The 136260-nt window shown below is 41.6% G+C and overlaps 5 protein-coding genes and 1 long non-coding RNA gene across 7 annotated transcripts; 4 read left to right on the forward strand and 2 right to left on the reverse strand.

Annotated features, from left to right (window-relative positions):
• The first annotated feature begins 29834 nt into the window (after positions 1 to 29834).
• On the forward strand, positions 29835 to 34446 carry LOC308391549 (Golgi phosphoprotein 3-like). The gene is made up of 5 exons (XM_080874184.1): positions 29835 to 30229; positions 30717 to 30848; positions 31102 to 31216; positions 31825 to 31985; positions 32756 to 34446. Exons 1-5 carry the CDS (start codon positions 30020 to 30022, stop codon positions 33017 to 33019), a joined length of 882 nt encoding a protein of 293 aa, XP_080730310.1. The 5' UTR covers positions 29835 to 30019; the 3' UTR covers positions 33020 to 34446.
• Positions 34447 to 42200: 7754 nt separating this feature from the next.
• pstpip2 (proline-serine-threonine phosphatase interacting protein 2) lies at positions 42201 to 59918 on the forward strand. Its single transcript, XM_080874717.1, has 14 exons — positions 42201 to 42314; positions 43101 to 43201; positions 50145 to 50219; positions 51960 to 51994; positions 52103 to 52209; positions 52294 to 52356; positions 52964 to 53062; positions 53761 to 53806; positions 54098 to 54177; positions 54260 to 54358; positions 55284 to 55380; positions 55483 to 55567; positions 57080 to 57117; positions 58046 to 59918. The coding sequence occupies exons 1-14, from the start codon at positions 42279 to 42281 to the stop codon at positions 58099 to 58101; spliced, it is 1017 nt and encodes a 338-aa protein (XP_080730843.1). The 5' UTR covers positions 42201 to 42278; the 3' UTR covers positions 58102 to 59918.
• A 144-nt stretch (positions 59919 to 60062) lies between these two features.
• Positions 60063 to 72663, reverse strand: dhx29 (DEAH (Asp-Glu-Ala-His) box polypeptide 29). The gene is made up of 28 exons (XM_080874715.1): positions 72528 to 72663; positions 70399 to 70472; positions 70183 to 70296; positions 69961 to 70090; positions 69712 to 69854; positions 69500 to 69631; positions 69162 to 69288; positions 68006 to 68164; positions 67195 to 67363; positions 66994 to 67114; positions 66483 to 66872; positions 66143 to 66409; positions 65914 to 66057; positions 65653 to 65829; positions 64676 to 64816; positions 64397 to 64541; positions 64154 to 64274; positions 63982 to 64066; positions 63762 to 63850; positions 63119 to 63247; positions 62840 to 62915; positions 62532 to 62756; positions 62126 to 62262; positions 61773 to 61863; positions 61367 to 61669; positions 61137 to 61268; positions 60613 to 60709; positions 60063 to 60342 (listed from the first exon to the last, which is right to left on the reverse strand). The coding sequence occupies exons 1-28, from the start codon at positions 72652 to 72654 to the stop codon at positions 60287 to 60289; spliced, it is 4101 nt and encodes a 1366-aa protein (XP_080730841.1). The 5' UTR covers positions 72655 to 72663; the 3' UTR covers positions 60063 to 60286.
• A 172-nt stretch (positions 72664 to 72835) lies between these two features.
• On the forward strand, positions 72836 to 90094 carry mtrex (Mtr4 exosome RNA helicase). Its single transcript, XM_080874716.1, has 27 exons — positions 72836 to 72967; positions 73258 to 73398; positions 75290 to 75356; positions 75472 to 75534; positions 75625 to 75737; positions 76142 to 76316; positions 76445 to 76535; positions 77247 to 77371; positions 77507 to 77605; positions 77827 to 77947; positions 78031 to 78162; positions 79885 to 79964; positions 80305 to 80415; positions 81204 to 81305; positions 83124 to 83249; positions 83422 to 83572; positions 83787 to 83959; positions 84039 to 84107; positions 84177 to 84302; positions 84387 to 84497; positions 84584 to 84772; positions 86196 to 86359; positions 86920 to 87025; positions 88578 to 88634; positions 88722 to 88884; positions 89110 to 89214; positions 89552 to 90094. Exons 1-27 carry the CDS (start codon positions 72867 to 72869, stop codon positions 89602 to 89604), a joined length of 3114 nt encoding a protein of 1037 aa, XP_080730842.1. The 5' UTR covers positions 72836 to 72866; the 3' UTR covers positions 89605 to 90094.
• Positions 90095 to 101172: 11078 nt separating this feature from the next.
• On the forward strand, positions 101173 to 112279 carry LOC308392788. Its single transcript, XR_013970868.1, has 6 exons — positions 101173 to 101560; positions 102048 to 102154; positions 104724 to 104866; positions 106283 to 106384; positions 109616 to 109782; positions 111529 to 112279. It is a non-coding gene; the product is annotated as an uncharacterized lncRNA (long non-coding RNA).
• plpp1a (phospholipid phosphatase 1a) lies at positions 106823 to 121780 on the reverse strand. Of its 2 annotated transcripts, none has more exons than XM_080876018.1 (6): positions 121220 to 121780; positions 113891 to 114042; positions 112286 to 112566; positions 109688 to 109745; positions 108031 to 108207; positions 106823 to 107863 (listed from the first exon to the last, which is right to left on the reverse strand). In XM_080876018.1, the coding sequence occupies exons 1-6, from the start codon at positions 121275 to 121277 to the stop codon at positions 107744 to 107746; spliced, it is 846 nt and encodes a 281-aa protein (XP_080732144.1). In that variant the 5' UTR covers positions 121278 to 121780; the 3' UTR covers positions 106823 to 107743. The 2 variants fall into 2 exon arrangements, with proteins under 2 accessions (XP_080732144.1, XP_080732143.1); XM_080876017.1 differs by lacking the exon at positions 113891 to 114042 and adding an exon at positions 116387 to 116541 and having other exon boundaries at positions 121220 to 121746.
• Positions 121781 to 136260: the final 14480 nt, after the last annotated feature.

The raw sequence follows: 136260 nt of genomic DNA on the forward strand, positions 1-136260 counted from the left end.
TGTAATACTATAATGACTGTTATTATGGTTGGACTGAAACAGCAATTTAGTCTGAGACTTGATCCATCGCAGGGCGCTGTACGCAAACACACACACACACACACACACACACACACACACACACACACACACACACACACACACACACGTGTCAACAGACTGCTAATTATTCAGCCTAACCCCATGTGCTGATTACACCTGTCACAGTATAAAATTTTCTCTAAGTAATATTTGTCACAGAAGGAATTCACTTTAAATGGTAAATGGCCTGTATTTGTATAGCGCTTTACTAGTCCCTAAGGACCCCAAAGCGCTTTACACATCCAGTCATCCACCCATTCACACACACATTCACACACTGGTCATGGCAAGCTACATTGTAGCCACAGCCACCCTGGGGCGCACTGACAGAGGCGAGGCTGCCGGACACTGGTGCCACCGGGCCCTCTGACCACCACCAGTAGGCAACGGGTGAAGTGTCTTGCCCAAGGACACAACGACCGAGACTGTCAGAGCCGGGGCTCAAACCGGCAACCTTCCAATTACAAGGCGGAAAAAACAACAGAGAAACGAGGCAAAAGGGGAGTCTCTGTTCATCACTCTACACACTCACTGTACAAGAACAGCCTCTCTACAACATATTATGTGTGTTATTAACATGACATAAATATGATATCCATTGTTGGTAAATAGCGATACCACTATGCTCATTTGGTATAGAAGATTACAAATGAAAACATTTGGCTCAAACATTGTTGCGGACATACGAACATTGTTGCGAGAGCATACATTATATATGAAAGCGAGTGAGTTTTGGCTTATGTGTAGTTTCTGAAAGACCCATCACCTCGCTTCTGTTTACTGAAATATCTCTGCTCAGACTTCTCACAGCAGGCCAGAACGACCTTCAAGCCACCAGCCGGTCTACTGCTGCACCTCATGCTCCTCACTGTGACTGCATTGCTCTCAATGAAAACCAGAGGCTCTCCAGCTAGAGTCAGAGATTTCAATGCTCTGTCAGCAAAATATTCGTAACACACCCTCATTAGGAACATGACATCATAAGTACAAGTAAAACACAGAAAAACAGTAAACAGATGTTCTGTTGCTCTCTGAGCAAGAGCTCAGCCGTTAGTGACAAGAGTCGTCGTCTTAGCCGTTTAACTTTACCGGTAGTTGAACTTTTTGTTTGTGAATTCTCGTGTCATAACAACGAAAAAGTTTAACTTTGACAGATTCAGCTCTGGTCATGTTGACAGGCTTCCTGTGGTGGACATTGATTTAGAGGCTGAGAAGAGTGCAAATGCTTCAGTTCATGGCCTCAGGGAGCCACATCATCTCAGGTTTAATCTGTGCGCCCAGAGGGAATCGAGTGTGTGTGTGTGTGTGTGTGTGTGTGTGTGTGTGTGTGTGTGTGTGTGTGTGTGTGTGTGTGTGTGTGTGTGTGTGTGTGTGTGGGCATACTCATGTGTTTGACCCTGCTACACTCAGCCTCCCGCTGTGCAACCAGATGATGATTAAGATCATAAGGTCTCCACGCCGCCTCATCGTGTTCACTTTTGCTTGGCTTTTTCGTCCACAAATCTCATGTTTTGGGGGTTGGCCTCTGACCACAACTAGAAAACTGCATGAGGAGTCATCTGGTCAGGATTATCAGCTGGTACTGGCTGAAACGTCAGTCAACCAGCATATTTGAAACTCTTTAGACACATTTAGGTTGTACTCAAAGTAAAGCGGTATTTCATTTCATTTTCGTTTTCCACATTCTGTGATGTCTTCCACGAAAAACATCACAAGTTATGTTTTGTCCTTCTTCATAACCATTTTTAGAGGAATGATTTTTTATTTATTAATCAACTGAAATGGGCCTATGAATCATTCAAGCGCGCAAAAAGAACACATGGGATGAACCAGTGTAGTGTCTAAACATAACAGGCAGCTTAGCAAACGACCAGTCTTACATATCTTTAGGCGCTCTGTCACTAGCAGCCTTTCAAAGCAACACATAATTGTCTTGATGCGTGCTCAATCATCCAGGTAAGTAAATCCCAAAAGGTTGATTCTGTTCATCTGGACGTAGCGTTCTCAGTGGGAGAAACATGGAAAATGGTACTCTGATCAGTGGTTGTTGATCAATGGTGACGACAATTTGCATATTAATGGTCAAGGAACTGGCCTCACAGCCCATTGTTCATTCAGTGGGCTAGTTTCAGTTATTGTGCAAAGGTACTGTTTATAAGGTTGGGGAAACCTGCAGTCAGCTCAGACTGAACAAGTCACTTGGATGGGTGATGAAACGTTTCTCCCAATGAAAACGCTACGTCCAGATTTGTTGTTTTTTTTACTTTGATCTGTCACAGATCTGTCAAAGCGCACATTTGAAATTATTGGTTCAGTATATATATGGAGGATTGGTACAGTGAGTTTCTACAGGCATCTGTAAAACAGGGTGGAGACTGTGTCATAGTTTGGGGCTGCATTTCAGCTTGTGGTGTTGAGGATCTCATCAAAATTGGTGGAACACATTAAAATACAGTCGGATTTGCTGGTCTTGTCAACACTGATGTAATTATGAACACAGAAAAGTACCCTCACATTTTGGTCTACCCAATAAACCATCAGGAAAGCATCTAGTTGGCAATAGCTTAATTCTTCAGCGTGACAATGATTGCAAACCAGGTATGCTTTCACTGTGTGAAAAACACACAGAGGAACACTGTCAGTCATTGACTGGCCTGACCAGAGCCTGGACCTCAGCATTAGTGAAGCACTGTGGAATCTTTTTGACAGAGATCGGAAAAAAAATCAGCCAATATTTAAAAAAGAGCTTTGAATGTCCTTCAAGAAACTTGGAGAACTATTCCTGAAGACTACTTAGAGAAATTACACAAAAGCTTGCCAAAGAGAGCTCAGGCTGTGCTGAAGAATAAAGGTGGTCATGCTAAAATATGGACTTTTAAGCTTGTTAGTATAGAACAAACTTTAATTTTGCCTTATACACTATACTTCCATGTATATCTGCAAATGTTTCAGTAAATTGCATCACCTATTTTTCATTTTCTAGGAAAATATGAAAAACTGCTCATATGGAAAAGATATATATAAATCTTATAAAGTTTTTATCTGTCTTGTATGAAACTTGTATGAAAAGCATACAAGAGTGAAAACACATATAAGATCCCTTGAAAAATTATATAATGAAACTTGTATGTTTTGTATACTTACTAAAAAAAATATGAAAGTAATGAGAAAGTGGCCACTTTCATGACTAAATCATATATGTTTTTACTATTTCTTTTCCATATGAGTGAAGCCTGCCTCAAGACTACACAGCACTGTATGTAAAACATGTAAAATCTTAACCTTAAAAGCAATTTAGATCTGTGAAAATAAACTGACTATAAACTGATTATAGTCCCTCTAAAATGTAGTCAAGTACAGGACGATCTAAGTGATACAAATGGAGGATAATTCCTTTAATTCCTTTAAAACTGAAACTGCCATTTATATTTACTTTCTGCCACTGGGTGAGGCAACCTTGACCCACTACTGGCTCAATCGATCGTGGCGCAAGAATTGGGAAGTTTGCCTTGCAATTTGAGCCCCAGTTTGGACAGTCTCAGTTGTCGTGTCCTTGGGCAAGACACTTCACCCGTTGCCTACTGGTCAGAGGGCCCGGTGGCGCCAGTATCCGGCAGCCTCGCCTCTGTCAGTGCGCCCCAGGGTGGCTGTGGCTACAATGTAGCTTGCCATCACCAGTGTGTGTGTGTGAATGGGTGGATGACTGGATGTGTAAAGCGCTTTGGGGTCCTTAGGGACTAGTAAAGCACTATACAAATACAGGCCATTTACCATTTTACTTAACCCCACATCTGCGGAGTAAATAAACTGAGGTCAGCTGTGTTGCTGATTCATCAGCTGTTCCTGCTAATTAGGTGGCAGAGTGAGTCATGTGAGTATCCTGTCAAAGTCTGCTGTTTCGTCACACAAACAGCAGGAGCTCCTATTTAATGTTCAACTAAATGAGTGGTTGTGAGTTACTCTGTGTGTGTTAATGTGTGTATACGTGCAAACATAAAGATAGTCACATGTGCCTCGTCACTGTGTGTATTTGTGTGGAGTTTCTTACAGCTGGGCTTCAGAATCTCTGGAGGGGTCCTATTGTTAAAGACTTCCTGCAGAAATCCAGCAGGGCGAGCAGAGGAAAGGGAGGATCACAAAAATATGGAGGTTAAATAGAAAAAGAACACTTTCAGCTGTAATCCACAAGGACTTTTTTTTTACAGCTAGAAAATGTAAATTAGCAAGCAGTAAGATGCACCAAGATTTTTCTTCTTGATCTGGCGTAGTAGTTCTACAAGTATCTCTTAACTCTAGCTTTTGTCTAATTCAGCTAATGAAAAATGCGCCTTCACATGTGTCTGTCTGCAGCTCAGTGCAGAAACAGGATCTAAATACAGAAACTACCTGAGAGATGAGAAAGTGAACTAAAACAGTAAATTTGTGGACTTTGAGGGTAAACAATGATCTTACTGTCCATAAAGCTTCAGATCTGAGTAATCCTCCTCTGCAGGTTTCTCACTTTCGCCTTAAACACTTGATTTTGCGTGACTTTAAAAATAGATGCTATCATTTCTGTAGTTTCTTCCTTCCACTGCTACGTTTTCTGTATCTGGCCGATCCTGCAACAAATGACTTGATTCAACTGAGTGGATGTGATAACACAGACTTTCAGTACATGCATTCAAGCCTCTGTACCGGAGTGAAGTTGCTCTTTGGTCAACTGCATAATAAGTTGTAGATGGATTACCTCATTGTTATGTTTATTATTCGTGTCACTGTGAATGGGGCAAAAGCGTAGCGCTTCCTGTAATTGTGCGGATATGGAGCAGATGTTGAAACTGACATCGTTTTAGCTGCTTTCTTTCGCTCGCCTCATTATTCTTTCATCTCATTATTTCTTTTTTGTTTTCTTTAGCCTTATTTCACTCACCTTAGCCTCCGAGCTAGGGATGTGCTGCCATTGCAATTGCAATGATTTGCAGCGAGCTTCTGTTTCACCCGCTGTTCAAGTTCACAGCAGACTCCCCCCCAAAAAGGGAAGAATTAGCAAGAAATTTGGTATTTGACCTTTTACCCTCCATTTATTTCCATACAGTGTGGCCTTCTTGTCTGATCTGGTTTCCTTTTTATGGAAACAAACTGTGAGAAAAATGATAGAAGCTTCATTTTCAAGCCATTCGCATCAGATCCCAAAATTGTGACTCTGTTTTATCTCAAGCCACTCTCAGGCATATCACAAGCCATTAAATGTAATTATATTTTCTCTGGCACTGCTCTCCAGTGAGATGTATTTATTACATCAGGCAACTGAGATATTATATGAATTGCTTACTACACTGCAACAGGCTGTGGGGGTGCTGTCGTTAAAGAGCACACGCATTTGTATATGTGAGAGCGCTCATGCGCATTTATATTGGGGAATGAGGGTCACTAAGGGTCACCCATGTGCCCACTCCAGAGACAGGAAATGGCTCCAATATGGGCTTCCTTGAACGCTTTTGGGAGTGATTTAGGCTCCTTGTCAGGGCCAGAACTCTAAGATCAGGGAGCACAAATGTACAAAGTGAAAAATACAGATGTTTCATTTGGGCCATTTGAAACCAATCGATCTCTGGTGGGCTTCACCGAGAGTCAGGGGTTTATTAACAGTGTCAGTGGGGCAGCGAGCAATGAGCTGATATGTCAAGAAAAATTTATGTCAAGTTTAATGTTAACATATGTAAAAAATGCTGCTTTTTCTCCCTGACAGATACACCTCAAACCTCTGCTAGCTTCTTGTCTTTATCGTCATGTAAGACCAGATTATTTTCCATTAGAGCCGTCTTTTCTATCAGATTACGTTCTGTTAGAGTCTTTTAACATGTGTTTGTGCTACTGGTGGATTTATGTGTAGCTTTCAATAGCAACACCTGTTCACAGACTCGAACATGAAGATATATTCTACTTCAGACTTTTTCCAGACCTAATGCTAGATGTTTATCATGTCATCTTGGACTGTGTGCAAATATGCTACTAAGATGGTCAGAGTATCTGACAACTATCTCGGCCGTGATGGTTGTTTACACAGAGCATATTTCCAACCATCTGCTAAATCTAATTTAGGGCCATACTTAAGACTTCAGCGTCACGAAAGGGGGCATGTTATGATTCTCTTAGCAGACACAATAAAATGTGAACAAAGCAGCGATGTTTTATTCAGGTTGGATGATGCAAACACAGAGCTTACGCACTCCACTGAAGTTTTTTGGGTGATTGTGCCTGTATATTTTCATTTTGTTATATTTCTATATTTTTACCAGGGTAAACTTCCGCCTACTATCCCACTCCTGCTTTACAGGTGATAATAGAGCAAAAGGACCACTAGTCTTTGACTTTATTTATTTTCTGCTGTGTTTTACTTGCATCTATTGGAAAGAGTGAGTGTAAACAACAAAAAAAATATTTTATTTCATGTGCTGGAATGTGCAGAAAATAGGTTTAAATGTTAAACAAATTTCTTCCAGTCAGAGAATGGTGCATATAATTAAATTTTTGCTTGATGCATAAAGTTAAAAGACTAAAACTAATAAAACAAGTTTTAAAAGGAGACTTTTTCATTTGATTACATTTTGTATTGTAACGTGAGGGTTCACTAGATGGTTTGGAATCTCTCTGAATAATTAGGAACAGCAAGATGGAGACGGATAACTTTTTAGCAACAACAACCCACACTTCCTGTGTGCCGCCCTCATGAATACTTCACTGACCTCTCAGAAGCCAGGAAATCTTAAACTCAGATCAAAACAGGGAAAACAACCAGGTAGATATAACACACACTTATTACTGGTTTTAACATGCGTGTCTAAACATTCAAACATGTAAACATGTAAATATCAAAACACGTAACCACCAAATAGCTACATAACTAGCTTTATAACCTTTGTAAACACCTCTTTGTATATCAAATTAGATTTAAGTTTACTTCTACACTTTACATTTTCCTCCCCCCCTCACATAAGAAACGTCCCCGTTTCCTTACAGAAAAGGAAAAAAACACAAAAACAACATGCTGCGAGCAAAGGGGACAACAATAAAACAACAGCAAAACCAAAAACAAGTTCAGTTCAAAACATAGTCCTTGAGGTATCTGGGAGGCACAACTTGACGTCTCCCACATCGCCGTGAAACACCAGATACTCGATGAGGAGTTGAAGGGACAATGTCTGATTGGTGTATCACCACATGGCCAGAGGGGGAAGTCGTTACAGTCTCAGACCGAGGAGAAGGGGACAAAGGAGAGTGGGAATGGGGTCGTGACTGGTTTAGAGGTGGTGGCTGACAAACCTGAGGGTCTGATGAGGTTGCAGGGCTGCGGCCCTGAACATTCCAGCTCCCTTCAGCTGCAGATTTTGAAGCTGTGAAGGGCAAAGCACCTGATAATGCAGTCAACTGTGGAATCTGGGGCTGTACAGGTATGCCACCTGCAGGTGAGTTGGTTCCACCTTTAGGGACAGGTGCTTTGTAAGGCCTGAGACGATTGTAGTGAACAATTTGAGTCTTGTCTGATTGGTCCAGGAGGTAGCGAATCCTGTACGTGACACCAGGGTTTTCTCCATCTGTTCCAAGGCACTCCAATATCTCAAAGGGGCCCTTCCAATGTGGAGCAAGTTTCTGCTTTGCTGTAGTGGTGTCATTTAACCACACCAAGTCACCCGGAACATAAGGAGTGTGTTTGATGCCCCTATCGTACAGTTGTTTCTGCTGGTTGTGGGCACAATCTCTGTTCCATGCAGCAGTGCTGAAGGCAGACTGAAGTCTCTGAGTCAACTGGGTGACGTAGTCAGCAGGAGAAGCAGAAGTAGATGATGCTGGCATGTTGGTAGGCAACAGCATATTAGCAGGCATCTGTGCCTCATGTCCATGTGTGAGAAAAAATGGTGTAAACCCCGTGGTAGAGTGAGGACTGGTGTTGTAAGCCAAAGCAACTTGATTGAGGCAGTCATCCCATTCGCCAGGCTGCTGAAGGAGTAACTTAGCTAACTGGTCAATAAGTGTTCGGTTGAACCTCTCGACCATCCCATCGCATTGAGGGTGATATGGGCTGGTCCGTGTCTTCTGGATGCCTAGCAGCTGACACAGATGTTTCACCAGGTCAGATAGAAACTGACGTCCTTGGTCTGTGTGTAGCATTTCAGGGATGCCGTGCTGACAGATGAAGTTGTCAAACAGGCATTTTGCAACTGTTGTGGCACGTTGGTCTGCGATAGCATAGAGATTGACATATTTCGAGAAATAGTCTTGAACAACGAGCACGTACCTGTTGCCACGACTCATAATGGGGAGTTCAAGTATGTCAGCTGCCACCTTTTGAAATGGCTCCGCAGCAACAATTGTTTTCATTGGAGCTCTGTGATGAGGTGTGGGATTCCGTCTGGCATAACATGGAGTGCATTGTGTGCACCATATTCTGATGTCACGTGACATGAATGGCCAGTAATATAGCTGCTGAGCACGTTTCAGGACCTTATCTGCTGATAGGTGACCGGACACTGGGTTGCCATGCAGCAGCTGTAGGACAGTGTCTTTTAAAGATTCAGGAACAACCAACTGATGCAACACTGACTTTTGGGACGGGTTGAAAGCTTTACGACAGAGTAAGCCATTGTGAAAGGTAAGTCTAGAGTACTCATGCCATAGCACTTTTTCCTGAGGTGGGCATTTTTTCATACGCCAGTAGGGTGGTTTCTGACCCTTAGCTTTCCAGCCAATGACTTCTGACAGTACAGGATCTTTTTGTTGTTCACTTTTGAGATCATCTTCAGGCAGCTCAAGCACAAATGTGGATGAAACAGATAGCGCTGCACACTGCAGTCGTGGATCAGGAAAGTCATTGCATGGAATGTGTTTTTGGTCAGTACTGCAGGGACTATGGTTGGGCGAGCCTGCAGGACCTACGCACCTCTCTTCAGGTTTCAAGGTAGCAGAAGCAGTGCAGACTGGGTCCTGCTCTATGGTTTCACCAGTGACAGGGCGACGTGACAGTGCGTCCGCATTGAGGTGGCGGTGGCCATCTTTATGAATCACAGTCCACTCAAAAGGATCGAGTTCAAGAGCCCAGCGAGCATGGCGACCAGTTCTATCACTGTCAATGGGTATTTTCCGAAGACCCAGGAGGGGCTTGTGATCAGTGACAATAACAAATGGCTGCTTGTAGAGATAGTGACGAAAATGCCTAACTGCCCAAACAATGGCCCAGAGTTCTCGATCATAAGTCGACCACTTTCTTTCTGCCTTTGTAAGCGCATGGCTAGCATAGGCAATGACTTTCTCTTGCTGTCCCTGTTTTTGAGCTAGTACACTGCCAATAGCTGTGCTTGAAGCATCAGTATACAGAGAAAATGGCAATGTGAAGTCAGGGAATGAAACCACTGGAGGGTTTGAGAGGGCATGTTTCAGATACATGAATGCATCCTGGCACTGAGAAGTCCATTGAAAAGTTGCATGCTTTTCAGTGAGAGCATGTAGGGGGACACTGTGGTGCGCAAAGTTTTGAATGAACTTGCGATAATATGAACAAAGTCCAAGGAATGACCTTACTTCTGTCGCTGTTTGTGGAATAGGCCAGGCTTGCACTGTCACGGTTTGCGGGGCAAGCCGTGTGGATTTGTAGTAAGGACCCAAAAGGCGGCAGCTCTGGTGCAGGTGAGTGTTTATTTACAGGGGTGTAAGTACAAACAGCGGTGGCGACAAAACATGAAACCGGAAACCTAAACTGGATAAACTAATAAGACAAACCAGAATGAGGATGCAGGGAGGTCCGGAGAAATACATACGGGGAGACGCAGGGAGACCGAGGGGAAACAACACAGACGAACCAGCGATTACTAAGACAGAAAATACAACTTAAATACACTCAGAACACAGGGAGATTACACACAGGTGGGAGACACAGCTGGGAGTGATTAACATGACAAGACCAGGGAGGCAAACTGAAAACACCCACATAAGACGCAGACCTTCACAATAAAACAGGAACACACGGGGGGAACAGGGTAAACACCAATTAGAGAACAGAACCAAAATCGTGAAGAGAAAACACAAAACGCTGGGTCAAAAGGACCCAGGATCATGACAGTACCCCCCCCCCCCCCCCCCCCTCAAAGGCTGGCTCCAGACAGCCCAACAAGAAACAAAACAGCCAGAAAAAACAGAAAACAACCCGACCAGGGCGGGCGGCGGGGGCCCAGGAAGGAGGGCCCGAAGCAAAACAAAACCGGAGCACCAGAAGGCCAAAAGACAAAAACAAAAAACGAGCCCAAAACCAAAAGAAACGAAGCACACCAGAACACAGGAAAAAACAGAGCCCAAAACAGAAGAGTTCAGGGGGCCGACAGCACAGGAGTCCAAAACAGTTCAGGGGGCCGGCCAGGGGGCCGACAGCACAGGAGTCCAAACAGTTCAGGGGGCCGACCGTGTGGACGGCAACAGCGGCGACGTGGACACAGTTCGGGGGGCCGACCGTGCGGACGGCAACGGCGGCGACGTGGACACAGTTCGGGGGGCCGGCCGTGTGGAAGGCAACGGCGGCCACTCAGGCGATGGCGGTCCGGGGGCTGGCCGTGCGGAAGGCAACGGCGGCCACTCAGGCGATGGCGGTCCGGGGGCCGGCCGTGCGGAAGGCAACGGCGGCCACTCAGGCGATGGTGATCCGGACCAGGCGAGGATGAAGACTCGGATGAAGCTGGACCAGGCGAGGCTGAAGACTCGGATGAAGCTGAACCAGGCGAGGATGAAGACTCGGATGAGGCTGGACCAGGCGAGGATGAAGACTCGGATGAGGCTGGACCAGACGAGGCTGAAGGCTCTGAGGCTGGACCAGACGAGGCTGAAGGCTCTGAGGCTGGACCAGACGAGGCTGAAGGCTCTGAGGCTGCAGCCGGCGAGGCTGATGATGATGCTGCAGCCGGCGAGGATGATGATGATGCTGCAGCCGGCGAGGATGATGATGAAGCTGCAGCAGGTGGCTGGACGGGCTCCTCGGGCCCTCCAGCTGAGACAGGTGGCTGAACGGGCTCCTCGGGCCCCCCAGCGGAGACTGGAGACAACGGCCGGAGCGGTCCCTCGGACCCTCCAGCGGAAACAGGAAACAAAGGCCGGAGCGGTCCCTCGGACCCTCCAGCAGAGACACGGGACGAAGGCCGGAGCGGTCCCTCGGACCCTCCAGCGGAGACACGAGACGAAGGCTGGACGGGCCCCTTGGACCCTCCAGCAGAAGCCATCACAAAGCCAGCAGGCATGGAGTCCTCTGGCAGACATGAAGGCAATGGGTGCTGTGCTGAGCACTGGCCCTGCTCAGACAGCACTGACACGGAGTTGTTCTCTGAGGGCTGCTTAATCTTCAGGGGTCCAGAATCAGCTGGGGACTGAGACCTAGCCTCTGGGGAAGCCCTGGAGTGCAGAACGGTGCCTGAAGCAGCTAAAGCGCGAGAAACTCCCTGACTGGACCTTAAATTTTCTCCCTGCATGGAGTGAATGAGTGGAACCGGTACTGCTGGAGCCAGAGCTACGGGTAGCGGGGGCACTGGAGCTACTGGGGCCTGCGCTACAGGCGGCACTGGAGCTACTGGGGCCTGCGCTACAGGCGGCACTGGAGACTGAACTGAGGGGGGCACTGGAGACTGAACTGAGGGGGACACTGGAGACTGAACTGAAGGGGACACTGGAGACTGAACTGAAGGGGACACTGGAGACTGAGCTGAAGGAGGCACAGGAGACTGAGCTGAAGGAGGCACAGGAGACTGAGCTGAGAGGAGCACTGGCTGCGGGGGAGCTAACTGAGCTGAGAATGGCTGCGGGGGAGCTAACCGAGCTGAGAGTGGCTGCGGGGGAGCTAACCGAGCTGAGAGTGGCTGCGGGGGAGCTAACCGAGCTGAGAGTGGCTGCGGGGGAGCTAACTGAGCTGCCGGCAGCTGCACAGGCGATAAGCAGCTCGCGTTGACATCCGCCACACAAAACGCAGCCCCTGAATGAACAGTCATGCAGTCTGAAAATGAAAAAGAGTCCTCACTCACCACAGCCGGCGATTTAGAAGCCCGAACGTCCGGCTGTGGGGTGGCGCGCTTGCGGCACGATCGGCGTTTCCTCCCCGCAGACGGCTCCGACGGGCCGGGCAAGATCACATCCGGCGAGTCGGGCAGCGAGGCAGGAGTGGCTGAGAGAAGGTGAGGTGTGTGCCGGAGAAAAGCCTGTATGGTCGGAGGAAGTGAATTCAGTAGCCATGGCAGGCCGGAAAAGAGACGTTGTAGCCGACCTTCCACGGCGCGGCGAAGCTCGTACGGAGGATTCTCCAGCCACAGCCCGAGGAGGATCTCCACATTGTAGCCGATGTCATCCTGGAGCTCCTCGGACGGATTGACTGCCGCTGGGTCCATGGTGGCTGGTTCGTTCTGTCACGGTTTGCGGGGCAAGCCGTGTGGATTTGTAGTAAGGACCCAAAAGGCGGCAGCTCTGGTGCAGGTGAGTGTTTATTTACAGGGGTGTAAGTACAAACAGCGGTGGCGACAAAACATGAAACCGGAAACCTAAACTGGATAAACTAATAAGACAAACCAGAATGAGGATGCAGGGAGGTCCGGAGAAATACATACGGGGAGACGCAGGGAGACCGAGGGGAAACAACACAGACGAACCAGCGATTACTAAGACAGAAAATACAACTTAAATACACTCAGAACACAGGGAGATTACACACAGGTGGGAGACACAGCTGGGAGTGATTAACATGACGAGACCAGGGAGGCAAACTGAAAACACCCACATAAGACGCAGACCTTCACAATAAAACAGGAACACACGGGGGGAACAGGGTAAACACCAATTAGAGAACAGAACCAAAATCGCGAAGAGAAAACACAAAACGCTGGGTCAAAAGGACCCAGGATCATGACATGCACACTGTTCACATTTCTGGGGTCAGGCTGGATGCCATGTTTTGATACAATGTGGCCCAGAAATTGTACCTGATCTTTGGCAAAACAGCATTTTGAGGGGTTTAGCTTCAAGCCACTTGCCTGGAATCTGCCGAATATTTCTTCCAGATGCTGGAGATGTTCTGCGAAAGAGCGGCTGTAAATGAGGACATCATCCAAATACACTAAGCAGGTTTTCCAGGGAAGGCCACGAAGTACCATCTCCATTAACCGCTGACATGTGGCTGGAGCGTTTGTGAGTCCCATGGGCATAACAGTGAAGTGGTAAAGTCCACTGCCGGTTGTGAAAGCAGTTTTCTCATGATCCTTCTCTTCCAGTTCAACCTGCCAATAGCCATGTTGAAGGTCCATTGTGGAGAACCAGGCAGAACCTGACAGAGCATCCAGTGCATCATCAACCCTTGGAAGAGGATGAGAGTCTTTGATTGTCACTGCATTGAGTTTCCTATAGTCGAGACAGAAACGCCATGTACCATTTTTCTTTCGCACCAGAACAACTGGGGCGGCCCATGGGCTGTAGCTTTCTTCGATGACACCTGCCTTTAAAAGGTTGTCAACTTGAGTCTGTATTTCAGCTCTCTGTTCAGGTGTCACTCTATAGGCTCTTTGTTTAATCGGTGTAGCATCACCTGTGTGAATATGATGCTTAATTATGCCTGTGTGACCCCTGTCTTCTGAGTGCTTACTGAAGATTCCTGAATACTTCTGGAGAAGTGATTTCAGGGACTGAACCTGGGAGTGTGACAAGTTTGTTTCATCGATTTCTACCGGCAGAGTCGAATCATACACAGGTGAAGTAGCACAACATGTCTGCTCCAGTGGGATGATATCAACAGATGAGCCTGAATGAAACTCACCAAGATGCTGTCCAGGGTACAGTTCAATTTCATCACTGGAGGGATTAAGCATTCGAACCACTGTAGTACCATTCTGAACTTCACTGAGAGTGTGAGCCACAACAATGTCACATGTAGGATCAGGGATCAAGACACCGTAGTAGTCTGTTGGAACAGGAGAAGCCGGTGTGGCTGCTGACACACAGGCTGTGATCAGAGTTTCGCTCATAGCTGGAATTTTGGTTGGCGCTAACACAGAAACATTACAGCAGGCAGCCACCTCATGTCCTTTGGGCAACAGGGGAATTTTCATGTCCCACAGTTGCAGCACTTTGTTTTTGAGGTTGAGAAGAGCATGGTGCCTCTGCAGAAAATCCCAACCTAGAATGACTGGCTGGTAAGCACCTCTGAGGACTTCAAAGTCCTGCTGCCATACCTGAGTCCCAAGCCTAATACCAACGGTTAACTTGCCTAAGATTTCCAGACGTTCTCCATTGACTGAACGAGCTGGCACAGAGGATGCTACCATAGGCCGTTTTTTCAAAGCTGGATGAGAGTTTCGAAAATCTTCACTCACAAGGGAGACAAAGGAACCAGAGTCAATTAGAGCACACACTTCAATGCCCTCGACAATAGCCAAGATGTTAGAGGAGACTGATCCATCAGATTCTGAGGGGAACTGGGGGATGTGGTTTTGGGGCTCTGATACTGTAGCCGATGTTTGCCCCTCAACAGCAGCTAATGAAAGTTTCCCTGTGGGCCGGAGGTGAAATGTGCAGGCCTTTCCAGGGACTGGAAACGAACACTGGTCCTACTGTAGGACCCAGCATCTCTAACTCTACGTGGAGCAGGACTGGGACTGCGTCGGTATCTGTTATTGTCAGGGTAATTGTACCTGGAATACTGGGAGGGCTGTTGGGAATGGTATGTGCGTTGATCGTGTTTCTCACATTCGTCCCACTCATTGAACCTCTGGGGAACAGGGGAAGAAGGACGTTCACGGTGAGACTCTGGATCACGATGATAACGCCTCTCAGGCGAGCAATAGTCTCTGGACTGTTGTCTGGCATGATAAGGCGACGGGGACGCACTGCGGGTGCTGTACTGAACATTGGAAGAGGAGGATCTATCCCGACTGGAGTCCAAACGTTGGGCAAGGTAACTCTGTTTCTCCCGTAACTGCTGTACTTCATGTTTCAGGCTGGTTACAGTAAGCGTGAGCTCCTCAACCGCTTGAAGAAGTTTAGCATCAGTAGGCTGAGGACGTATCATAGCAACCTGTTCCGAAGACGGAATATGAGAGGATCCTGCAGCTGTAAGTTGCAATGCTGCCCATGCTCTCTCACAACGGCTGGCAATGCGCAGGGCTCCGTCGAGATCCTCTGCACCCATCTCATGAATCTTAGATTGCAAGGTGGGGTCCAACCCAGCAACAAAACGGCGAAATTTTTCACCTTCCAAGGCATTGTAGTCATAGTTAGGGAAAGCTTCAAGCACAAGACGGGTAATATCTGCGCTGTACACATCTAAACTTTCACCTGGTTTCCGGGGGCGAGCATTCACATGTGTCTGGAAGAATGGCAGAGAATATTTTGGACCGAAAACCTCTTTCAGCTTATCCTTCACTAGATCATAGTCTTTCTGGGCTGATGAAGGCAAACTGTCCCAGTACAAAAATGCAGCATCTGCTAGACGAGTAGGCAGAACAGAGGACATCACAGTTGGCAAATCTACCTCAGGTGGAGTTGTAAAAGGTTAACATCTGTGTTTAAGTTGAAATGTGTGGCTGGTAAATCTGGATTACACTAATAGTTAAAAAGTTAAGAGATAAAAAGACTTATGGGGATGTTAGTTCAGTTTATGTCTTCATACAAGGAAAAAAGGGAACACCCCAGTTATAATTTGGTCTTTGTTATATCGTTCAGTGTTAAATCAGTATTTTTTCTAATTACACTTTACACCTTCCATGGCATCACTTGAAAAATACCACTAGGTGGCGCATAGCGGCCAGGAGGAGCGTAAACCCCCCTCTGGGAGGCAAATCTGCAGAATAAATCCTGCAGTTGAAACGTAAACAAGTTCATGATCTGTGCCTCTTTATTTCAATACACAGCTATAGGATCTAGGATCGCACCCCTCCCGGGCACCTGTCACAGCCAGGGGGGCAACAATCGTGGGGGCTCGTCCGGGATTAGTGCCTCCTCTTGACGGCAGCTAATCATAAAGTAATAAACCAAGACCAACGTGCTACATCTGCTCCATCTGTGGAACCAGAATGGCGGCTGTGCAGGAGCTGCGACGAGGAATACAGAGAAAGCTTCATGAGCTTATTAACACTGCTAAGACAGAGGTGTGGTACAAGCTTGTAGACACCATCAAGGATGAGGTGGAAGATGACCTACCAGGAGATGATGCAACAGAGGTGGAACTCTATGACTTCATTGTGGACTTTTTGAAAAGTGACCGGCTGGCAAGTCAGGAGGACCAAGGCATGTCTCGCCTGCTAGTATTCAACGACTTCATCACTGATCTGCAACGACCTCCGGTGGCTGCAGATGAGGACTGTGAGCTGGGTGCAGAAACAGACTCTGTGGTAACACCCTCAGTAGTTAGTGTGAAGGCAGATAGAACCTGCATGGTAACCAGTCAAGTAACTGATGTTATAAAACTGGCAGATGTTGCAGCGCTCCTGCCTCGTAGAGAATTCAAGCTCCACAGTGGACAGATTTCTGACTCAGATTCCGATGTTAGTTATAGCTCTCTGTGTAGACAGATTGATGAAGGGCTAGCTGAGAATTTTACAGAAGCAGAGATAATCCGAACTGTCCTAAAGATAATTAAACCAGGTACATTTAAGGATATGCTAATGACCAAACCTGGATTAACGGTGGCTGAGCTCAAACGGTTCCTCAGAGCACACCTGAGAGACAAGAGCAGTGCAGAGCTATTTCAGGAGCTTAGCAATGCTAAACAACAGGACAGAGAAAGTCCACATCAGTACATGTACCGGCTAATGGGGCTAAAACAGCGTGTGATGTTTGCTTCTCAGCAGAGTAGCTCAGAGTTCCAATATACCAGTCAACTGATTCAAGGAGTATTTCTTCACTCATTGTATCAGGGAATGAGTGAGAAATACGCTCATGTCCGAAGAGACCTAAGGCCTCTCATTTCTAACATGAGTTGTGCTGATGACTTTATCCTAGAGATAATGACCAAGTCAGTTAGTGAAGAAGTTGAGAGACAGACTCGCCTAGGTCAGACACAGAAAGCAAAAGCAGTCACAGTTAGTGCCATGCAGCAGGGTGAAAGACAACCCGCAGCTCAGCCTCCAGCCGAGGTCCAAGCCACCGTCCTGCAAACCCAAGCTGAAGTCCAGGCACAACGAGCAGCCCTGCATGAACTAACAGCACAGGTGTCTGTTTTGGCCAAGGCTATTGAGAAGGCTCTCACTTCAGAGGGAAGTCCCTCTGGGTCCACACAGGTCAGCTCACTTAGTACTGCCCAACCATCCAAGTCCTCTGTGAAAGGAAAATGCAGGCCCTGTATAACCCAAGGGATTGCCAGTTGTAACCACTGTTTCCAGTGTGGCCAGGAGGGACACCGGGCGGTGGGCTGTCTGTCCAAGAACAAATCGGGAAACATCAGAGGGTCACTGGGGAGGGACCACCAGTGATCAGACAAGAGCCAGGGTCCCAAACCATTGTAACAAACCATGAGAGCAGGACTCCAACTGATAATCAGCCACTCCTAAGGAAGAGAGCGGGGAAAGGAAACCGTGTAGCTCGACTGATAGGCAAAAGGTGTATGCTTACCTGTCACCTTAATGGGGTACCAACTGAGGTGCTACTGGACAGTGGTGCTCAGGTCACGATAATGGCAAAGTCGTGGCTAGAGAAGCACCTACCAGACACAAAAGTCAGGTCGCTTGAAGAGTTTTTGCCAAATGATCCACTCAGAATAACAGCAGCTAATGGGACGGATGTCCCCTTTGAGGGTTGGGCTGAGGTACTTGTGGAAATCAGAAGTGAAAAACATGGCCATATAGCCATACATGTACCCATGCTAGTGAGTCAGAGCTGTGTGAATGGTCTGTTATTAGGTTTCAATGTGATAGAGGAGCTCATCCTTGAAAGTCTGGAAAGATCAGGGAGTGTCATGTTAAGTGATTTGCTAGCAGAGGCATTAAAACTCCATCGAGATACTGCTGAAACAATTGTTTCTGTTGTCAGCGAAACCCCAACGGGCCAACAAACTAGGAATGAGATGATCAGATTAGGAAAGAGAGGTCTCACAGTTCCTAGTGGCCAAATATGTCAAGTGAAATGCCATATCAGGGGTTGGCCTGAGGAGGGGACAATGTTATTTGAACCAGCATTAAAAGGAGATGTCCCAGATGGACTGGATTTATTTCCTGCTTTAGTTAATGTGCCTCCTGGTGCATCTAAGACTGTAAAAATCCCAGTCTGCAATTCAACCAAACATGATATCTTCTTGCCACCAAGGATGGCCTTGGGCTGCATAGAAGGAATCATAGACAGCAGGCCAATAGATTTTGGTCCCCCTTATCAGCAGTCAGGGCAGTCAAGTACTGATACATATATACGTACCACGCAGGGTAGCCAAGCCAGTCACAACAGTATCCCAGAGACTTATACATCAAAAAAATGGCATCCTCCTGTTAACTTAGAGCATCTTGATCAGCAGCAGCAGGAAGTTGTGCGTCAGATGCTCTTTGAGGAATCTGATGTGTTTGCTAGAGGGGAGGGAGACATAGGTTGCATACCCAACTTGCAGCTGAAGATTAATGTAACCGACAACAATCCAGTACAAAAGTGCTATAACTCTATCCCTAAGCCTTTGTACCAGGAGGTTAAAGACTATGTAAAGAATCTCCTAGACAGAGGTTGGATCCGCAAATCTGTGTCCTCTTACTCTTCTCCAGTTGTCTGTGCCCGTAAGAAGGACCAGAGTTTGCGGCTATGTGTGGACTTTAGGGGACTGAACAAAAAAACAGTCGCAGATCGTCATCCCTTGCCGCGCATACAGGACTTACTTGACAACCTGGGTGGTAACACATGGTTCTCGATATTAGATCAAGGAAGCGCATATCACCAAGGGTTTGTAAGTGAGGAATCCAGACACCTTACAGCTTTCAGCACACCGTGGGGGCTTTATGAATGGATTCGAATCCCATTTGGTTTGACAAATGCACCTGCAGCATTCCAAAGGTGTATGGAGGGAGTGCTGGACGGAATTAGAGATGAGTGCTGTGCTCCATATCTTGATGATGTGTTGTGTTATTCTACATCCTTTGAGGCACATGTCAACCATCTCAGACAAGTTCTGGGCCGCATGAGAGAACACGGAATCAAACTGAGACCCGCGAAGTGTGAGTTGTTCAAAAGAGAGGTTCGTTATCTTGGACGTTTAGTATCAGGAGATGGAGTTAAGATTGATCCAAAGGACTTGGAGGCCGTCATGGCTCTGAAAGATAAAGTGCCTCACACTGTTGGAGATGTTAAGTCCTTGCTGGGATTCCTGGGGTACTATCGCTCCTTCATTCAAGACTTTTCCCGGTTGGCCAAGCCACTGTTTGAACTTCTCCAGAAACCTAGCAATCCTGACAAAGGTAAAAACAACAATCAACATGAGACAAATGGAAACAAAAGCAGAGCTAAGAAGGAAGAAAAAGGACAGCTGCCATCAAAAACACCCATCAGATGGGCAGCAGAGCACCAGGCTGTTTTGGCTAAACTTGTGGATGTGCTGACGACTCCACCCACCCTAGCATACCCAAACTTCAACCTCCCATTCATTCTACACACAGACGCATCAGGTGACGGATTAGGTGCAGTGCTGTACCAGAGTCAGGAAAACAAGTTACGTGTCATAGGATATGGCTCAAGAACACTGACATCGGCTGAGAGAAACTATCACCTTCACTCTGGTAAGCTCGAGTTCTTAGCACTCAAGTGGGCCATCTGTGATAAGTTTCGAGACTGAATGTGTGAATGTCTGAAATGTGTGGCTGGTAAATCTGGATTACACTAATAGTTAAAAAGTTAAGAGATAAAAAGACTTATGGGGATGTTAGTTCAGTTTATGTCTTCATACAAGGAAAAAAGGGAACACCCCAGTTATAATTTGGTCTTTGTTATATCGTTCAGTGTTAAATCAGTATTTTTTCTAATTACACTTTACACCTTCCATGGCATCACTTGAAAAATACCACTAGGTGGCGCATAGCGGCCAGGAGGAGCGTAAACCCCCCTCTGGGAGGCAAATCTGCAGAATAAATCCTGCAGTTGAAACGTAAACAAGTTCATGATCTGTGCCTCTTTATTTCAATACACAGCTATAGGATCTAGGATCGCACCCCTCCCAGGCACCTGTCACAGCCAGGGGGGCAACAGAGTCATAGCTTGCACTGACACTTCAAAGCGACGAGACCAACTAGTAAAAGATTCAGTCCCATCTGTCAGGGCACTGGAAACGGTATGGTGGGCGGGAGCAGCAATAGTCCGTATTGCATCCACTGACCTCGAATGTGGCACAGGAGAAGAGCGCAGCTCATGCACAGATTCACTCTCGTCAGCTGACATGTTCCCAACAAATATCCAGCTCAAAAAAAAAATCACAAAAATCACAAAAACAGAGAGAAAAGCTGCAACAATCCTTACTATCTCCAAAAATTATTACTGTTATTATTTTCAGTTCATCAGCTGTTCACAGAGAGGGATAAATCCCAGCGGGAAAAAAAAACGATCTTATCCGCAGCTTGGGAGTAAAACTCACCAAATACACAGATCCATCAAGAAAATAAATCCCACCGCTGCCACCAGATGTAACGTGAGGGTTCACTAGATGGTTTGGAATCTCTCTGAATAATTAGGAACAGCAAGATGGAGACGGATAACTTTTTAGCAGCCACTTTACTCTCAGCACACCGCAACAACAACCCACACTTCCTGTGTGCCGCCCTCATGAATAAATGTAAAATGGCGCCGGTGAGGTCGGCTGCCGTGCTGGATGCTCTGCCCTAACTTCTCCACTTTTTGCAGTTTTTCGTCACTTTTTGCTATATCTGCGATAATCTTGCATTGGCATCATGCAAAACACACAAATCCGCTACAGTAGAGACACTTTGGTTTCTATTGGTCTGCAATACGCGAACATTTCACCATGTTTAACTCCGGACCCAACCTGGCCAAAGGAGATCCTGAGAGAGAACAAAGGACGCGACCCTAAGCGACGGCCTCGAGGTAAAAGAGCCGGCATCAGGAACAGGCTACGGGCTCGCGCACACCGCGCACCCATGCCCAGTATCCTGCTAGCCAATGTTCAATCCATCGAGAACAAGCTTGATGACCTCAGAGCCAGAATCAAGTTCCAGAGAGACATTCGGGACTGCAACCTCCTCTGCTTCACCGAGACTTGGCTGAACCCAGCGATACCAGACCACGCCGTGCAGCCGACGGGGTTCTTTTCGGTTTAACGCATGGACAGGACAATGGAGTCGGGGAAGAAAAGAGGTGGTGGAGTGTGTTTGATGGTGAACAACAGATGGTGCGACAGCACAAACATCTCCCCACTCACACGCTCTTGCTCGCCCAATCTGGAGCTTTTGATCGTTAAGTGTCGCCCTTTCTATCTCCCTCGGGAATTCACTGCGGTCATTGCCTGCACTGTTTACATTCCGCCTCACACGGACTCGGACACTGCCTTATGTGAGCTACATGAGGCTCTCACACATCAACAAACACTTCACCAAGATGCCGCACTCATTGTTATGGGAGATTTTAACAGAGTGAATCTCAAACGGACATTTCACAACCTTCACCAGCACATCAACTGCCCCACCCGGGGCACGAGGACATTAGACCACTGCTACACCCTGTTCAAGAACTGTTACAAGGCTCAGCCCCTGCCGGCATTTGGAAAATCGGACCATTCCGCCATCTTCCTCATGCCTGCTCACAAACAAAGGCTAAAGCAGCAACCACCAATCAGGAGGGAGGTCGCTCGCTGGACGGACCAATCGGTGGCCGCGCTGCAGGACGCACTGGATGACGCAGACTGGGACATGTTTCGGCGCAGCTCTGATGACATCAACATGTTTACGGAAGCGGTTGTGGGATTTATCGGGAAACTAGCGGACGACACAGCAGAAAGAACTATCATCCGAACGTTTCCCAACCAGAAGCCGTGGGTGGATAAAAACATCCGCGACGCTCTGAGATCACGCACCGCTGCCTACAATGAAGGGCTTGTCTCCGGTAATATGGACCTATACAAGGCTGCGTCCTACAACGTGCGCAGCGCGGTCCGAAAGGCAAAGCGGAGCTACAGGGAAAAACTAGAGTCACAACTACGACAGTGCGACTCTAGGAGCCTGTGGAAAGGACTGCGGACTATAACGGACTATAAACGACCAGCTTCTTCAATGATGAATGCAGATGCTTCACTGGCTGATGAGCTGAACACGTTTTATGCTCGCTTCGACGCCGCAGCAATTAAAACAACAAACGGCTGCGCGCGCTCGGAGTGCACCAGTGAAGAAAATGCATTCGTCATCACAGAGCATGCCGTGAGGAACACCTTCAGGAGGGTGAACACCAGGAAGGCAGCAGGACCAGATGCAATCCCTGGCCGGGTCCTTAGAGCCTGCGCTGATCAACTAGCACCGGTGTTCACGGAGATCTTCAACCTCTCCCTGGCCCAAGCTGTGGTTCCCACGTGCTTCAAACAGTCCATTATTGTCCCTGTTCCAAAGAAACAACAGCCCGCTTGCCACAATGACTACCGTCCAGTAGCACTGACTTCAATTGTGATGAAGTGTTTTGAAAGACTGATGAGAGATCACATCACTTCTTCACTTCCTGCCACCATCGACTCACTTCAGTTTGCTTACCGGACTAATCGTTCCACAGACGATGCCATATCTCACCTGCTCCACACATCCCTGAGTCACCTGGACACTGGCAGAGGGAATTATGTTAGGATGCTGTTCGTGGACTACAGTTCAGCATTCAACACAATAATTCCCTCTAAGCTTTTCACCAAGTTGACGGATCTAGGACTCAGCTCATCACTGTGTCAGTGGATCCTCAACTTCCTCACAGACAGACCCCAATCAGTGAGGGTGGGAAAACAAGTCTCCCCCTCCATCTCACTCAGCACTGGAGTGCCTCAGGGCTGTGTTTTAAGCCCCCTGCTGTACTCACTGTACACTTATGACTGTGTAGCCACATCCGACACCACCTCCATTGTCAAGTTTGCTGACGACACTGCTGTTGTGGGCCTGATCTCCGACAACATCGAGACGGCCTACCTGGAGGAGATTAGGAACCTGGAGACCTGGTGCCAGGAGAATAACCTCCTCCTAAACATCAGCAAGACTAAGGAGCTGATCGTGGACTTCACTACAAAGCAGGCGAGGAATTACAAACCCCTCATCATTAGTGGCACGCCAGTGGAGAGAGTGGACAGTTTCCGATACCTGGGTGTCCACATCACTCAGGACCTGTCATGGTCCTGTCACATCAACACCCTGGTTAAGAAAGCCCGTCAGCGTCTCTTCTTCCTCAGAAGACTTAGAGACTTCCATCTGCCACTGAAGGTGCTCAAGAACTTCTACTCCTGCACCATCGAGAGCGTCCTGACGGCAAACATCTGCACCTGGTTTGGGAACAGCACCAAGCAGGACAGACGAGACCTGCAAAGGGTGGTGCGCTCGGCAGAACGCATCATTCAATCAGAGCTCCCTGACCTGCTGTCCATCTACACCAAGTGGTGCAAGTCCAAAGCCAGGAAGATTATGATGGACCTCTCCCATCCCAACAATGGACTCTTCTCACTGTTGAGGTCTGGGAAGCGCTTCCGCTCCCTTAAGGCCAAAACAGAGAGAATGAGGAGGAGCTTCTTCCCCCAGGCTATTCGGGGCCTGAACCAGGTGTAGGACTGGACTCTCCCAAACACGTCACTATAAGACTGGACTCTCACACACGTCACCACACGCACTACCACACATTTCCTATAATCCTATAATTCCTATAATTTATAATCCTTAACTTTATAATCTCTTCTGCTATTTGCACATTCTTTACTGTAAATTCCTAAGTTAATTTGTAAATTTTTGTAGTAAACTGTAAATTGTAAATATTGTAAAACTTTTCTTCTGTCATTTAATGGTTGGGCATTGTACAGCTACAAGCATTTCACCCCCATGTCATACTGTGTATGGTTGTGTGTGTGTGACAAATAAAATTTGAAATAAAAATTTGAATTTGAATACTTCACTGACCTCTCAGAAGCCAGGAAATCTTAAACTCAGATCAAAACAGGGAAAACAACCAGGTAGATATAACACACACTTATTACTGGTTTGAACATGCATGTCTAAACATTCAAACATGTAAACATGTAAATATCAAAACACGTAACCACCAAATAGCTACATAACTAGCTTTATAACCCTTGTAAACACCTCTTTGTATATCAAATTAGATTTAAGTTTACTTCTACACTTTACAGTATGATGGATTATGCAGAAAAAGTAGAATTGGGCTGAAAGATCTATCTCTTTATCACCTATTCAGGTTGTAAATCGTGTTTTTAAAAAGTAACTAAGTAACTAAGTAATTAACTACTTTTGAAAATAAGTAATCAGTAAAGTAACGGGATTACTTTTTGGGGGAAGTAATCAGTAATTAGTTACTGATTACTTTTTTCAAGTAACTTGACCAACACTGCTTATAACTAACGGTTATTTGAGTTGTTGTTGCTTTCCTATCAGCTTGAAGCAATCTGGCCATTCTCCTCTAATCTCTGCCATCAACAAGACATTTTTGACCAGAGAAGTTCTTGTTTGTAAAATCTAGACTTGGTTTTGTGGGGAAATCCCAGAAGATCAACAGCTTCTGAAATACTCAGACCAGCCAATCTGGTACTAACAACCATGCCACATTCAGAGTAACTTAAAATGTCTAAATTCCTAAATGCTCCTGCAATGTGATCGGCTGTTTCAATATTTGCCTTATTTGCCTTGATGAATAGCTGAACAGGTGTGAGTGCGTATACACCTGAACCTGACTTTCATTTTACTCTCAAACACTTCTTTTTTAGTGAAGCAGCTTTTTCATGTCACTTTCGTAATGGTCAGAATTGATTCATTTTTGCTTTTCTTAGATGTAAAAGTAGCTTATGTTAGATGCCCAGCTCTTCCTATCCACAAGCCAAGCAGTTCTTTTATTATTTCCATTACTCAGTAGTGTATTAATCATTTTTATATTTGAGTGTTTCCATTTGCAAACTACTCTTTAAAAATGTACGCCACGTGTTATTTCTACCACAGGCTTCTTCTTTTTTTTTTTTGAGGGATTTTTTTATATTGCTTCTATTACTTATTTTAATTAATACGTGTTTGTTCTATATGTTTGGTTCAACTTCCCTGAATCAGTGTTGTTTCCTCAGTGGACTAATTTCCTCACAGTAATCCACAGCTGATAATTGTAAATGGTAAATGGCCTGTATTTATATAGCGCTTTACTAGTCCGTAAGGACCCCAAAGCGCTTTACATATCCAGTCATCCACTGTATTCCATTGTATTCTTTGTCTCCTGTTGTTGTTGCTGAATGTGATTCACAAGTACTATATTTACAAACCACTTCTTGATAACCCTGGGTGTCACTTATTGTAGATGAGCAATCCAGAATTTGACGCAACTTGGGCTGAATAAATCGTCTAACCTAATGAGACATGCAGCCCAGAGAGTGAATTGCTTGCTTTCCTCATTACCTTTCGGGAACTCTTTCTGATAATAATCACGGCGCTTAATGAAATAAGAGCTAAGGGAGCCTTTTCAAGAATGTTTTTTAAATGACCTCATCTTAACCCAATCAGGCCCAATCAATGTTATAAAAATATTCACACCTTTCCTGTTTTCAGGAGCTTGAATCATGTTTTCAGTCATGTTTTGTCCATCTTCTAAAGCTACTTTTTTAAAATACAAAATTACCCTTTTTGAACAACAAAGTAAATGAAGGCATTTTTTTAACTTAATATGCACTTGTATAAACAGTTTATAAAGCTTTTTAACTGAAAAAGGGGATTTTTAAGAAAGTAATTAAAACCTTTTCCCAACATATAAAGCAGGTTTTCATTGGACTGTAACAAGTCCAGTGAAAAACTAAGTATACACTTAGTCCTTCCATAGGAATAAAGAGGTTGGGAATCCAGTCCAGTGAACCTGATTAATTGATCACTGATGATTAATTGATCATCATTAGATAAGTATCATGTAAGTACCATTCATGAATTAATGTATGCTGTGGCATTCAGGTATGTGTTAACACAGTGCATCAATTATTACAGTAGTTGATTTCCCTGCAAAATTCCCCCCAAGATCAGACCATATAATGCTAAGAAATGCTGTAAAAAACAAACAAACAAAACAAACCCAAGAGCTACATCTCAGTTTCTGCGGGCCTCAGTTAGCATGTTAAATGCTACCGGTTGTGACAATGTAAAAAGAAAAAGACAAGCATGGATTATATGCAAGGGTTGCCAGGAAAAAGCCTCTCTAAAAAGAACCTGACAGCACAGCTTAGGTGTAAAGGCTTCTTCTGAACAACATCCTTTCGACAGATTGGACCAAAATGGAGATGTTTGCTCATAACGTACAGCATCAGGTTTGGTCGAAACAAAACACAGCCTATCAGCATGAACAACTCATCAAGCACTGTGGTTTGGTGGTGATGATTTGGGGTTGTTTTGCATCTAGAGGACCTGAGCTCTTGCAGTCACTGAGTCAACCATGAACTCCACTGTATACCAATGCATTCTAGAGTCAAATATGAGGGCTTCTAAAGCTTGGCTGAAACTGGGTCATGCAACAGGACAATGATCCCAAGGATCGAATGTACAACCAAAAAGGTTGGAAAAAAACATATCAAGATGTTGCAATGGTTCAGTCAATGCTCAGACCTCAGCCTGACTGAACTGTTGTGGTGGGAGCTTAAAGAACTGTGCATAAACAAATGATCACAAACATCAATGAACTGAAGCAAGGCTGTAAAGAAAAGTGAGCCAAAATTCCTCCACAGTGATGTGACAGACTGATAAAATCCTACAGAAAGGAGTAAGTTCAGGTTATTGCTACTGAAGGTGAATTTAGTGGCATTAACCTTACAGCATAAAACTTCACTATAGATTTTTTTGACTTTTTTAATGCTTTTTGTGTTTCCATATAAAAAGTCCTCCAACTCATTTTTTTTCTACAATTACTTGATTCTGGAGGTAGAAAAATATACAAGAGTATGTCACACAGTGGAAAATTGTGTTTTTATATTTTGTTTTGGATTGGACTGTGTTGGTACATAGTGTCGATTTTATTTGCATGATTTTATTGTAATAGTGATATTGCATGTTTGTTTATTGATATTCCTATTGCATGATTTTATCCCCATATTTATAGTGTGTGTTTAGTGTTGATTGAACAATATGTTTTTTTTATTCCACTGTGGATTAAGCGGACAATTGTAGGCACCTGTGAGGTGGGGGCGTTCCCCGAGGTGGCCTATCAGCCGCCAAACTGACTTAAGGGAGATGGTGAGCGCAAAGACTGAAAGAGAGACACACGAAAAGTGAAGAGCTGGAAACAAAACGCGTGCAAGCCAGCATATGAACAGAAGGACCTCCGGCCTGACTGTGGGGCGCCACGAGACATTCAGCGATCGGCCAGCATAACCCGGCGATCCACAGTAGGGCAGAATAGCGACCGTGGGAGGCGACGCGTGAAATCCACAGTAGGGCAGGGGTACGCCTCTGCCTGCATCTGTGAGTATCGCTTTCCCACTGTTGGGCGCTAGGAGTAGCTTTGCCGGGGAAGGGTGACAGCGGCTGCGCCGACAACGTTGCTGGCCCGTGTCTGTTGTTTCAGGGCGGAGCTACGAGGGAGGCCGTGCGCGGGTGTGGAGAGTGGCTGGACTGCACGATCGCGCACCGTCAGGTGGAGATAGGAGCCTCCTCCCTGGTCTTCTGCTGGCGAGATTCCCCATCCCGGAAGAGGAGTTCCTCTCCTGTCTCTTTCAGCTCAGGAGAATTTGCCCGCGTGTTGCTGGACTGTGAGAATTAGGACCCTGGGGGGAGTTTTTAGCATAGGGAAAAACATTCATTCAGCTTTGTGTTTTTAGTGTTTAAATCATTCCGGCCGGCCGGGTTTTTAGCGGGTTGCAAACACTATTTTTATTGTATACGGGGATTTTAGCTTGTATTTGTGACTCTGGCTGTGGTTTTTTTTGTTTTTGTTTTTGTTTTTTGTTTTTTAAATGGAAAATAAATGATGTGTTTGACGCCAGCTAAGTTTCTGTGCTCTGAGCGCTGACCCACTCACTCCCCTTTCTGCTTGTATGTATACAGACGTGGTGGTGAAGATTTAGGTCCACCAGTTTAGCGGCTACAAGTATATAAAGGGTGTTCTTTTATTTAATGGAGTTAGACTAGTAGATATGTCTGTTTGTTGTCATTTGTATAATGTCTTCTTGACCTCATAGCTGGGAAGTCACACGTGTAACTAGCATGAATAAAGTCTGCATTCTATTTACGTTTTGGGCATGTGGGCTCATTTATATTATTAGTTCCATATGTGGCTTTTCCACTATATGGCACAACACATGCCATAAAAAAGATGATAGTCCAGCCGCTCTTACATCACCGAGGGCAGTTATGTGCAGTAAATGGGAGTGGAGCAAGGTTATAATCCAAGATGCATCTCTCCCAGTGATGAGTAACAACAATAATAACCAACATACAGCTGCTAAAGGCAACAGTCATCACCCTCATGCTTAAAGATGCCAACATAGGTAAGAAAATAGGAAATAACTTGTAAACAGAATAATAATAACAACCTAGTTTATAGTATTTTTTTATCATGCACATAGTCTAAATTTAGTATCAGTGCGTTTTCATGTGAAAGGAAAAACAATCAGTGTTCATCATCATACATAGAGAAGCTGAGGTCAGCAGGGAGAGGACATAATCAGTCTGGTCATGTTTCCTACGCATAGCCTGCCACCTTGTGTTGAGAATCTATATTAAATCATATAGCGTTCGAGCTACCGTAAGTAAACTCTCCAATGTATAGTTTGCATTTTTTTCCCCCTAAATATAATACTAATGTGTAGTGCAAATTGCAATACATGTTGCATATTACAGTTTAAAAATTAGCTTGGGTCTTGCTACAATTAAAAGCTGCAGTTACCAGCACTGCTTGATCAAATATTTAAATAATTTAACTCATCAAAGCACCTCAGCTGTGGTAATAAGTAAAGAAATAGATGAATTAATTAAGTATATACAATAGAACTTTAATTTAAGCATATATAATTGTTCCCAGGTCAGAATTCTTTTTAAGTGATCTATTGAAGGTGCAATAATTAAGTGTATATAACAAGAGAATAGATCGTAAATGCCAATTTTTATATCATTATTTATTTATTTATTTTTAAACCCCACCAACAACACTAATATAGAAGTAGGCTAATTCTTCATACAGTAAAAGTTTATAGATGACCAGCTCTGGCTATTTTTTACACTTTTTCCTAGACTGAGCCCGCCTTTATCATGTGTTATTTGGTTTCCTTTACTCGTCATTACAGAGATTAAATAATGTAATGATTAAGACAGGCATTTTAAAATTTTTATCTAATTGTTTGCATCTTTAAAGTATTTTGAGTTTCTTCCTAAAACGCTTTACTCAGCATCCATTGTTTTTGTTTAAATTAGGGCTCTACAAAACAAGATTTCCTCTGAATAATTCATAGCCTTTGTCGTTAAATGTAATCAGTTTATGGGGCAGCTCAGAGGTTATGTAGCACATATTTCCCGCTGTGCTCTGTTGTATGCACGAGGCCGGAGGCGTCCGCGGATCACTCCAGGCCACGTTTTTACGTCACCTGCCACCATGTTGGATCCGGAAGTGGGCAGAGTCTGCAGGAATCTCGAGCCCAGCTGAACGTTAGCCGTCGGCTTCGCTCGATCGGTCCACCGCTTTCCGATTTTCACCTCTAACCTTCAGGTTACATGCTGCGTGGCTCTCTTGCTGGTCGAAGTCGGCGCCTTTCTTCGGATTTTATCGTTTTTCGGCATCAGCTATGAGTACTCTCACGCAGAGAACATCGGGCCTCGTCCAGCGGCGGACCGAGGCCATTCGCAGCGCCGCCGCCGAAAAGGAGAAGGAGTCCGGCGGTGAGGAGGACGAAGTGCGCCGCGGGGAGGAGGAAGACGACGACAAAGGGGACTCAAAGGAGACCAGACTGACGCTAATGGAGGAAGTGTTGCTCTTGGGCCTCAAGGACCGAGAGGTGAGCGCTGTTTTGCAGTCCAGCTTAGCAGACTGGCTAGTAACTTAGTCGCTACACTTGACATTAACTAATGTTAGAGTTTACTGTGCGTCACCAGTCGTGGTTGTCAACAAAGCCAACTCTGGTTTATTAAAGCGCTAGTTAAAAGTTTCCCGGAATGCTGTGTTCATGTAGCACATCTGGAAGTGTATTGATTCACAGTGTGTCGTTGCTAAGCTTGCTAGCAGATGTCATGTAGCTTGTATTTAAGCGCATCGAAATGTTTTGCGCTGCGTTTTGTTGTTGGCTCTCAAGGTTACAGAAAAAAATGGGGGGTGGTGGAGAGTGAAAACAATTATCAGGTTTGTTGAGCTTCTTAGCTCGGGTTTCTCCAAGCGTTCACTTGACAACTCGCCAGCGAGTCACCGCTTTCCTTTTCATCTCGCTTTGCTTCAGCTCCTTCCAACACGTCAGCTAAGTTAGCGAGTGTGTTTTTTTCTCCACCCAGGGCTACACGTCTTTCTGGAACGACTGTATTTCTTCCGGCCTTCGAGGTTGTATGCTTGTAGAGCTGGCTCTCAGAGGGAGGTTACAGCTGGAGGCGTCCGGTGTGCGAAGGAAAAGCCTGCTGGCAAGAAAGGTGAGAACTATTATATTGCGATGTTTGTGCGTGTGTGTAGGGGGGGAAAGGACCAGTTTGTCCGGTTAAATGCTTTGACGTAGTGGACACTTGACACTGTTTGCTTTTCTTCTGACGAAGAAGGAAGCATTTTTTTTGTCGGGAGATTTACACCTAGTTATCTATGTAATTCCTCCTCACACAGGATGTGTCTACATCACAATTCCACAGACAGCAGCCATCATTATTAAAATGTTTACCTTTCTCTGGCAAGGTGATCTGCAAGTCAGATGCTCCAACAGGAGACGTGCTGCTGGATGAGGCCTTGAAACACATTAAAGAAACTCAGCCTCCAGAGAATGTCCAGAGCTGGATAGAGCTACTGAGTGGTGAGCTAAGGACTGCTGTATTTGTTAGCCAAACCTAGTGGTGATCTGCTTATTGTTTCACCTTTTCGGTCACATAGGTGTCTAAAATGTTGGGGCGGAGGAGTACTGGTTGCTTATGTGCAATGTAATGTCACATTTGTCAGTAGCAGGATTAATTGATTTTTAAAATTGTTTTAAAAATACCTTGTAGTGCCCCAAGTGGCAATTGTTGGAAATGCAGTAGATAATTAGGGATGCACCAATCTGTCAGTAGATGTCAGTCTTGGTGTTCGTTGTGTGAGATGACATTCACCAATGGCAGTAGTTAGCGTTTATCTGTAGTCCCAAAACTTTTCCAAGATGGATAAATATCAAAAGACTGTGTAATGATGAAGATTTATTACACTTTAAACATTTATTTTTAATTAAAATACATTTACATTTTGTGCACTGTCACAGTCTGCAAAATGTAACAAAATATAACAATGGGTGCATCCTTTATAAAAGCAACACAGGAAGCATTTTTGGCTCCTGTTCTCAGCTAAGAACCTTAAAGGGGAAAAATGACCTCGGCATGCACGTCATTTATTTTGTTGCGTCTGAAAGCCCATCTCAATGTTGTCACGTAGGCGAGACCTGGAATCCGCTCAAGCTGCACTATCAGCTGCGAAATGTCAGAGAACGTCTGGCCAAAAACCTGGTGGAGAAAGGTGTCCTCACCACAGAGAAGCAGAACTTCTTGCTTTTTGATATGACCACGCATCCGCTTACCAACAGTACCATTAAACAGGTATGCAAATGTTCACTTTGTTCTGCAATCATGATCAAAATTTTGATTCAAGCATCATTGCATATCATTAGTGGGGGAGGTTTGTGTTTTTTAGTTTGCGTGCGGGAACTGTCAGCTATTTAGGAGCATGTTAGTCACACCCTCAACTTCATTTGATAGAGGTTTGACCTATATTTGCACTTTTTTTTTCTTCACTGGATTCAGTTAAAGTAGAGTTGACAAACTGCACAAGTATTAGTGCAAAAGGGGTAATATTCCCCTCTTATATATTCTCTCATATTTTAACTGGATGGCAAATCATTTTCACTTCATGGTTGTATAGTTAACAACCTTGATTTTGGTCTAGCATTAAAACAAGCAGCTATAGGAGGACAAGAAGTCTGGCAGCGATATATGCTTATTAGTTAGCTGTAACATAACCTTCTATGCAAAAAACCAACTGTTTAGTTTCCGGCCTCGAGAGGCTAAAGCAAACTTCCTGTCTGACTGCTGAAGTGGTTAAAGTCTTGCTAAACATGAAGCTACAAATGTGACTTTAAAAAAAAAAAAGTTTTTATTTTAGTTATTTAATTATTTATTTTGTTGTTTATGATATTTGTATACGTGCAGAACTGTGTGAACTTTGGTTTTATGTTAAAGTGCTTTATAATAAAGGTATGGTGTGGTACAGATTCTGAGTTAGAGCCTGAATAGTGTAATGATCTAATTGAATCTAATTCACATTAATTCTAACTATAAAACTCTATAATATTTACTGTTACTACCTGCAGCGCCTTGTCAAGAAGGTCCAGGACTCTGTTTTGGAGAAGTGGGTCAACGATCCCCACCGCATGGACAAGCGGGTTCTGGCCCTGATTCTGCTGGCTCACTCGTCCGATGTTCTTGAGAATGCCTTTGCCCCGCTCCAAGACGAACAGTACGACCTCGCCATGAAGAGGGTTCACACTCTGCTAGAGCTGGAGCCAGAGAAAGAGAGCGCTAAGCCCAATGTCAATGAACTAATGTGGGCCGTGGTGGCCGCCTTTACTAAATGAAAGCACCTGATTGGTTGGACTGAAAGGTGGTCTGTATTATTTAATTGGCTGAAGGACTTAATGAGACAGACTTCACCCTAATGAGACAATCTGTTTTGGTTGGGGAGCTTGTTTAGACATCTCTTCTGGATGATATTTTGGTGGTAGTCCATATTAACACACAGTCTTGATCGGTGGTGGGCTTCACCAAGCTAACAGTGGGACGGGCTAGATGACTCTCTAAAATGGAAACAACTGGCTGCTTTCACACAAGTGAGGTACATCATCTGCCACTGCAAAGGATATACTTATACAAACATCAACACTACATACAGGTGGGTTTCTATTCGTTAGATGACATCGGAGAGCACAGTAGCTGGCAACAGTAGTCATGGTGAATATGAAGATATTGACTGGGGCCGAGTTTCCCTTCAGCACAGAGGAAACGTCATCTCTTCATCACTTCAAGATCTCCATACCCTGCCACATGCTAACGCGAGGACAAAGGATGAGCAACGCTCTTTCTGCTCTCGCAGGTCTCCCGCTTCCACCTGTTCGTTTCCACTTGAGTTAAGAACGCATCTCTGGGTTCCCATTATTACAGACTACCTGACTGTGTCAGATTCATTTTGTCCTTGCTTTAATTTTTCTTTCCTCCTTTCCCCTCAATGCCTCTTGAGGGGGAAAGAGGGGCTAAACACAAGTTCAGTTCCTTCACCAGTAAGTGTGAGATCATTCGGCCCTTATAGAGATTTAAAATGTGCAATCTAACAAAGCTCTCATTAGTTTACTGGTTTTTCAAGGGTCCATTCTGTGTGTAGAGAGCGCAGCTAGTCTTCCGTTTCTGTTTCTGTTGCTGATCGATGCTTGGAGTAGCCTGCCATTAATTAACTTTTTGCACAGCTGCTAGCCCTGCAGGTAGGTTAGTATTTATAGGTGTCTTCTCGGGTTGTGTAACCCACTTGTGACAAAGGGATTTGATGATTATAAACTTTAGAAACTATGGTAAAGGAGAAAAAAACGACAACAAAAAATCTCAATCCAGCTCTATAAATATAAAAAATTAAAAAAACAACAAAATAAATAATTCCCTTGGTGATTTAAAAAAAAAATGCTCCTGCTACTTATATTTCTAAATGTGAATCGAGATGTAAAGATGCAGGGGGAAAAGAGTAGTGGTCGAATTTGGATATTTAAAAAAACCCTCTGTGACACTTACTGTGATCATTAGTGTTTACTTATACATATTAAGGATTTGTTAGCCAAGCAGGTTAGCTATTTTAGTTACTACAAAAACATATTTTCTCACTTAAAACTAGTGGTATGTAGACATAGAAGTGCTATTTAGGTTTAACAATATTTTCATTTCCCTGAAAATTGACAAAAATATTAGTTGAATTTCCTTTTGTCATCGTAGTTAGTATAAAAAAAACAACCCAAAAACAAAACAGAAAGTTAGAGGCAAGTCTTGTGTAGGAGTTTCCACACATGACTAATCGACAAGCATAACCTGTTTGCATTTCCTCTGAAGAAATCGTCCTGACATGATCATGTGATTTATTCCAGTTGTTACTTTTAGAGGTAAGTGAGAAAATGTGTTGTGTAGTTATGGAAAGTCAAGACTTTCCATGTATCTCAGCTTAATTGTCATTTCATGATTACATGCTCTTTTTGTTCTGTTTAATCGGCCCCTGTGGGCATGTTGTATGGTTTGATACATGGAAATGATGGCGGAGGTTACATGGGGTCTTGGTAAATCCCTGTTTGTGACTGAAACATCTTAACGTCTAATGGAGAGGAAATGAACTCCAAACACGCTTTGGTCTGGGAAAAACTTGTTTCATTGTAAAATTATGATTATAAAAACACCGTCTGATCAATGTGGTCTGTGTATGAAGTTACATCGCCTGTTTTATTTTTGCCTTTCTTCTACCTGCACAGTACCAGTGGGTATGAAGAACTGTTGAGACACGTTTACAGCAACAAGACCATGCTTGTTCTCGGTGGAGGGCTGGGATGTTTGTGGATGTAGCTACAGAGAAAACGGCTTGTATGTAATTATTAATCATTTTATGTGTACGGTCTAATTGAATTCAGTGAAAGGGATCTCTCCTATCCTCTATAATTCTGTATGCTTTTTGTATTACCACAAAAAAATAAACTAAGGATCCTTTAAGTGCCTGAATTTATAATGTTTTGCTGCAGTTTTTCTTTCAGAATTTATGGTTAAAAACGGGCTTGCTCTTATCAAGATTTTGATCCCTTAGGTAGATCGTCTGATTTGCATTCTTCTAGCACTAGTTGGTAGATGAATCTCTTCAGTGAATATAAACCTTTGCAAGATTTGTTCAGTGATCAAAGGGGAAAAAAATGTTGGTACTTGTTTTCAGTGGTAGAAGTGTGCTTCTAATAATCAGTAGGTAACAAATAATTGATAATAGGTTGTAGAAATTATATTTATGACAGAAAGTTGATCAGTTTCTTTCTTTAACTTAAAAGCCTACACATCAGTCTCTGAAATTCATTAACTAACATGAGCCAATTTGTTACCTTTGTGGAACAGTTTGGGGTTTTTTAGTGATCTCAACCAAGAAATAGTATGCGACAGCATTTCCCATCAGACTAAACTTCTTTTGCAACTTCCAGTTGCAATGATTACAGGGATCTCATGTTACCTTCTCATTCTTTGTGAACTCTTCGCTTCAGCTACACAGTTTCCATTACAAACGGGAGTGGCTTCTTGCCTAACTCTTATCAGGAAGCAAATTATTTCTGGGATGTGCAGGTGAAAACATGAAATGAAACTAAGGTGAATCGTTTTATTGGGGGGAGAGTAACACACACACAAAGAGTTCCCTGAAGCTATTTAACCTTTAAATACAATGAAACTTGGATGCATTTTATGTTTGTATTTTTAACAATAAATATAATTTTTTAATAAGTGGGTAGTCAACTTTCTTTGAGGCCAGAAGTTTGTGAACCACTGCTTTAAACAGAAATTTCACCATTTTGTACCATATTGACAATGTGTATGTGAACTTTGTCAGATCAATGTATTTCACAGCAAACGTATTCTCAAAGTTGGAGAACACCGGCCTTCCTAATTGTGTTACTAGATGCTCAATTATCCAGGTAAGGAAACCCCAAAAAGTTAATTCTCTGCATTCAGGTAGATGTCGCGTTTTCCTCAGTCATCCAGGTGACTTCCTCAGTGTCAGCTGACTGCAGGTTTCCCCAGCCTTACAAACAGCACATTTGCATGATGACCGAAACTATCACCACTAGTCAACAATGACCTGTGAGGTCAGTTTCATGATCGTTAGTATGCAAGTTGTCGTCACCATTGATCACTGACCATCGATCAATGGCTATGAGTACCATCCACAGAGAGTTGGGGAATGGCAGCGATGTAAGAAGGTGAAAGATGTACGCTTGGTCCACTGGAAACACTACGTCCAGATGAACAGAATCCATTGTTGGTGGGAATTCAGTTTAAAATGAGGTAGCAGCAAAGCAGAGCTGTGTAAAGTTAAAAATATAAATACAGCTAGTTCTTAGACATGTAAATAAATTGTTATAAGACAGATTTGAAGGCGGAAAGAATGCCAGCAGGATGAATTCTTTAAAAATGTCTGCAGTTAAGTACAGCCAAGATCCATTACTCTTTGACCTAAACCTGGGCTGGAAGACAGCTGCCTGCTGATGTACTCCAACACCTGTAAAGCCTTATGAGCCACGACTACATGTTTGGAATCCAAAAGATTTTAAACGCCTAATGTTTCCAGATTAGTTAGGTTTGCAGCACTTGGCAAGCAGATAATCATGTCCAATTTGTTTTGTTTTTTCCCCTAAATCTTAGATCAGAACTAGTTCCCAGAGAGACACATGATTGCTGCCTAACACTGAAATTAGATAGTTGGTGTTACACTCGTTGTTTTCATGTCTGCTACCACAATTCAGAATGTCTGCTGTGGGCACAATAGCTGTGGATGTGGAGTTAGAAACCCTTTTTAATCTAGTCATAAGTTTGCTTGGCGTCAGCTGCTCTTACAGAACCTGACACCAGCTGTCTCAAGTAACTAAAAACACAACGCTTATACTATTTAATAACAGACCCACCATCAGTAAGCCTTCTAATTCAGTTTTAACCATTTTCTGATCATAAAAAATGTGCATTGTTTGTATTCTTAACTACATTCACAAACTGCTTTCTGTCATAGCCACCATACAAACAGATACTACACATGACCAAGTAATACATTTACTGAATGTATATCTTTTAATGAACTGTTCATGACACACTTCCACTTATGCTGACATTTTTTAAATGCATTTTAAGTAGATTCACAGAATTTATAGATTCACAAGTGTCATTTCCTTTAGGTCCAAGTCAGTTAGTCTAAATGTCACACCTTAACCTATAACAGAGCCAACATGCATGAATGTCCACAGATAGTATACGGTGTATATACATGTGACAATCATCATCTTTAGCAGATATCATCCATTCTGAAGCTCCTGTTCGATCCAGTTCGTCACCGATCTGTATCAGCGGATCAACAGCATCCCACAAGTTTTCCTCTGGAGAGCTCCCGTCTTCCTTTTTGAGTCCACTGCCAGTCCAAATCCAGCGACTCCAGCAAGATGTGTCCACAAACATATGTACATCCCACTTACGGCTACCATATTGCCACCAGTTATGAGTCTATATATGAGACCCGTCTTTAATGTTAGGCTCACGGCCAGTCAGATTTACAGTACACGCTTCCTCTTGATGAGCTCTCACATCATGTCTCACTTGACATTTGCGACAGTCTTGTAGTGCTTGATAAGTATTTCCAGCAGTTTGTATTTCCAGTAGAGTTCATCACCGGCTTTACGAAGCTCGCGTGCGCAGAGTTCAACAGCGGCAGCAGCTCCTGAGGGTCTGTCTGAGGGAAGAAGACATCGGTAAGATCATATCAGTCGATTGCTCGCAATCTGTTAGTAAACTATCGGGCTTAACTAAAACTTCCTCAATCAGATCGGTTTATATATTCACCTTTGCTGGCCATTTTCTCAACGATAATAGTCCGAAAACGAGAAGCGCTTCACGGGATCGTTTTGCTTCTTCAGTGTTGAGACTTGATGTTCAGGAACAGGTTTGACCTATTGATAGCCCAGACTGCCTTTTAAGCATGCTATACGTCACACACATGCTCAGAAAGAAATCCCCCGTTGGTCACGAGTCAACTTCTTCCTCCTCCTACTTTGTTTACGAGCGTCTACAATCAGTAGTGTTAAAGGTTAAAATGGTTAAAACTTAGTATGTTTGCACTTTACTAAAGATATATACCCTGCCCTATTTTTCCCCCCGATAGTCACATTTAAAGTACATTTAAGAATAACACAGAGAATAGAAATGGACACGTACATATGTTTTTAAAAAAGTTAGAAGTCTCAGAATGAGCTCATAACCAAATGAAATAGAAAGAAAAACAACATCTGAACCAGTTCCACCGTGTCACACGAAGCAACATTTCATCAGACCAGTTTGTTGACTGCAAAAAGCTCACAAACCAACCATAAAGAAAACAGTACAGACTGTACGACAACAGTTCACAGCCACACTTTATGTCCTACCTGGCCGATAAGATTAGATATTTAGAAACAGTATTCTTTTCACCATGTACAGGACAGATATCATTGGACGTATTATATAAACACAAACACAGAATATTTAAAATAACAAGCTGCAGAAAATGTTTCTTTTACATCAAAACCTTGCATTAACCGGTGTCACGCAAGTTTCCGTGACTGAATTAATGCAAAAACAAACAAGGCCAACACCACTCTAATCACGTTACACACACCAGGCACGTGACCTGTTTACACTAGACGGTGATGAAAAACTTGGTGACGTGGAAGACAAAGATATGTGCATTGCGCTTCTTCCTTAAAAGTGCACTATTTGCATTTGTGCTTAGTACAAGCACCGTGAACTTGTTTGGGCATACCTTCTCCTTTCGTACGAAATGGGAAGTACGATAGTCGTATCACCTGACCACCGACGCTTAGAGAGTTGCAGTATTATTTCTTTATTTAAGGAAAAAGTATTTACTTTTGAGAACTGAGTCTAAACTTTAAGATTAAGAAATTTAGATTATTGAAAGTGCCACAATATAAATGTTTAATGTATGTGGCATCTTGGGTCTGTTAATACCATGCATTTACGCATGCAGACAAGGTCAAGACTGCCTGTGAAAGGTCAAAGCGAGTATCAGAGTAAGGAAGAAAGTTAAAGTGACTTTAAACGTGACGTGGTTGTTGGTGTCTGACGGGCTGGCCAAGAAATTTCAGACACTGTTGATCTACTTGGATTTCCCCACACGCCACCATCTCTGGAGTTTTAGTAAGAAAAACAGAAAATATCCACTCAGCTTAAAGCAAAAGAGGAAATTTCGGCCTCAACTCCCAGTGGCTTGCCATGATTAGACAGCAGAATATTCGAAAACTATTGCCTGGCCTGAGTCTCGATGACCACAGTGTACCAATCTTCTAATCCTGCTTCCAGCCTCTATGCCACAAATAATCAATAAAGCCACACTGAAGGCAACTAATGAAGTTTCAGCTAAGTATAAGTCAGCAGTTTAGCCAAGTGGCTGCCAAACACATGGTGGGCCTCCCTTTAAATGGTCATGTAATTAAGAGCAAATTTAGATTAAGAGCAAATTTTAAATTACATTTCTGCATTAAAAAAAAACATATAGAGAGTGAAAAATTATGTACGATATATTTATGGTGAATTAAAAGCCGAATTATACATGGTATATTAAAATGTCCTCGTGCTACCTAAAAACAGGCTAAAATCACCTAAAAGCATCACATCATTTTAATGTCACTGCTTATAGCAGAAACAGGCATGTATTAGTATAGTAATATAGTTTGTATACACTTGTATAATTCTATGTATATTTTTTATGTCTCTATATATAATACTTGTATGGCAATAAAGCAATTTTAAACGTTAGATGGAAAATGTCTTTATATTTTAATTACTGTACCGCTACTATTATTGTACTACACTACTATTACTGTAAACATACTTAAATGGGGGAACTCTAAGTGGCACCACTGCACATTTCACACATGCTGCTAGTTGTCCACAGAGCTCAGAAGTGACATGGTTACAGCAGGTGTGTCGCTGCTGCTGATAACAGCATTGTTAAATATACTGGCCTTTTATTGCCGTGTACTTAAGGTATATGTTTTGAATGTAAATCAACAGGCTTATCATGGTTTCTCTCTTGTGCAGTCTTGTGACCTTTTGTATGAAATTTTTTGTTGTTGTGCAACATCTCTGAGAGGAAATCACCCCATTAATGTTCCACTTCATGGTTGGGGTGTGTGTGAATGACGTTGCTTTGGTGGAAGTAAATAAATAAATAAATTGGAAAACACATTGGCTTTTTGGGGCTTTCACGGGTAGGTTTGAAGTCGGTGCTTGTGTTATTTGTGATGGGAGCAGGTAGCTTGTGTGAACAAAAAAGGGAGTTGACAGGCTTTGACCTTTGTTTGTGTAAATACTGACAAAAGAAGAGTACACAGATGTGACATTAATAGTCAAGCTGTTCTTTAAATAAGCCATTCATGCCATCTGGGTTGAAGTAAATTCAGATCATTTAATGTAAAAATTCTTAGGAAATGTGACTTTACCTAAAGGTATGCATATATGTGATGGGGAAAATCTGAAGTGGCATGTTTTAAAATTTATGAGAATAGGACGTCATAGCTCGTTTACTGAGACTCATGTAAACACTTCAGTAAAGTCTGCTTCAGTTACTATCGTCACATATTCAGAGGTATTCAGGTAGAAAGAAGAGAGGCTCACCCACCTGTTCTGACTTGGTGCAAAGTAAACAGTAACTGCAGCTGTGATACATACTGTATATGTGAATTTTTGCGTGTATTCATATAAAAACATTTTTTACCCCTGGTTTTGTGTGTTCATGTTCTGTTCTTTTGTATAATTAATCTATTTGCATGTTGTATATTCATTGTTTGTTCAGTAAAGTTCATTTATTTAAAAAAAAAAAAGTAACTGCATCTGCGTAAAAGCGAAATGTTGCCCTCTGCTGTCCGTGACCTGAAGTACAACGTAGTTTAAAAAGAAAATGATAAACGAGAGTTGTGTGTCGCTACAGTTAATATAATTACGTATGATCAGTGCACCCTTACAACCTTTGAAAAGTAAAACTAAAGCCAACTCAGCTAACTGATTAACTTATTAAATGAAATTAATTAATAACTGAAGTTCCTCTGGTTGTTGACTGTTAGTTGTACGAAACAAAGTGAATACGCCACCTTGTGATGGGCAGATAATAATGATAAATAATTAGTTCTTTTTTTTTCCTTTCTTTTTAAACGGTGAGGATATTTGTCCTTTTTGCCTGATGGCCCGTCCTATACTCCACATGCACATGTAGAATGATAAGAACTCTTGTGCCTTTAATGTGCACAAGACACAAGAACAGAATAAAGCCCAGCTACAAAAACCACGACACAGATAAAACCAATGAAATAAAATAAAATCATAAATATGATTTCCTATCTGGTTTCTGGTTATTTAGGAGTTACACAGTGTAATAGCCACCGAGATAAAGGATCTAAAGGGATGGTTCAGTCCTGCACCTTGGGACAATGATGAATTGTCCATGAAGCTGAAGAGGTTGTTCATTAACATGGGCTATTTTTGATCTTTAGCAGCGACAGGTTCATGGACAGTTAATCCATTACTGTGCTACTGCTGGTATTACAGTACTGCAAGGTTTTCCTGTTTGTCTACATTGTGTTTATTTAACAGCTCTATTTACCGATTACGTTACAAATTAGGATTTCATGTTGTCTTACAGTGTACTACTTTTGTTTTATTTGTTGTTAGGGATAAACCCCCTCAAATCAACTACTTAAATCATGTTGTATTTTCTTGTTGTTGTTCTTCTTCTTCTTCTCATTATTATTATTATTATTATTATTATTATTATTATTATTATTATTATTATTATTCTCTATCATCGGACCAGTGTATACCATCTGTAAACACTGTAAGTACGCCCATCAGCCATCAGATGGCGGCAAAAATCAAGCTCAGCGCAAGAGGTTTTTGGCGCTCCAGTTGTCACGTGAGTGCGCGTGCGCCACTTTGACGGGCTTCGTGTAGCTGCCTGACAGTCGGCTCTTTCTCTTACATGGTCAGTGTGTGTTTGCGATAAAGCACCTGTCTGTTGCCTGCTCCATTTACATGATGAAGAACCTTCATTTTAAGGATTTCTTCTGGGTGAGTTTTTTTCTTGTCCTTTTTGTTTGTTTGTCTTTCTATGAAGTCGTGATTGGAATTAGAAACATTTTATTTTTTGATTCAGCTTCAGATGGTTTAATTAAAAAAATTGTATTTTTGTATTGTAATAATTATTAGAAACGGGAATCCTGTTGAGGGATCTAACGTTTGTAAAATAGTATGGAAACAGGAGCATCAAAACTAAGCTATTAAAAACAGTTGACATGAACTGCTGGGGAGTTTTTGATAAGCATTCACGTGTAACCAGACCGATATTTTATCAGATCACGTTTCTCTCTCTGCAGTGTAAATAGTGTAAATGTCATTTCCTTTAGTGGAGTAAAGAGTAAACTTCATAATCCAGCAGATTAGAGTGGAAATACTGAGAGTACCAATAACTTTGCTTCTACGCAACATAAGCAAATATGTGTAGTTAAATTTCACTACAGGATTTTTTGCATTGTCTAAATACGGCCTGATATGGTGTATTTTAAACCAATAAAAAGTCTGGCAAGTTGATTACAAGCTGTTGCCCTCACCTTAACTAAATTACAGAGATGCCTAGTCCCAAACATTAATTAAACTCAGAGTCAATTATTCTGAAGCTACAGTGCTCGTTTATGTCTGTAGGGATGTTTAAACAAGTTTAGCCAGTCTGGCTGTCGTACAGTTAAGACCTGGGTGTGGGAGAAGAGGTAGCAGAGGTACAGCTCTCTGTTTCTTTTAGGATATGTGTTTTGCTGTAAAACTGTCTGCTGTAATACTGTCTGTGCATCTTGCTGACAGAACTCGGACCTGACCTCCACTGTCGGGTATGATGCCATCATTCAGTATCTCAATGATGGCAAGAGGACATGCAAGGAGGTGGAGGATTTTATGAAAGCCAGGTAATGTCGTCATCCTTATATGTAATAATGCACAACTGATGGGATGTTTGGCTCTAACCGAAGTCTGCAAAACTGTGTTCAAGCTTTACATTTACAGGCCAGTTGTTGCCAGCGATGTATAACTGACTGCAAGATAGATAGATGTAGTGCACGTTTTGGCTGCAGGCATGCAATTATGATAAAGAGAGTGAAAAGAAAATAAACTCTGAGAACGACAAGTGTAGTGGAGGAGGACAGCATTTTGAGATTAAGGACAGTACTGGAATACAACGAATAAAGTTGCCTAAAAAAGTAAATTTTTGTTGCTATAATCTAAAACAAAATCAGATGAATACATATTTTGATTATGAATTATATAGTCAGTGTAAAAGCTTTTGAGGAACTTTAGAGAGGTTATGGCATGAGTTTTTGATTAGTGAGGATTATTGTGACTTGCATTGTTGTCTTAACAAAGAGGAAACACAAACACGTCCTACCGTCTTGTAATTTGTGCAAAGGGCACTACTGCGGTTATATGATTAAATGCCAGAAAAGTAGTACAATTCTGCTTTCTAAAAATACTCCAAGGTTAATTCTGCGCACTGGAATGATGTGACGCATCAGGTTTTATAATAGAGACGTATAACCTTTCACATCTAATCATTAATTCCTCTTATAATAATTAATCTGTCCGTGCTCTCCCACACACACATGCACACAGCAAAAAAACAAAAACACCCCACACATATAAAAGTCCAGTGTGTAGTCAGAAACGTGACCTAGTGAGGTTAATGCTATGAAAAAAGGAGGATATTATGCCACAACACAACTGGACGTTTCCTAATTTGGGACTCACCATTTTTAAACCGCAGTGGTTTAAAAAATATTTGTGGGAAGATTTACCAAAATAAAAGTAGAGTAAGGAAACACGGTCAGAGTGAGGTGTTTTGTGGGAAACGGCGGCAACAATCGAATTCTTTCAGCTTTCAGTTATGCAAAAGCAAATTCTTCAGGACACCAAAGAGCAGCCACGACAGCCCGCCCTCCTTAACTATATCTTGATCTGTTGTTGTGTAATTATATTTGAGATGTGTTAGCGTTGCATTTTACTTTAAGTCTCCTATTAGCATTGCTTAGCAAATTAAACAAATTGTAAGCGGTCAGCACTATAGCATTGTCATGCATTTGTATAGTAAAACTGTATTCAGTTGTATATTTATATGTATGTTTTTTAATATTTATCATTGTATAATGCATATTAGAATTGATTAATTATTTTCCATTTACTTCTCCAACATTGCTTAAATGTGCCTGTCAAAACTCTTCAGGGAAAGAACAGACTCCAATTATAACACCACACATGTAAATGTTGTCCTGTCTTTTTTGTATCAGTTAATTAAATTATTGTGTGGATGCTTTAAGCATCCACACTATTGAGTTCCTGTTTCTCTTTATTCTTTATTCTACTTTATTATTCCAGTTGCTTCCGTACACTTTTTGGCACTTAACTACTTCCACAATTTTCAGCCGATTTTCACCGTTCAAATTTTAAACTATTCTGCTATTTCTGCTAATGATCGCTATGACTTTTGCTATTTTTTGCTATTATACTTTTTAAAATATTCCACTTTTTTCCTTTAATTTGTCCCATTGAAATGAATGGGAAACTTCCAAAATTCTGCTAAATTTTGCTTGTTTTTGAAACTTAACTACTTCCTCATACTTTCACCTAGAACAACCATTCAAACTTTAAAATGTTCACAAATTATTGGGCTATTCATGTATGATTCAGCTTTTTCAAATCTTTTACCATTTTACTTTTATGCCTCTTAAAGTTTTGAGTTGCAAAATTGTGATTTTTCACAAAATACATGCGTTGTTATGGTTGCTATGCACTTGGCTTCCAGTGTGCCACTGAAGGTTTTGCAATTTTCACTTCATGTCCGAACAACTTCTTGCTACTTGCTCAATTTTCACTCAACTTCCACAAATTATACATCAAAACGTAGGTATTTTTGCTGGCTTTCAGAAAATGTCACCATCATTGTTGTGGGATTTATAGAATTTTGGCAAATCTCCTCAGACTAACACAAGGTCAGAAAAATCTCCATATAAAGTCAATGGAGAGTTTGTTCAAAATCACCGCTGCATTTCTGTAATGAGAGGCATATTCGAATCGTCATATCTCCTTAACGAAGCAAAGTTAAGACATGAGGCTTGTCCCGGTATATCTTCAGACACTCGTGACGCTCACAATTCAAGAATTTCTTTCTCACCTATTACCGTTCTGAAATGAGTTGGACTTGTTTGAGGGTAGGAAATTTGTCCTTCGCTCAGATTTCTTCAGATTTCAAACTGTGGAAATGAACCACTTTTTTCTCTCGTCATAACTTTTTGTTGGATTTCCACAGAGACCTGAAAATTTCCATGATTGTTCACCAAAGCCTGCTGTCTCTTACGGTGAAAGAATGATATCGATACTCCAAATAGATTTAGAGTTAGAAAGCGTTGTTTGAGGGCAAGTCAAGGCAGTTTTTGCTTCGCTCTACTCAGTTATGGTGCATTACAAGTCAAATATCTTTAATAATTCATATTTTAATGATAAATTGTTAACACTGGAAGATTCCCCCATCTCTTCTGAACAAAACGGTGTAAGAATGACCACTCTAGCCCCTACGGTTAGGAAATTATGGTCATTTGTTTGAGGGGAGTCCTCACTATGAGAAATAGGCTGCAATAATCCTGTGCCTCTCTGTCCTGCGTGTGTAAAACGATGCACCTGTTTTGGCGGGAAAACGTAAACAGCCACTCTGATTGGTGGATTTAAATTCGGCAGCTCTCTCCCTCTGTGTCTGTGTGTGTGTGTGTGTGTGTGTGTGTGTGTGTTTAGTGGGAGAGAGAGGACCCTGCCCTTATTTGACAGCATGTCATTGTAGGATTTAAATTGAACATAGTTAGACTGGTTGACTGGATTAGAGCCTGTGTTTGTGTGTCCCTCTGTGCATTTGTGTTTCAATAAGTTATTACTATTCTGCTAAATCATAGTATTTCTGGTACTTTTCGGTACTTGTGCTAAATACAGTATTTCTACTAAATCATACTATTTCTGCTTTTCATAGGATTTATGCCTAATATAGTATTTCTGCTAAATTATAGTATTTCTGCTTTTTATAGGATTTGTGCCTAACATAGTATGTCTGCTAAATTATAATATTTCTGCTTTTTATAGGATTTGTGCCTAACATAGTATTTCTGCTAAATTATAGTATTTCTGCTTTTTATACTATTTGTTCTAAATTATAGTATTTCTGCTTTTTATAGGATTTGTGCTTAATATAGTATTTCTGCTAAATTATAGTTTTTCTTCTTTTTATAATATTTGTGCTAAAACATAGTATTTCTACTAAATGTAGTATTTATGCTTAATAATAGTATTTCTATATATTTCTGCCAGGTCCCCAGGCAGCCAATCCTCTGTGAGGACTGAGACATTCAAATTTTCAAATCAGGGCCTGCACAGTTTCCCAGCCAATCAAATAAGTGTCCTGAGGCATTCAAATTTGCATATTGGGGCCTTCGTGGCTTCTAAGCCAGCCAATCATATCTGAGGGCTGAGGAATTCAAATCCACAAATCAGGGCCTGCACGGCTTCCCAGCCAGCCAATCATATATGTGGTCTCAGGCATTCAAATTTGCATATTGGGGAATTCGTGGCTTCTAAGTCAACAAGTCATCCATGTCATATATCTCTAAAAATTCATATTTTAATATTAAATTGTCAACACTTGAAGATTCCCCCATCTCTTCTGAACAAAACGGTGTAAGAATGACCGTTCTAGCCCCTACGGTTAGGAAATTACGGTCATTTGTTTGAGGGGAGTCGTCACTATGAGAAATAGACTGCAAAAATCCTGTGTCTCTCTCTGTGCTGCTGCGTGTGTAAACAGATGCACCTGTTTTGGTGGGGAAAAGTGCACAGCCTCTCTGATTGGTGGATTCAAATTCACCAGCTCCCAGGCTGACCTAGAAACTTACTTCTCTCTCCCTGTGTGTGTGTGTGTGTGTGTGTGTGTGTGTGTGTGTGTGTGTGTGTGTGTGTGACAGAGAGAGAGAGAGAGAGAGAGAGAGAGAGAGAAAGGCTTTTAATGGGATGATCTCATTCTAAGATTTAAATTCAATATATTTAGACTGGTTGACTGAATTGGATCTTGTGTGTGGGTCTCTCTGTGCATGTGTGTTTCCTCATGTGTACATATTTGTGATTGTGTGGCTGTAATAAATTTTTTTGCAGATTTTTGTCATTTAACAAGTATATTTGAGGGACCCTCAGCATGTTCAGCATTTTTTCAGCTGTCCATTTTGCTTTTCCAATTTTTCTGTTTAACTTATTACTATTGTGCTAAATCATACTATTTCTGCTATTTTATAAGATTTGTGCTTAATATAGTATTTCTGCTAAATGTAGTATTTATGCTTAATCATACTATTTCTGCTTTTCATAGTATTTGTGCTTAATATAGTATTTCTGCTAAATTTAGTATTTCTGATTAATTATAGTTTTTCTACTAAATCATAGTACAGTATTTCTGCTTTTTATGGGATTTGTGCTAAAACAAAGTATTTCTACTAAATGTAGTATTTGTGCTTAATCATACTATTTCTGCTTTTCATAGGATTTATGCCTAATATAGTATTTCTGCTAAATTATAGTATTTCTGCTTTTTATAGGATTTGTGCCTAACATAGTATTTCTGCTAAATTATAATATTTCTGCTTTTTATAGGATTTGTGCCTAACATAGTATTTCTGCTAAATTATAGTATTTCTGCTTTTTATACTATTTGTTCTAAATTATAGTATTTCTGCTTTTTATAGGATTTGTGCTTAATATAGTATTTCTGCTAAATTATAGTTTTTCTTCTTTTTATAGTATTTGTGCTAAAACATAGTATTTCTACTAAATGTAGTATTTATGCTTAATAATAGTATTTCTATATATTTCTGCCAGGTCCCCAGGCAGCCAATCCTCTGTGAGGACTGAGACATTCAAATTTTCAAATCAGGGCCTGCACAGTTTCCCAGCCAATCAAATAAGTGTCCTGAGGCATTCAAATTTGCATATTGGGGCCTTCGTGGCTTCTAAGCCAGCCAATCATATCTGAGGGCTGAGGAATTCAAATCCACAAATCAGGGCCTGCACGGCTTCCCAGCCAGCCAATCACATATGTGGTCTCAGGCATTCAAATTTGCATATTGGGGAATTCGTGGCTTCTAAGTCAACAAGTCATCCATGTCATATATCTCTAAAAATTCATATTTTAATATTAAATTGTCAACACTTGAAGATTCCCCCATCTCTTCTGAACAAAACGGTGTAAGAATGACCGTTCTAGCCCCTACGGTTAGGAAATTACGGTCATTTGTTTGAGGGGAGTCGTCACTATGAGAAATAGACTGCAAAAATCCTGTGTCTCTCTGTGCTGCTGCGTGTGTAAACAGATGCACCTGTTTTGGTGGGGAAAAGTGCACAGCCTCTCTGATTGGTGGATTCAAATTCACCAGCTCCCAGGCTGACCTAGAAACTTACTTCTCTCTCCCTGTGTGTGTGTGTGTGTGTGTGTGTGTGTGTGTGACAGAGAGAGAGAGAGAGAGAGAGAGAGAGAGAGAGAGAGAGAGAGAGAGAAAGGCTTTTAATGGGATGATCTCATTCTAAGATTTAAATTCAATATATTTAGACTGGTTGACTGAATTGGATCTTGTGTGTGGGTCTCTCTGTGCATGTGTGTTTCCTCATGTGTACATATTTGTGATTGTGTGGCTGTAATAAATTTTTTTGCAGATTTTTGTCATTTAACAAGTATATTTGAGGGACCCTCAGCATGTTCAGCATTTTTTCAGCTGTCCATTTTGCTTTTCCAATTTTTCTGTTTAACTTATTACTATTGTGCTAAATCATACTATTTCTGCTATTTTATAAGATTTGTGCTTAATATAGTATTTCTGCTAAATGTAGTATTTATGCTTAATCATACTATTTCTGCTTTTCATAGTATTTGTGCTTAATATAGTATTTCTGCTAAATTTAGTATTTCTGATTAATTATAGTTTTTCTACTAAATCATAGTACAGTATTTCTGCTTTTTATGGGATTTGTGCTAAAACAAAGTATTTCTACTAAATGTAGTATTTGTGCTTAATCATACCATTTCTGCTTTTTATAGGATTTGTGCTTAATATAGTATTTCTGCTAAATTATAGTATTTCTGCCAAATTATAATATTTGTGCTAAAACATAGTCTCAATTTAAAATTACAATATTCATAGTTCATCACAGTGTCTCTGGTAAATCACAATATTTCTGCTCTGTTGTACTATTTTTCTAAATTTTCTGTAATGTTTAAGTATTTTTGGCTAAATATATTCTTTCTGTTATCTTATACTATTTCTCCTAAATTCTTGTATTTTTGAGAAGTTATGTTTCTGGTAAGTTACAATATTTCTGCTAAATTCTGCTATGCTATTGTATTTCTGCCAAGTATTATGTTTCCTCTAAGATATTGTAGTTCTGCTAAGTTATTCCATTTTAGCAAACTTCTTTTGCTTCTGCAAAGTTTTTACAATTTCTGCAACTTTTCAGCTTTTTCAGCTACTTTTTGCATACAGCTTCAGCTTTAAGCATCCACACTGCATTTTCGCAGGAAATGCAAATTTTTCTAGTTAATTATAAATTTCCATATTAAATTATATGGAAATTTATAACTTCTGAAAAATACTGATAGTGAAGCCTAAGGGATGTATAAATGTAAATTTGTGATTAAGCATTACCTTTCAGAGATGTCTAGTATGGGTTTTGCATGTAAATTCATATACAGTCTGTTGGCCGGCAGACTGCTCTGTTTGTTGGCCGAATCTTTGCATGTATGCTTTTACGCTGCCCTCACTCTCAATTGGTTGTTTCTTTCAGGGCATCAGTTGAAGAGAAGTATGCCAAAGAACTACTTAGTTTGTCCAAGAAGGTGTGTGGACACAGTGAGATGAAGTAAGCGACCTCTGTGTTGATATGCTGTTATTATGTGCTGTATTTACAGGAAGCCTCACCCCTTCTAATGCATGAGTAGGTTTCTGCAGTACTGACACAGTACCTTGTAGTCTGGACTCAAGTGTAGTGCAGAAAGTAAGGTCAAAGAAAACAATGAGTCTAGTCACCAAAGGTTCTTGTTGTTGTTCTCAGTCTGTTTCACAAGTTGAATTTCGAAATTAAGTTTGAACTTCTGTAAAATTGACAGTTTGGTTCTTAATGTTGATGTAGTCAGATTTTATATGACACCACTACCACGATCTTTTATTAGCAAGCCTAGTTCCTGTTTAATGAGTGCTCGCACTCATTATAGGAAGGAACGACTTAGCTACATAATTTACTTCTTGAAATCATAGTGCATTATTGATAGACTCATCTTTTAAAGATGTCCTGTCAAAGGACTTACTTGAACTGCATTAAAGGCATTTTTCATCCATGTTTTTACAACAACCTTGAGATCAGTTAGAACGAGACAGAATCGATGTGCTGTCAGGTTGTACTTTCATTGTTCTGATAGTTATTTACAGCATTTCAGTTGATTTATTCTAGACAAATGAATTGGTGTTGTTTTTTTAAGAGTCAGACAGAACTGTCTGACTCACATTTCTATAATTAAAATAGTAAAGATGTCGCTGATTCAGAGGCCTGCCAGCCAGTTTCACTTTAGGGGGTGAAAAGGAAGAACTGTATAGAGAAAAATGTTATTCTTATTTGGCAAGTGAAAAATAACAAATTATAACTTTTTAGACAGAATACACAATTCATAAGACTATTTTAAGACCAGTCATATCACAAACTACGACTGGTATCAAATTACATGTATTATGTATTTAAAAGTAATTCATTAAACTTAGTAATTCTTTTAGAAAACCTCCACAAGACTTTTCCTTCCTCTTTTAAAATGTGAACATTTTATTTTCTCAGGTTTGCTTGCTTGTTTGCACCATAGATTGTGATATTTTAAATCCTGTGCATAGCTTATTTAGTTCTTCTTCTTCTTTTTTGGAGTCAAACGTAACTATATTTGGACAAGAAGATGGTATGCTAAATGCTACATCTCTGCTTGCAAGATGCACCAATAGACTATGTGGGTGCATTGGACAGACACGCATACATTTAGATTAGCCACATCAAGTTTATTTTATTTGCATGGCATGTTTAAAACAAAAGTAATAATAGAAAAGAGCAGGTTGTCTTTAGGAGGACCTCAAAGACCTAGAGGTATAAAGACATTTGTGATATATTGTGAAGCTGATCCACAGAGGGCTTTAAAAATGAATAAAGAATATTTAAATAAATCCTGTATTTCAGAATCAATTCAATTGTACTGTCAACTGAATTAAAACAGGACTGCTGTTTTATCTTTATGTTAACTTGAGAAACTCAGAGTTGCAGTGTTTTCTACACAAGACATGATAGAGCTGTGGATGAGTGTTTCTAAGTACCGCCGAGGTTCTTCATTGGGCTGTCAAGTGTGTCAGGTAGCTAGTATCATCTATGTAAAAGTGAATATTGTTTTTATCAAAGCTAGAGCCACAGGGTGACATGCATAATGAGAAAAGAAGAGGTCCTAAAATGGATCCTTGAGGAATGCCATATTTGATAAACTATTGATCATAGTCCAGGATGCATGATTTGTATTTGCAAGCTCCAACACCAAAAATTCAATGTGCAGAATAATGTCTTCTTCTGCTTTTTCAGCACATTAAAGAGATCCCTGGACATGTTGAAATTACGTAAGCACTTTTTTTCTTACCTTAATCATGCCTGATTCCTTAATTACCCTAATCCTTGACTATAAAATCTATGATGACTGCAATCTGAAGTATGCTTTCGCCCTGCAGAGACTGAACAAGTGAGTCTGTCACATTTACAACTTGCCCAAAACATGAGGGAGGAGGCCAAGAAACTGGAAGACTTCAAAGAAAAGCAGAAAGAAGCTAGGAAAAAGGTTTTTATTCACATTGCAATTCACTGAGATGTTGAATGCATTCAGGTAATATATTAATGATGATGCTGAACTTTGTCATTTTAGGTAGAACAACAAATGGATGCTCTCCACAAACAGAGGTCCTCACAGTACAAGAAGACAATGGATGTAAGTAAAAATAAAAATCTTCAAAGACCAACCAGGACTGATGACTTTTCTGCAAGAACATTTTTGCTTCTTTTAGTTGTGATAACAAAAACAATAGCTTGATATAATTAGTTCGTGGATTCAGTCACATGAAGTAGCTGCGGTGATTGGTCTGCAAAACCAAAGTCAAAAACACTTCTTTATTCAAATTTTAAGGTTCAAAAGCTGCAGTCCTAAGCTCGTGTTCTGTCCCGTGTTTAGTAAAATGAAAACCAGAAGTATTTAAACAATGTGGCCCCAAGCAGATCTCCCATTGGTGAGTCACGTAAGATGAGTTTCAATTGTGTTGTGAAAATGCCGCTCTTATCCTTTTGCTGTTCTTCCTCTTTGGTGGGGGAAGTTGTGTTTACCAGTCTGGGAAGTGAGGAGCAGGGCAGCATTTAAAACCATTAAAATCTTTTCCAAAAGTAGAAGTGCTTGTCATCTCTGTGACAATAGAAATCAGATGGTGGCACCAAAAGACATGGTCTCTATAGACTGACTTTATTTATATATTTGGGGAATTTCTTTTTTTTCATCAAAGTGTCAAAATACACTATTAAAGTACCTACTGTGGTTTTGTCTCAAGTCAAAGAAGACTTATGACCAGAAGTGTCGAGACAAAGAAGAAGCGGATCAGAACGTGAACCGAAACACCAACACCAACAACACCAAGCACATGGAAAAGGTACTGTGACAACAGCAGTCACCTGCACTGATCAGTATCTAATGTGATATAAATGAATGAAGGGATAAATGCTAAAGGCATTATATCATTTATTGGCCCCAGTTTTGGACTTTGAACCTTGAAATCTCTTTGAACTCTTACACATATATATGTACTTGTATTTGCTGCTATGACTTTCACTTATTTAAATCACTGGTCACAATTTCAAGAGGCTTTATTATTTTTTGAGTCGCTGAGACATCAATTGGAGTAAAAGTCTGTGTGTGAAACAGAGTACAATAAAGCAATCTATGTGTGAGTGGGAGGGGGTAGTTGTGGCTTGTGGTAAATAAACGCCTTGAGCCTTCAGGGTAGAAAAGAGCCGTGTAAGTCCCAACCATTTACCACTGGAGTGCTTATTTCCGTTTTAGAGGTGTTGTTGTTAATGCCCATTTTTAAGGTGTCAGCAAAACATATAACTGTACTTCAGAAAGCCTCAGTACTTAACAAGGAAGATGCAGACTGATGAACACATGGTTGCAAATGAAACAATAGTGTTTAGTGAGAAAAAGATACCCTTACTGGTTCTGACCCTCAGACTTCTGTTTATTATATCAGCTCATTGGTACAAAAAACCCAGAAATAATGTCTGTATGACCTTCAGTAGAGGGCTTTTCTCATTTTTAATATCTCATTCCTCCTTTTTTGTCATGTTTCAGCTCTACGCAAAAGCACAGCAGGCAAAACAGAACGCAGAAGAAGCAGGTAAGAAAGCAAACAACAGCAGGACGGAATGACTTAGCCTTTCGGTAACCCATTCACACACACTGTGATGATGCTAGCATCTTGGTCACGTCACCCCTGTGTGCTTAACTTCAATATGGCAACATCTTCATAGTGACCATGCTGGCATGGAGAGATTAAGTTTAGCATTACACTATAGTGCCAGTGTATAGCCTCACATAACTGGAAGCATAGCCGAACGTGGCTTAAATATTCTCAGTTAATGCGCTGAGTTTGCTCATTTATACTTTTTATACTGTCTTCCATTTACAGACAGGTTATACCAGCAGAATATCACTACACTGGGAAAGATTAGAGATGACTGGATAAAGGAGCATATCAAAGCCTGTGAGGTGAGACAACAACCTTCAAGTTCTAACAAAAGCACACATTATGGAAATGGGCCGAGTGATTTTGTTTTTGTTGGCCCCTTAGATGTTTGAGAAGCAGTCAGTGGAGCGGATCAACTTTCTGAGAAACACAGTCTGGACTCACCTCAACCAGTTATCCCAGCAATGTGTGACCAGTGACGAGGTAAAGTTTCCAGTTGCCACGATCACTATAATCAGTATTTTTATATAAAGAGCGGGTCGAATGGTGGGAAATATCAGGGAGGTTGGTCATAAGGCCACTTTAGCGTCTCATTTTTTTGATTCTACAGCTTGTGACTTCGCTGTCTTGGCTTTAGCCCACTGGTTTTATGAACCTCCAACAACTGTTTTCAGCTGTACTACTTGGTCACACATTATAATATGACCCAAGAAAGGGGGGAATTTTGTTTTGTTCTCGACACTCCTTTTCTTTCAAAAGGATTGTACAGGAAAGCAGTGACTCCTTTCCTGTAACCTGGAAGTTTGGCAAGATTAATCCACTGATGTATAATACAATATACATCTTCCAATGTATGGAAAAATATTGATTGAATTTCCGCAAAATTTACAAGAAATTATCCAACACTAAATGACCTATCTATCCATCCATCCATCCGTCAGTCCATTCTCTTGGACTTATCCAATTCAGGATCACTGGAGCGTATTCCAGCTATTATAGGGCGAGAGACGGAACACCCTGAACAAGCCGCCAGCACTTAAGCAGTATTTATACTCCAAAATACCCCAAATTTAGGCTGCACTTTAGTATCACAGCTGGACTACTTAAATTTAACCATTAAAATGACTCAATATGTACTTATTTCTTCCTTGTTGTAAAAGACATGACATAATCCGTTATCTGCTTATACAGATACGCTAATCTTAGTATCTGCATAAGCACAGACATTTAACACATTATATTTATACAGTCCGTTTTGCATTTATACCATGTTCTGCTCTCTGTATGTGTAAAAAACACAGTTATTTGCGGTTTAAGGTTCTTGGGCAACTTCATATATTTATATCTTTGTTGTGAGTTGCTTGGACTCTGAGCTTGTTTTACTGTCTTTTTTTGCATGTTCGCATAGCTCTATGAGGAAGTGAGGAAGTCACTAGAGCAGTGTGACATCCAGGAAGATATTGAACACTTTGTAAACCTCAGACAGACTGGTGATAAACCACCAGGTAGGACTCAACGACAGCACTGTATTTAAAGAGCTTCTTATCTAACAGCACAGTCTCATGAGTTACCAAAATGTCACCAATTTCCATCTTCCTCTCTAACAGTTCCGGTTGTGTATGAGAACTTCTATAGTGGTCAGAGATCTCCAACTGGAGCACCATCCTTTCGAATGCCTCCACCAGTCAACAGGTATGAAAGAGAAGGATTCCAGCAAAGGGTGCCGCCTGCCTCCTAACAGCATGGGAAATAATTCTGTGATCCTCTGCTGAATTTGTTTGCTCACTTAAAATTTGTGGTAGTAACTTTAATGGAGAGAGACACATTATCAACAGGCAAACATGACTTAGTGGAGACGTTTCTTGTAGTTGGTCATCACTCTCTAAATCTAAATCTAAAGCAGCTCAAAGCTTCAGCTTCCTCCAAAGATTTTCTGTAGGATTGAGGTGGTTACCTCTTTATGGCCTTAAGTTTATGGTCACTGTCACGCTGGAATCCATCCACAGCCTTCAGTGTTCTGGCTGAGGGAAGGAGGTTCTTGTCCAAGGTTTTTCGGTACATGGTCGCATTCATTGGCTCCTCAATGAGGTGAAGTCATTGTGTACCCTAAGCAGGAAAACAGCCTCAAAGCATGTTTCTACATCAGTGCTTGACTGTGGGGATGGTGTTCCCTGGGTCACTTCTCCCCAAGCCATCTCTGAATCATTTAGATGTTCACCGGGACAGGCCTCTACATGCGTCTTCTCCAACAGGGAGACTTTGCACTGTAAGATCTCAATCATTACAGCGTAGTGTGTAACTAGTGGTTTTCTTGGTGATTGCCTTCAGATCGTTAACAAGCTTCTCCCACGTAGTTTTGGGCCGATCCACCACCTTGCTCGTCATCATCGTGGGGCGATCGTGGCTCAAGAGTTGGGAGTTCGCCTTGTAATCGGAAGGTTGCCGGTTCGAGCCCCGGCTTGGACAGTCTCGGTCGTTGTGTCCTTGGGCAAGACACTTCACCCGTTGCCTACTGGTGGTGGTCAGAGGGCCCGGTGGCGCCAGTGTCCGGCAGCCTCGCCTCTGTCAGTGCGCCCCAGGGTGGCTGTGGCTACATTGTAGCTTGCCATCACCAGTGTGTGAATGTGTGTGTGAATGGGTGGATGACAGGTTGTGTAAAGCGCTTTGGGGTCCTTAGGGACTAGAAAAGCGCTATACAAATACAGGCCATTTACCATTTACCATCCTCACCCCATGAGGCAAGATCTTGGATGGAGTTTCAGAGCGAGGGCGACTCACTAAGCTGCTTGCTGTTGGTCTTGTAGCCCATTCCAGCCTTGTGCAGGTCTACAATCTTGTCCCTGATGTCCTTTGGCAGATCTTTGGTTTTGGTCATGGTGGTGAGGAGATTGGAATGGAATAAAACTGATTCTCATAAGTAGTTGAGATCAGGATTATCTGTAGTTGACTGATTAGTTGGTTGCTTGGTTGTAATCTGTATGCCACATTGACACACAGTGGGGGGTTTCGGCTTTTTGGTTGCTATTCTGCATCTCTCCATAAAAATGAGAAACTTTTCATTTCTTTGGAAGTGAGCAAACATACAAATTCAGCAGGGGATCAAATAGTTATCTCTCTCACGCTGAAACCTGTTTTGCTACATGTGCAGAGCATTGTTAGGACACCTCTGATTCTTTGCTTTTTTTGCTCATATTCACTTTGCAGGAGGGGACCATTACCTCTGCCAACACAGAACAGTAATGGTATGTTTGCTTTATTTGTATTTAAATACAGTGCACTATCAAAGTAGACTACCAACCCTCAAAATTATCTACTGTCCAGAGACCCCAAAGGTCCCAGGTTCACTCATCATGTGAGCCTATGTACATTGATTTGTTTCAGTTACTGAAAGTACTCCAAGCTCCAGTCAACAAATATTTAATATAAAATTATCGAATGTTGTTCTTTTTGTGTGATCACAGCCAAACTTAAATTCAGAGCATACGGTCACAGAAATTGGAGTCCAAGCAAGCATTCAGAAATTGTTAAACAGTTTTCCAAACTGTTGCCAGTTGTACTGAGTTCCTGGGGAAATAATGAAAATTGCACCATCAGTCATTTTTACAAGCATAATTTTTTTTTTTTAAATAGTTAAAAGCCCAATGAAAGGTCTTGTTTTATTAAGCACACAGTCGGTTGTCTCGACAACATCTACATTCCTAAAAATTGAGGCCTGCATAGTGAATCTTTAGGGTTTTTGTTTTGGAATACCTAAATGTGGTCACATTGTGGGCACAGTTTACCTGCTGCAGTGTTCATCGGGCAGCACAACAGCTTCACAGGCCACAGCTTTTACATCAAAGTGCCAAACCAGCCAGTTAAGACATCTGCTTTAGTGTGGCGTAAATGTAGGGCCAAGCCTGCATTCCAGTCACATTTTACTTTGAGTAGAGCATGCTCAGTCAGCACTGAAATTAGAACTTTGACCTTGTGTTGTTGTGTAGCTTCCACACAGAAAACTGTAGGTCATAATAACCAGGAAATCATACTGGTATCTTCCAAACATGTTCTATTTGCATTTTATGTATTTGTGAATGTTTGAAACTGAATATTTGTGTATTTCCTTTGATCCATGCTTCTGCTTTTTACACTTAAACGTTAAATGTTTTTTAATGTTTGCTTTTATTGCAGATGATTCGCACTACTCAACAGTGGAGGACGCAGGCTACAGTGTTATCCAGTACTAGCACACATATCTGCAGGAGGCATTACTGCACACACTGTGGACTGTTCTTTGTGTCAAACCTCAGGGTTACTTTGTACTTCTCCTCACTTCCTCTTTTATGATTTCCTGTAAAAAGAAGGTCATACCAAAGAGGAAAACGTGTGTCATAAATGCACATAGAGTTTTAGGTTTAAGTAATAGTGAACATTTTATTTTGGAGTACTTGATTCTGTTTTTAAAAGTAGAACAGACTTAAATGGTGATGCTTTTGCAGTACGTTAGTGATAAACATCTACAGCTGTATTGTCGAATTCCTGTATTAATGTAGGGGCTCATTGTGCTGACAGACAGCCTTTTAATGTGTTGGTGTCACGCAAGGTTCTTTCTTCTACATGACTGCGTCACATTTTACTTTTAGTTATTTAAAAAAAAATAGTCTATTCATATTTCAAACACAATAAGATCCTGTGTAATCTACGTTTCATTTCCCCTTGAGTATGAAAGTGTCACGTCAGCTGACAGGTATACGAGAAAGCCTCATGCACACATAGTAGACACACCCTAGTCAAGTGCAACCTGCACCCAACACTTTTTCAGACAAGGGTTAAAGGTTTTATGCTCTGAACCAACATTCCTGTTATTAAAGTGTGTGTGATGATGATTTATAAAATATTTCTGAATATTGGAGGAGGATTGTAATAGTTTCACTGTGTTTTTTTTTCTTCTTCTGCCCATATTAACGACTTTTTGTAGCAAAAAGTAAATAGATAGCATTTGATTCTGCTGTTGGTTTTTGTTAAAGACATTGTTCTTCACTGCACTTCTTGAGACATTTTTATTCATTAAACAGTGTTTTTACAATACTGTACAAAAATCTTCAGACACCCCTCATTCCTTTACATTTAATAAGTGCAACAATTTATTTAAACGTGTGCAAACAAACATGGAAATAAAGCGTACAATTCTAATGAGTTTGAAAGCCAATAGTACGATCGCATTTATTCAACAAGCCTGAACTCTTTTAGTCAAAATTGCTTCTAGTTTCTTTAAGTAGTCTACAGGAACAGTTCTCCAGGCTTCTTGAAGGACATTCAAAGCTCTTCTTCAAATGTTCACTGCCTTTTCTTCTGTTCTCTCTCAGGATGATCCCACACTGCTTCAGTAATGTTGAGATACAGGCTCTGGGGAGGCCAATCTATGACTGTTAGTGGGCATTTTTATGTCCAGGCATGCTTTCACTTCAGTGGCAGTGTGTTTAGGATCACGTGGTTGTGTTTGTCATGCTAAGAGATGAAGCTATTGCTGTCACACTCTTTATGTAGTATTGCGTTATTTATTGAAATCTGACTGTACTTTTCTACATTTTTAATCCTGTCAATTTTTGCATTTTTTTTTTTTTAACAATGGTTAAAAGATGCAGCTCCAACGATGACAGACCCTCAACTGTGATATACAGGTGGTTGTAGCCACCTCTCTCATCTTGATTCCAGTTTTTGTGCAGTTTGGCACACCTCAGCCTTTTCTCCCCATTCCCTTCCTTAAGAAGGACTTCTTGACAGCCACCAAGACCATTCCTGATGGGGCTTTGGCAAACAGTAGATAAATCATCTGAAGATCCCTCTCGTCTCCTGTGTCAGCTCTTTGGATCTTGTCGTATTCTAAGGACATGACTCTCAGATACTGTTAATCTGCTGTAGATAGTTTTTATACCTGCAACTGCTTTTGTCCTCCTCTGTACAGTTTTCTATATATGCCAAGTTTTCAGCAAATAGCTCTTTGGGTTCAAAAACACTATTTTATGCCTGTTACCGGTAATCTGTGTTTTCTTTGGCATTTTTTGTAGATTCGACTACAGAAATGAGAGGTGGCTCAAGGCTTTTCCACAGCACTGTAAATTGAGGCTCTTTCTGATCCCTGTGTTTATACAGGTTGTATGTTAGCTATAATATTTTCCCATGATCATCATCCATGACAAAATAACCATTTCAAATATAAAACAAATCAGCTTTATTTTATTTGTGGTCTTGTTTGCTTTTTTTTCCGTACATTTCAACATGACTTTATGCATCTCAAATTGTACAGTCCTCCTCAATGTGAGTAAAGAGTTCCTGGGAAGGGTCACTTCCTCTGTCCACTGGCTGCTACGCATCGTAACGGTGTTTATTCTGCATGGTGGAGTGGGGTTCAGATCCTCAGTTGCTTTGTTGTTACGCAGCATACTCTGACTTGATCAGATCCAGAATTATCCGGATTGTCGCCTCACCTACATCAAGAACACTGAGTTAGATCTGTCTGTATGTAGCTTAGCTAAGCGATTAAACAATTAAATGTTTCCAGAGCAGCTTGGGCACAATTTTAGTCACTGCTAGTTTAATTCCATTTCCACACAGCAATATGTGAAGAAAACTCAAATGAAAAGACAAAATTCAACAATACACTTGTCTGTATCTCAGTATAACGACTCATTTCCTATGTACTATGTACATTATGTGGTGACAAAGACATTTTTTGGTGATAGAATGTGTCGGTTTACCCTCCAAATTCATCCTCGGGTTCTCCAGCTTCCTTTCAAGCAAAGAGTCCATCAACCTTCTCAAGTGTTTGAAGATCACACCGATCCGCACAGGAGCCTTTTAACGAGAGCGACACAAAGAGAACTTAATTCTGCAGCACTTTTCAGTAACACAGTTTAGATCTGCTGATCTAAACTGCTGGGAAACAACAAACTGAGGCAACAGTTCACACAATCTCACCAAAATTAGACAAAAGCTTGCAACAGCAGAAATTGAGAACAGACGGGCAGCATTTTTCTATTTCTACTTTTGCAGATGGTAGGGTCAAAATTTGGTGCGAACAACACCAAAGCATGGTGGTGATGTGATGGTGTGGAGGATATTTTGTACCATCAGTGTACCATCTTCTGTTGAACATACCATGTCACAAAACTCAAATCATCAAACTGGTTTCTTGAACATGACAATGAGTTCACTCTACTCAAATTGCCTCAAATGGAAGCTATATTAAACTAATCCTAAAGTAATCCCCGTGACCTCTGACCTGGAAATGAATCCATCCATCCAAGGTGATGAGCCTCTCTCTGTGCTGAACATCAATGTCGCCTCCAAACAGCAGCATGGGGAAAGGAGAAATCAGAGTGGTGTCTCGAAGGTAGATCTTGGTGTATTTCACCTGCGGATAAAAAATACGAACATGTTTTTAAACACAAGTGTGAATCACTGATAAGGCCTTCGCACACGCGTGCACACACACACACTCTTCATCCATACCTTCTCCTGGTACAGCAGCCAGCCGTGCGTCTGCAGGTTGCGGTTAACAGAGGAAAAGTGGACCTGAGCCTTGCCCTGAGGCGTCTCCACTGTGCAGGCCACGCGCTCAAGCACGTCCACAGAAGGGGTACATAAAACCCGGGCCACGTTGTCATAGAGTCCAGCAGTCAGCACAGCATTCAGGACAGAGATCTGCTGCTTGGACATAGAGGCCGCCTGCGGCTTTAAGCTGGAGGAGGACGAGGAGCGAGACGACCAGAAACCCACCTGCTCCATCATCTTCATCAGCTCGCGCTTCACATCCTGCAGGGAAGATGGAGTCAGCGACATGGAATTAGATGGAAGAAGAAAAACTAATCCTAATAAAAAATGAAGTAATGAACGTGCAGTGGACTCGAATCTTTACCTCTATTGTAATGAGAGCCGTTCGATTAAGAAAATGTTTCCTACAGTAGGACATTTCTCCTCTCGAGCCGTCAGTCTGTGAGTTCTTCCACCTGAAAGTATGATGATGGACACAAGTAAGTAACAAATAGCCTTCCTGAATGTCCTGACTTTTATCGTAATGGGCCTCCTGGCTTCTTTTCAGGCTGCTCTTTTAATAGATGTAGAATGTCTCCTGATGACTCACAACCACAAAGAAATCTAAAATAATGCATATCTAATGTTACTGTCAAAGAAAGGAAATGATTCCCGAACATTTCCTCTAATAAAATTATTAAACCCACGCCTTTTTAAAATCTTCAGACTGGTTCGTACCCCAGGTATGCGTTGTAGATGGTCAGGTGATCGGAGTTGGCTATTGCCAGTGCAGCTTTGGCCAGGTTCGCTTCTTCTTTTCTATTCATTGGTGTGAAGAAAGGAGACTTCTCTGTGATGGCTGCCGCGATGATTGCCTGAAACAAGTCTCTAGTTAATATTAGTTGGAAGATATGAAACAAAACAGTTCAGCCTGACACATACGGGATCACTACAGGTGATCCCGTATGTGTCATATCCCGTATAAGTCACTTGAAAATGCTACGTCCAGATGAACAGAATCACCTTTTGGAGATTTATTTATCTGGATGATTGAAAATGCATTAAGACGTTTTAAAACAGTTCAACAAAACAAGATGTTATCCTCACACGCTTGGAACCAACCACACAGCACAGTTAGACTTACTATGGGCTCCAGGCAGCCCAGGATGGCTCCGTAGATGAGCATCTTGCCGATCTTCACGTTAACCGGCAGGCTCGCCAAATGGTGTCCAAGAGGGGTGAGGATGTGATCATCAGGGTGACACGCTCCGATCTTCCTCAGCAGGTTTACAGCATTGCTGACCGACTGGGGCTGAGGAGCATCCAGGGCGCGGCTCAGAAAGTCCTCCGGGGAGCCGTACTGACATTTCTACCGGACAGGAGGAAGAGGAGTCAAGTGATTTCCCTGTGTGGGAATTTTTGTTTCTGTGTGAATCAGAACGGTGTAGATACCATGATATGGAGACAAAGCTCCTCAAGTGGGACCCGCAGAATCTCTGGAATGGAGTAATCCATGAAGATATCAAACCTAAATTTAGGAGGGTGTTTAAAAAAAAAAAAAAAAAAAAAAAAGAGCACAACAAATTAGCACATGACCTAAAACTGGAAAGGTTTTGCTTACTGTCTTTTCTGCTGACTGCATTCTTGATAAGATGATATAAGGAAGTATTTCTTGCTTTCTGGACTTGGTTCCATCCAGCTCTCTGCATTAGTGGACGATGAGCTTCATACCTGTATTTTGGATAGAGCCTGAAGCAGAAGCCATTTCTGACACGTCCTGCTCTTCCCTGCCTCTGGAGGGCGCTGGCTTTGGAAATAAACGTTTCCACCAGGGAACTCATCTGGCTGCTCTCGTGATACCTGAAAGACGACGACAGAGTGGAGTTAGTTATGTCTATGCATGTAACACACAAGCAGGTACTTATTATTCATGTTTGGGTCATCTTTTCCTAAAAATTCCTAAATGACATGATACAATAAAATCTGGTTGAGAGATTTGGGGTAATTTTTTTGTTTATTATCTAGTGCCACGTGGTCAAAAACTGTCCAATATCTTTATTGTCTTCCCACTAATAAAAAGACAACCAAACTCCAACAACGTTGGGACTCTGTGTAAAATTTAAATAAAAAACAGAATTCAAGGATCTGCAAATCTCATATTTGACCGTATAAAAGATTTCAAATGTTGGTACATTTCTCCAATTTAAACATTTGTTTTCTCTGTTCTATTGTGAATAAAATTGCGGCTTTATGAGATTTGTAAATCATTGCATTCTTTTTTGTGATTTTTTTACATTTTGCACAACTTTCCAACTTTTGTGGACTTGAACATACTGGACAAGATCCATTTCTGTTGCTGTTCTTGAGGTCTTACTTATTTTCTTTGGTCTTCCCAGTGTCGATGACGAACACAACATCAGGAATCGTCACACCTGTCTCGGCAATGTTAGTCGACAACACTATCTAAAAGTGACACAAAGCAGAGACAGGATTTTTGTTCTGTTTAACACATGGAAGGATCAGTTATGATGCGAAATACAATTCACATAATATTTCCTTGACTGTTTCTATGATTGTAGAACATTTTGAAGTACCTTTCTAACCCCACTAGGGGGCACTGTAAAGGCAGCGGCCTGATCCTTCGATGAGAGGGTCGAGTGTAGAGCAACAATCCGGTACCTTCAAGACAGACAAACGTGACAGTGAGGCAGGGGGAAGTTTGTGTCACCACTTCTTTTAGATTACTGATCAGTGCGTGCACGCCACCTGGTTTTATCCCGAAACCTCTTGTCTGAGGACAGCAGGTCGAACAGCTGCTGGATATGAGCCAAACCTGGCAGGAACACGAGAATGGCTCCATCCACATCCACAAACTGTGGAGCTTTGTCTGGCAGCGGCACCAACAGCAAAACAGGACAAAGTTTTAAAAAACAAACCAAACCCCGGATATTTCATATTTAATATAGAGAACATGAATGAATCTGTGACAAATGCTGCCAGTTTGTGTACCTAGGTAGTCTATGAGGTCAACAAGCAAGTCCATGTTGATCTTATTAGGGTTCATATACTGCAGCACATGTCGGGTCCTGCTGCTGAAGTGGTCGAGGTCAGGACCCAGGTCCCAGCCCGAGGACGAGTCCCTCACTATCACTTCCTGGAACAACGGGGCGCACATTGATGAGCTCATACTTAGGAATAATTTACAGGACAGTGACAGTCCACTCTTGTTTCAGAGTCCTGGTGAGGCATAAAAGGACAAGACAAAATGGTAAGGATAGCCGACATTACCTGGTGCTGCAAAGTCTTGCCACCTTTTTGTGTGACAGAGATTGTCACTTCCTCTTCTTCTTCAAGAATTTTCTGGCTGTACTCTGAGTCCTTTTCTAAGACGTATCCCGTCTGCTCCACTATGTCCTCCAAATGAAACACCTGAAGGAATAAACAAAGACACACACATTGTTGAAAACGTTTAAGCTTCTTGGCCTTATCCTTGCTCCCTACTTTCATTCATGGTGGCCAGAAACACATACAGGTCATCCCTGATATTCAGCGTCATTTGCAGTTCTATCATTTTGGGCTTTCTACGAAGGATGGCTAGCCTCTCCCTTAGATTTAGGGTGAGGAGTTCACTCATTCAAGAGTAAAACCGCTACTCGTTAACATTGAAAGGAGCAAGTTGAGGTAGTTCAGGCATCTGATTAGGATGAGATGTTCCGGGAATGTTCTAGCAGGAGGATGCTCCGGGGGTAGACCCAGGACACGTTAATTAATTCGGTGTTTATCTGGGGACCCGGACACAGATAAGTGGAAGAAAATGGATGGATAATTTTATTTAGAGTCGCCTCATTCCCAGTAACCCTGGATTTGGAGCAGCGCCTCAATTAATCGTCAGTAGCAAGCCAATTTAGCTCCTCCTCCCTTAAGTTATCTTTTTTCCAATTGGCTCCCCCTTGTAAACAAACGTTTTAGAGCAGCGGGTGAGTGGGACTGAAATGGTAAGGATATCCACTCTCGCTGACATTAAACGGAGACAAGAGTAGAAAAAAAATCTTTGAAAGCCTCAAGATTTACAGCAACTAAAAGTTTAGAGATACTCTGGTCATGCCTAAGGTCAGAAATGACAGACAGCAGAATAACAGGAAGGATAGGCTAACAAGACAACTTCATAACTTACGGACTTAAAAAAGAAAAGTCCTCCAGTGCTTATACCCCTGGAGTCCACGGTTGGATGCTGAATGAAAACAAACTGGTAAAGCTTGTCTTACCTCCACTGGGAAGGTCCTGCCAGGAATGCTGATCACTGGGCAGCGGTTGAAGTAGTTGGAGAACTTGTCACAATCCACCGTGGCACTCATGAGGATCAGCTGCAGATCAGATCTCTTCATCACAACATCCTTTAGGATGGTTAGCAGGAAGTCTGACTGGACACTGCGCTCATGGACCTGAGAGGATGGAGTTTAATATGCTGAATTAGAAGAAGAAGAAGGAGGATGAGAAGAAATGCATCCATAGCTGTAAGTAAGTACCTCGTCTACGATGATGTGAGTGAGAGAGGTGAGGTGCCGGTCGTGCTGTAGCTTCCTCAGCAGAACTCCAGTGGTACAGTACAGCAGGCGCGTCCAGTCTCCGGACTGATTCTCCATCCGGATCTGGTACCCGCACAATGACGACTAAATTCAAGATGAAACGGGGTCAGTACGGCAGGCTACGGTGTGATAAACATGTAGAAAAAAAGAAAAAAATAAGCATTTTCACCTTTGACCCTGGTCCATCCTCACAGCCTAGCTCCTGGCTGACTCTGCACGCCAGACTCATGGCAGATATTCTGCGTGGCTGAGTCACCACGATGTTGCAGGGCTGTGCCGCTGTTCCCCCGGTCAACAGGTCCTCCAGGAGGAACTGAGGAATCTGAGTGCTCTTCCCACTACCAGTCTCGCCGGCCACCACCACCACAGGGTGGCGCTGCAAAGCCTCAAGGACTCGATGTCGGTGCTGAAAGACGGGAAGCTGCTCTCGCTCTGCCTTGAAGGTGGGACGCACGTTTAATAACACGGCTTCATTCAGTGCAAACGTGGAGAAGTTAAAGCGTATTTACCTGCAGTTTGCGGGCGAGCGGTGACTTCTTCAGCTTTAATAAGAGCTCTCTGGCTGCCTCCAGATCAGCTACCTCCCTCCTCCCACCTCTTTTCTCACTCTTGTCCTCCTGCTCTTGTCTTTTCTCCCCGATATCGAGACCGGCCAAATTCTCCCATGATTCTTCTGGCTCTTCATCACCATCTGCGCTCGATGCATGCTTACCTTGGGACTGAGACTCCTGCCGTTGGCTCTGGTTCTGCTGCTGTTTGAGTCTGGTCAGCAGGCGGGAGATGAACTGGTCTCGAGGTTTGTTGGCAGCAGTGCGGCTCTCCTCCTCTTGCTGCTGCTCGCTGTCTCTCCACTCCAGCCACACATCTCTGTAGGTTGGAGGAAGCAGCTGGTGCACCGACTTTGTGAGAGAATAACAGGGGAGAGAATTCACTGCGCGCACATAAGACGAATAAAACAAAGCCAAAATGTAGCAGGCCAAACCCCTAAAACTACTGCATCATGTACGCTGTGACTGCTACCTGTCCTTTAACCAGGTTGTAGAGTGCCAGAGTGGCTCCCAGATGTTGAGCTTGCATGCTGTCCTCTGTCAGGATGGTGGGACAAACTTCCAGAACATCATCTGGCCTCTGAACACGCACTCTGGGGCAAAGACATCACTTGGAATACGTGAAACAGCCAAGTACGTGAACCAAAAACCAGAAGCACGGAGACACACTCACTTGCATCTCCAGTATCTGCCGCAAGCAACCTTATGAAAAGCAGGCGGCGGGCTTTTTGGCAGGTTCTTTCGGACCCAGTCAATAAGGAACTGTTTGGGAGACTTTCCGGTCCAGCTGCGAGCCGTGTAGTCAAAGTTGCGGATGTCCTTGGGCTCATTCTTCTTCACAACTGCAAGAAAGAAAAGTAAGAAAAGGTCAGATTCTCAAAGGGATCTTACAGTGCACATTTTAATGCTTGTCCTTATTTACAGTAAATCAGCTGATGCGTTCATTAAACGCACTGGATGCTGATTAAACGTGGCAACAATGACTTCTTTCAGACTGCAGATGAAATGATCAGTTGCACTAAGGTCCAGTATAAGATAAAGAAGGATTATTATGAACCATCAATCCTGCAAAGCCACACTATTAGCACATAAGTGAAAAAAAGTAAACTGAGCATAATAGGTCCCCTTTGAATAACGTGTAAAAAATGTTTCCTCTTCTGTGCACCTTTGTGAACAACATAAACATCCTACACGTTTCTACCTTACACAAATGAAGGACATTTTCCCTCAACGTCTTTGACCACCTGTGCAGATTATTACGATTCACCCAAACCATGAGCAGAGATCATCATTGAGGACAAACTCACATTTACATGTTACGGTATTCAGTTTTGTGAATGGATTTTTTTAAATCCATAAAGCATGCTTTTGCAGTTGCACACAATTTCCTGAACTGTGACATTCCCTAAAGCTAATATACGATGCATAAAACACGCACAGCCTCTATTATGTGTCAGTTTGGCTCACAAAGTGTACCCGTGTACCTTTCTCAGCCGGCGGGTCCTTCTCAGCTTGTTCAAATAAACTAAAGCCGAGCTCTTCTTTGTCCTCCTTCGCAGGAAGTATTTTCTTTTCTTTTTGAGGGGCGTCCACCACTTTTATGGCTGGATTGAACATAGGGTGGGACTCCAGCTGCTTCATTTCTAGAAAATAAAAACACCGTGTTCAATTTTAAAAAAACAACTTAAATATCCCCACAGGAAATAGTATACACTCACAGGCCACTTCATTAGGGACACCTGTTCAACTGCTTTCTTAACACAAACATGTCATCAGCCAATCACATGGCAGTAATTCAAACATGGTCAAAACACCTTCCTGGAGTTCAAAGCGAGCATGTTGGTACCATCTGATCATTCAGATTGCTCATGTGCACAACCATCTTCAGGGCTTACAGAGAATGATCTGAAAAACTGAAAGGATCCAGTGAGAAGCAGGCCTCTGGGTGAAAATGCCATGTTGATGCCAAAGGTCAGAGGTCAGTGTAGAATGGCCAGAAACTGCTCTGTGCTGATAGAAAGACAAGAGTACCTCAAACAGACACTTGTTACAACCAAGGTATGCAGAAGATCATCTGGGAAAGCACGAAATGTCAAACTTTGAAGCAGATGGACTACAGCAGTGGAAGACCACACCAGATTCCACTCCTGTCACCTAATTATCACCCAGCCTAATAAGTCTTGACTTCTTCTGCTACATTCGGATGGTAGGCTCAGAAGTTGGAGTAAACAGCATAAAAGCATGGATCCATCCTGCCTTGTGTCAGTGATTCAGGCTGGTGATGGTAATAGCGTGGGGATAATTCCTTGCCACACTTTGAGCCCTGTGGTACCATTTAAGCATCATTTAAACACCACATGTTGTCCATCCCTTTATGACCACAGTGTGCCCATCTTGTGATGGAAGCTTCCTGCAGCAACTGTGTGATGCTGTCATATCAATATGGATAAAATGTCTGGGGAATGTTTCCAGCACCTGGCTGAATATATGCCACGAAGAAGGCAGCTCTGGATGCAAAAGGGGTCCAACCTGATACAAGCAAACTGTACCTAATGAAGTGGCCTGTGAGTGTATGTAAACGCTTTCTTTTGCAAAATGAGTTTACAGCTTTGTCTTAGTTTTATGTACACGCACACACACCTTGCTGTATGATGCGTATCCTGTCCTGTGCCATCCTCTGCCCCGCCTTGTCTGCTTTGGTCTTGGCAGCAGCTGCCATTTCTTTAGCGTCAAACAGCTGAGCAGTCAGTATCAAATACCTGTCATTCTACACAGCAAAAAAGAATACAGACATATTAATGAAAAATCAACTTCCTAAATGACATTTACTTCAAAAGACGATCACATTTTTAACATCATACAAAGGCTGGTAAGAAAATCTCATAGCCTTAGTTTAACATTTTGGAATATGTGTCTGTTTTCTCTTATAATTGTAAATGAAGAGAATCTCAAAATTCAGTGGCTCTGATTGTACTTACTGGATCAAACTTCTCTTCCAGTTCAGGATTGCATGTCTTCTTCCCACCTTCCTCTTCCTCCTCTTCACTGCTTTGTTCTGCATACCTTAAGATCCAATCCTTCATGCTGGCAGCTTCATCCTTCTCTGTGGCCTGCCAAGCACCACACACACACTTAGAAACTATTTGACAGAACACCTCCTTTTCGTCGAACACACCCTCTCTGTACAAACCTTGGTGATCTCTCTGCGGGTGGTGTTGTTTGAAACTTTAGGGTCCTGAGCTGCAGGTTTCTGCTGGACTGGAGGCTGAAATCGAGGCCGGTTCTTCTGACTCTCCTCCTGCATCTGCTGGCTAAAACCATCTGGCAGCTCCTCTAGCAAAACAGATCATAAATCCAGAAAGTTACTCTTCTACCTTTAAGGACTCCCACGATGATGATGACGATAATGATGTTTGGATGCCTGCTGATGCCGTATTACCATCTTTAAGGTTGAGGCAGAGCCAGTCGAGAGCAGAATGGAGATCTCCTCCGTACAGGATGCTACTCTTCATCGCCTCTTCAATGTGCTCCCTTTTAAAGTTAAACTTCTGTAGAGCTGTGTACAGGTCCTGAAAGCACATCAGGAGAAAAACAGCAGGGATGCAAAACAATAAAACTCAGTGTGAGTCAGCTGGAAGGAACCAAAGTGTTTTGTATTTACCAGCAACTTCTTGCTTGTAAGTCTTCCTGATATGGGCCCCTTGTCGCCATTCTCCTGTCTGAACTCATTGATCAATTTGATAATCTTCTTCTCCAGGTCAGCTTGGATAGCAACCTTTATTGAAAGGTAAAAATCACACCCAGTGTTATAATAATACAAGTTGTTTTTTTAAACGTGAAAGCTACTTGACACAATATAATAAGCTTTTTGACTTACTTTAAGAATGGACTTATCGGAGACCCCACCAGTGTCCACCTGGGCGGTGTTGGTAAGACTGTAGGTCTTCGGAGCTGGAGTGAGGACAGACAGAGCAACAAACAGACACCACTGCGTCAGACTTCAAGTTAATCCACTATTCACGTTTAAAATAAATAAATAAATCATGTCATTGATTTACTAACAGGTTTATTGTTTTACAGGTTGGAAAATATCCCCCAAAATACCCTGAAAACACTGTTTCATCCTCCAATATGTTTGTTACCTATCAGTTACCTTATCCAAGATAATATTGATTTAATTTTTTTGGCATAGCCCCCAGACCCTATCGTTTTACAGCATACCTCACGTTATCTAAAAAAAACACAAAAAAAACACAAAAACAAAAACGGTAACTTGAACCTCAAGAGAATTTAAAAAAACTATATTTTTATATTATTAATTACAGTAAAACTTGTGGTCTTACAGGTCAAGTTTTTTATTTTTATTTATTTATTTATTTATTTATTTTACATATTTACCTCAAGAAAAGGGAAAAAAAAAAAGTTTTTTCAAAAGTTTTTTTCTTTCTTTTTTGGACAATTTGGAGCAGCTGCAGGAGTGTCTGTAAAAGCATATTTTGAAGAAAGTGGAGCTCGGCCCTTTACCTGCGAAGCTGATGGGGCAGGTCAGGTTTCTTTTGTTTTGTTAAGTTTTGTTTTATTGTGCCCACCATGGTACATTTCATCCTGAGAAGTTCTTGTTCAAGATCAGAGATGGTAAAGAAACTGTCATAGGTGATACTGTGTCCCCGCAGTTCAGTAGTCAAATCAAGGACTAGATGTTTTCCTTTGTTTTTTTTAACCACTCGCTGGTTTGCCTTTCGAAATCCTCCAGTCATCTTTGATTCCATGCACAGCTGGTTTTTGCATCCCTCACATTAAGTCGTATTTACCTGACTTGCTGGATGTATTGCCAGAAGGAGTATAAGTTGGAAAACGTTCATCTTACGTCACCTCTGGCCCTGGTCTGAGCATCAGACAAAGGAGCTGCACCCATCTCACCCAGACATCCCTGATGGGAGCAAGCTTGTCAGCATCCTAAAGACTATCAGCAGTCTCATTGCAGGATCTCAACACTTCAACAAGAACACCAGTGCAGGCATCCAGTTATTCCTCATCACTGCCATTCTAAATGTCACCATGGACTTCTTTTTCATTCAAGATCAGATGCATCTTTGTCCTCCTGTTGATAATCTATACTGTCCTCCTTCTATGAGGGTCATCCATATTGCTGTGCTGCAAACCGGAGATGTGTATTCTGCCAGGAACCGACTAAACTGAGTTGTTCTGTACACATCTGTCCATTTCCATCCGGGTGACTGTGTCCGGGAAGCAGTGGGGATAAAGGGGGCTGTTTGTTCAGGGAAGGAGACAAACAGTTAAAGAGAGAAGCCCCTAACTTCTCTCTGACTGTGTTAGTGAGCTCACAGTGTGTTTATGATTTCCGTTTTGGCACTAATTATTGTTTTATTGTCTTATATTATAACTGGGTTGAAACAGACCCCAACAACACAAAGGTCATAATTTTCGCCAGAGCTTTTTGTAATTTAGTGAAATTAAATTTTCTTTTGTTTTGTTTAAACAGAGATTCCGACAAAGTCAAAAAGGCTTCATGTAATAAGCCAATTTAAAAGGCACTTTTATGCTTTTAAAATCTAAAAATGGATCAGTGTCGATCCCAACCCAAGAGGAAGGTAAAGTGCTTGATGATTTAGTGGACCGCCTCTATGTGATTAAGAGACTGAAATAATGCTGTGCATGATTCTAATCTTATGTGTTTTGCCACAAATGGTTCTTTAACTTCATTTGGAAACAGCATATTCCATGAATATTAATTACAAGGCACTACATGCATGACATTATGATTGGGAGCTGAGCCCCCCTAAAAGTTTGAACCTAGAATCGCCCCTGTTGATGTTAAGAAAAGTAAATCCAGTAATAGTACAGGAAAATATGTGTGATTAACCCATGTCATGCTCCATATTTCTGCCTGCTAAATTCATACTAAAATCTTATTAATTGGAGTGAAAATACAGTGCAAACGCCTTAACCGTGGAGTGAAATGTTCACGCTGTGAGTGATTTTCACCTTTAGATTTGCTGTCTTTAGCCGGCTTGCTGGTGGCTGCCTGTTTCCTCGGCTCCTCGACCACTCCATTCCCCGGTGCGGCTGGAGCACTTGCTTGCGGTGGCGATTTCTTCTTCTTCCCCCCCATTAGGTCATCCAAACGCTGCCCGCTTTTGAGTCCTTTATGTGCCTGAGTGATGGGAAGACATCGGCGAATTGCCGGACAGATGTAAAGATATCAAATCAAGAGCGAACCTGAGAAAACGTTTTCTCCCCTTTTGCCCCGCACAGTTGCCGTAGCGGAAGTATTACCCGAAAACAACCTCGTGCTGTATTGTGGGAAGTGTGCCCCTAACAAACATGGCTGACACCTTTGGAGACGGTTTGTTCAGCGTGTTTGACGATGAACAACAAAATACCACAAATAAAAAAGTACCGTCGAGTGTGGCGGCAGAACCGGGGTAAATATGTATTTTCTGGAGAAAAATTTTGTGTTTGTTTTGGAAAGTTTTTTTCTCCGCGAGGACGGTAGTGCCATGGGTGCTCGTGCCAGTCATAGTAACAGCCATTGGTTCGTTAAAGAAACACCGGACAAAAAAAGGCTTATTGGGCTTAAAGTTAACAATATTATGGCATATATAACTCTGAGCCCATTTCTCTTGAACACGAGTTTGTAGCTAAGTGTTTGTGTGCCCTTCATTGGTGAATCGTGCATGTTGGCTAACAGCTCGTGTGTTTCTGCTCTCTATAGGAAAGCTGCAGCCAAAAATGAAACAGACAGAGATGTCGGTCCGTCTGCCCGAGTCAAGAGAGAGGCAGACAGTGATGGTGGAGAGGAAGTGGTGTTTGTGAAGAAACCTCGACATGAGGCAGTTTCGGCGAATGAACTGAAGTAAGAAGGGAAGCTTTGTTGTGTTCATGCAGGGTGTTAGTGGACACAGTTATTAAAATGCTCAGCAGCATAAAAAAAGTGATGTAAAACCAGCTTCATATTATTAGAAATATTTAAATTATCCCTGCTTGTGAATGTTTATCCACGCATTTATCATCGAGCAGCTTATCCCAGGTCTCATAGCATGAGATTAGATTAGATTAGATAGAACTTTATTAATCCCTCGGGTGGGTTCCTCTGGGAAATTCGATTTCCAAAAAAGCACAGCACCGACAGAAGTTACAGAGTTACAGAATATTATATATATATATATATATATATATATATACACACACACACACACACACACACACATATATATATATATATATATATATATATATATATATATATATATATATATATATATAAAAATACAGAGACAATATAAATAAAATATACGAAGGGGATAAATAGAATAAATAGGAATAAAAAATAAAAATACAAGTGAATTGCACATTTCAAGTATTGAGGTCTATTGCACTGTTGACTATTTACAAAAGTATTGCACAAAAGGTATTGCACAGTGAGGTGAAGAGGCACTACAGCTTAGTTGTTCCCCCCTCCTTTGTCCTCCTGTTTCCCCTCCCTCTCCCCTCCAGAGAGGAGTTAAACAGTCTGATGGCGTGTGGGACAAAGGAGTTTTTAAGTCTGTTAGTTCTTGTCTTTGGGAGAAGCAACCTGTCACTGAACAGACTCTTCTGGTTGTTAATGGCCGTGTGCAGAGGATGCCTGGCATTGTCCATAATGTCCATCAGTTTCTTTAATGTCCTTTTCTCTGCCACTGTCACCAGAGTGTCCAGCTTCATGCCGACCACAGAGCTAGCCCTCCTGATCAGTTTTTCCAGCCTGGATGAGTCCTTCTTTGCTGTGCTGCTCCCCCAGCACACCACAGCATAGAAAAGTACTCCAGCAACCACCGACTGGTAAAACATCCTCAGGAGCTTCCTGCAGATGTTAAAAGACCTCAGCCTCCTGAGGAAGTACAGTCGGCTTTGGGCTTTTTTATACAGGTGCTCTGTGTTGCATGACCAGTCCAGTTTATTGTCCACCCACAGCCCGAGGTACTTGTACTTGTACTTGTTGACCACCTCCACCTCCTCCCCCTCTATCTGAACCGGCAGTGGACCTGCTCTAGACCTCCCGAAGTCCACAACCAGTTCCTTAGTCTTTGAGGTGTTGAGTTGCAGGTGGTTTGTGTGACTCCATGCGACAAAGTTCCTCACCAGACTTCTGTACTCCTCTTCCTGATCATCCCAGATACACCCCATGATGGCTGTGTCGTCTGCAAACTTCTGAATGTGGCATAATTCAGAGTTGTAGCAGAAGTCAGAGGTGTACAGGGTGAAGAGATGTGGGTTACCCCTTGCACATATCACCAGTCTATCACAGGGCTTACATATGATTGTCATATTCTAATTAGAAATATAGGAGGTGTCATCATCAAAATGTTATTTCAGATGTTCTCTGAGAAGGTCTCCTCTACACCAATGAAGTGAAAATGTGAAGGAAAGAGAATGCAACCTGCAACTGGATAAAATGTCATCCTCTTCCTCCTCACCTGCGCTCCGAAGAGCGCGCTCTAACACATGAAAATGTGCATAATTATGCTTATTATTCCTGATATCATCACAGTTATTGTCAGCATATTAGACATAGAACCTTCCTGTCTCCGGACAGCTGACAGGACCCAGCTAAACAACAAGAGCTGGTTATAAGCTCACATTATGCCAGTTAATGTCAGGCTTGAGTGTCGTTTTCCACACGAATCACACTTTCCCTCTGATAAACATTTTGATTATGTGAGTTCATTCACATCAGAGTTTGTTCTATTTCTTCTTTCTTTTTTCAGTCTTGCAGAATTTATGCCTCAGGTGAAGGTGGAGCAAGTGGAAACAGTGGAAGGATGTTCACATGAGGTAAAGAAAATCTGTTGTTTTTTGTTTGGTTTTTTAAGAATTTTATTCATTTTTAAATAAACAAGCAGAAAAAATAGTGATGATAACTGTTGCCATTTCTGTACTTCCCTGACAGGTTGCTCTTCCTGCCAGTGAGGAATATAAACCTCTGAAACCACGAGTGGGAAAAGCAGCCAAGGTATAAGGGGCCTTAGTCTGAGTTTTCACGAACTGACATTACCGTGGGATTGCTTTCCTTTTGTTCTGATACATCTTACTCGTCTTGCAGGAGTACCCTTTCGTTCTCGATCCCTTCCAGCGGGAGGCCATATTATGTATTGACAACAACCAGTCTGTGCTTGTGTCTGCACACACCTCTGCAGGGAAGACTGTTTGTGCTGAGTAAGTGTCATCAGTAAACAATTTATACTGAGCGATCACATTTTTCCTCATTCCAGTTGATTATATTTGGCTAAAATACAGCTTAGAATTTAAACTCAAACTACAGAAAATGTGATGCTGACCATTAACAGTTTATAGAGACTAGAGATGATACTCACTGTTGTGCTGTATCAGTGCCTTCTTGGTAAATGTACTGACACGCTGGAAAGCAGCACTGAGAGATATTATGAACCCTTATAGCCCACTGATTGGTCATAACACTGAACCAAAACAAAACAGGTATTCTAAACATTTTTCATTTAATATGAACTAAAACATGAAGACTGGTCAGCAATTGTGCTCAGTAGGTGTTCATAGTTCTTTAAAAACATTTTTTAATGGCTTTCTCTGATATCTTTCTGCAGATATGCCATTGCGCTGGCTCTCAGGGAGAAGCAGAGAGTGATCTTCACCAGCCCCATCAAGGCTCTCTCCAACCAGAAGTACAGAGAGATGTACGAAGAGTTTCAAGATGTAGGACTGATGACAGGTGACGTCACCATCAACCCCACTGCCTCTTGCCTCGTCATGACAACAGAGGTAAAAAAAAAACAATTTTGTGTGGAGTTGAGACATTATTACATTTGCTAGTTATATCCTTATTGAAGAGTGTTTTTTGATGCTGCTCAATCCAGAGGTCGGTCAATGATAAACTTCTTCTCTCCCAGATTCTGAGGAGCATGCTGTACCGAGGCTCTGAGATCATGAGGGAAGTGGCGTGGGTCATCTTCGATGAGATCCATTACATGAGAGACACGGGTGGGTATAAAATAGAAAAGTGATGCAGACGATCTGTAAAATTACAGATCAGTGTGTTTTGAACATCCAAGAATCAAATAGATTTTCTCCTGGGTACAAACAGAATTCATGAGTAAGTTATGGATGGATACTTGACTTGGATCCCTCACACAGTGACTCGCTGCAACATTAGCATTCTATTACAGCATCACATTCAAATTCAGTGAGCCCTTTAGAACAACCCTTTCATTTTATTTCTACAAAGGCAGACTGCATGGCTTTAGGAATGATTTTACACACCTGCAGTAACACCAGAAATGTCTGAATTCAAAGATTAGGTGTGGACCCGCAGCTTTCAATTGTCCATACAATATATGTTCTAAGATTACTAATACGCTGTTGAAAAAAAATTGCACATGGCATGTTGTCAAATTAAATATATATATTTGAAATAGAGAAAACGCAGGAAAGTAAACACGTTAACATGTTTTCTAGCGATTTATTTCCTGCAGTCTGGTGCAGTTGAGGCCATGAATGAAAATGGAAGCAAAGTAAAACAATTGCATGAAAAATCTGTGTTTATACCTTCTTTGTCGACTTTTCATTTACTGATTTCTCAACAGCAGCACTTAAGGCTCAGTTGAATTAAAGTTTATTTTAACCCTGTGGTTAAAAAAATGTCACATGATGGCTTTTGGTTGGTAACACGTCTCACTGGTCTGTGTATTTCAGAGCGTGGCGTGGTTTGGGAGGAGACCATCATTCTTCTTCCCGATAATGTGCATTATGTTTTCCTGTCAGCCACCATCCCCAATGCCAAACAGTTTGCTGAGTGGATTTGTCACTTACACAAGCAGGTGGGATGTTGTACTGCCTCATAGTATAATTAAAGTTCTTATAATGTCCCTAAGTGAGAAGGTGACAGTTTAAATGAGTGACTTAGGGTAGTTTTTCTTGTTTATTGATTTATGCTTTTCTAATGTCTCCTGTAGCCATGCCATGTGGTCTACACAGACTACCGCCCCACTCCACTGCAACACTATATCTTTCCAGCAGGGGGTGATGGACTCCACCTGGTTGTTGATGAAAATGTAAGGACACGTGGAAACAACACTCATTAGGGCTTTTCAGAAGAAATGAATGAATAACTCTTTGGACTCGGCTTCATCTCCTTCACTGATAATTCTGCTTTACACAAGTGGGGCTAAAATAACAATTTGTGTATTCTAAATCTGGATGCACCAATTAGAAACAGCTGCTATAAGGTAATGTATAATTCAGGACGTTTTTTTGTGTTTGTATTTTTCTCCAGGGAGAATTCAGAGAGGACAATTTCAACACAGCTATGCAGGTGCTGAGAGATGCTGGGGATTCTGGGGGCAGCAGCGGAGGTGCCAAGTGGGATCCAAAAGGAAGGAAAGGAGGCACTAAAGGTGTGTGGGTTTGCTGGATTTTAATGTAAAAATCTTTGATTCAGTAATTCATATAAGATTGCATGTCTTTGTACTTTAATCAGGCCCATCAAGCGTGTTCAAGATAGTGAAGATGATCATGGAGAGGAACTTCCAGCCAGTGATTATTTTCAGCTTCAGTAAGAAAGAGTGTGAGGCCTACGCTCTGCAGGTGGCTAAACTGGACTTTAACAGAGGTATGTGCATTCCTGGAAACTCTAATCTGTGTGTGTGTGTCAGTATTTTCCCCACGAAAGCGTGCGGCCATGTCTCTGGTGAGAGTAGCAGTATAGTCAGTCAAGTTAAGTTGTTTGCAGTCATGAAAGCACCGATAGACTTTGAGAAGGTCTTTGCAAACGTGCTGTTTGATAAGTGCAATGTGTGAATAATTGAAAGTTTACTGCTGACACCTAAGCTGATAGATTAATATCAAAGGATGTGTTTCTGGCATTTGGCTTGTAGCTCTGTGTGCTGAATGAGGTGAGGTCAGACTCTTTGTCAGTCAAGTTCTGAATATTACAGATTAAAAGCTTATTTTTTCCTCTAATAAGAATAGAAATGATTGACTTTTTATAATTTGATCATGAGAATATTATTATACAGTGATGTTGCTTTTTTTGACCAATAGCTTCACTGCATTTGTCACTTATGAGGTGTCAGGTCACAAGACCAGTCAGTGAGCAGATTTTTGAGATGGCAAATGGATTTTCTTTGCCAACTGAAACATCAACACCACCTGTTTTTGTGACAAACTGTTCAGAGAGCGGGGGAAGAAGATGAGATTTGGCAAATAAATCAACATTGCTAAATTGTTGGCAGGGAATGTAATTTTATCCTCCTCACCCAGTGAGTGCCATCAGTGTAGCTTATTGTGCCTTCACCGTTGGTGCTGCTGTTTGGTCCAGTGGATAAGTGGAGGAGTTGGTTCATAAGAATAAATCTCCGCATGATTGGAGACAGTCCAGCAGCAGACTGAGCTTGGCTCACATCCACCTGCTCCAAGTCAAACATGCTCGTCAAATCTTAAGTGGGAGATCTTTTCCTTCCCCATTTCAGTTTGTTTTTTCTGCCCAGTGACATTATTGTAAATGAGAAGGTTTGTTTTCACACTGAGCTGTTCCAGCACTGAAATCCAGTGCAGATCGCCAAACATTTATCAGTATTGCACAAAACAAATGGAGACACTGTGCCAAAGACAGTTCCTCATTTTCACAAGTTTCTTGTGTTCTTGTGGTTTCAGTAAAGCTTTTGTTTTTTGTTTTTCTTAAGAAAAATTGTAGATACTGAGATAATTTCAGTAGATCGGAGAAAAAGGGTATATCCACATATATACAGGTCTTATTTAAAATGAGTTTTTTTTCCATGTTTGTTTTGAAAAATATCTCTCCACATGAAAATGCAAAACATTTTTGGCATGCTGTTGATGCCGAAGCAACAGGTGGTGATATAACTCTGATCATCTAGAAATGCTGGCCAACCAGAGGCCTACAAACAGTAACACAGCACACAGTCTGACGTCAGAAAAAGGAGATAAAGTTGTCAACACCTTTGATGTTGCAAGACTTGCAAGAAAGAAGTTTTCAGTATTTTATTTGTTTATGCTTTTAGCTACAGCAAAATCCCCTTACAAATGTAATTATTGGACTTGAAGTGGTTCCATGAATAAGGGCCAGTCCACATGGACTGAGATGGACAGAGACCGCCCACCAGCAACAGCAAATACTATAATGTGTTTGGCACAAAAACTCCAAAGTCAACAGAGACTTGCACAATTCCTGAGTGGTTGATGTTTCTCTGTAGGCAATTCCCCAAAACCCCCTATCTCCATTGGTCCACGTTAACCCCACATTTCCCAGGATTAATTATGTGTTGAATAATATTTTAAAATCACTCAAACTTGACTCCTTTCTTTGTTACAGATGATGAGAAACGTCTGGTGGAGGAGGTTTTCAACAATGCAGTGGACTGTCTATCAGATGAGGACAAGAAACTGCCTCAGGTAAGTGTTTCTACATGCTCTCACACTCAGCTTTCTCTGAGCTTGTCAAGGGTTTATTTATTTATTTAAACATGGTTTTTGAACCTGATCTTAACACCTTGTAAAATCTTAGCAAAAAGCTTCACTGTTTCCTCCTGTGATGAGTCCTGTTAAAATCAGTCCTGTACCCAGTAACAGCGTTAGTAGCTGTTATTGGGTACAACACGAGCAACGGCAAAGCACAACCCTACCACACACTTTTCCATTACAAGGGTTATGTTGGTTTTGGTTTCGTCAGCTGTGATCAAAACGGTCACTGAGAGAGAAGTTCAACAGTAATGAGCTTGTTTGTGTTCTTCAGGTCGAGCATGTGCTGCCACTGTTAAAGAGGGGGATAGGGATCCATCATGGAGGCCTACTGCCCATCCTGAAAGAGACCATAGAGATCCTCTTTTCTGAAGGCCTCCTCAAGGTACTGGTGATTCTAACTTTAATGAGATTTGTCTGTCTCTGCAGGACTGAAAATTTCAAAAGTGTGTTTGTAACAGACGTTTAGGGGAAATACTTAATTTGCGCAAAAGTTTAGTACATAGTCATATTAATGGATTTGATGAATATGTTGACATGGAATCCTTGAGAGAGTCTGTTCAAGTGTAATTAAAACTAATATTTAAAGTAACCAGTCGTCCAGTTCATGATAATGTGTGCCTATCTTCAGTCTTGTCTTCAGTCTTTTTACTTTAACTACAGAGTTACACTTTAGCTGTTGGTCATTTCTGGTTGTTATGGCAGTAACACTGTGAAATGAAGAAAATGTGCTAAAATGGAGGCAAATAAAAGAACATAATTAGAAATACTCTTACATCTGGAGAAGCAGATGTTTCAGCGTGTTGTAATCCAGACTTAGACACAAGTCAGGTAATTATTAAAGGCTTTTTATCACAACTTTAAGATTTAGTCAATGCAGACTGGAAACTTGTCACAAACCAATAGAAATGGTTTGTGACAAGTTTCCAAACTTTACGGGAAATCCTGCTTTTGTGTTGGTTTTTCTTTTTGTTTGATTGTTTTTTAAGATTTATGCCTGATCGGCTGTTCTTGGCGGCTCCAATCTTTTTGCACTTGAAAGAAAATGGCTTTCCAAATGTTTTATGAGGAACACTTTGAACATGTTTATTAGTCCTAGAGGATCAGTGTCTATTTGTAAGTGATAAAATGTAAATATTGAGATGAGCTTAATGCTCCTTATTTCCATTGCAGGCCTTGTTTGCCACAGAGACATTCGCCATGGGCATCAACATGCCAGCTCGCACTGTGCTCTTCACCAGTGCACGCAAGTTTGATGGCAAGAATCACCGCTTTGTAAGTTCACGCAGTCAAACACAATGGTCTCCCCCTCTTTTATGTCTTTAATACAGAATTTTCTCAGCAGCAGTATTAGTATGGATGTTTGGAAAAGTTGCACTTCCAGAAAGATATCTGTCTGTCTATGGCTTCTGTTTGAGGCCAGTAAAATGCAGAGCTCGCCATAAATTGTGCTTTAAAGCTGCTCTGTCAAGTGTGCAGTTGTTATGTAGCATGTTGCTCTGAAGCCTTTATAAGGTCTTCAAGCGTTGCAGCTTGTATTGGCACATAAATAGCCACATATTGTTTACAAGGGGGTGCTCTAGGGATTAAAGAGAATGAGCGAGAGTAGGGCTGGGCGATATGACCCAAAATTCATATCTCGATATTTTTTAGCTGGATGGCGATATAAGATATATATCTCGATATTTTTTTTTAAGCCATAAAGTAAGAACAAAAAGAGAGTTCTTAGTCAAAGCTGTGTCCCAGATGTCACACAGGCACTTTTATTAACATACAGCACAGATGTACATGAAAAATTACTCAAAATTAAATTATGAGAATTCATTAAATAATAATGCTCCATAAATAAAAGAAAACAAGGTTGTTTTTGTGCTAAACAAAGAGCTCACAATTGTGCAGTCAAAATGTAAACTAAAAGATGCTGAGCGTAATAACAAAGACAGACAGATTTCACAGCTGCTCTGTTCCCAAGTTTTGCTGTGTGACTGACAGCCTGGAGTTTGAAATCCGCTTCATAACCACGTCTCTTACAGGTGCCATTTATGGTCCTTATACACACACAATACGGTAATATTACGTTGATGCACAGTACGTATCACTCCGCGAAGCTCCTCGGTAGCCGTAATGCGCCGACAACCTATCAAGCGGTGCAGCTCCGTAGCTGACCAAAGTCGTACTCAAACATTTTGACAGATTGCTGAGCGCCGTGTACCACATAAAATCGGTTCGCGGCCATCAAGCACAACCAGAATTCATACATAAGGCGCGCTATCAACTTTTGAGAGAATGAAAGGATTTTAGGGTTAGCGCTGTTAGCTCGTTAGCATGTTTAGCTCGTTAGCACGTTGACGCCGTCCAGCCCCACGCATGGGGCGATGCGCAGTAACTCGTTAACGGAGATTTGCCGTGTCCGTCTTGTCGCTGCCTGCACGTGAAGCGATGGGGGAGGAGGGGGAGTTGTCTTCAGTGAAGGCGAGGCGGAGTAACGTTGCGTAGAGACAAAAGTGGACGAAAGAGAGGCAAACTTGCGGCTCCACAACTATAATTATAACGTAACATAGACTATATCGATATAAAGGATATTGTCACATCTTATATCTCGTATAAAAATATATCGATATGTTTTAAAAACTCGATATATCGCCCAGCTCTAAGCGAGAGAGAGTGAAACTGCCCTCCAAGAGGTTCATCAGAAACATCTGTTGCCTCTGATGGTGCCAAAACTCCACACAGGCACTCACACTTCACCTTCATTCTTCAAAAAACTCTCTTCCAACTCAAGAGCTGCTCTCAAGAATGTGTGAAATGAAGATCTGATCATTTAAACTCTTGTTTGGTTTTTTTTTTGCAAAGAGAGGTAAAAATGTGGAGCTTAGTCAGTGCCATGTGTGATTCAATGAACAGTAGATGAGTGATGTAGATTCATAGCAATGCAGATAATTGCCTAGGCAGTAATTGAATAAATGTGCAGATGTTCAGTGTTTTGTTTTTACCACCTTCATTTATGCTGTTTTAACCAGTTTCTCAGTTGTACATATATTTCACATGTACATAGACGTTCTATAATATAATTTATCTTCCCACCTTGTCTAGATAACATCAGGTGAGTATATCCAGATGTCTGGGCGTGCTGGGAGGAGAGGAATGGACGACAGAGGGATTGTTATTTTCATGGTGGATGAGAAGATGAGCCCAGCTGTGGGTAAACAGCTACTCAAGGTACTGTTAACCAGGCTGCTGCAAATGCTTTTTACCATCACTTTCAGGTTTTTTAGTCCCTAGCATTATTTTAACCACTGAATCCAAAGTTTTAAAAGTGATTCTTAACTTGTTCTTTGTCAGGAATCGCTGACATTTTAATCATTTTAACCATTTTAATCCTGCTGTGCAGGGCTCTGCAGATCCTTTGAACAGTGCCTTCCACTTAACCTACAACATGGTGCTCAACCTGCTGCGTGTGGAGGAGATCAACCCAGAATACATGCTGGAGAAGTCTTTCTACCAGTTCCAACACTACAGGGCTTTGCCTGGTGTAGTGGAGAGTAAGCATTTCTGTATGCACTTGTTCACACTACACACTTGGGTAGTAACTGACAGACATACAAATATGAACACAAATAGCAATCACGGACTTCAATAGCATGTATATGTATATTTGTAGTATGATGACTGTTTACAGTATCATCTTCAGTTGTCTGGTATGAATTACGTGTGATCTAGTTCTAAGATGAATCTAAAATGACTGTTTTTGTGCAGAAATTAAGAAGTTGGAGGAGCAGTACCACACCATTGAGATTCCCAATGAAGAGAGTGTGGTCACTTACTTTAAAATCAGACAGCAGCTGGCCAAACTGAGTAAAGAAATCCAGGAGTTCATCCACAAACCCAAATACTGCTTGCCCTTCTTACAGCCTGGGCGACTTGTCAAGGTACTGCTTTACGCTTAGACCAGCAGTAATAATGGAAGATTTTCACATCATTTAACAAGTCTGTATTTTCATCTGTCAGGTAAAAAATGAGGATGCTGACTTTGGCTGGGGAGTGGTTGTAAACTTTTGCAAGAAGACTAATGTTAAGGTAAGTTAGTGGCACCTGTAGATGAATCCAAGGTCCCGTGGCTATGACTAACACACATTTCCCATTTAGACGACTACAGACTCAGAGCCGCTGTATGTCGTGGAGGTTTTGGTCCACTGTAGTAAGGACAGTGTGAAAGATGCTGCAACTGAAGCTGCTAAACCTGCCGCTCCAGGGGAGACTGGAGAGATGCAGGTGGGTGGAGCAATCGCAAGAACACCCATAACTTCATATACACAAATGGGAGCGCCATAATTAAAATCACCTTTTTCTGCCCAGGTGGTTCCAGTGATGCTCCATCTCCTCACTTCTGTCAGCTCAGTTCGTCTTTACATCCCCAAAGACCTGAGGCCCTACGACAACAGACAGCTCATGCTCAAGTCCATACAGGTACAAAGTAGAGCCATTTCTCAAGGTGTTGAAGATATTAGTGTGAATCATTTACATTTTTTTCCCTCCAATCATTTTGTCCACAGGAGGTGCAGAAACGTTTTCCAGATGGTGTTCCTCTGCTTGACCCCATAGATGACATGGGCATCAAAGACCCTGCATTAAAGAAAGTTATTCAGAAGATTGAGGCCTTTGAGCACCGCATGTACACCCATTCCCTGCACAGTGACCCCAACTTGGAATCTGTCTATTCTCTCTGTGAGAAGAAAGCTCTGGTGAGAAACTTTGTCAAATTTCAAGCAATGGGATGTCCTGCTAATTGTCAGGCCTTATGAGAGCATAACTAAATGGTGGCAAACTGGGCTAACCTAGCTTGTAGTGGCATGATTTGCATTTGTTTCTGCCTGGTAAGTGATGTTTGCGTAAGTAAACATCACTGTCACTGGGGTATCCACTGTGTCAGCTGTAAACTAGTAAGCGTGAGTAATGCTATACGGTCGGGAACAACTATGTGGCTGGTTTTAACCAGTTGCCTCATCACACCGCTGATCAAGAGTGTGAAAATAAAGAGTGTGAGAATTAGCTGCCTGAAGGCTAGGACTGAGTTAATGAGTGTGGGTATTGGTCTCCAGTTTGCCATTTTTATTTATAACCTGTTGTTCTTTGCTTTTTCTCTGACTTGGTAATGGTTTTGATCATGGCTTCTCTGGAAGCGACTCTGAGCACTGTTTCAGTGAATTCAAAGGTTCTTACACTGTTGAACACTTTGTTACTACCCTGTGGGGCCGTATATCGCAACAAGGTACTAACAAAGTATTTAGTTGTCTATCACCTTTGTGTTGGAACAAAACATCACTTTTGGTTAGGGTTATTTATTGGTAGCTTTGATTGATATTGGGGTGTATTGTCTATACCACAACAGGTTACTATAACAAATAACAGCTAAACACTCTAATTTCTCAATGTTTGAACTTTCCTGTTTATCTACAAAAAGTACCTTTTGTTAGATGAGACTTGATTTCTTTTTATTGGATTTTTCTGTTCAGTTGTGGTCAAATATGTACATACAGGCAAACAGGAAAAATGACCGCTTGTGAATGTTATTCCTACATTCAGAGGTCCAGTAAATTTAATTTTGCTTTCTTTGAACACCAAAATGAAACAAAACTGCTGCTAATCCTCAGGTTCATCTTTTTATTGGTTTTTACAGATGCTACCATTTCTGATGTCTCATTTATATTATTTGTTTAGCCAAACAGGTAGCACTGGCTGAACTCAGCACATCTTACAGATGCACAAGCACTAAAAAGTCTTAGCTTTAGCTTTAAGTGTTCCTGTGATGTCACTTATCTTTACCAACACATCCAGTCACCATTACAGAGAAGTCTTTGCTTCTGTCTTTGATCGATGAGCAGTGCTGGTGAAGTCTTTGTGTGTGTGTGTTAAACACAGTAGAAGAGGTTGAAGTGGATAAATTAAATAGTTGGTATGAGATAAGCATGCACATGAACATCTGATGCAATTGTCTTTCACATTCCTCTTCATCACTCTGACAGCTAAAGTTGCTTGAAGTTTTCTGATGTGCTAAACTGGAACCTATCACACAGCTTTTTGAGACTTTAAGAAACCCTGAAATCAAAGTTCAACAAGTTAAAAATGAAGAAATTTGCATAACATAACTGTGTGTGTGTGTTTCAGATCGCAGCAGATGTTCGAACAGCCAAGCGAGACCTCAAAAAAGCGCGAACCATCTTGCAGATGGACCAGCTGAAGTGCAGAAAGAGAGTTCTTCGAAGACTTGGCTTTGCCAGTCCCTCTGACGTCATTGAGATGAAAGGGCGGGTCGCCTGTGAAATTAGCAGGTAGGGGAGGGCGGGGCACACACACACAAAGCTGGGACAGTGAAGAAAATGTTTGAGCTGCGTCTGTATGGATGAACCTGAAAACTTCAGGTTACTTGTGTAACCCCGGCTCTCACAGCAGCATGAGTGAGATGCCTCAGCATGGGATGCACCTGCTTGCGTATTCCTTAAAAGCCTTATTCCATTACAACAATCCTGATTGGCTGATGATTGAAACGACCACGTTGGACAGCCACCCAACCTTATGAAGCTTGCACTACTATGTGGCCATTTTTTTTTTTTTTTTTTTTTTTTTTTTAAAGATAAGCAGTTTTTCTCACTTCACCCCAGCAAAAAGGGCATCTCACTCATGCTACCCTGAGAACTGGGGTTACGTGAGTTACCTAAAGTTCCTATTCCTAGCTGTTGTTTTGATGTCTTACAATTAGATATTTAGCATAAAAAAGCAGATTCTTACTCCGTGTTCCACCTCACATTTCTTTTATAGCTGCTGTTTTGAAAAGATCAAGATATTGAAGCAAAGTCATTATATAATTAAGTTTCTGTATAAATATCTCCAGTGCCGACGAGCTCCTGCTGACTGAGATGATGTTCAACGGTCTCTTCAATGATCTGACAGTTGAGCAAGCCACCGCCCTGCTGTCCTGCTTTGTCTTCCAGGAAAACGTAGGGACAAACGAACACAAATGCATCACTCACTCGATGTACAAAGATTCATCTTTTCCCGAACACTAAAATAAACACCTTATTCCCATTCCTGTAAGTTCGAGCTGCTTTCACATTCTTGGCTTCTTCTCCTGCTTTACAGTCAAAGCAAACACCAAACTCTCAAAATAGGTTGATCCAGCATCAGCACATGTTTAAACAGACTTTCATTGGTTTCTCATTAGCTCAGTCCTGTGAACGGGAAAATTCTGACCTCAATCCCATATCGGACTGTCTCTTATTAGCCAGCTTCAAATGTTTACACAGCGAATAATGACAAGCAGCTGTCATGTTTCCAATAAATCCGGTGCGCATGTGAGTGCACAGCTGTTGTCTTTAAAGACGACCTGCTGCTATTTTAGCTGTTGATGATGGGGACTTTAGCCAATTAGCATGTTTTTAAAGGACTTCAGCGTTGGTCGGAAGAACACCTGAAAATAAATTGTACATTTGTTACTTATTGAGCCAAGTTCATCACCTTCTCGATAACTTGCAGACGTGAACATACCTCTAATCCTGCACATTAGCTTCTCAGAGGAGCCACCAAACAGATATTCACTGAGATCAAGTGCATGTTAATATTAGTTTGCATCTGCAGACCAAACAGCTGCTCGAATGCAAAATAGCACACTAGAATATGTATAAATACCACCTGACTTCAATACTGCTGTATTGAAAAATAAAAATCCAGACCACAATAAATATTTAAAGAGCAGATGTGGCTGCTTATAAAAGTGATACCGGCAGCCTAGGAGGCCCTAAGCTTTCTGATGAAAATAACATTAGTATCTCAAATTGTTGTGAGACGGAGACTTACATTTGATTCTAGGATACTTCGATATACAGTGGAGATCGTGCTTGATTCAATGACTACAAAGTGCCCAGGTACAGTGGCTGTAAAATTAGGCAAAGTCATGACCCCTCCATTACGCTCCTGCCAGTTAGTGAGAGGTGATATGAGCTGCTGATATGCTTTGGTTCCTTGATGAGTCATTTTGTTTTGTGCAACTTTGCAAACCTTATCCATGCTGCCATGTTCTTCCTAAGGGAAGTCACTTTCTCCTTGTAGTCCTTCCATACAAGCATACTTGTTCATTCTTTTTCTAATTTAATTATCATGAAATTTGGGCCTTTAACATGCCAACACTCCCATAGAGTGAGATGCAGCTCTTGGATTTTTTGCAGTTTCCCTGATCATTGCATATTCTGACCTTGCTATGAATTTAGCTTGGATGCCCACCTGGCAACTGTCTTTCCATTTGATAATGAATAATCTTCCTCACTGTAGAAGGATGGACTTCAGATTGTTTGGGAATTTCCTCATAAACCTCCACAAATTTATTTGATGCTTCGCTAAGATAATTACTGATGTCTTTCCTCCTTGTATTCCTCCTGTATTTTCTGAAAAACTTAGACATGCGTGCAGGAGTTATGCTGTATTATGATTTAATAACATTAACATTTATATGGTACTTGTACTAATTATTTAGATGTTGTGTTTTTTTTCCTCCAGGCCAGCGAGATGCCAAAACTAACTGAGCAGCTCGCTGCACCGCTGAGACAGATGCAGGTGAGACGGCATTAGAGTGGAGCTGTATCTTGTTAAATGCGTGAACTTTAGTAGAAATGAAAGCATCACTGTTTCTGTTGTGTTCAGGAATGTGCAAAGCGCATCGCCAAAGTGTCAGCAGACGCCAAGCTGGAGGTGGACGAAGAGAGCTATCTGAACCAATTTAAACCCCACCTAATGGACGTGGTTTATGCCTGGGCCAACGGGGCCACGTTTGCTCAAATCTGCAAAATGACCGACGTCTTTGAAGGTTTGTTACTTCTCTTACAATCTGCAGGTGTTTAATTATTAAGATCACAATTTATTGGTTCCTTTCTCCAGTATTAGGAAATATTTTCTATTTGAGGCAGATTTTGTGGGTCAGATGAGTTATTTGATACAAAGTGAACACATTTACTCTCAAAAAAAGATAGATAGATAGATATATAATCAAAGATTTCTAACACATGTATCTACACTCTGGATTTCTGTTTAGGGAGCATCATCCGTTGCATGCGTCGTCTGGAGGAGGTCCTGAGACAAATGTGCTCTGCATCTAAAGCCATCGGCAACACAGAGCTGGAGAATAAGTTTGCTGAAGGTAGGAAACACATTGCACCAATTTTTCATTTGAATGAATATTAGCTCCCTTTCTAAATGTAGTCTAACATGACAAATCCTTAAAAAGTTGGACATTTTTCACTGTTTTTTGTTGGTTTTTGTTAGATTTATTTTTGTATTGTTAAAACTACATTGATAGTACACCTGTGCATCATAAACTTTATTTAGTGCATGCATTTAGTACATGTATTTAGTGCATGCATTTAGTGCATGTTTTTAACAAACCATTTACGTTTTATGAAGAAGCCAAAACTAGATTCTGTAATTGTTCATGTAAAAGTTGTGACAGAGTTTGAATTGTGTTTCTCTCCCTGCAGGAATAACAAAGATCAAGAGAGACATCGTCTTTGCTGCCAGTCTCTACTTATAGTGTCTTTTAGTGAACCCTGCTCTTTTGTGGTTGTTTGTTTCACTATAGAAGTCATGTGCTTTGTTATTTACCCTTTTTTTAAAAATGTGTAATGCCTTAGTGAACTTAAATTGGTGATTATTCCATTGGCTCCAGCTGAAAGCTCTTTGGGAATGCTAACTGTGCAATCACAGCAACTTCCATAAACACTTTCATCCTGCTGAGGTTTCCCAATCATTGTCCTCACTGTGCGCATCATATATGGTCTGTTTTCACAGTTCATTGAATATGCATGTTTTGTTTTTGCTTAAATGGCAAAAATGTGCATAATTAGACTGATAATTATTTTGTGCTTTGATCTGAGGAGAGCTCATGACATAATACATCAAATACCTGTGTCGATGTTAATAACCCACTTTATTTTTCCGTATTTTTACATGTGTGTACATATTTGACAGTTTTCAATAAACGTCTGTATTTGTTTACATACAGATTATATATAAAAAGCAAACTGTTGTCCATTCACTTGATGCTGATATTAAACAGAAGGTTGTAATAACAGTAGCTGTCCAGCCAAGCAACACAGGACCTGAACTGACAGCCTACTCTGCAGTGCTCTCACCAAACATGGTAGAAACTTCTTCACTTGAATGTTTTTATTTATATATGTATTCAACCTCATCTGGTAGTTTATTGGTTTGAACAGCAGGTGGCGGTGCTACATAAAACGTACATGAGATTCAAACACCCCACCAGTTCATTTGTGTGAGCACTGAGCCAGCAATCTAACTCAACCACCATCGGGCTCTTAAATTTAGGGGGGGGGGGGGGGGCTCTGCTTCTGATGTTTTTAATAAAGTGTATATGCTGGAATTGGATCACATGTTTCATTATAATATTCATCTGGAAGTTCATTGGTTTGAACAGCAGGTTGCGGTGTTTCTTGATATTCAGATACACCCCAGCTCACGCGCTCAAAACCCGCTTCCAAATCCACTACCACACAAACGAAGTGAAGCTGCAAAATAATAAGCAACTGAAGCTTTAACATTGATAAACATCAGTATGCTGTGCTTTGCGTGTCAAAGTAAACATTTACAGTGGGGCAAAAAAGTATTTAGTCAGCCACCGATTGTGCAAGTTCCCCCACTTAAAATGATGACAGAGGTCAGTAATTTGCACCAGAGGTACACTTCAACTGTGAGAGACAGAATGTGAAAAAAAAGTCCATGAATTCACATGGTAGGATTTGTAAAGAATTTATTTGTAAATTAGGGTGGAAAATAAGTATTTGGTCACCTCAAACATGGAAAATCTCTGGCTCTCACAGACCTGTAACGTCTTCTGTAAGACACTTTTCTGTCCTCCACTCGTTACCTGTATGAATGGCACCTGTTTGAACTCATCATCTGTATAAAAGACACCTGTCCACAGCCTCAAACAGTCAGACTCCAAACGCCGCCATGGCCAAGACCAAAGAGCTCTCGAAGGACACCAGGAAAAGTATTGTAGACCTGCACCAGACTGGGAAGAGTGAATCTACAATAGGCAAGCAGCTTGGTGTGAAAAAATCAACTGTGGGAGCAATCATCAGAAAATGGAAGACATACAAGACCACTGATAATCTCCCTCGATCTGGGGCTCCACGCAAGATCTCATCCCGTGGGGTCAAAATGATCATGAGAACGGTGAGCAAAGATCCCAGAACCACACGGGGGGACGTGGTGAATGACCTGCAGAGAGCTGGGACCAAAGTAACAAAGGTCACCATCAGTAACACACTACAACGGCAGGGAATCAAATCCCGCAGTGCCAGACGTGTTCCGCTGCTGAAGCCAGTGCATGTCCAGGCCCGTCTGAAGTTTGCCAGAGAGCACATGGATGATACAGCAGAGGATTGGGAGAATGTCATGTGGTCAGATGAAACCAAAGTAGAACTTTTTGGTATAAACTCAACTCGTCGTGTTTGGAGGACGAAGAATACTGAGTTGCATCCCAAGAACACCATACCTACTGTGAAGCATGGGGGTGGAAACATCATGCTATGGGGCTGTTTTTCTGCCAAGGGGACAGGACGACTGATCCGTGTTAAGGACAGAATGAATGGGGCCATGTATCGTGAAATTTTGAGCCAAAACCTCCTTCCATCAGTGAGAACTTTGAAGATGAAACGAGGCTGAGTCTTCCAACATGACAATGATCCAAAACACACCGCCCGGGCAACAAAGGAGTGGCTCCGTAAGAAGCATTTGAAAGTCCTGGAGTGGCCTAGCCAGTCTCCAGACCTCAACCCCATAGAAAATCTGTGGCGGGAGTTGAAAGTCCGTGTTGCTCGGCGACAGCCCCAAAACATCACTGCTCTCGAGAAGATCTGCATGGAGGAATGGGCCAAAATACCAGCTACTGTGTGTGCAAACCTGGTAAAGACCTATAGTAAACGTTTGACCTCTGTTATTGCCAACAAAGGTTATGTTACAAAGTATTGAGTTGTATTTTTGTTATTGACCAAATACTTATTTTCCACCCTGATTTACGAATAAATTCTTTACAAATCCTACCATGTGGATTCATGGATTTTTTTTTTCACATTCTGTCTCTCACAGTTGAAGTCTACCTCTGGTGCAAATTACTGACCTCTGTCATCATTTTAAGTGGGGGAACTTGCACAATCGGTGGCTGACTAAATACTTTTTTGCCCCACTGTACAACAGTAAACATGTCTTTTACACAGTCACTTACTGAGTTGATTGAAAAGCGAACTGAGACCTGCTGATCTCAGAGTTTATAGGAAATGGGTGCAGCAATTTATTGAAACATGCGAACACAAATGGAAATATAATGCAAAATAGTGTTTGCACAATTTTTATGAACGTGAAAGTCAATATTTGGTATGATCATCTCCATTCTTCAACCCATCCTGAACTCTCTTAGGTAAGTTTTCCTGTAATTTCTTTAAGAAGTTTTCAGGAATATTTTTCGCGGCTTCTTGGAGGACATTCAAAGCTCTTCTTTGGATTTTGGCTGCCTTTTGTTCTGCTCTCTGTCAAGATGATCCCACACTGCTAATGTTGAGTCCTGAGATCTAATGAGGCCAGTTGTTTCCAGCCTGATGCTCTCCTGATAGTATTGCACGATGAATCAAAATCTAACCAAACTGGCAGAGCCTCCACTGTGTTTTACAGACTGCAGTAAGCACTCATGTTGTCTCTCCTGACCTTCTCCGGATTGACCAGAATTTTCAAATTTGAAGTCATCACTCCATAAAACTTGCTGCTTCTGGTTTTCAGTTGAGTTCCTGTGTAATACATTTATGTGTAAACACAACACTGGTTCCTCCCTTGATGTTTGTATCTTACTTTTGCTTGAATTATTCATAGGCCAGTGTTAAGAGCCTTAACATACAAACAAAAAACATTTCTTTGAAAATGGTCAGCTTCAAGGACTAAACTGAAAATGAGTGAAAAAGCACCGTCTTTCAGCTTAAAATGGTAATAGTCTTTTTTTGAGAGCTTTAGTTTTTGGTTGTTCGGGTTAAATCACTCAGCTTTTTATAAAAACTAGTGAAAACTTCGCATCAGTTGTTTCTTTTCACACGTAAACATCTATCCACGCATTTTCTGCGAGCTCTTCCTCTAAAAACTGCTTATATCATCTCTGCCTAGTTACTAGTTGCCTTATGACATACTGTTAATAATCAATATTAACGTTGACTGAATGATTCATTTATTTCTTGGTTTATCTGCATTATTATCAGCTATTAAATGAGTTAGGTTCCTCTGTTAATACTCACGAAGGCTATAAAATGTCACTTTAGTTTTTAAAACTGTTTAAAAACAGTAATAAATCAACTTTATGGGGGTGTTGGTGGTCTCATATATTGTTGTGTTACACCCAGCCAGGCGTACATTTGTTGTTGTTTTAACTTTCCTCAGTGTGGATAATTTTAGATTGGTAAACTGGCAATTGAGTGCACGTCTGAGCCTAGCTACTATAATAGCAGCTGAATCTTTGCCCTTTAGATTCCACAGAATGGGTCTCGCTGGATTGATGCCTCAGGCACGATTTCATCTTCTTAGACATTAAGAATTGTGATGTGATCAGCAGCTGGTGCCTGTAGCTGTTTCACAGACAACTACAGGCTTAATCATAACTAACGATACTGAATTCATTCTGGGTCACAATTACTGCCCAAAGTAATAATTACTGGTGATTCATTTAATAGGAGCTTATCTTAGTTCTTGTTATTGATTATGTACTTTCATTTGAGCAATAGCTCAAATGAAACTGTCAGGTATAAAGCTATAAAGGTCAAATGATCAGTCAGTGAGCTCATTGTTGATTAAATCTGGAGATGACAAACAGATTGTCCTTACCCACTGAAACATCATAAATCATGTGTTTTAGTGACTGGGAGGAGGTCGGGGAAGGAGATGAAATCAGGCAAATAAATCAACATTGCTAAATCGTTGGCAGGGAATGTAATTTAATCCTCCTCACCCAGCGATTACCATCAGTGTGGCTTATTGTGCCTTCACCGTTGGCGCTGCTGTTTGGTCCAGTGGATAAGTGGAGGAGTTGCTTCATAAGAATAAATCCTCACATGATTGGAGACAGTCCAGCAGCAGACTGAGCTTGGCTCACATCCACCTGCTCCAAGTCAAACATGCTCATCAAATCTTAAGTGGGAGATCTTTTCCTTCCCCATTTCAGTTTGTTTTTTCTGCCCGGTGACATTGTTATAAATGAGAAGGTTTGTTTTCACACTGAGCTCTTCCAGCACTGAAATCCCGTGCAGATCGCCAATGATTTATCAGTATTGCACAAAACAAATGGAGACACTGTGCCAAAGACAGTTCCTCGTTTTCACAAGTTGCTCGTGTTCTGAGAGTTCTCTCGGTAAAGCTGATTTTCCCTGAAAAATGGGAAGATAATGATCGAGCATCGGCAGTAAGGAGAAAAAGTTACAGGTTAACATATCAAATATGTTTTACAGAAAAAAAAACCCCTATGTAGATCAAATAACATATGAGGTAAATGTAAATTTGCAGTTTTTTAAATATATCATTAAAGTTTTCTGTTGCTGTCTGTCATTTACAAGCTCATAGGGGCCGGTTCTGACTAGCACACAGATGAAAACTATATTGTCTAACCAGTGTGTGTGTATACACAGGTTCCTCTGTTTGTGTGTGTAGGTGGGTTGTGATGAGGACACGGAGCCACGTAGCTCTTCTGGTTTTTCTCTTTACCACCCAGCCCCCTCCTTCCCCTTCTTCTGTCTTTTTTGCTTTTAATTCCCCCCTTTAAAAAAAAAAAAAAAAAATCTTGTACCCTGACGACAGGGTTCCCCCCTCTCCCACCCTGCTGTGACTTGTGACTGCGCATTTTCTGGGCAGCTTTTGTGGAGTGACAGGGCCATGTTGGAGTCAAGGAAACAGCACAATTGCAGCAAAAAACAGATAAGTTCGATACTGATCTAGCTCGGGAGGCTGACCCGCAGCGTTAAGGCCATTGTTTTTGGCCACAGAGCAGTATGGCAGATGTTTTTCCTGCTGTTGGCAGAGCCTGAGGTTGATGAAGTTTGCACAGCCAAGTGCTTCAGCATGGACTGGTTACATAGCTGTGAATTTTGTTTGGATCTTTGTGTCTGCAGGGGATGGTTCCTAATGATTCTGCTGACCTCGCTGATCTTTTGTTCACCCTTGGGCATTCCTCTGATTTACGGACATGAAATGTAGCATCACACTGAAAGATCAGTCGAGATAGAAACAACCGAGGCTGAGATGTACACAGTATTAATCCCTGGTGTGGGGCAAACTCCAAGAACAAATCTTATATTTTATCCATGATGCATCTCAACCTTTACTAACTTCAAGGCCTTTTTAAGTCCATGACAAAGCTTATATTTCTTCTCCATCTTGGTTGTGGTATGCTTTCATGCAGTAAGGAGTAACGAAAGCTGCTCCTCTTTTACTCATTACCTGAATTAAAATGAGAGTTTAACACATCAGTGGAGCCAATGGGAGGGCAGCTAACAAATCTAACCTATCAACAAGCCACATGACTAATTGGATGGCAATCTGCTTCCATTAAAAAGCGTTTTACTCCTGATGGCTCGATGCGGGAGTTTGGCAGTCAGCATTGCTCTGTTTTTGTCTTCTAATTGTGTGAGCATTCATCATGGTGTGGAGTGGTCAAGGTTCAAATGAGCTGAACTTTGCCAACGTTGTGCCTTTGAGCTCATCAGGCACCTCCTGCACTTCGCTCAGTGCAACAACTGTTAAGCAAAGGCCTTAACTTGAACTTTCCCCCCATGCTTTAGACTTTTTTAAAAGTAAATTTGTTAATGATTAAACAAGTAAAATAAGTCTCCCCGGCACTGACGCCTGACATTTTAAAAGTAAATACTGAGCTGTCAGACTTTGTGGTGCCCCAAGGTTATGATTAATACAGCCTCATAAGAAGGAACATTTCCCAGAATGGTTTCATGAATAAAGACCTGTGACTAAGTTTCCACATAGACTGAGATGGACACAGAGACGGCTCAGCGGCAACAGCAAATACTATAATGTGTTTAGCACAAAAACTCAAAAGAGTCATGAGAGCCTTGCTCAGTCCCTGAGTGCTTGATGTTTCCTTGGAGCCAGTTCCACAATAACCCCTCTCTGCGTTGTCCAGCATTAAACACACATATGCCAAGATTAATTGCGTTTGTAGCATTTTAAAATGACTCAAATCTGTAAGAAACGAACCGAGTAGCTGCGTAGGATCTTAAAAAATGCAGTGCTTGTTTGTTCCAGATGACGAGAAATGTCTTGAGAAAGCGGGCTGTCGTTCGGACGAGGACAACAAACTGTGTCAGTTAAGCAGAGATGTTGTTTCTACACGCCAGAGGAAGCAGTTTTCTGAACCTGGCGTTGACACCTTGTAAAACCTCATCGAAACTCTTCTCCGTGTCCACAGAGTCCCTTTCCTGCTCAGAAAAGACAGCCTTAATTTAAATAGCTGCACACAAAATGTCAACACGGGCTCAAACACTGTGCTCCTGTTATTTTGCTCTGCTGTGATGAGTCACGTTATAAAAACCAGCTCTGTTGCAGTCATAGCTGTTTGTGGGTAGACCACTATAGCCTGATCCTACAACACACTTTTCCACTACGAGGGATGGGGATGCTTTTCCAATCCTCTGTTTCCTTGGTTTCGACAGCTGTGATCATGTGAGCAGAACTGTTGCTGAGTAAGGAGATTAACAGCTACTGTTAAGGAGGGAGATATAGAGGGGGATTCATCACGGAGGCCTACTGCTAACCCCAAACAGACCATAGGGTGCTTTCCTCCGAAGGCACCCTATGTGATGCTAACTTTAATAAGAAAATTGGTCAATCTCTGCAGGACTGCTGCACTATTTGTAACTGAGATTTAGGAAATGTTCATCTTTTAGAGAGTTTAAAGTTTTTTTAAAGGCTTGAATTAAAATATTTTTCACAAAAATTTAATAAATAGTCGGCACTAAGAGTTAATTTGCCAAAAGTCAGTGAGCTTCATTGATCGAGGGAGTCTGTGCTCACATGAATATGACTAATAAAGGTGACCCATAAAGTAAACACTATGGGTAATGATGCATGAACAAATACTTGCAGTGACTTCTAGGCATTGAATTCCCTGAACACATCATACACAAAGCGAATGACTTGTTACACCTGGAGCACACCTTCAGTATAAGCCTTTTTGAGTCACAGGCAAAACAAAAAGTTGAGCTTTTGTTTTGGATTATATTTTATCTTCAGCGACTTTACAGTGCTATGAAACTTTATCTGTGTTTTTGACAAATAAAATAAACGAAAAACCATTTGTGACCAATTTGTTTCTAGGACAACACCTTGCGTAAGAAAATAAGCTGTCTCCCAAAACGTCGGCTGCATCCTCCGGAGGCCGCATTTGAAGGCCGCTTACGTCACAGCCAGGCCGACGAAGGCTGTCCCAATTCATCGACTCCTTCAAATGCGACGACAAATGCGTCCTTCATTTCCCCGAATTTGAAGGATGGGTCGGGTGTGTCCTTCGTGGCCTACCATATCCCAGAATTCATAGCGAGGCCCAGCCTATTTTAGTTTCCAACAATGGCGGCCGCTACTAAGTTTTAAAATTACTCTTATTAATCTTTCTGGGTCACAAAATAAACTTTTAACATATTTTCAGACGAGAAAGTAGCTGTGTAAATTACAAATATCTGCTTGGTTTATCAAGACATCGCATATTTGCAAAAGTGCTCCGATGTTTTCGGAGACGTCTGTTACCCACCAGCTCGATAGCTAGCCGGGGGGTTCAAAGGTCACTCGACCTGACGAGAGCAGCGGACTTCCAGCTTCATCGTTTTCAGACCTCCACTGTCTTTCGCTTCTCAGGTTAAACATGATATATAAGTCACTCAGATAACTTAAAAATGTAATTGTTTGGCTTTTATCGGTGTTTTATTTGTTCCGGAGTAAATCGGTTTGGCTGAGATCAAAGTTATTAGATTATTAGATTAACTCATTCACTGCCAGCCATTGGCAGTGAATGAGTTAAACCCATTGACTCATTCACTGCCATTGACGGCTATAGACGTCAATGGCAGTGAATGAGTTAAATAAAACTTTATTAATCCATCGGGTTCCTCCAGGATTTTTACACAGCTGAATAAACGTCAAACAGAAAACTGCTTAAACAGAAGTATGAGACGGTCAAGAATTTATGCCAGTTTCCTGTTATATTTTAGATAGCAAGGAGCAGACGGCTGAGTTTATTAAACTCCACCAAGACAGCGGTGACGCAAATCTGAAGGCTAGACTGTCCCATTTTACAGCCTCGCACTTCCGGCCTTCTTAGTCTTCGAAGGACCCGGCCCACGTAGACTGCGAAGGCCGCGTCCTCCAAAGGATGCAGCCGACGTTTTGGGACACAGCTAATACACACACAGGTGGGTGATTAGGGGAAGTGGAGACCGCTGTGGAGAACAAGACACAGGTGAACCAAATCAGAGCAGACTAGACAAAGGAAGCAAAACTAAAAGCAAAGCACAAGGAGCACAAATTATTTCAAAGTAAAACAGGAAGTAATAATTAAACAGAGAAAACACAATCACCTTAATGAAATTAATACAAGCAACTTGACAGAGGAGGGCAACATACTAAGGGAACACAGAGAGTGGCAAAACATTAACTAAACATGGGAAACACAGGGAAGGCAGGATAAAGTGAAACAGGAATACAATGCAAACTACTATCAGCAAGAATGGAGCAAAAACTAGTAGGACTCAAAATAAAAGATTACTACAAATACCAGCATAACGCTGCCTCCACCATGCTTGACAGTTGGTGCAGTGTTTTTAGGCTTGAAAACCTCATCTCCACTCCTTTAGACATACCTGTTGTCATTGTAACCGAATAGCTCAGTCTTTATCTTGTCTGAATAAAACCTTTCTCCAGAAGACATTTGGTTTGCCCATAAGCCTCAAATTTCAGTCAAGCTTCACTTTGGATAGTGACACAGGTTTTCCAGCAGTTTCCAGTTCACGGCAGGCCAGAAAGCCTTGGTGGCTTCTGGTTTGTTCCTGAACAACTTCCTCTCATCTGAGGGTGAGTTGGGTCTGTCTTCCAGACCATTGAGTGTGGTAACACATTTTAATAACTTGTGTACTGTTGTTTAAACTGATGATCTTGGAATCTGGAGTTATTTAGAAATGGCTCCAAGAGACTTTCCCATCATAAATCTGCAGTTCTCCTCCTTAGATCTTCACTGAGGTCCATGGACTTTCTTATTATGCCGAGTTTTGGTCAATCCAGTGAGTGCTTTCAAACAAATCGTTTTTATCTTTGTGAAGAGAAACTACCTGCTGTAATCAACCTTTCTCACTAATTCGAACTCAAAAGACCCTGTCAAATTGAAACACTTTGTGGAACCTTCAGGACAACGTATTAAAAGATTTAAATGAGTCTTTGTATATATTTGAGGCTATATGTATACTTCAGACTCTGCATGGAATAGAGAAAATCCAAAATAAAATCATGCACTCATATCTTGCTTTTTTAAAATTGTTAAAAATTATGCTGCACAGTCCTCCTGCCTAGGAAAAAGAACAGTGTCCACAACTGGTTCGTGTCCACAACTTGGGTGTGGTGTAGCCAGATTCATTGATTAGAGTGGAAGCACAGTGTTGCAGCATCTGCTCTGCAAATGGTCCAGATGTTACTGTTTTCAGATTGACTTTAGCCATAGTGTCGCACTGTGCTGCTGCTAACTTCTGCGTAATGAACAGTCAGTGACAGTAACACTGTGAAATGAGGGAAAGGTGCCAAAAATTGATTCAAGATTGATGGCAAAAATCACAGCGTTGGAAGAGCACACAGTCAGACACATACATTGATCTTTTATTTTATTTTATTTCTTTCTTTGTTTTGCATAATAAATCATCTGTAGGCAGCAAAGTCATGCCATGGTTAGCAATGTCAAGTCCTGTAAATAGATCATTTTCTCTGCAGCAGTATTACTTTAGATATGCATGTTTGGAAAATTTAAAGATTTCTCCAGAAAGAAATCTGTCTTTCTATGGCTTCTGTTAGAGGCCAGTAAAATGCAGAGCTCCTCATAAATTGTGAAGTATGCAGTTACTATGCAGCGTGTTGCTCTGAAGCCTTTATAAGGTCTTCAAGCGCTGCAGCTTGCATTGCCACATAAACAGCCACGTATTGTTTATAAGCTGGGGGCTCTTATGCGCTCTAAGGACTGGAGAAATTGAGAGAGGGAGAGTGAAACTGCCCTCCAAGAGGTTCATCAGGAACATCTGTTGCCTCCGATAGTGCCAAAGCTCCACGCAGGCACTCGCACTTCACCTTCATTCTTTAAAAAATCTCTCTTCCAAGTCAAAAGCTGATCGCATGCCTGGATTGAAAGTTGGATCATTTGAACACTTTTTTAGTTTGGTAAGAGGTAAAAATGTGGAGTTCAGTCAGTGCCATGTGTGATTCAATGCACAGTCCTCAGAGGCCTTTGGAAAAGTGCTTCACTCTCCACATCACAACATAGATGAGTGATGCAGATTTATAGCAATGCAGAAATAGAGTATATCCACATGTCTTTGTGTGCTGGGAGGAGAGGAGCGGATGACAGAGCGACTGTTTTTTCATGGTGAATAAGAAGGTGTGCCCAGCTGTGAATAATCTGGTATCCTTCTTATTAACCATCAAGTCATGAAGTTTTCAACTTCTAGTCTTCTTCCTAATCGTGTCCTTGCAGACCACCTCACAGCTGTCTACACACTCCTCTTTGATGCATTTCTAGTCATTCATACAAATTACAATCCTACTAAGAATCTGTGTGAACCACTGAGTAGAGGTTGTCAGCAGTGACTCTGAAGTTGTTCTGTGTGTCATGAGGCCGCTTGGTGTGCTGTCAAACCTTAACACCGAGTCACAAAGAAGCCAGAGAGTCTTTGTCCCCTGCCTTTGATTTGACACATTTATAGCTGCGCTGCTATAAATACGCAGCGGGCCAGCTTTTCTTTTTTTTTTTTTTTTTTTTTTTTCTTTTTTTTTTCAAAGAAGTAGTGTTAATTTGAAACTGTTCGTTGGCGCTGTGACAGCTCTGAACTTGCACTGAGTCTTGGAGAAAGATGTCTGTGGTTCAGAGGTTGTGATTACAAAATCACTATTTTAAGTGGAAAAAATGACTTCAGCCTGCAGTTATTTAGATTTCTTGGCCCGTTTTAGGAAAAAGCTGACATTTTAATCAGAATACATGATTTATCACAGCTGTACTTTTGTCCAGTTGATGTTTTTGTGATTTCATCCTGCTGTGCAGGGCTCTGCAGATCCTTTGAACAGCAGCTTCTAACGAACCTACAACATGGTGCTCAACCTGCTGCATGTGGAGGAGATCAACTCAGAGTGCATGCAACTCTACCAGTTCCAACACTACAGGGCTTTGCCTGATGTAGTGGAGAGTAAGCATTTTCATATGTGCACACTGCAGATTAGATAAGAATTTGTATGTAAATCACTGATTTTAATAGCATCTATAAGTATATATTGTAGTATATTAAGTATTAAGTTGTCGGGTAAGATCTATCTGGATGAATCACCACACCGTCACGTGCTTTAAAATCAGGCAGCAGCTGGCCAATATAGGCAAAGAAATCCAGGAGTCAAGGAGTAAATGTCAGGCCTTATGATGACATTAAACACCAGATTATTATACATTTTTAACCTTCTCTGTTTATCTACAGTCCTACCTTATGTTTCTTTTCCAAATATTTATTTATAAGTGACTTATGTATGTATGTATGTATATATATGTATATATTGTACTATTCTTAGTTAGCGTATTGTCTGTCTTGTCTTAATGTTGGTTTAAAATGGAGCACTGTAACAAAAAATAATTTCCCCCAGGGATCAATAAAGTATTCTGATTCTGATTATTTTGCTTTTCAGTTACGGTCCAATATGCTCATACTGACAAACACAGGAAGAAAGCAAGGGCGTTATTCGTTATTCCTACTCCTATAGGTGGCATGGTGGGAAAAATTCCTAATATGATCGTAAGTAGATCTTATTTTATCCTGTACATTATGTTCAAAAAGTCTAACTGCATTGTGTTAAAAAAAAACAAACAAAGAAAAAAATCAGGCTGTGTTCCAGCAATTTATTGCAAGCCCAACCGCACCATCCCCCCTGCATTTGTAAAGAAAAGGACAATTCCTCCTGTATGGCCTTTAAAGGCTGACATATAAACTGTAAGTAATTTGCATGAGTCCTTTCAGTTTGTGTATCTCTAGGTCTTTACACATGTTCAGAACAATACGGTCTAAAATTACTTATACAGTCGAAGATTTCTTCAATAAGAAATGCATGAGCAACACTTAAGGAACCAAAGTAAGTTTGTAGTGTGCTGAGGATTAGCCAGGTTAAGTTTGAATGAAATGCTAAGCTAACTAGTCCAGCACAAACTGGATTACTAAACTGATTCCTTTGTAGGCTGGTGATTAACCCACTTTTCCTAACAGCTTCAAACTCCTGCTGCGATCCTTTATCGTCCTTCTTTCGTCTCTCTACACTCCAGTCCTTACAGACGCCACCGTTGGTGATTTACATTTTTTTACACGTTTGTTTAGGAAAGCAGGTAGCACTGGCTGAACTGCACATCTCACAGAAATATTACGCTCAGTGAAAGGGACTTTTGTTTCATGCTGTGTAGCATGAGTCTTGCATTGATCTTTTTTTTTTTTTTTTTTTTTTTTTTGTTGTTTTTTGGTGGGCTCTTATTTTGCCCACACACAGGGAAAGCACCAAACAGGAAGCAACTTTCTATGTAAATCATGAGAATGGCTCATCCAAATGGTCACAAGTTTGCATTGTACTTACTCTGTGTCACATCAGAAGCAAAACAACCATGGTATACTCCAACACTCCAAGAGGGCCCATATGGTCTAGTGGTCAGGATTCCTGGTTTTCACCCAGGTGGCCCGGGTTCAACTCCCGGTATGGGAAATGTTGCTTTTTGTATCTTTGTTATTTTAAATGGGTTCCCATTCAGAAGTAATGTGGGAAAGTATAACGTAAATATCCAAAAGTTGACTGTTCATCAGTGGGAGAAACGTTTTGTCACTCATCCAAGTGACTTCTTCAGTCTCAGCTGACTGCAGGTTTTCCCAGTTTCACCCATCGTGGCCAATTTGTACATGGAAGAAGTGGAAAAGAGGGCTTTGTTATCCTACCCTGGAACACCACCAAGTCATTGGTTCAGATATGTGGATGACACACGTGTGAAAATCAAATCTCAGGACCTACCGCAATTCACAGATCAGATTAACTCGGTGGACCGACACATCATATTCACCAGGGAGGATATGAAAAGTGGCAGGTTAGCCTTCTTAGACTGTGAGATTTCCATCAGGAATGGGGGACATTTAAAAGCTGTTGTGTACCGTAAACCTACACATAAGGATCAGTATTTAAGGTTTGACTCTCATCATCCACTGTCATCAGGACGCTACAACACAGAGCGAACACCATCCCCACAGACACAGCAGAACATCACATCAAGAAGACCCTGAGTAAATGTGGTTATCCCAGCTGGACTTCTGTCAAAGCTGGGAAGGCGCCTAAAGAAAGCTCCAGGAGAGAAGGACAACTGCTGCCCAAGTGAAAACCTGTAGTGATCCCGTACGTGTCAGGAGTATCGGAGCAGTTGAGATGCTTTTTTTTTTAAGTGTGCATGTGTGATCTCTTTTCTTTACCAACACAGACATGGCCACCAGCACAGAGAAGCTGAGCTTGAGATTTAAGAGCTTTGATTTCAGCTGCGCTGGTGAAATCTTTGTGTCGTAACGATGAGGGTTAGAGGTTTTTAGCAGATAAATGAAACTATTGGTGCTAGATAAGCACGCAGTTTTCATTCACATTCCTCTCCATCACTCTGACAGCTAAAGTGGTGTTTGAAATGATCTCGTGTGCAAGACAGCTGGTACTTATCGCACAGCTTTGTAAGGAACCCCGAAAGAAGTCCAACAAGTTAAAAATGAGAAAGGTTGCTTGGCATAAACAATAATCTCACACCCCACAGTGTGGATGGCAAACTGCTGGGTGGAGCAGCTTCTAAACAGAAATCGGGTTGGGCTCAGGAGGTAGAGCAGAAGGTTGGTGGTTCAATCCCTGGTTTTTTTTAAAGCATCTTACAATCTGTTAAAAGATGCTTTTGGCCTTTATTTTCATGGTACAAATCTGTAGTTTGAGTAGTAGCAGTAGTGCTATAATCAAACTGTCACAAGAGGCTTTACAAGAGAGGGTTCACATCCCTGTTTTCATTTATTACTGATGAGACAAGGAAACTGGACCCTCACATGGTGAAATGCTGAGCATCGCCTGAGTCACGATGCCGTCAGAGAGTTGTAATTTAGATTAAGGAGACGTCTGCTGCAGCTCACGTCACACCTCCTCTGAGATCCTGTTTTTTAAATGCTCATGTTTGATAAAAAAAAGAAGATAAAAGTAAATGTTTCCAGTCCTGATGAGTTCCTGCTGACTGAGATGATGTCCAACAGTTTCTGACAATTGAATGATCTGACAGCTGATCAAGCCACCGCCTCGCTGTCCTGCTTTGTCTTCCAGGAAAACGTGGGGGCAAACGAACACAAACAAGTCATTCCTTTGACTCAGCGTACAAATATTCATCCTTCCCCGAACATTGACATAAACAACTTTATTCCTGTTCCCGCACATTAGAGCTCCTTTTGCATTCTTGGCATCTTCAGGTGGGTGGATTTTTTTTATGTGGGTTCAGCCTAACAAATGGTCTTTGGACTTTGCCATATTTATCTGATGGCTGATGGAAGGCTCTGATGATGGTCTTGATCCACTATTGTGTTGAGTTCAGTGGTGTGTTTTGGAGCTACTGGTGAGGATTAAGTGTCTTCTGTTAGTGTTTTGACCTTTTTTTTTTTCTTTCAGCAGGACTTTTGTTACTCCTCTCACTTCTTAGTCCTTTATTTGTGGACATAAAGATGTGTGTGTGTGTGTGTGTGTGTGTGTGTGTGTGTGTGTGTGTGTGTGTGTGTGTGTGTGTGTGTGTGTGTGTGTGTTTGGTGTATACAGGGCTGTCATCTGTCACTAAAGACCACCTGCTGCTAGTTCAGCTGGTGATGATAGCTTCCCAGCCCGATTGGCTGTGTGTTTCTACATCATTTGGTATTTGGAGAAAATCCAGCTGAAACAGCTGCTCTGAATGTTGTTTTCTTGAAGAAGAGATGACAAAAGAAAATTTAAAAATGTATTTTATACTCCGCTCTCCACGTTAAATCTTCTTACAGCCCCATAAGCTTATTTTGTGAACATCTGAAAGGGGTCCAACCCAACGATGAGACCACATGACTTAAACCCAAAAGTGTATATAGTAGTTAAAACCACCTTTAACAGAAGCTTCTCCTGAACATCCTTAAATAAGGATATGAAAGCTTTTTCTACCACCCTGGAGCCGCACTTGTAACTGACATTTATTGTGTGCGGTTTGAGTCCACCGACATCAGAGTGCCAGCACTGACCTCAGCTGCGAAATAATGAATGGCATCATAACAAGAAAGTAAAACTGAGCTGAAATAGCTGAGGGAGGATTTAATTTACTTGTTTGTTTTTATCACAGTGACTGTGTTGAATCAACTTAACATTTCTATGATGTTGATTTTACACATAAAAATATTTCAAGTCTTAATTTTGAGGAAAATCAGAAAGTAAATATGTTAGACTATTAATGGAAGACGTTTTTCAGCGTTCAATAGAAAAATGCTCAGCTAGTAAGAAGTACTTGCTTGGTGCTTGTTTACCATGAATAACTACAGTGTTACTGTTGCATGCAGGCAGTCAGCTTGTGGCACTGCAGTTGTTTTACTCAAGTACTGATGTTGTTTTGAATGCAGACTTCAGCTCGTCTGCAGTTTGGGGCTGTTAGGTAGTTGTTGACAATATCTCACAGATTCTGTACAGGGTCAGGCAAGCCGGCTGGCCAATCAGAGGCAGTAATACCAGATGAGATCTGATTGGTAGTAGTTTAAGCCATGCAGGCAAGTGCTATGCTCCTAACTAGAAAGGGAAATCTGCATGTCCATAAAGCCTGTCAGCAAATGGAAACATGAAGTGCTGTAAAACCCTAATGGTAGACATCGTGTTGACTTCAGACTTGTTAAAACATCGGCAGCAGATGACACCTGAAATCATCAGAGTGCAGAAACTTCATACTGGATCTAAAGCTACTGGCAACACAGAGATGTTTGCTGAAGGTAAGGAACAGCCATGGTTCATTTATCACCAGATATTTATTAGTTTCTCTTAAAACGTAGTCTGTGTTAAATCCCTAAACAGCAGAGCCTTTTCACAATTGTCAGACAGTTTGTTAAATGTACTGCTGCTCAATAAATTTTAGGCACTTATAAATAAAGATATTTGATTGTTACATTATTTTCTGTATTTGTAATTATTTTCCTTTTGTAATTGGTTTTTTTTTTTTGGGGGGGGGATGCATGTTGATTGACCAATAAACTAAGCTTTCAGATTACGCATCTGTTCAGGAAAAGTTATGTCAATATTGTAAAACATGTTCAAAAAGTCATTCTTTAACTTCTTTTCCTGCCGGAATAACAAAGATCAAAAGCCTCCTGCCGGGCTCCACCCACAGCACCTCATCGAGTACTAAAGACAAAAACCGTGTATGCAGGAAAAACGATATAATAAACAGCTTTATTTTTTCTTGTTTTTTTAGATGAGGGAGCGTGATGTACATATTTGACATATTTCAATAAATGACTGTGGGGTGATTTGTTTACTTACAGATTATATAAAAAGCACGCTGTCCATTTATTTATGTTTACATTAGTTACACAGGAAGCTGTAATAGCAGCAGCAGTCCAGCAAAGGCAACACATGACTTGAACTCTGCAGCACTCTAACCAGTCGTGATACAAATCAAACTTCCTGATTTGAACATCAGGTTAGATAGCTGGAGAGGAAGACGGCGCTGACCTGGAGTCGGCAGCTGTGTCGACAGCCTCTGGTCTGGGATCGGCTTTGCCGTCAGCCCTTTAATTAACAATGAACCTGAGGCAGCATGGTCAGAAGGATGGAGACCAAGCTGACCCTAAAGCAGATCATCCAGCACACTGACTCCAGGTCAGGAAAAGCACTAAGCAGAGATACATTCACAGGTTTCCAACCTCCCCACCCCTCCCAGCAGTGGTCAGACCCTTTAGTGGGTGCATGCAGACAAGTCTTTCCATTGGTTCAGTAGATTCATACATGCTAAAAAAAAAAAAAGAGTTCCATCCTCTCAGAACCTCTAGCCCCTAACCTACATCTGCTTCAGTCAGCTTAACTACAGGGATTGTACAGGTTGTCTCAGCTCTCTCCAGCCACGAGGAGAAGTGGTGGACGAGACAGCAAACTGTCTTGAAATTGAACAGGCCAGTGTGGGTTTTTCTAGGATGTGTTTTGTCCACCGGCGCACTTAATGCACAATCAAGTAACTTCACGTTGTAAATCCATGCAGGGTATCAGAGATAATTGGCGTGAGATGGTAGGTAGAGAGCTGGGATCCCGGGCGTGCGTTTGGACAGAGCAGAGGTCGCCTCCACTGCTCACTTAGCTTAGTTAGGGCTTTCAAAGTGGTTTCCATTTGTCGGCGTCTCCTGCAGAGTTGTGTGTGGGATGTCTGCCTCTTTACGGGACTCCATTTGTGGCTTGAAAAAGTCTGACACGAAGAAGACCTGTAATAGACAAAAAAATAAATGAATAAAATAATTAAAAATAAGTGCTACTGAGGTTTGAATAGTTACATCTACACACAGCATTTGAGTACTTACCTTGACTGCCAGAAGGGGGTGATATATAAAACCCCCTGCGGGCTGAACTTAAAGATCAGTGCAGGACTTACCACGAGCAGAGCCATGAGCGCGCCCTGTATGAGTCCGGTGAGAACGTCGCTCCAGTGATGCTTGTAATCAGACACTCTCGACAGTCCGGTGTACACAGAGGCGGCAATCAGGAAAAACTGGATGGTCGGTCTCAGCAGCCGCGCCCAGTCGGCCTGGAGCCGAGCCTGCAGGTAGAGCTGAGAAACACAAGGGCCATGCTTTTAAAGTACAGACGGTCACAAACAAGCACATGTGTCACTGTCAAAGCCTAGTACACGCTTCTGTTCCCGCTTCCGCAATGAGCGGCTGGACGTTCACGAAGGGAAAGGATGTGAAAAAAACCCTGCTGGTCTCAGAATTTTACTGATAGAAGGAATTTGTTCAATGCAGGCCGTTTATCTGCAATTGATCGATGATCTAAGCTGATAAATGTCTCTATATCTCTGTTTGCCTCAGGAACAGTGTCCAGTGAGTTCATTTGTTTATGTTTAAAACAGGGTGTGGCCCCAAGGACAGACAAGCTCCATGGCTTTGCAAAGATTCATGCTTCGTGTCTTCCTGCTGCACTTCAATTCTGACGCAAATGTCATTTAAATGGCAGCGCTTTTCCATACTTCAAACTTCCTCTTTGCCGGAGGGTGTGTGTGAGAGGTTTGCCAAGACTTTGTCCCTGTGTGTATTTATATCTGCTGCTGTTGAATGAGTCAGCAGACCGCAAAGTTCATCGGTGCTGGGCAGTAAAATCTCCTCAGAACAACACACGGAAGTGCTGCTGATAACGGGCGCGAGGTTGAAGGTGCACAGATGTAACCTTAAAGAACTGTAAGTAATCATTTGGAACATAATGATGTCTGCTTCGTGACGCCATGAAACAACAGCCAGCAGACACTCAGCTTATCATAAACAGCCTTGGTGAAGCATTTGCATAATTTCGTCTAAACAACCAGGAACGTGGCTACAGTTATGGACTCGTCAGCGTAGCGGAGAGGTGAAAAGTTGTGCCTTTGTGTCCATTAGACCATCTGAAGGAGAGTTTCCTTGTTTTCAACGACTGACGGGCGTAGCTGTACATTAACAGGCGGAAGATGTAGAAAGTGGAACTTTGCTGGGAAATAAAGGGAAAGTTCCTGCACTCTGTGGGGGACAAAACTCCAAGTAACATCTAATCACTTTTATTTCTGCTTCCAGAGCAGGTTTGCTTAAGTAACTTCAGTTTTTATTGTTTGAAAATGCTAAACATTTTCAAACAATAAAAACTAAACTAACTAGTTTGGTTGTTTTTTTTCTCTCCCTACCCTCACTGAATTTGAATTTAATTAAGATTTTATTAGTTTCAATCTAATTATAATTAGTTAAAGTTATAATTTTAATGATAGATTATAAACTATAAGAAAATCCCCCACTCACCCCGACCTTGGATTGGATAAGCATATAAGAATGGATGGATAGTTCAAACAAATACTAAAACTTTCTCTTTGTTTTAATTCATTTTAGTTACTTTTTCAAGGAGTCTGATCTTTAGTTGTTGTTTTTTTGATTAGCTAAAATGTTTCTTTGACATCGAATTTTAGTTTTCAGTTAACTATAATAACCTTGCTTCCTCAGCCGCCACACTGGTCAAGTCATACATTGATGGATGGGATTACAGATCAACATGCAGCTGGCTGAGATACTTACAGCGAGGAAGAGCATGCAGTACATGGAAAAAGACGAGTGGCCGGAGTAGAACGAGAGCCTGCAACAGAGAGACAAAAGCACAGCTCAACACCCGAGTAAGGACATGTTTTTATTAACACAGCGGTCTGAGCTGACTGGAGAGTCCCCGGCTTTAGTTAGCTCTCGTTTGAAACACCACATCAGCAGTCATGTGCACACACTGTGGATACTGTGGCACAATTTTCCCAGTCAGGAGGCTTTTACTGATCAGATTTAGGGCCTGGACTGCAGCGCAGAACAACCTGCTGCTTGTTGAAAATCAGTGGATTATGTGGAGGAATTTGAGAAAAAAAAATCCGCCACTGCGTTAAGGATCTCTATAAACCAATACTTGCAATACTCTGCTTTAAATTCAACATCTTATTTCCCCTAACCCTAGAGAGCCAGGTTAGCATGAGCCCCAGGAGCTGGAATAAACGAGAAATATACTAGGTTGTAATAAAAACCCAGAATTATCCTTTGACCTAAAAGCACACTTTAGGCCCAGAGCTGCTAACATGACACTTATTTTCTTTAAAAGCTCTACAGGAAATCCCTCAAAATGGCAAAGCTGAAAATCTTCATCATCATTAACAATTAAGCTAATCTATAAATCAACTCCCCAGCAGCGACTGTTAGTTACACCCAGCAGAGTAAACGATAACAATGCCGACCTCCATAAATCCCCAACAGTGGCATCAGATTAGGACTGTGGCATCCTGTGAGGGATCACAGGATGAAAAATTCATGATTGCCACCTTACAAATCAATATTTGTGATTTCATGTCCATGGAAACGAACTCAATCGTTGACAGTGAGCTGTGTCTTTGCTGGGCAGTAAACCTTAGACACAGAGGTGTCATATTACTGTAAGATGATGCTGGGCAGTCTATCTCAGCCTCCTCTCTCCTCTCCTGTTGCAGTTATTAGATGCATTAGAGTCCAGCAGATGCCAACAAAGACAGGGAGCAGCTTTTTATTTAAAAAAAAAGCAGACTGCTGAGTAATAATGGTGCTCCAGGAAGCAATGATTGTACACCACGCCCTGATAAACGTACAGCAGATACCCCAGAGCGGTAAAGGGTAGGTGGGCCCTTTACGCTCAAGGGCCGCAGCTCGAGCAAAACGTTTCCCCGTCTCGCTTTAAACAGATAAAGAAGGGGAGAAGCAAATGTAACGTAAACCTCCTCACAGCCCATAATAAACACGCATCACTCCTCTGTGGCCGGGCCTCCGTCAGACTGAGAAGAGGAAATCCTCTCCTCCCAATACTCTTCCTCCTGCTCTGAGCCGATAAGAGACAGAGACCTTAAATCAAAATACGCTTTACATTCCTGTGATATTACTCAAAGCGGCTCGCGCTGCAGCTGCGCACATTACAGATGTCACCCATTTAGCACATCTAAACACTTCCCAGCTGTTTTTTTAAAAACGATCTTTATCTATGCCAGAAGATCATTAATGATGACTGTACTATGAAGGAGTGCAACATAACCAAGGTTTGTTTCCCTTCCCTAACGACCAAAATCAAATCAAGCGGTCATGTGGTTCTCAACTGAATTAACTGACCCGGCTTTTCTGGGTCTCGGTATGAGCGGTGGTGCTAACGCCGCCGGTGGCGGTAAACAATGGACAATGGATGGGAGTAAAGCTGGATATTTCTTACAAGAACATTATAAAGAACAAATAAGACTTCAGAAGTATAATCCTGCTGCAGCCTCAGCCAGGAAGGACAAATACATTTAGGCTGTGTGAATCTAAAAATGAATTACTGTGTGCTCATAGATCATTAGTTATTATTAATCTCTGGCTTTCTTCCACAGTGTGTCTTTATGTCCTGTCTGCCTCCCATCAACCCCAACAGATCGCAGCAGTTGTGTACTTACAAATACAGCTCATGGTTGCGGCTGCTGAACCACTATCTCCTGCAGGATATGGTGCTGAGTAAGTGCTGAGAATCTAGCTTATTTATAATATCAAAAGGGGCCATCTCAACTCAGTCTTACACGTATAACTGGAACCTACATATTTCTCACATTGGAGTGACGTTGCTAGGTTTGATGTGCTTGTTCTCATTTACGCTTCAGTAATAGATGCAAGTGATGCTGAGCACAAGCTGAAAGTCAGAAGCACAACTCTAAAACGGCTATTCAGAGGTTGTTCAGTGACATGCTTCACCTCTGCCCTTTGTGCTTACACTGTGAACATGTTACAAAACAATGGCCTGAGGATTTTTCCAATAATCAGCTCAACAACAAGAAAACCCCAAAACAAACAAAGCTGGTGTGCATAAAGTTGGAAAAGAGGTGTTCGTTTCAACATCTGAAATCAAAAAAAGAAACAAATTCATTCTTATTTGAACTCGGGCTGCAACCGCTAGTTTCAAATCTAAACATCAGAATAAAAAGATGAATCAGAGTCCATGGTGATCTGTTTAAATGGTTTGCTTTTTTCCAATAAAAGGCCAGCTAGACATTATACAACATAAAGCACTGAATCATCACACTTGAGAAGCTAGCCTAGACATCATTTTTGCTCTGTGCTTGGAGCTCTGCTTTCCTGGTGCTGGGTCATACATACCGGGCCTCGTTGACCTGCTTCGCGTCTCCAGTGCAGGTGAAGTCTTCAATGTAAGTCCCTGCAGAGCAGTTGATCAGTTTCCAGTCCGGTCTGCACAAATCCAGGAAGTGCGGCCTAAGCCGGCCGATCGAATACTTGGCGATGTCCGTCAGAGACTGGCTCATGGCGGCACCGAAAACGAAGGTGCCGATGGCTTTGTAAAGGCAGGCAACGTAGCTGCCGAAAGACGACTTGGACTTGATGCGGTTTAGATGAACTAAAAGACACTCGCCAACAATCATCTGCAACGAGGGGCGGGAGGACACAGAGTTACACCTTTATACAGAATGACAGAGTGACACATTTAAAAAAAAGATGCAGATAAATGAACGTCGGAGGCAAAATCCCAGGATCATTGTTTTGATTTTGTTTTTGAAGACTCATCTATGATGATTTGCTTCTTAAACAAGAATTAGATCAGAAGATTGACTCTTCTGTCAAATCAGGACCTGAATATAAACCCACAAATTAGCAAAGACTGGACATGTGGTTATGAATAATTCAATTAAATCTCATTTATATAGCACCAAATCACAAACACAGCCACCTCAAGCTGCTTTATACTGTAAGGTAAAGACTCTACAATAATGCAGAGAAAACCCCAACAACCAGACAAACCCCTTTGAACAAGCACTTGGTGACAGTGGGAAGGAAAAACTCCCTTTTAACAGGAAGAAACCTCCAACAGAACCAGACACAGAGCGGAGCCAACTTTGAATCTGTGCTATTTCTTCATTTCCAGTTTTTATGCTAAGATTATGACATTATGAACGAAATGTCTGACAAATTTGTTTTTTTTGATCTTCTGATCTAATCCTTTACAACGAAGAAAATCCTTCTCATAATGCTGCTTTCGAAATACATAAATGCTCATTTGACGGTAATCAGAAGGGCTCTGCAACAGCTGCTGAGGTCACAGGAGGATGTCCACTTAACACAGTAAGCCTCTCTCTTTCAGTTCATCTGAAACTTTAAATGAAACCTGAGGCTTATGAGCACGTTATCATGTTTCTGCAACGCTATGAACAGGCAACAGGCCTCGAAGGCTTAAACAAACACACTGCTTCTTCATTATTACTTTACAGCAGAAGAGCTGCTTTATCTCGACTTACAGTTAAAAATAGTGTAGGTTTAACAACTCTAAATAGCCGTGTCATTACTTAAAACGATAAAACCTGACCTCCGTCATCACTAGAAGGTTTGCGTAGACCTTCACATCTGTAGGTTACACATCTGCTCTATTTTAAAGCCCGAGGCGGCAGATTAGGTCAGGTAAAAAAAACAAACCCCTACCTCTTTTCTGTTTCCTCATTAAATGTAGAACATTCAAAAATGATTTGAACAAATCAAACTGCTAGCACATTAGTAGAGTGGGGTTAAAATGTTTTTTAAAAAGCAAAACAAATCATGCATTGAGGATTAGAACCATGCAGTTCCATTAAGCAGGGTCACGAGTATAAGAAGAAAAAAGAAGTGGATGAAAGCAGTCAGCAAAACTCCAAACTGAAGAAGAGTAAAAAAAAAAGATGTACAGAAGTGAACAGAAAACAAAAACTGTGCACTTACAGTGAGTACCGTGACGGGAATCATGACACCTCCTAACAACTGATAGGAAATGGTGTCGTCTTTATAGGGGTACTTGATTGAATCATCGTTACAGAAAAAGCCCCGGTGGAAAGGACTGTGTCGCAGAGTGAGAATTGCAAATGGGAGTCCAGCTACCAGAGAAGCAATGAGACAGAGAAACAAATACAGGTTACAAGATGTCAGCGGGACAGAGATCTCTCCACCACGCAAAGCAAGAGCCAGCAGCCACGTGAGAGGGCGTTGAGGAAAAGCCCACGCTCCTCTGAAGTCCGGCTTTCAGGAACATCATTAATAGTTAAAGTGTTAGAGCGACAGATGGTGAAACTGTGGTTAGTGTTTCTGTTAATGAAGAAAAGTCAATCCTAAAAAAGATTAGAGCTGAGCAGGTGCATCTCCGTTGCTCCTGTGCTGGGAACAGCGGCGATCGTGTTTCTAGGCGGATTCGGACTCTTTGTTATCAACACACTTTCCTCTTTCCTAAAAAGAAAAAAAAACTTCCTCAGTGGTCCTGTTCCATATCCCCACGTATCCTCCCAAACCTCACATCAACAGACAGGGAACAATGGAGTCAATCGCAATAACGCTGAACAGCAGTTATTAGACATTGAGGGAAAAAAAGAGAGGGATGAATCACTGATGCTACAAAAGCAGCAGAAAGCAGACGCTCTTCCTGCTCTTCCCGTCATTCTCCAGAAACAACCGCTCTGTTCCAGAAGAGCATTCCAGCTATTTTAAGGAACAGAGGACGCAGCCTGAATGTCTGTTGCACAGATTAATAACAGAGACATAAAGTTCTCTCTGATGTTTACATAAAACCAACCCCCCACACCCCTCCAAAAGGCCTGGCCTCAGTCATTATCCACAATTAAATATCTGGAAATAGTCGATTGTGTGCTTTGCTGGACTAAATGTGATTTAGAGTTCTTTGACTGCATCAGGAAACCAAACAAGTGAATTACAGGGTTTTCCCCCCCACAAATCCATCTGTAGTGCTTGACAATGACAATAAAATAAACTATTATTAATTGTTCTGCAGTAGTTGTAAAGTGGACATCCTCCTTCACCTTTAACTCTTTTTAATACACCTCCAGTAAAAGCAGCCGACACATATTCAGTCTCAGTAACAGTCAGCGTAGAGCTGGGCGATATATCGAGTTTTTAAAACATATCGATATATTTTTATACGAGATATAAGATGTGACAATATCCTTTATATCGATATAGTCTATGTTACGTTATAATTATAGTTGTGGAGCCGCAAGTTTGCCTCTCTTTCGTCCACTTTTGTCTCTACGCAACGTTACTCCGCCTCGCCTTCACTGAAGACAACTCCCCCTCCTACCCCATCGCTTCACGTGCAGGCAGCGACAAGACGGACACGGCAAATCTCCGTTAACGAGTTACTGCGCATCGCCCCATGCGTGGGGCTGGACGGCGTCAACGTGCTAACGAGCTAAACATGCTAACGAGCTAACCGCGCTAACAGCGCTAACCCTAAAATCCTTTCATTCTCTCAAAAGTTGATAGCGCGCCTTATGTATGAATTCTGGTTGTGCTTGGTGGCCGCGAACCGATTTTATGTGGTACACGGCGCTCAGCAATCTGTCAAAAATGTTTGAGTACGACTTTGGTCAGCTACGGAGCTGCACCGCTTGATAGATTGTCGGCGCATTACGGCTACCGAGGAGCTTCGCGGAGTGATACGTACTGTGCATCAACGTAATATTACCGTATTGTGTGTGTATAAGGACCATAAATGGCACCTGTAAGAGACGTGGTTATGAAGCGGATTTCAAACTCCAGGCTATCAGTCACACAGTAAAACTTGGGAACAGAGCAGCTGTAAAATCTGTCTGTCTTTGTTATTATGCTCAGCGTCTTTTAGTTTACATTTTGACTGCACAATTGTGAGCTCTTTGTTTAGCACAAAAACAACCTTGTTTTCTTTTATTTATGGAGCATTATTATTTAATGAATGCTCATAATTTAATTTTGAGTAATTTTTCATGTACATCTGTGCTGTATGTTAATAAAAGTGCCTGTGTGACATCTGGGACACAGCTTTGACTAAGAACTCTTTTTGTTCTTACTTTATGGCTTAAAAAAATATCGAGATATATATCTTATATCGCCATCCAGCTAAAAAATATCGAGATATGAATTTTGGGTCATATCGCCCAGCCCTAAGTCAGCGGTGTCACTGCTGTCCTCCATTCGACTCTGGGTGTTTATTCTTTGATGTGCTGCTCTCTCAGTCCCCACAGACCGCCTCACAGTGGATATTTTGACTTGCCAAAGCTGATAACAACAGTAAAGACTGCTTTCCATGCAGGTGGGGCACTAAAACAGCCGCTTATGCGTCACACCACAGGAACCGGCTCAGAACGGAACACGTGCTTGTTGGCAAGTCAATATATTGGCTGTGAAGCGGGTCGTGTATGTATGTTGAGCCTGCTTTAAGCGACTCCTACTTACACAGCTAATGGGCAGGGCGAAGCCCACAGTGTAGAGCACCGTGGAGGTGATTGTACTGCTGTGGAAAGGGTACTTGATGCTGTCGTCTGTACAGAAAAAGCCCCTTTGGTAGGGACGGATCTTACCCAGGTTATAGGCTGCCAGAGGCAGACCTCCTGTGGAAGGAGAGACCGGGAGGAATTACCACAGCAAAAAATTCACACGTTAAAAAAACATACAACATATCATACAGAACGAAGGTGTCAAACGGCACAAACCTTATTATGTATTACTTGTGTCGTTAAATTTGATGAAAAGAACAAAATCACAAATCAATATATCATAAAAAGCTGTTTGCTTTATTTTATTTTTATTAATAATGTTGAAGAACAAGAACAATAAGAACAATGTGTGGCATTAGTTCAGGACTACTTCAGACTGGTGATTATATGGTGAAAAAGACTGAACATCTACAACAGCTGCACTACCTTGTAATGAAATGCAGTACCTGTCCTAATAGTAAGTAAGAACTACATCAGGTTACACAAGAAATACTGGTTTATACTCTGCAACATTACATTTTAAAGATGAAAACATCTTCCGGCACGAGTGACATAACCACTCTTTGGGCAATTTGTCAGCAAACTGCGCTGAGAGGTTTGTGGCTGGATGACTGACTCACACAGATGTGAGAGGAGCTTTGGACTCGGCTAAGATAAAATACCATAAAGATACCAGAACGGGCTGATTAGTTAGTCCAAAGTCTTGATGTAATGCTGCTGCTATTCCTGCAGGCTGTTTGGCCTGTTTAGCTCATTGTACGGTGCGGAGAAGACAAGATTCATTTAAGTAGAAAGCATGAGTCCATCAGTGAAAGGTAATGCGCAAGGCTGCAAATGGACGGGCGCGCACAGATGCACAACGCCAGGATATGCCATCATCTACAAATAAACTGCCCATTCATTCGGCCTGGTATTTCCACTCTGCGCGCCTCCTCTGCAGCTGTCTTCACCCTCATGAGGGACAGCTCCTCACCAGCTGAAGTTGACAGCCTGGAGCAGCTGGAGATGCCAGAAAGCTGGGACTGAAACGCACACCAGACAGCTCACGGCTAACTTTACAACTGCTGCGAGCGGCCAAACACAAACAAATAGGCAGAGAAGAAAAAAAAAAGAAAAATCTTAATCTCACATTTACCAGATGACATTCCTGTGACTCTAACAGCACAACATGCATGTGCATGTTTGGCAACATGCAGCAGTGCATGACTGCTGCTAACAGCCTCATCTGTCTGGAAACAGACTCTCACAAGATGCCTGCTTGTAATTTAATAGCCCCTTTGAATTAAAGGGTGAATGTGAACTGCACGCAGGCAGTCAAGCAGCTTCTCAGGGCAACACAGGTTCAGGTGTAGAGCAGAAAGAAATCTGCATCCTTTAATTGATATATGTTTCTTTTTGCTCACCTTAAATCTAAGACAAAGCAATTACTGCGATGGCCAAATGAGAAATATCAACACGACTATAAGACCTGTTGAAACATGATATGAATTAAATTTAATCACATTTTATTTGTATAGCGCCAAGCCACAACAACAAACCCTACAACAGACCAACTCCCAAGAATCATACGACACTCTGTGAGTAAGCACTTGGCGACAGTGGGGAGGAAAAACTTTCTTTTAACAGGAAGAGACCTCCAGCAGAACCAGGCTCGGGGACAAGCAGCCCCAGCCCCCCAGCCCTGTTGGGAGTGGTTAAAAAGTGCTCTTCATTATAATGGTAGAATCTCTTTGCTTCACTTTAATGGCCAGTTTGTGTTTGCCGTGTCTGGAGAAGATCTTTGGTAGGAACAGAGACTGAGAAATGAGTCTCTAACTCAATCCACGGGTCCCACCACGTGGGGCTATTCAACACGTCAACTAGAGCTGGGCGATATATCGAGTTTTTAAAACATATCGATATATTTTTATACGAGATATAAGATGTGACAATATCCTTTATATCGATATAGTCTATGTTACGTTATAATTATAGTTGTGGAGCCGCAAGTTTGCCTCTTTTTCGTCCACTTTTGTCTCTACGCAACGTTACTCCGCCTCGCCTTCACTGAAGACAACTCCCCCTCCTCCCCCATCGCTTCACGTGCAGGCAGCGACAAGACGGACACGGCAAATCTCCGTTAACGAGTTACTGCGCATCGCCCCATGCGTGGGGCTGGACGGCGTCAACGTGCTAACGAGCTAAACATGCTAACGAGCTAACAGCGCTAACCCTAAAATCCTTTCATTTTCTCAAAAGTTGATAGCGCGCCTTATGTATGAATTCTGGTTGTGCTTGATGGCCGCGAACCGATTTTATGTGTTACACGGCGCTCAGCAATCTGTCAAAAATGTTTGAGTACGACTTTGGTAAGCTACGGAGCTGCACCGCTTGATAGATTGTCGGCGCATTACGGCTACCGAGTAGTGATGGGTCGTTCGCGAACGAAATGGCTCTTAGAGCCGGTTCTTTGACGTGAACGACGCGAGCCGGCTCCTTATCGCGAGCCGTCACGTGGGTTTTTTTTTTTTTTTTCTTTCTCTCAGCCTCTCTCTCGCACTTTTTTCCCGCTTCACTCTGCACGCGGGCCTTGTGCTTTACGCTGGGCAGAGGGGGGAGGGGCGGTAGTTACACTCAGTAGCACAGGAACAGAGCCAGAGAGAGAAAGAGAGGCAGGGACAACAACATTAGAAAGGTATAGTAATCATCCACAACTATTTTCGGTTGCAGATGATAAAGGATTGAGAAAGTTTATTCATGCAGGTCCATATGACAGAGAATATGCATGTTCTTTTAGTTTTCATATTATAATTTATATTTAATTGTGTTGTGGTTTGCAGTGTTTTGTGTTCTTTTCACTTTAAATTTGTGAAAGGAAAAAGCTGAAAATTTAAATAGTTAAAACTTGAAATGTGAATAGTTGATTTTTGTATTATATGATTTATTTATTACATTTTATGTGGAGTGAATAAATAAAAGTATATTTACGGTGGCCCCTAGAGACAAAGCACATACAAACTTCAAATCACGTACGAACTCTGAAGCATGTACAAACTCCAAAACACGTAAAAACACGTACAAACTCCAAAACACGTAAAAACTCCAAAACATGTAAAAACACGTACAAACTCCGAAGCACGTAAAAACTCAGAAGCATATAAAAACTCAGAAGCACATAAAAACTCAAAACACGTACAAAAGACAACAGAAGTGCTCCAGGATGCTGGGCGCAGTGTTGAGCCTTTGTTATCTTGTGGCTACACAAGCCAGCAAGTACCAACGACCGGATTTGGTGTGTGGTAATAACAGGTAAATGAACTTTTTTTTAAATTATTTGAATATATATATATGAGTGCCTGTGTATAAATACACAAACAATACACACATGCTTTCAATTGTGTAATTTAAGTGATCTAGTAGCTCTGCTTTGGAAGTTCAGTTCATGCTAGAAATGTGTTTTGGAGTTTGTACGTGTTTTGTCTCTAGGGGCCACCGCATATATTTATATATAAACATATATAAATAAAACCACTTGTTTTTACGTTAGTAATTCCTTTTGTGCATAATTTTATATTATTGTTAATAATAAATTAATTAAAGCAACAAAACAACCTGAAGAGCCGGTTCGGAGCCGAAAGAGCCGGCTCTTTTTAGTGAGCCGAACCGAAAGAGCCGGATCTCTAAAAAGAGCCGGAAATCCCATCACTACTACCGAGGAGCTTCGCGGAGTGATACGTACTGTGCATCAACGTAATATTACCGTATTGTGTGTGTATAAGGACCACAAATGGCACCTGTAAGAGACGTGGTTATGAAGCGGATTTCAAACTCCAGGCTATCAGTCACACAGTAAAACTTGGGAACAGAGCAGCTGTGAAATCTGTCTTTGTTATTATGCTCAGCGTCTTTTAGTTTACATTTTGACTGCACAATTGTGAGCTCTTTGTTTAGCACAAAAACAACCTTGTTTTCTTTTATTTATGGAGCATTATTATTTAATGAATTCTCATAATTTAATTTTGAGTAATTTTTCATGTACATCTGTGCTGTATGTTAATAAAAGTGCCTGTGTGACATCTGGGACACAGCTTTGACTAAGAACTCTCTTTTTGTTCTTACTTTATGGCTTAAAAAAAATCGAGATATATATCTTATATCGCCATCCAGCTAAAAAATATCGAGATATGAATTTTGGGTCATATCGCCCAGCCCTAACGTCAACAGTACAGTTTCAGATTTGCTCTGCAGTGCTTTCAGACCTTTTGAGGGAGGGAAAGTGTGGTCACATGTATCAGGAAACTTTGCTGAGCAGAGGTAGCACTGTATTCTAAACTAAGTGTCAGGAAATTTACATTTGGCTTAAATGAGTCACAGATTATAGAGCAGCATATAGACTCCAAACTTCCCCTTACATAAGTAAAAGAATAAGTCAGTGCGCCACAAGTACCAAACCACAAGATCAGGAGAGAAATCTACTGGTACAGTGTAATTAATATGATATTCAACGCATGAATTATTAGTTTTACACTGCGTCTAATGTCATAATTATTTATCAGCACATGCTTTGCCAGCACAAACTGAAAAGTCAGTTTGCATAGAAGCTGCTGAAGATAAGCTCACATATTACAGCTGTACTGTAGCACCACTGTAAATACAACGTCAGTGAATCCAGCACCACTCCCTTCACGTGAACGAAAGCTGCTAAATATCCATTCAGCAGGTTTATACCTGCTTCCTAAATCGGCTTACATCAAAAAGACTAACAGCATAGTACATAAAAGCGAGGACGGGAAAAAGGCGTTTAAATACATACCCAGAACCAGACAGACTATATCTAATAGGACAAAGGGGATCCCTCTCATGTCGAACATGTTGTCTCTTGTCTGTGCTTTCCTGAGTCCCTGTCTGCTGCCGGGTCTTCTGCCGTAATAAAACACCAGGGGGACGCTCCTCCTCAGGACGTAGCTGCTGCTGTGCTCCTTCCGATTGAATGAGAGCCAAAGGAAGGCAGCAGCGAGCTGTTTAAAAAGCACAATAAAAGCCGACGCCCTCCAAATAAACACAAAGACCACCCCGGACACAGGAGAGCAGCTGCATATCAAAAGAAGCGAGTGTGGCTCACAGACCGGCCCCGCTGCTGTGTTTGTTGATGTTGTTGTAGTTGGGTGGGGGCGGTGGTGGTGAACTGCAGCGCAGCCGATGACTCCGCATATGCTTCATGATGGATTTACAGCCGATTTGGAATAAATAAAAAAAAAAAGCTTCGTGATAAAAACAAACAGCGAGTCTCGGCTCGCAGCTGTCCCGCGTGTCGCTGTGTGTATCCAATGAAACACGAGCCTGTGGCGGACCCGAGAAGACCCGAGGAGATCGCAGCTACGCAAGGCCCGCTGCTGCCTTCACGTACCCGCGTGAAGCTGGGGGAAATATGAAGCTTTAAAATGGTGCGTTCAAGTAATATCGGTAGATTGTTGAAAAAAAAAAAGGTTTTTACAATTACAAGGCAATTATTAACTTTTTTTTCCGCTGAGAAAATTAGTAGAATTATGAAGATGTGCCTCTGGGGACCCTGAATGTCTAAATACATGTATTAAACTAATATTAGGCCTGATTGTTTGGATATTTTATTGCATCTTAAAAGATGTGGAGAACGGCTTTTTTAGGCTATGGCTTATAATTTGTATGTACATAATTATAGCTAATGTCTAACAAAAACAAAAGTTTAATGCGTGCTGTCCTTTTAGAAACTGCCTTTTGCATTTTAATTTCACAAATAAATAAACATTTTTCATTGAACCGCTGTATCAATATCGCCCTCTAGGGTCCGGTGGTTGAACGTGCGCACTTCTTTAGCATGGATTCACATTCCAATGTTTTCAGTCCCGTGATCACCCTGATTTATCTGCAGATATTTAAACACAAAAAATTGACTGACATTGGTTATATAACCCTCTAAACAAAACATTGCATGTCCAATGTCCATGAAGGAGTTAAAGTTAAAACCATGAAGGAGTTAAAGTTAAAAGAGGAAACACTAACTTCAGCACAGCCATTTGCAACAGCTCTAGTTCCTAAAACCTTATAAATTCAGTTTGCATACCTGATGTATTACACGCTCATGATGTCCCCGATCACATATTCATCAGTGAACAAATCTCAAATCCAAGTGAGTCACATTTCAGGTCTCAGTTTGATCAGTTTGGAGACAAAGTTAAAGAGAGGTTAGAAAGTTAAAAAGAAGAGGATATGCTAATTTTTAAAAGTTTACTTCAACAGCCATCACTATTTTGCTTACTTGTTAATGCACGAGAAATAAACAGATATATAGTCTTAAAGGACCGATAACTTAAAGACTTAGATTTCACTTCTTTTCCCCCACTGTAAAGAAGTGAAATCACTGTATTAAACATGTTAACACACTGTATTAACATGTTTGCCTCCCCTAGTATGTATATATATATATATATATATATATATATATATATATATATATATTAGCCTACTGGCTAAAGAAGCTGACTGCACTCCACGAGCGTCTAGCAGCACAAATGAACCAGCTGCTAGTTAACGAGAGACACCTGGAATGGCTAACCGAAGGTCGGACGGTCCTGATCCCCAAGGACCCCAAGAAGGGACCGGTCCCCTCCAACTACCGACCAATAACCTGCCTCAGTACTACATGGAAGCTCCTGTCAGGCATCATATCGGCTAAGATGAACAGGCACATGGGTCAATACATGAGCGGGACACAGAAAGGAATTGGCAAGAATACCAGAGGCGCAAAACACCAGCTACTGGTAGACAGAACAGTCAGCCGAGACTGCAAGACCAGACTGACCAACCTGTGCACTGCCTGGATTGATTACAAGAAGGCCTATGACTCAATGCCCCACAGCTGGATACTGGAATGCCTAGAATTGTACAAGATCAATGGGACCCTAAGAGCCTTCATCAGGAACTCAATGGGGATGTGGCGTACAACACTAGAGGCCAACTCCAAGCCCATAGCACAAGTCACCATCAAGTGCGGGATCTACCAAGGAGATGCTCTGTCCCCACTGCTGTTCTGCATAGGCCTGAACCCCCTCAGTGAGATCATTAACAAGACTGGCTACGGATACCGACTACGGAACGGAGCAGTTGTCAGCCACCTCCTGTACATGGATGACATCAAGCTGTATGCCAAGAGTGAACGAGACATCGATTCACTGATCCACACTACCAGGCTATACAGCAATGACATTGGAATGTCGTTCGGACTGGAGAAGTGTAGTCGGATGGTAACAAAGAGAGGGAAGGTAGTCAGAACTGAGGGGATTGAACTACCAGAAGGCAACATTGCAGACATAGAGGACAGTTACAAGTACCTGGGGATCCCGCAGGCGAATGGGAACCATGAAGAGGCCGCTAGAAAAGCTGCAACCACCAAGTACCTGCAGAGGGTCAGGCAAGTCCTGAGGAGTCAGCTGAATGGTAAGAACAAGATCCGGGCCATCAACACCTATGCCCTGCCCGTGATCAGGTACCCTGCTGGGGTAATAGGCTGGCCAAAGGAGGAGATAGAAGCCACTGACATAAAGACAAGAAAGCTCCTTACCATGCATGGAGGGTTTCACCCCAAGTCCAGCACCCTGAGGCTGTACGCTAAGCGGAAGGAAGGGGGCCGGGGACTGGTGAGTGTCAGCACCACAGTCCAGGATGAGACAACGAACATTCAAGAATACATTGGGAAGATGGCCCCAACTGACCGAGTGCTCAGTGAATACCTCAGGCAGCAGAAACCCAAGAAAGAGGAGGGAGACGAGGAACCATCATGGAAGGACAGGCCCCTGCACGGTATGTACCACCGGCAGATAGAGGGGGTGGCTGATATCCAGAAATCCTACCAGTGGCTGGACAAAGCTGGACTGAAAGACAGCACAGAGGCACTAATCATGGCAGCACAAGAACAAGCTCTGAGCACAAGATCCATAGAGGCTGGGGTCTATCACACCAGGCAAGACCCCAGGTGCAGGCTGTGTAAAGATGCCCCAGAGACAATCCAGCACATAACAGCAGGGTGCAAGATGCTAGCAGGCAAGGCATACATGGAACGCCATAACCAAGTGGCCGGCATAGTGTACAGGAACATCTGTGCCGAGTATAACCTGGAAGTCCCGAGGTCAAAATGGGAGATGCCCCCAAGGGTGGTGGAGAATGACCGAGCTAAGATCCTGTGGGACTTCCAGATACAGACGGACAAAATGGTGGTGGCTAACCAACCGGACATAGTGGTGGTAGACAAACAGAAGAAGACGGCCGTAGTGATCGATGTAGCGGTTCCGAATGACAGCAATATCAGGAAGAAGGAACACGAGAAGCTGGAGAAATACCAAGGGCTCAGAGAAGAGCTCGAGAGGATGTGGAGGGTGAAGGTAACGGTGGTCCCCGTGGTAATCGGAGCACTAGGTGCGGTGACTCCCAAGCTAGGCGAGTGGCTCCAGCAGATCCCGGGAACAACATCGGAGATCTCTGTCCAGAAGAGCGCAGTCCTGGGAACAGCTAAGATACTGCGCAGGACCCTCAAGCTCCCAGGCCTCTGGTAGAGGACCCGAGCTTGAAGGATAAACCGCCCGCAGGGGCGTGCTGGGTGTTTTTTTTTTTATATATATTAGGGGTGCAACGATACACAAAATTCACGGTTCGGTTCGGTTCGATACTTTGGTGTCACGGTTCGATATTTTTTCGATACAAAAAAATGTTCATGCATTTTTAATTTGTCATTTATTAAAATTATAAATATATATTTTAACTCAAAAGTACAGTTTTTAAATTTAACCCTAACCCTTGTGCGTGTTTTTTATTTTGACAGCGAATGCGCACCTGCGGACCACTTATGTGCAGCCCTGGTTATTTAGCTCGTCATATCGCAGCCACAGAGATTCTTTTGTCCATGAAACCATAAAGCTGCACTTTCTTTTTGCCTTATAGTCTGATTTGTCATAACTTCTCCGTTTTGTGGTAAGCTTTTCTTTGGCTGTCACTTCTTCACCCTGACCTGTCTTATTTGGCTCAGCAGAACTGAAATGCTTTTACACGCTCACTCACATAAGCTCAGCGATTCTCTGCGCGATCAACCTCTCACATGTTTAAGCTTGCTGCGGGAGATTTCACTTGTCATGTTTGCATAGTAAGCTAACGATTAATAAGACGATGTCAGAGGAATTGGTGCACAAATTATCATCACTCACAGATCAGTGCTGTCGCTCTCTATACACAGTTCACACGATTGCAAAGTGAAAGCAAAAAACAAGCGCAAATTCAAACGCGACTTCAATATGTCACATATTGACAGTGGCTCACCGATGCCAATGACATAATTACCCAGCTACATTTCCGAAAGAATGCAAAAGCATTGACATATATTTTTCCTACAATAGCCCGACGGGCAGGGAAGAGATAGATTTTGGTAGCCCCACTGAAAAAATCGCTAGCTCCGGGACGTTGGGCTAGCGATATTGCAAGCCCTGTATCTGATTGAGGAATCACATCATCTTTGGAAAAGAGAGTTTATTACAGAGAAATGGCTCTTTCCAAAATAAAAGCTATACTATCCGCTTCTTCTGGGCTATATTCTCAGCAGCATAAGGAGAATCATGTGCTAACAGCTGTCTAAATGACTCGGCTAAAGTTAGTAGCATGCTTGTTGTTTTTGTCTTTGCACTAGGATGATGTCGGCGTAAATGTGCAGTCATATTCGTTGTGTTCCCACTAGCGCTTTCAGGTTAATCTCGTTGAAATGACCTTAACGCCACAACACGGCAAATCTCCGTTAACGCGGATCGCTCCGTGCATGGGGCTAGACGGCCAACACCTTAACGAGCTAACTGCGCTAACACACTAGTTCACACCAATGTAATTGAGCATTGCATGGCACATCCAACATACTGTTTTACTTTAGTCCATGACTTGCTTACCTTCAGGGTCATACGTCACATGAAAACCAAAATAATTCCAAACGCCAGATCTGAATGAGGTTCAATTTGCTTGTTGCAAGGAGAGCTTAACTTCTGTCTCGCTAGCTTGCCCTGCGCTCTTCCTTCTGACTATGCTGTCTGTGTTGAGCGCTCAGTGGATCTGCGGTTCAAACCGAACGGTTCAATATCGATACGAATATCGTTGCACCCCTATTCGTATCGATATTGAACCGTTCGATACAGTGCTTTCGGTTCGGTACGCATATGTATCGAACAATACAACATTTGTAATTTATTTTATCAACTTTCCTTCTGACGATGCTGTCTGTGTTGGGCGCTCAGTGAATCTGCGTTCGACTACTCCTCCTAGGCTGCACTGTCGAGCGCAGATCCACTGAGCGCTCAACACAGACAGCATAGTCAGAAGGAAGAGCGCAGGGCAAGCTAGCAAGACAGAAGTTAAGCTCTCCTTGCAACATGGACCTCCCCCACCCTCATTCAGATCTGGCGTTTGGAATTATTTTGGTTTTCATGTGACGTATGACCCTGAAGGTAAGCGAGTCATGGACTAAAGTAAAACAGTATGTTGGATGTGCCATGCAATGCTCAATTACATGGGTGGGAACTAGTGTGTTAGCGCAGTTAGCTCGTTAAGTGTTGGCCGTCTAGCCCCATGCACGGGGGATCGGCGGTAGCTCGTTAACGGAGATTTGCCTTGTTGTGGCGTTAAGGTCATTTCAACGAGATTAACCTGAAAGCGCTAGTGGGAACACAACGAATATGACTGCACATTTACGCCGACATCATCCTAGTGCAAAGACAAAAACAACAAGCACGCATGCTACAATGATTCTCCTTATGGGGACCTGATATGTTTAATATGCTGCTGAGAATATAGCCCAGAAGAAGCAGATAGTATAGCTTTTATTTTGGAAAGAGCCATTTCTCTGTAATAAACTCTCTTTTCCAAAGATGAGTGATTCCTCAATAGACTACTTGCACTAGGGCATGTGACGTATTTCCGTTTCCAAATAGTACCGCTTGTGCGTTTCCGGTACGTTTGCTTATCTATCGGTAGCTATGCTAATGTCGCTTCAGAATGAGTATAAAAAGGAAAGTATTTAAAACAGAACATTTTCAAAAACAGGAGAAGAAATACTCCGAGCATTGCTGTGTCCCACTTTGTTCAGCTTCAGCCAAATTTAACGGCATACTAAGTTTTCATGCCTTTCCGACCCATTCCGACTTGAGAAGACAATGGCCGATAAACATACGCCGGGATCATTTCACGATCACCTCTCACACCAGGGTCTGCTGCAGACACTTTGCCAGTGATCAACTCATAGAGCCAACAACCCTCGATGGTCGAAGGAGGCTTATTAAAGGTGCTGTACCAACACTTTTTGAGTGGAATGGCTATAAAGTTGAACCACCGCGGCGTAGTGTTTGGGAGAGAACGGAGCGACGCCCTGAACTAGTTCCTCCTGACGATCAAGAAGAGCAAAGTCTTACAAGAGATCATGACTACTGCTCAGTCCCTGAGCCGTCTGCATTGGACATATCTGCATCAGCTGCAGAAGACCTGTCCAAAGACGTGGAGACTCTGAGGAAGGAAATACAGGAGTTACGTGTCCAGCGAGAATTTGGGTTACAGCGTTTTGCTGGCTCCGACACTGACATCCGATTCTATACCAGGTACACCTAAGTTCTATTCAAGCTAACTGTTTAAAATATACCAAGGTCACCATCAGTTAAATTTCGAAAGTTTTTCCAGTCTTAATGAAAACAAAATAGATATTTACTTTTTCTCTGCTGATTGTATGTTTTATGTAGATGCTTTAGTATTTAAACGATATCCTAATGCTACAGGTAAAATACAACACCAAATACTCTTAATCAGACTATTTTATACAGCATACTAGGGCTGGGCCATATTATACCGTTCACGGTAATACCGGTATAATGTTAGGCAACAATAGGAAAATGAAATATCGCGATAGAATGGGAGTAAAACGCGCATGCGCAGTGCCTTTGTTTTCATACGCACATGGCCGATTGTTGAGTGAAACAGATGAACCAGAATTGGTTTGTAAAAATGGTGCAACTTCCGTGATGTGGAACTGGTTTGGTGTTTGTCCGTCAGATACACAACAAAGCACATTTTTTTGCAGAACATGCAAGCAGCCGTTGTTATTGTCATATTTGTCGGACTAAGATGCTCTTAAATCTGGGAGTAATCTGGGTCCTAAACTCCGTATGTTTCAGGTCAAACAACACTGCAGCATCACTTAGAGTTAAAAACTGTCTAAATTCTTTCATCTTTAATAAAACGATCAGCATTGCTGCTTTACCAGGTGTAACTATAAAGTTTAACTTCCAGGCATCCATGAAAACAAAAGTTATTACATTTAACGGAGTTAGAAGTTAGCAGGAAGCTAGCGGAAGTTAGCTCGCTAGTTTCGCTAGTTACCTAAGCATGATATAGCATGTTCTGACTGAGAGATTTCTGAAAAAAATCAAACGTACAGCTCTGCTATCACTTCCAACATAAATGAAGACAGGAAACTAAACAGCAGTGACGTTTGTAGGGTTACTGAAGTTGGGCTAGCTGGTATATAATGATGTGCTACGTGATCGCTAGCGACACAGCTATGTTAGCATAACATAAACAGTGAAGCTGGAGGACGAACACTAACACTTTTCCACTTATAAAAGTTAACGTGAAGGTTCTTCATGGTTAGAGACAAATGCAAAAGCATGGCAGGATACTGTAAACGGACCAAACTTCAGTCAGGAGAACAACTGAGATAATCCATCCACAATACGAGGTTAGTCATTAATATAGATTAGATTAGATTAGATTAGATTAGATAGAACTTTATTAATCCCTCGGGTGGGTTCCTCTGGGAAATTCGATTTCCAAAAAAGCACAGCACCGACAGAAGTTACAGAGTTACAGAATATTATATATATATATATATATATATATATATATATATATATATATATATATATATATATAATACACACACACACACACATATATATATATATAAATACAGAGACAATATAAATAAAATATACGAAGGGGATAAATAGAATAAATAGGAATAAAAATAAAAATACAAGTGAATTGCACATTTCAAGTATTGAGTCTATTGCACCGTTGACTATTTACAAAAGTATTGCACAAAAGGTATTGCACAGTGAGGTGAAGAGGCACTACAGCTTAGTTGTTCCCCCCTCCTTTGTCCTCCTGTTTCCCCTCCCTCTCCCCTCCAGGGAGGAGTTAAACAGTCTGATGGCGTGTGGGACAAAGGAGTTTTTAAGTCTGTTAGTTCTTGTCTTTGGGAGAAGCAACCTGTCACTGAACAGACTCTTCTGGTTGTTTATGGCCGTGTGCAGAGGATGTCTGGCATTGTCCATAATGTCCATCAGTTTCTTTAATATACTGCAACAACATGGGAATAGAGCAGCTGCCAGAGAATTCAACATTAATGAATCAATGGTACAGAAGTGGAGGAAGCAAGAAGAATGAGTTTAATAAAGTTTGATTTATCTGACTGCTTTGTTTCGCTTAATGTGCCTTATAATCCCGTGCACCTTATGGTCCGAAAAATGCGTACTGCACACTGCAGTTTAATGTTGCAAAGCACCTCTTTTTAACTTCAGTGGATATTATATATGGTTATGCTCAGGATATGTCAGCCCATTTCTACTGGAAATGCCTTTTGGTTAAACTTTCAGCAAGGAGTTTGCATTTGCACTGTTACATTTTTATAAAGCTTTAATGTACATAAAAAACAGCTTCTTGTTTAAGTGAAAATAAATGGAAGGTTGTGGAGTTGTATTTTGTCTCGCATCAATTATATCGTCGGTTATATCGTTATCGCAAATTTTCAAATATATATCGTGATAAATATTTTTGGCCATATCGCCCTGCTCTACAGCATACCATTAGCATATTTGTCACAGTTCACATTATTTTTATGTCAGTGTGTAATGTTAATTAATGATTGACACGATGTATGGCTCTCTCGTGAATAGATTTCCAAGCTATGATCATTTGATGGCATTCTGGGTTTTGATTGAGCCTTGCATCTATAAAATGATCCGGGTTTCAAGAGCCAAGTCAGCTGCCAATCGGAACGAAGAAGTGTTGACACCTGCACGCACATCAACAGTAGGTTATGGGTTTGTTGGTAGTTAGAACTAGAGGTGTAATGTTATTGTATTTATGTACAATAACATTACATTATGTACAGTAGCATACATACACAGGTGTATGTATGCTAGACTCAGTATCCTTTACATACATACACCTGTGCACTACAGCACCTCATTGTTTACCCCATGGTACAGTATGGTATGCCTAACCATTACAAAACATTTAGCCAAGAAAAGAATAATTTTACTAGTTGGCATATCTCTAGAAAGGGAAAAAGATCATTGGACTCAGGCAGCAGAGTAATCCCAAAAGCTGAACTGGACAAAGGAAGGGTGAGGAAGGAGAGGATTTTGACGGAACAAAGTTTTGGCGAGCCTCGAAAAATCCTTCTTCCTGGTTCTCTCAGGCCCAGGCTCTTCCAGCAGCCACTAGGCCCAGGATCCTGCAGCAGCCACCAGGCCCAGGCTCTTCCAGCAGCCACCAGGCCCAGGCTCTTCCAGCAGCCACTAGGCCCAGGATCCTCCTGCTCCACCAGGCCCAGGATCCTCCAGCAGCCACCAGGCCCAGGCTCTTCCAGCAGCCACCAGGCCCAGGATCCTCCAGCAGCCACCAGGCCCAGGATCCTCCAGCAGCCACCAGGCCCAGGATCCTGCAGCAGCCACCAGGCCCAGGCTCTTCCAGCAGCCACCAGGCCCAGGCTCTTCCAGCAGCCACTAGGCCCAGGATCCTCCTGCTCCACCAGGCCCAGGATCCTCCAGCAGCCACCAGGCCCAGGCTCTTCCAGCAGCCACTAGGCCCAGGATCCTCCTGCTCCACCAGGCCCAGGATCCTCCAGCAGCCACCAGGCCCAGGCTCTTCCAGCAGCCACCAGGCCCAGGATCCTCCTGCTCCACCAGGCCCAGGAGCGTTAAGATGCCGCCTAAGAGGAGCAACGTTAATGAGGAGGAACTGGAGGACATAAAGAAATCCCTAAACTTTATGTCTGAAGAAATAACAACAATTTCAAAACAACAAAAACTGATACTCAATTTAATGGATGATATTAAAGAACTAAGAAGGCAGAGCGAGGAAAAGGACAAGAAGATTGCTATGCTGGAAGGACGGGTGTCAGATCTGGAACAATATTCAAGAGTAAATGATGTGATAGTGACAGGACTGGAAACCAAGCATCAGACATACGCACGGGTAGCAGCAGCAGAGAGAGGGGAGCCACCCGAGCAAGAGCTACGCTCTTTGGAAGAGCAGGTAATGGCCTTCTTTAAAAGCAAAGGTATAGAAATGGACAGTAAAAATATTGAAGGATGCCATCCTCTTCCGAGAAAAAATCAAATACCTGCCATTATCATTCGTTTTGTTAATAGAAAACAGAAAAAAGAACTGCTCAAGCAAGGAAGAAAGCTAAAAGGTACAAATGTTTATTTAAATGAACACCTAATCAAGAAAAATGCAGACATTGCAAGACAAGCAAGAATATTAAGAAAACAGAAGAAAATACAGTCAACTTGGACGTCAGACTGTAAAATATTCATTAAGTTAAATGGAACACCAGAGCAGGCTAAGGTTCTAGTCATCAAAGAGATGACTGAACTAGAAAAATATAACTGATAAATGCAAAGCAGTGCTAAATATGATGTGACCGTCCAAGTGCACAACCAACGCAGATGTCTGACAATTTTCAACTAACAACTCATATAGATATTGAAAATAAGACATTGATGTATGACAGCAACATAGATCCTGATTGTAATTTCTTTAACAATAAGACAAATGAATGCAATTATTATACAAATGAGCAACTTAAAAAGGAATTCAAGGTAGAACAGGGTATAACAATGGTTCACTTTAATAGTCGAAGCTTATATGCAAACTTTCAATCCATCAAAGACTACATAACACAGTTTGAACAGCCATTCAATGTGATAGCCATATCGGAGACCTGGATAACTCCTGGAAAAGAAGAAGACTTTAAAATAAATGGATATGAATTCCTTCATGTAGACAGGATCAACAAGAAAGGAGGTGGGGTGGCACTTTACATTGATAAAAACCTAAAGTACAAAAGAATGGGAAGAATGACAACTGTTATTGATGGAGTGATGGAATGTTTATCAGTGGAAATAATTATAGAAAAAAGGAAAAACCTAATTGTCAGTTGTATATATAGAACACCAGGATCTAAGATTGAGATATTTAAGGATAATATGGAGGACTTATTTACAAATATAAATCAGAAAAGAATGTTTATTTGTGGGGACTTTAATATTGACTTATTGAATCCAAATCATAATAAGAGTACAGAAGAATTTATTGATTCCATGTACAGCATAGGTTTATTTCCACTGATAACAAGACCGACCAGAATAACATCTCATTGTGCAACTCTATTAGATAATATATTTACAAATATAATAGAAGGAAAGATAAAAAGTGGGCTGTTAATCAATGATATAAGTGACCATTTACCAGTCTTTGCATCGTATAATTGCCATTATAAAGTGAACAACGATGGACATAAGATTATTTACAAAAGAATAAGAACAGAGAAGACCTTAAATTGTCTTAGAAATGAACTTTTAAAGCAAGATTGGAATATTGTATATGAACAAACAGAAGTTAATAAAGCTTACGAAGGATTTTTAAGAACATTTAACACATTACTTGATAAAAATTGCCCAGTAATTGAAATCAATAGGAAACACAACTATGCAGGAAGACCATGGATGACAAAAGGACTACAAAATGCCAGCAAAAAAAAAAGAATACCTTATATCGAGAATTCATAAAACAGAGAACAATAGAAACTGAAATGAAGTATAAAACTTACAAAAATAAATTAACTAATATAATGAGATCCTGTAAAAGAGAGTATTACATTAAAAGGTTAGAACACAATAAAGATAACACAAGAGATATATGGAATGTATTAAACAGAATAATCAAAAATGAAACAAGGAATAATGATTACCCTGGATACTTTATAGAAGGGACAAGAAGTATTAATAACATGGAGGAGATAGTAAATGGCTTTAATGAATTCTTCGTAAACATAGGGCCAAAACTGGCAGAAGAAATAAAGGTTGATGGAATAGAAAGGGACACTGGTGAAAATATTGAAAGGAATAGTAGCTCAATGTTTTTAAGAGCAGTGGAAGAGAAAGAGATTTATGACATGGTTAGAGGACTTAAGAACAAAACCAGTACAGACTGGAATGATATTGATATGGTAACGGTAAAGACAGTTATTGATGGTATCGTAAAACCATTAAAATATATATTCAACTTGTCGTTTCAAAAAGGAGTTTTTCCACAAAAAATGAAAGTTGCTAAAGTTATTCCCATTTACAAAACCGGTGAAAGACATCATTTTACAAACTATAGACCAGTGTCAATACTCTCCCAGTTCTCTAAGATACTGGAAAAACTCTTCATAAAAAGATTTGACAGTTTTGTGGAAAAATATGAATTAATGACAGATAGTCAGTATGGGTTCAGAAACAACAGATCAACAGCTTTGGCACTGATAGATCTAATGGAAAAGATAACGGAATGTATGGATAATAAGAGGTATGCGCTCGGAGTTTTCTTAGATCTAAAGAAGGCGTTTGATACTGTTAATCATGAAATTCTATTAAAAAAACTGGAAAAGTACGGGTTTAGGGGAGTGGTTTTGGAATGGTTAAAAAGCTATGTAGGGAATAGGCAACAATATGTACAAATAAATGAATATAAATCTAATTTGATGGATATAGCTTGTGGAGTACCTCAAGGTTCAGTACTGGGTCCAAAAATGTTTATTATGTACTTAAATGATATCTGCAGAGTATCGGAGATTTTAAAGTTTGTAATATTTGCAGATGACACAAATATACTGTGTGCAGGTGGGGAATTGCCACAGGTTTTGGAAATGATCACACAGGAATTAACGATATTAAAGAAGTGGTTTGATATAAATAAATTATCATTGAATCTAGATAAAACCAAATTTATGTTGTTTGGAAACCAAAAGAAAAACATCGAAGTAGAAATATGTGTTGACAATGTATATTTAGAAAGAGTAAATGAAATAAAATTTCTTGGGGTGATCATTGACCACAAGCTCTGTTGGAAGCCACACATTACTTATGTTCGGGGGAAATTGGCACGGGGCATTGCCGTCCTGGGAAAAGCAAAGCATATGTTGGATCAGAAAGCACTGCACATTTTATACTGTGCTTTACTACTGCCATATATGAGCTACTGTGTAGAGGTCTGGGGAAACACATACAAAAGTAACACACAAACAATAACTATAATACAGAAAAGGGCCATTAGATTAATAAATAATGTAGGGTACAGGGACCATACAAATGCACTCTTTGTCAAAATGCAAGCTATCAAATTCCAAGACTTGGTGAAGCTTAAAACAGCGCAAATAATGTATAAAGTCAGAAATAAATTGCTTCCCAAAGAAATCTGTAAATTGTTCATAGAAAGAGAAGGTGGGTATAACTTAAGAGGGAAATGGAATTTAAAAATACAAAGTGCTAGAACAACTTTCAGAACTATGTCAATCTCAATTTCAGGAGTTAAATTATGGAACAGTCTAACAGAAGAAATAAAAGACAGTCAAAACATAAAACAGTTTAAAGTAAAATATAAAAACCTAATTTTAAATAAGTATAAGAATGAAGAAAACGGGGTTAACCCAGGATGGTAATGTTGCTGGTAATGGTGTTGCGGTTCTTTTTTGGTTGTTTTTTTGTTTTGTTTTGGTTTGTTGTTTTTCCATAACTTGTGTATCTGCAAATATACACATTCTGTATTTTTCATATGAAAGAAACTATACTGTGGTGGGGCTTGCTAATTTCTTGTTTTTGATTTATGTATGTTATGTTTTGTTTTACTTCATATGTTTATATGTTTCATATGTTGTTTGTTTAAGACAAAAAAAAAAATTAAATGAATGAGAGGTAAAACTTGAGGGGGTAGGGACAAATAAGTAAATACTTCAGCCTACTCCTTTTCAAACAAATAATGGAATGATATTTTGTAATGATTGTGAAGGCACATGTTTGAAATGTTTGAAATAAAAATGAACTGAACTGAACTAGTTCATAGCTTAAGGAGTAACATTTTCCCTTTTGTTTTCACCTTCCAGAGGCAGCTGCTACAGCCAATTGACGAGTTTTTTCTTTTCCTGGTTTTCCTGTCAGTTGGTTTGAAGGAGAGGGACCTGGCACACCGATTTAACATACACCAGTCCACAGTGAGCCGCATTATTGCAACATGGACAAATTTTCTTGCCACTGCACTGGGGTCTCAGTGCATCTGGCTTACACGTGAAGAAGTGCAAGCTTACCTCCCTGAGGAATTCAAAGATTTCTCAGACACCCAGATGATCCTTGACTGTACAGAGCTGAGGTGTCAGACACCATCCTCACCACTTCTCCAAAGTGAAATGTACTCTTCGTACAAATCCCACTGTCCGATGAAAGCCCTGGTTGGCATAGCTCCACATGGTCCAGTGACATTCATCTCTAATCTGTATGCTGGTTCGGTTAGTGACAAGGAACTATTCAAACAATCAGGCATTGCTGAGAAGTTGACTGAAGACATGGCAGTGATGGTAGATAAGGGCTTCCTAATCACTGATTGTTGTAAATGCAAAGTGTACTGCCCACCTTTTCTATCTAAGCAGAAGCAGATGCCAGCATACCAGGTTAAGGAGACGCAGGCCATAGCCAGACTCAG

This window comes from Rhamphochromis sp. 'chilingali' (assembly GCF_963969265.1).
Source record: "Rhamphochromis sp. 'chilingali' genome assembly, chromosome: 2".
Classification (NCBI taxonomy): domain Eukaryota; kingdom Metazoa; phylum Chordata; class Actinopteri; order Cichliformes; family Cichlidae; genus Rhamphochromis; species Rhamphochromis sp. 'chilingali'.

Coding starts and splice junctions, on each gene's coding strand:
- mtrex (XM_080874716.1), top strand. CDS start 72,867: ATGGCTGACACCTTTGGAGACGGTTTGTTCAGCGTGTTTGACGATGAA. Junction 77,948..78,030: donor AAGGAAAGGAGGCACTAAAG/GTGTGTGGGTTT, acceptor TACTTTAATCAG/GCCCATCAAGCGTGTTCAAG. Junction 83,573..83,786: donor TTTGCCTGGTGTAGTGGAGA/GTAAGCATTTCT, acceptor GTTTTTGTGCAG/AAATTAAGAAGTTGGAGGAG.
- pstpip2 (XM_080874717.1), top strand. CDS start 42,279: ATGATGAAGAACCTTCATTTTAAGGATTTCTTCTGG. Junction 42,315..43,100: donor ATTTTAAGGATTTCTTCTGG/GTGAGTTTTTTT, acceptor TCTTGCTGACAG/AACTCGGACCTGACCTCCAC. Junction 52,357..52,963: donor AGTACAAGAAGACAATGGAT/GTAAGTAAAAAT, acceptor TTTTGTCTCAAG/TCAAAGAAGACTTATGACCA.
- plpp1a (XM_080876017.1), bottom strand. CDS start 121,277: ATGTTCGACATGAGAGGGATCCCCTTTGTCCTATTAGATATAGTCTGT. Junction 112,567..116,386: donor TCGCCCTGCCCATTAGCTGT/GTAAGTAGGAGT, acceptor CCCTCGTTGCAG/ATGATTGTTGGCGAGTGTCT. Junction 108,208..109,687: donor ACTGCATGCTCTTCCTCGCT/GTAAGTATCTCA, acceptor TGTGTTTCTCAG/CTCTACCTGCAGGCTCGGCT.
- LOC308391549 (XM_080874184.1), top strand. CDS start 30,020: ATGAGTACTCTCACGCAGAGAACATCGGGCCTCGTCCAGCGGCGGACC. Junction 30,849..31,101: donor AAAGCCTGCTGGCAAGAAAG/GTGAGAACTATT, acceptor TTCTCTGGCAAG/GTGATCTGCAAGTCAGATGC. Junction 31,986..32,755: donor CCAACAGTACCATTAAACAG/GTATGCAAATGT, acceptor TACTACCTGCAG/CGCCTTGTCAAGAAGGTCCA.
- dhx29 (XM_080874715.1), bottom strand. CDS start 72,654: ATGGGGGGGAAGAAGAAGAAATCGCCACCGCAAGCAAGTGCTCCAGCC. Junction 66,058..66,142: donor AGGATGGACCAGGGTCAAAG/GTGAAAATGCTT, acceptor TCTTGAATTTAG/TCGTCATTGTGCGGGTACCA. Junction 61,670..61,772: donor CGGCTCTCATTACAATAGAG/GTAAAGATTCGA, acceptor TCTTCCCTGCAG/GATGTGAAGCGCGAGCTGAT.